This window comes from Pleurodeles waltl, chromosome 4_2 (genome assembly GCF_031143425.1).
Source record: "Pleurodeles waltl isolate 20211129_DDA chromosome 4_2, aPleWal1.hap1.20221129, whole genome shotgun sequence".
Lineage (NCBI taxonomy): Eukaryota > Metazoa > Chordata > Amphibia > Caudata > Salamandridae > Pleurodeles > Pleurodeles waltl.
In genome coordinates this window covers 1,069,147,032-1,069,268,927 of record NC_090443.1, presented here as the reverse complement: position 1 = coordinate 1,069,268,927, position 121,896 = coordinate 1,069,147,032, and the positions used below count along the sequence as shown (strand labels likewise).

General features: G+C 50.0%; 1 protein-coding gene and 1 long non-coding RNA gene across 3 annotated transcripts; one reads left to right on the top strand and one right to left on the bottom strand.

Annotated features, from left to right (window-relative positions):
- Positions 1 to 244: 244 nt before the first annotated feature.
- Positions 245 to 82,275, bottom strand: LOC138293781 (zinc finger protein 569-like). Of its 2 annotated transcripts, none has more exons than XM_069233122.1 (4): positions 82,126 to 82,275; positions 34,323 to 34,377; positions 33,707 to 33,759; positions 245 to 4,155 (listed from the first exon to the last, which is right to left on the bottom strand). In XM_069233122.1, the coding sequence occupies exon 4, from the start codon at positions 3,676 to 3,678 to the stop codon at positions 2,563 to 2,565; it is 1,116 nt and encodes a 371-aa protein (XP_069089223.1). In that variant the 5' UTR covers positions 3,679 to 4,155; positions 33,707 to 33,759; positions 34,323 to 34,377; positions 82,126 to 82,275; the 3' UTR covers positions 245 to 2,562. The 2 variants fall into 2 exon arrangements, with proteins under 2 accessions (XP_069089223.1, XP_069089222.1); XM_069233121.1 differs by having other exon boundaries at positions 245 to 4,132.
- Positions 82,276 to 82,732: 457 nt separating this feature from the next.
- LOC138293778 (uncharacterized) lies at positions 82,733 to 89,219 on the top strand. The gene is made up of 2 exons (XR_011203107.1): positions 82,733 to 82,945; positions 88,950 to 89,219. It is a non-coding gene; the product is annotated as an uncharacterized lncRNA (long non-coding RNA).
- The last annotated feature ends 32,677 nt before the right edge of the window (positions 89,220 to 121,896 follow it).

Sequence of the window (121,896 nt, the reverse complement as noted above, 5' to 3'; positions counted from 1 at the left end):
AAATGTATTGAGCTGCTGGAAATGTGACCCAAGAATAGACATTGTCTGTTCTATAGGCTGGATGAGCCTCAACAACAAATGTGACTGAACCCCCCTGGGCCATTAGGCCATGTGCCAATAAATGTGCAGTAAAGGGTAGCCGCATATTAACTGCAATTCCTACCCGTTGCGGGTTCGCCAAAATGAATGGTATATTTTGGTCAGAGATAAGCACAACAAATGGGGATTATCCTTTTAATGGTTTAAGATTGAACAACTTACAGCGTTAGTTAGCTACTCCCTACTTAGCTGAGGAGGAAAATCCTCAATACCACAGACGTCTCCATATATAGTACTGAGGTGTCTTTGTATGTAGCGAGACAGAGATACTCAGGAGGACCTGAAAATAAGTGCCTGACCAAATGTTGGCGGAGCCATGTAGCGTAGGGTCACATTCATTATCCTAATGAGACTACTGGATTTGGGCGTCAGAATCACTTGCACTGTGGAGACCGAGTCTGAACCCACTACAAGTGACACCTGTCTGCCTAATCCGGGTTTTTCTCCGGCTAACTAGCAGTGCCTCATCTCTACCCAAGAGCAGGGATGATTAGGCAGCCGAGTGCATGACGCAATTGATTCCTCAGGGAAATCGTGGTCACTCAGATCACATCCGTTTCTCTCAGTTACATTAGTCTCACATATACAAAGACAATCAGAGGCAGTATATATTTCAATAAGGTTTTAATGACGCAACTGCATCTTAGATAATAAAGCATGTACTGCCATAACTAGGACAATGAAGCATGACAGGATTAAAATAGTGACGAGGAGAGTAAACCATAAAAATAACACTACCATATTGTCACTAAAATCATTAAAGTAATTCCTACCTCGGCTATGTTAGAGCACAACATGTTAAGCTCTAGTTCTGCCCTCCAGGTTCCCCTGGGAAGACATCATCCCTCATACCTGAGCAAGAGGCCTGTAGTCTACATAAGCAACTGCAGCGAAGCACTCAGCAATCAGCATACAGTCGTGGTCATCTGGCTGGAATCTCCCTCTAATATACATGGGTCAAAGTAGTGTTTTTATGATAAAACAGCTGATGTTCCAAGAAAGGATCCCTACTTCAGAGTGTGTATGTTTCTATGAACACTAGAGACAAATCATTACCACGTTTGCCGACAACCTGTCTTACTGCAGCTTTGAGAAAACCACAGAGTGAAAAGAAAAGTCTTGTTTAAGAACACGGTGCTCGCCTAGGCAAAGAACAGCTAGATAGAGAGAAATAAAACAAGACCGTAAATGTGGCTATTATTAAAATAATAAAACAAAGCTGAATAAAATATGTCTAGGTTTAAGTGCACAGCGGCAGGCCTAGGATGCTTAAATAACATGTATAAAGCTATAACTAAAATGGCTACACAACAATAGCATGCCACAATACTGCACTGACGTTCATGGGGCAAAACATTCCATCTCTTAACCTTCCTACGTGTGGTACAGTTTTGACCCACAATCTGTTTGTATCTTCCTTCATGTTTGGTCACATTAATCATGCAACTAAAGCATTTATAACATTTTATATATTAAACAGGCTTAATATCTTGGGTCCATTACTGCATCGTTGAATGGGTTGTTTGTGCCTGTAACAACTAGAATCAACCTTATAGGTGATTACAAACATGCACTATAAAATACATAATATGGGTCGGGTTTAGCCAAGGGGCGTACAAGGCACAGTTTTCAAGCCCCTTTGCACTTTTATCTCTGGCAGCTGTAGTGAGACCCTGAGCATTTTTTACAAAGGGTTCTTTCTACAGTAGCAATTTCAAAGATGTCTGAATGTTTGGCAGTCTAGTAAACTCCTCTCTCTACCATAGGGCCTGAGTTGAATGCGGCACCTTAGCAGGTCAGGGTGTGTGTGACTGCTTCCCAGCCTATATCTTCTCTGATTTCACTCACTTTAAGGATGTTTCTTGCTGTTTTGCCAAGCATTCTTTGTATTTTCCACAGCTCTTGCCAGTTCTTTTTTCTTTGTGTTCGCTCATTGTAGCTCAGATCAATTTAATAGTCAATGGTTTGCACAATACTCAAAACAGATCATAAAAAAAAAAAAAAAGAACATTAGACTTTTCTTTGTGTAGTGACCACGTTCTAAGTGCTTCTAACATTGACATTACATTTCTGATTATGAATGATTTAATCCAAACGTCTCTTTGTATTTAGAGCAATGATAATGTTTTTCTTCCAGGATTAAAGTTGTCACAATTATCTTCTTTTTTTAGATGCATGCCATGACAAGCATAAAACGTGTTTAGGTAATGTTAAGGGTTAATCTCCATACCTCTTAAAGGTACACTTCTCAGTAATGGCACTCTGAGAAAAATTGTCTATTGCATTAGCCACATTAATGGGACTAATTCAGCCTGTACCGACCTGGGGAGTTCAATTTCACGAAGAAGGACATGGGTATTCTTTCTCCTCTGTAATTAACTGTATATTCATTCCGGGTTGTTACGTGGTTTCCCTTAAAGTTTTGAATATTTTGTCAAATATGCCTGAGCTCTGAAGTTACATTTACTTTTCAGTTGGTCCAGTCTTGTCAGCAATTAGTTTTCCGGTTCTTCCACTTTTGTTACTTTTTCTCCTCAGTTTTTTATTTGGCTGTCTTGTGTGTATTCTCTGATGTTGCATCAGATGGACTTTACGACTAAAGTTTTTTATACATTCAATACACTGATAGGATTTTTGCCTTGTGTGTACATTTTTATGTCTGTCAAGATTTGGTTTCTGATTGAAACGTTTCTGACATTCGGTGCACTCATAAGGTTTCTCCCCGGTGTGTGTTCTCTCATGAATGGTCAGGGTGGATTTTTGGCTGAAGCTTTTCTGGCATTTAATGCACGTATAAGGTTTTTGTCCAGTGTGTGTTCTCGCATGTCGGGACACATGTTGTTTCTGACGGAAGCTTTTGTGACATTCATTGCACTGGAAACGTTTTTCTCCTGTATGAGTTCTCGCGTGTAAAGTCAGACTCGTTCTGGTACTGAAGGTTTTATCACATCCATTGCACTGATATGGTTTTTCCCCTGTGTGTGTTCTGATATGTTGAATGAGGGAGGCTTTAAGACTAAAGCTTTTTTCACATTCAGTGCACAGATAAGGTTTATGTTCAATGTGTATTTGTTTATGTCGGAACAAATTGCATTTTTGATTAAATCTCTTCTGACAATTAGTGCATTGAAAAGGTTTTTCTCCCTTGTGTGTTCTCCGATGACAAGTCAGACTTGTCTGGTGACAGAAGCTTCTCCCACATTCGGCACACTTATACGGTTTTTCTCCTGTGTGTGTTCTTTCATGTAGAGTGAGATACGTTTTTTGCTTGAAGCTCCGCTGACATTCAGTGCACTTGTAAGGATATGTTTCTATGTGTATCTTTACATGGCGAATTAAATTACGTTTAAGACTGAAGTTTTTCTGGCATTCTTTACATTGAAAAGGTTTTTCTCCTGAGTGTGTTCGCCCATGTACAGTCAGATGAGATTGGCTAGTAAAACATTTCTTGCATTCAGGGCACTCATAAGGTTTTTCTCCTGTGTGTATTCTCTCGTGCAGAGTTAAAAAGCATCTCGCAGTGAAGCTTTTCTCACATTCAGAACACTGATGTGGTTTTAGTCCTGTGTGCTTTACCATGCTGAATCCAAAATACTTTCATCAGCTGCTTTTATGACAATCAAGACAACATAAGGGTTGTCCAGTTTATGGTTTGTTGGCATGCTGTGATAGGAACACATTTCTTCTCCAAGTGAGGAGACACCAGAGTCTTGTTGTGCAATAAATATTCATCTTTCAATGCCTACTGCAGATTAGAAGCTGGAATCCTTGTTATGATCAGCACCTGCACTGTGCCTCAGTTTGGATGTGACGTTTCTTTCTCCAGATTACTCACACTTTTTATGCTGTACAATGACACGTATGGGATTATGGTAATCCCAATTACATGTATTAGCCTCTGCAGGACATGACTGCCTCTTGCGAACTTCGGTTGTAAATAGTTTTCTTCTGGGAACCTTGAATAATCTTCACCTCTTCCATCAGCCTTCTCATGAGGACCTCGAGGCCCTCCGCTGATTCACTAGTCCTTCACCTGTATAATTAAAGTGACAGCAGCTGTCCACATGCAGAAGATACAAACAAAATCAACAAGGAGCATTTCCAGAAAAACCGACAGGCTAACGAATAGAGAATGAATGAATGAATGAATAAACAAATGAAGTCTGAATGAACGAAGCCCAATGAAGGTGAACACAACGTCGAGACACTTATCTTGAATATTGTAATTTTGGACAATTCTATTGATAAGACAGAGGCCACAGTCCCATGTTTGCCAGCATTTCTTCAAAAATATGAACCTTTAATACCTCTGTTGCCTTACAATGTCTCACTAGTTCGTGACCCCACTATCTGCCGTTCAGAATTCATCAAATGTCAAAATAAATCTAAAAAAAGAACAGGCCTTGGCAAGGTCCATACTTCAGGCATTAATGTGCTGATGCATAAAAACACAGGCCTTCAGATCCGCAGCACGACTCTGTGTCATGTATCTGTGCAAGCGATCTCTGTCTGCATTCCTACTTCTGGGCCCCTTCTATACTCCCCAGGCTCGTAGCACCGCCTCATCTGTACACATGTTTGCCTGCATCAGAATCCTAAAGCCAGACCACCTGCCTTTAGCAGCCTAGTGTTTATTACCTTCAGACACACTTGCAAACACCAATGAGAAGAACTATCTCAGCTAATGTTTGATTTCTGAGACAGGGGGATGTGTTTCCTGCTGCAGCACATATTCACCTATTCTGAGTGAGTGCCCTCCTGCCCCTGCTGTGCCCCTGCTGTGCCTGGGCCCTGTCTTACTGTACTCTGGGGAGCAGCTTTACGCCGTGGATGTGGTATCTGTACCACACAAAGCCAGCTGAAAGCCACAGCAGAGGCAAGGACACAGCCAAGGAATGTTTGGAGGTCAGAAGTGAACTATGGATGTGGAAAGAGTCCAAACACTTGTGGCTGCCAGGGGAAAGTGTGGGCATAGGAGGGCACAGGGCACAAGAGGGGGAGAGCTGCTCTGACACACAGGAAGCAGCACACGAGTGTCACCCAGCGCGCCACATGCTCCCCTCAACTGGGAGGCACTTTAAACATGTAAAAAGCAGGTCCATGAACGCTCCTTCACAAGATGTCACCTCAGTGCCCAATACAGGTTTATATTACCATAGAAGAGGTTTTTATTTTAGTTACCACTTCACTTCGATGGGATGAAGAGCATTTAAGGTCAAGAAAGCAACCCTGAAGGTTCAGCTGAAAGGAAAGTCTGTTTTTTCAATATACATTGAAGTCAAATTCAGTGTTGAATGTACAGGGTCCAAGTTATTTTGAGATCAGAGGGTCTTACATTTAATCTGTTTTTAAGTATTTTGTCACTTTTTGCAAGTGAGCCCAGAGAGATGAAGTGATTGGTTAAAGATCATACAAACTGGTGAAATATAAATATGGAGTTAAACTCGGTCTTCCTGTTCCCAAAACTACAACTAACCCTCTCCCCAGACTCGAAGGACAGGAGGACTGACCTACAGGAGCCACTTCAAGGGGGCTTGGCACCTGATGCCATGAACTACAGGAAAGTAATGGAGGGGTCTATGTGCAACCACTGCCCGTATCCAGAAGTCACAGACACCCCTTTGCCTGCATTTTCCAAATGTAAAAATGTCAGGGCAATTCATAAAGGTAAAGCTATGTGTAAAGCTCTCCGGACAAGCAGCTTTACACTTTCAGAAACTCCTGATAGAAATGTCTCTTCATTAGTAGGCGGAGCTTTCCGATGCTTTGACTCAGTGCACGCGTTAGTGTCGAAGGATGCACATCAGGTCTTATTGCGCTGTACTCGCCCTATAGCTGGCACACGTGCAATTCATCGTTTACTACATGACTGCTGTACAGCAGGGGGCGCCGGACAACAGCAGGGGGCGCTGGACAACAGCAGGGGCGCTGGACAACAGCAGGGGCGCTGCACAACAGCAGGGGGCGCCGGACAACAGCAGGGGCGCTGCACAACAGCAGGGGGCGCCGGACAACAGCAGGGGCGCTGCACAACAGCAGGGGGCGCTGGACAACAGCAGGGGCGCTGCACAACAGCAGGGGGCGCCGGACAACAGCAGGGGCGCTGCACAACAGCAGGGGGCGCTGGACAACAGCAGGGGGTGCCAGACAACAGCAGGGGGCGCCGGACAACAGCAGGGGACCCTGGACAACAGCAGGGGGTGCTGGACAACAGCAGGGGGACCCTGGACAACAGCAGGGGGGCCCTGGACAACAGCAGAGAGTGCCGGACAACAGCAGGAGGCGCCAGATAACAGCAGGGGGCGCCGGACAACAGCAGGGGGCCCGGACAACAGCAGGGGGCCCTGGACAACAGCAGGGGGCGGCGGATAACAGCAGAGGGTGCCAGACAACAGCAGGGGGCGCCAGACAACAGCAGGGGGTGCCAGACAACAGCAGGGGACCCTGGACAACAGCAGGGGGCACCGGACAACAGCAGGGGGCGCTGGACAACAGCAGGGGGTGCCAGACAACAGCAGGGGGCCCGGACAACAGCAGGGGACCCTGGACAACACCAGGGGGTGCCGGACAACAGCAGGGGGCGCCGGACAACAGCGGGGGTGCTGGACAACAGCAGGGGGCGCCGGACAACAGCAGGGGGCCCCGGACAACTCCAGGGGGCGCCGGACAACAGCAGGGGGCGCCGGACAACACCAGGGGGGCCCTGGACAACACCAGGGGGCGCCGGACAACAGCAGGGGGCGCCAGACAACAGCAGGGGGTGCCGGACAACAGCAGGGGGCGCTGGACAACAGCAGGGGGCCCCGGACAACAGCAGGGGACCCTGGACAACACCAGGGGGTGCCGGACAACAGCAGGGGGCCCCGGACAACAGCAGGGGGCGCCGGACAACAGCAGGGGGCGCCGGACAACAGCAGGGGCGCTGGACAACAGCAGGGGACCCTGGACAACAGCAGGGGGCGCCGGACAACAGCAGGGGGCGCCGGACAACAGCAGGGGGCCCCGGACAACAGCAGGGGACCCTGGACAACACCAGGGGGCGCCGGACAACAGCAGGGGGCGCCGGACAACAGCAGGGGACCCTGGACAACACCAGGGGACCCTGGACAACACCAGGGGGCCCGGACAACAGCAGGGGCGCCGGACAACAGCAGAGGGCGGCGGACAACAGCAGGGGTGCTGGACAACAGCAGGGGACCCTGGACAACAGCAGGGGGTGCCGGACAACAGCAGGGGGCCCCGGACAACAGCAGGGGACCCTGGACAACACCAGGGGGCGCCGGACAACAGCAGGGGGCCCCGGACAACAGCAGGGGGCCCCAGACAACAGCAGGGGGCACCGGACAACAGCAGGGGGCCCCGGACAACAGAGGGGACCCTGGAGAACATCAGGGCGCGCCGGACAACAGCAGGGGGCCCCGGACAACAGCAGGGGGCGCCGGACAACAGCAGGGGGCCCCGGACAACAGCAGGGGGCCCCGGACAACAGCAGGGGGCTGCGGATAACAGCAGGGGGTGCCAGACAACAGCAGGGGACCCTGGACAACAGCAGGGGGCGCTGGACAACAGCAGGGGGCCCCGGGCAACAGCAGGGGGCGCCGGACAACAGCAGGGGGTGCCGGACAAAGGCAGGGGCACAGGTCAACAGCAGGGGGAGCCGGACAACAGCAGGGGGTGCTGGATAACAGTAGGAGGTGCTGGATAACAGTAGGAGGTGCTGGATAACAGCAAGGGGCTGGACAAGAGCAGGGGGCCCAGGACAACAGCAGGGAGTGCCGACAACAGAAGGGACCCTGGACAACAGCAGGAGGCGCTGGACAACAGCAGGGGCGCCGGACAACAGCAGGGGGCGCCAGACAACAGCAGTGGGTGCCGGACAACAGCAGTGGGTGCCGGACAACAGCAGGGGGCGCCGGACAACAGCAGGGGACCCTGGACAACAGCAGGGGACCCTGGACAACAGCAGGGGGCGCTGGACAACAGCAAGGGGTGCCGGACAACAGCAGGGGATGCCGGACAACAGCAGGGGGTGCCGGACAAAGGCAGGGGCACAGGTCAACAGCAGGGGGAGCCGGACAACAGCAGGGGGAGCCGGACAAAGGCAGGGGCACAGGTCAACAGCAGGGGGAGCCGGACAACAGCAGGGGGAGCCGGACAACAGCAGGGGGAGCCGGACAACAGCAGGAGGTGCCGGACAACAGTAGCGGGTGCCGGACAACAGCAGGGGGCCCTGGACAACAGCAGGGGGTGCTGGACAACAGCAGGGGGTGCTGGACAACAGCAGGGGGCGCCAGACAACAGCAGGGGGCCCCCGGACAACAGCAGGGGACCCTGGACAACACCAGGGGGCGCCGGACAACAGCAGGGGGCGCCGGACAACAGCAGGGGCGCTGGACAACAGCAGGGGACCCTGGACAACAGCAGGGGGCGCCGGACAAAAGCAGGGGGCCCCGGACAACAGCAGGGGACCCTGGACAACACCAGGGGGCGCCGGACAACAGCAAGGGGCGCCGGACAACAGCAGGGGACCCTGGACAACAGCAGGGGGGGCTGGACAACAGCAGGGGGCCCCGGACAACAGCAGGGGGCACCAGACAACAGCAGGGGACCCTGGACAACACCAGAGGGCCCCGGACAACAGCAGGGGACCCTCGACAACAGCAGGGGGCACCGGACAACAGCAGGGGGGCCCGGACAACAGCAGGGGACCCTGGACAACACCAGGGGGCCCCGGACAACAGCAGGGGGCGCCGGACAACAGCAGGGGGAGCTGTACAACAGCAGGGGGTGCCGGACAACGGCAGGGGGCCCCGGACAACAGCAGGGGGCGCCGGACAACAGCAGGGGGCGCCGGACAACAGCAGGGGCGCTGGACAACAGCAGGGGGCACTGGACAACAGCAGGGGGCACTGGACAACAGCAGGGGGCCCTGGACAACAGCAGGGGGTGCCGGACAACAGCAGGGGGCCCCGGACAACAGCAGGGGGTGCTGGACAACACCAGGGGGCCCCGGACAACAGCAGGGGGCGCCGGACAACAGCAGGGGGCACTAGCCAACAGCAGGGGGCGCTGGACAACAACAGGGGGTGCCGGACAACAGCAGGGAGTGCTGGACAACAGCAGGAGAAGCCGTACAATAGCAGGGGCCCTGGATAACAAGCAGCCGGTGCTAGACAACAGCAGGGGGCGCTGGACAACAGCAGTGGGTGCCGGACAACAGCAGGGGGTGCTGGATAACAGTAGGAGGTGCTGGACAACAGTAGGAGGTGCTGGATAACAGCAAGGGGCTGGACAAGAGCAGGGGGCCCTGGACAACAGCAGGGAGTGCCGGACAACAGCAGGGGGCTAGCCAACAGCAGGGGGCGCTGGACAACAACAGGGGGCGCCGGACAACAGCAGGGAGTGCTGGACAACAGCAGGAGAAGCCGTACAATAGCAGGGGCCCTGGATAACAAGCAGCCGGTGCTAGACAACAGGCAGGGGGTGCCGGACAACAGCAGTGGGTGCCGGACAACAGCAGGGGGCACTAGCCAACAGCAGGGGGCGCTGGACAACAGCAGGGGGTGCCGGACAACAGTAGGGAGCGCTGGAGAACAGCAGGAGAAGCCGTACAATAGCAGGGGCCCTGGATAACAAGCAGCCGGTGCTGGAAAACAAGCAGGGGGCGCTGGAAAACAGCAGGGGGCACTGGCCAACAGCAGGGGGCACTGGTCAACAGCAGGGGGCACTGGGCACTGGCCAACAGCAGGGGGCACTGGTCAACAGCAGGGGGCACTGGTCAACAGCAGGGGGCGCTGGACAACAGCAGAGGGCGCTGGACAACAGCAGGGGATGCCGGACAACAGCAGCGGCGCTCGACAAATGCCAAAGCAGGACCTACTGCACCTAGTAGGGTTTATCATGTTAGTCATCAAGCGAGCCTCTGCTGGCCTTCTCTCTGAAGTGCATCGTCTGGCCTCTTTCCAGAGTGGACATGGCAGAGTTTGGTGTTAGTATGTAGACCGCCTAAGGTGAACGACCCATGTGAACATTCCAGAGGTGTGACAACACTTGTCTCATTTTAAAGTTACTCAAGGAATTGAGAAGTTTCATCTCTAATCTCAAGGAAGACTATTTTCTTTAGCACCCTTTGGATCGATGCCCAATCAACCATAAGTAGTTGTTGTGCAAAGCTCATAGATGTTGTTTTCTCACGCGCATATCCCTTCCTCCCTATATTTGAAATGTAACGTCAGGTGTAACATGCAAGTTACAACACTGAATGGAAAAACCAGTATTGGCAAAGTAAAATAGGCTGCGCCTACACAAGAGCTATTGGCTTTGCCAATGTCTTTTAGCCATGTTGTATAGCAGCGTGCAGTGGAGCCGGGTAGAGGGTGGTGACGTAGAGTAAAGTGTTGTAGAGTGCAGTAGCATAAAGTGCAGTAGTGTAGAGTAGAGTGGTGCAGAGTAGACTATAGCAGCGGGAAGTGCAGTGGTGTAGTGTGCAAGTAGATTGGTATAGAGTGCAGTGGTGCAGAGTAGATTATCGTATGGTAGAGTGATGAGGAGTAGAGTGGGACAGAGGCGAGTTAAGAAAAGTGGTGCAGAGCGCAGAGGCGCAGAATACAGTGGGGCAGAGTAGAGTGGCACAGGGTGCAGCACCATAGAGCAGTGTGGTGCAGAGCAGAGTAGCATAGAGTACATTGGCATAGAGTAGGGTGGCACAGAGAGCTGTGTCGTAGAGTACAGGGTAGAGGGAAATGAAGCAAAATGGAAGGGGGCGGGTGGGAGGAGTAGCAACTACATAAATAAGGACATGGGAGACAGGCGGAAAACACAAGCACTCATATGCGTTGCTTGAACACCAAAACAAAAACAGTCACTCCAAAAACAGGAGAAGTGGAAGGACACAAGTACTTGGTCCAGGCTCCAAGGGAGGGCGAAACACAAGAAGAGGACATGGCACCCGCATGCAGTGACGAACGGGAGTGAAGCAAATGACAGGGATGCTGAAGGTATGGGTGGGATGTAACCCCACTCTATGTAAATAAACGTCTTGCACAGACAGGACATTCGCTGTCTAGGTGAAACCTAAAAATAAGCTTACTTTACACTGGTAGAAATTAGAGTTCGGGGCCTAAGAAAAGCGACACCATCTGTGCCTCACCGCAGACATCTCCTAAAGTAGTTCTTTTAAAGGTACTCAATCAATCGTTCTGAATTTAACTTTAGACGTATGTAACCTCACATTTTACCTCTGTAGGAAACTCGCCCTGGTTGCAGTTACCCTCCCCCCCCCCAGATATTGCCTGATATTGATGCTGACTTGACTGAGTGTGTGCTGGGATCCTGCTAACCAGGCCCCAGCACCAGTGTTCTTTCCTTAAAACTGTACCACTGTTTCCACAATTGGCACAACTCTGGCACACAGATAAGTCTCATGTAAAAAGTACCAGTGGTACCAGGGGCCCTGTACCCAGGAGGGTCCCTAAAGGCTGCAGCATGTCTTGTGTCACCCTAAGGGACCCCTCACCAAGCACATGCACACTGCCATTGCAGACTGAACCCCAACCTGTGGACATCCTTACCGCCAGAGTCTGGAACTGTAAGTTGTGTACTTACCTTCAAAAAGTTCTAATTTTTCTTCCCCCCAGGAACTGTTTCTGAAAATTGCAGTGTCAACTTTCAAAACAGATTATTGCCATTTATTCAAAAACTGTACAACTTGCCAATTCCAATCAAAGTAACATTCTTACATATGTGAAATACTTATTTATTGATGTACTAACCTGCAACTTGAATCTTGTGGTTCTAGAAATAAATTAAGAACATATATTTTTGCTATATAAAATCCATTGGTCTGGGTCTGGAGTTAAGTCATTGAGAGTGAACTTCTATTGCCTGTGGGCGTACAACAAATGCTTTGCACTACCCTCTGATAAGCCTAACTGCTCGACCACACTGCCACAAAAGAGAGCGTTAGTATTATCTACTTTAGCCTCTGTTCAGCATCTGGGGATGCCCTGGACTCTGTGCACACTATCTCTCATTTTGATATAGTATACACAGAGCCAGCTTCGTTCAACCTATAATCGTCTTTTATAATAATTTATATTTCTTTATTCAGATAATGACTATACCTGGTGGCTTAGGGCTGTATCTTCCATAAGATCATAAAGTTACTGAATGGTAAAGACAATTTCAAAGATCACGGTAATAGTGATACATTTCAGATTTGATACAATCTGGTAACAATTTTTATAAGAGAAATAATGCACAAGGTGAAATAAATTGCAAGTGCAGATATGATCGTGTCTGTACTTCACCACCACTGGATACAAACCACATATTTCATTGTTATTGCTAACTTTCAAATAAGGGAAAACCAGCTTTATGAAACTCATCTTACAAAGCCCCTCATCAAGAAGGTATACAAAGACACTTAAACAGAACTTAAATTCCGCCCTTTGCCGTTTTCAGGGAGAACCTAGGAATGAGGCCTTGAGAGCACTGGTATCTACCTACAGACAGGCCTACCGAGGCCACCTATAGACACATCAAAGAGACCAGGCAGCTGTGCTAGCAGCAAAACTCTTGCACGCATCAAAGAAAAATCTGTGCAGTTCTGGAGGCTTATAAACAGTCTAAGCTCTGCAACCCACTCCCACGCCGTGATTAATATCTCTGGACCCACCTGGTATCAGACTCTCTCAAACCATTTCGGCCTTTCAACCAAGCCCTGTAGGTGAGGCAAAAGCATTGGCCTGTACCTCGGCCGGCTCTCCAAAACGATAACGCAGCTGCTTTTCGGCTACCTCATAAACAGCGAGGATGAGAATTTTTAAGTGCCGGAATGAGGGGGCACCGGGACCCAATGGTATCCCTGCCGCCCTCTACAAAGAGGACCCAGACTTCTGGGCAAAACATCTCTCGACACTCTACAATTGCATTCTTGTTACCAACATCATCCCGCAAGCATGGAGAGGCTCAACTATCAGCCCCATCTATAAAGGGGGTGCGACTAATGACCCAGCAAATTACCGATTAATAGCACTCCTAGATGTCGAATCAAAAATCTTTGCAGGAATTCTCTTGGAAGAGCTCAAAACCTGGGCTACTGTGAACAACCCGATCCCGTTTAATCAAACTGGATTCTCAAAAGGTGTGGGCACAACTGCCAAACGTATGGTCATCGCACTATTATTTGACCAATGTCAACGTGCCAAGAAGTCCCTCTTTCTTTCATTTATAGACTATAAAGCTGCATTTGATCGAGTAGAAAGAAGAAAACTCTGGTTTAAACTCGCAAGTTGGGGCATTCCCTCCCAGTTGTTGAAAGCAATAGTTCTTCTCCACACAGATACCTGGGTGAGGGTCAAATTGGGTGGCGGGACGCACCTCTCCAGGAAAATTCCCACTCTTCAGGGTCTACGTCAGGGGTGTGTACTTGCACCCCTTCTCTCTAATTTATGTTTGGCTGACCTACCGGTGGAAAAGGACAAGGCAAACTCACATTCACCAAGGCTGGGGCAAAGTGCCATGACAAGCTTGATGTGTGCCGACGATCTCATCCTTTTCAGCCACACTAGAATAGGCCTATAGAGGCTACTTAACGCAACAGCTGAATTCTCTGGAAAAAATGCTCTCCTCATTAATTTGAATAAATAAAAAATCATGGCCTTTAAGACGACTGGGCAGCTGCAATATCAGTGTTACTTAGCTAACAATAAGGTTGAAACAGTGCGCAAATATAAATACCTAGGGGTTCTTCTTGACAGCAATGGCTCCTTCAATCCCCATCTGGAGTCCCTCAGTCAGAAATCCATCTCGCTTGCATTCGCGTTCAACAGCGTTAAAAAAGCAACTGGTTCTTCAACCTATCTGCTGCTATTAAAAGGTCATCCAAGCTGAATTAATACCAATAATCAAATTTGGAAGCGAAGTTCTAAGATGCCGCAGCGACGATCACTTGGACAAAATGATCACTAAGCTCTTCAAGAAGTTGTTCAGCTTACCAAATTATGTTTCACCGGCCCAAGTTTGCCTAGAACTTGGCCTGGTAAGGCAGTCTCTAGCAAGGAAAGGGGCATTTATCAACCTAAGCCATAAGCTTAAGGCGGCAAAAGAAAGCTCACTAAACTCTCTTATTTGGGTGGAAATTACTTTGGATCCAACCTCCACCTTCTGTCTCTACCTCGAGTCCTCGTTGACAACACTGGGCCTGGTAGATCAACTACTTCAACTCAGCTCACATCAGCTTGTCAAACGTGCAACGAAAGTAAACATCAAGTCTCTCTCACATCTTCGGGACAAAGAGGTTTTATCGAAACGAAACCATGCCTGGTTGGTGCTATTATCATACGGCTCTCTAATCCCACAGCTATATCTAGGAGAAGGAGTTAATCCATGCATTAAAGCAGCCTTTATGAAGTACTGAATGGGCTGCCTTCCAACATATGCCCACCTTCCTAGGTGGACAAGAGTCAACATGACGGACACCTGTCGACAATATGTGGGCTGGCTCCGGAAACGCTGATCCATCAGATATGCCTATGCAAAAGCCTCACAACAGACCGCAACAGGCTCCTACGACCAGTTTGGCTTCAAAGGGGGCTGCGTAGGTGCAGACCGGATACATTGGCAGGCTTTAAAGGGGACGACGTACAGCTCAGCTGAAGACTGGCTAAATTCTGGAATTAGGCCGCCTTCTTCAAGAGACTGAACAAGCGAGACAAACGCGCACAGCCTGCAAGCAACGTCGTAGCACTCCGTAATTCAGCTGAAACATTTTAACTCCAATCTATTTTAATACTGTATTTTATGATTCCTAGGCTTTTTGTTGTTTTTTTTCTTTTCCTTTCCTCGTGTAATGGTTTTCACTGACCGAACATGTGATAAATAAAATACAATACAAACTCATGTTAAGGAAAGATTAAACCAGATCTATTGAAACGCCTGTAGGAAGCTGGCCTGGTGTGTAGTGAGCACCTATGGTGTTATCACTGTAGGAAGCTGGCCTGGTGTGTAGTGAGCACCTATGGTGTTATCACTGTAGGAAGCTGGCCTGGTGTTCTGGTGAGCACCTATGGTATTATCACTGTAAGAAGCTGGCCCGGTGTGTGTTGAGCACCTATGGTGTTATCACTGTAAGAAGCTGGCCTGGTGTGTGGTGGGTACCTATGGTGTTATCACTGTAGGAAGCTGGCCTGAAGTGTAGTGAGCACCTATGGTGTTATCTCTGGCCTGGTGTGTGGTGAGCACCTATGGTGTTATCACTGTAGGAAGCTGGTCTGGTGGGTGGTGAGCACCTATGGAATTATCACTGTAGGAAGCTGTCCTGGTGTGTGGTGGGTACCTATGGTGTTATCACTGTAGGAAGCTGACCTGGAGTGTGGTGGGCACCTATGGAATTATCACTGTAGGAAGCTGGCCTGGTGTGTGGTGGGTACCTTTGGTCTTATCACTGTAGGAAGCTGGCCTGGTGTGTGGTGGGTACCTATGGTGTTATCACTGTAGGAAGCTGGCCTGGTGTGTGGTGGGCACCTATGGTGTTATCACTGTAGGAAGCTGGCCTGGCGTGTAGTGAGCACCTATGCTGTTATCACTGTAAGAAGCTGGCCTGGTGAGCACCTATGGTGTTATTACTGTAGGAAGCTGGGCTGGAGTGTGGTGGGTACCTATGGTGTTATCACTGTAGGAAGCTGGCCTGGTGTGTGGTGAGCACCTATGGTGTTATCACTGTAGGAAGCTGGCCTGGCGTGTAGTGAGCACCTATGGTGTTATCACTGTAAGAAGCTGGCCTGGTGTGTGGTGGGCACCTATGGTGTTATCACTGTAGGAAGCTGGCCTGGTGTGTGGTGAGCACCTATGGTGTTATCACTGTAGGAAGCTGGCCTGGTGTTCTGGTGAGCACCTATGGTATTATCACTGTAAGAAGCTGGCCCAGTGTGTGTTGAGCACCTATGGTGTTATCACTGTAAGAAGCTGGCCTGGTGTTTGGTGGGTACCTATGGTGTTATCACTGTAGGAAGCTGGTCTGAAGTGTAGTGAGCACCTATGGTGTTATCTCTGGCCTGGTGTGTGGTGAGCACCTATGGTGTTATCACTGTAGGAAGCTGGTCTGGTGGGTGGTGAGCACCTATGGAATTATCACTGTAGGAAGCTGTCCTGGTGTGTGGTGGGTACCTATGGTGTTATCACTGTAGGAAGCTGACCTGGAGTGTGGTGGGCACCTATGGAATTATCACTGTAGGAAGCTGGCCTGGTGTGTGGTGGGTACCTTTGGTCTTATCACTGTAGGAAGCTGGCCTGGTGTGTGGTGGGTACCTATGGTGTTATCACTGTAGGAAGCTGGCCTGGTGTGTGGTGGGCACCTATGGTGTTATCACTGTAGGAAGCTGGCCTGGCGTGTAGTGAGAACCTATGGTGTTATCACTGTAAGAAGCTGGCCTGGTGAGCACCTATGGTGTTATTACTGTAGGAAGCTGGGCTGGAGTGTGGTGGGTACCTATGGTGTTATCACTGTAGGAAGCTGGCCTGGTGTGTGGTGAGCACCTATGGTGTTATCACTGTAGGAAGCTGGCCTGGCGTGTAGTGAGCACCTATGGTGTTATCACTGTAAGAAGCTGGCCTGGTGAGCACCTATGGTGTTATTACTGTAGGAAGCTGGGCTGGAGTGTGGTGAGCACCTATGGTGTTATCACTGTAAGAATCTGGCCTGGTGTGTAGTGAGCACTTATGGTGTTATCACTATAAGAATCTGGCCTGGTGTGTGGTGAGCACCTATGGTGTTATCACTGTAGGAAGCTGGGCTGCAGTGTGGTGGGCACCTATGGAATTATCACTGTAGGAAGCTGGCCTGTGTGTGGTGGGTACCATTGGTGTTATCACTGTAGGAAGCTGGCCTGGTGTGTGGTGGGTACCTTTGGTGTTATCACTGTAGGAAGCTGGCCTGGTGTGTAGTGAGCATCTATGGTGTTATCACTGTAAGAAGCTGGCCTGGTGTGTGGTGAGCACCTATGGTCCTCCAGCTCCTCCAGGTTCCTGATTTCCTGAGACCCACCTCACAGTAAGTACCCCCACCCCCCAGCCCCTCGCCCTGCCCTGCGCTACTCACCCTCTCTCCTGCTCCTGCTTCTTTTCCTCCTCTCTGTCTCTTCCTCCTCGCTCCTCCTCTGCAATCTTCTTCTGTACTCTTCTTCTTCCCGTCTTCTCTCTTCTTCTGTGTGCTCCTCAGCCTCTCCTCTCGCCTCTCTTCTTCCCCATCTTGCTCTGTGGTCTTCTGCCTTCTGCTCTTCGTCCTCTGTATCTTCTTTGTTGATCTTCTGTTCGTCTGCTGTTCTGCTTCTTCGTTCCCCGCATCTTCCTCTGTGTTTCTTCTGTTCTTCTGTGTTCTCCTCTTCTGTTCTTCTGTGTTCTTCTGTGTTCTTCTCTTCGGTTCTTCTGTGTTCTTCCGGTCTTCTGTGTTCTTCTCTTCTTCCGGTCCTCTTCTGTTCTTCTCTTCTCCTCTTCTGTTCTTCTGTGTTCTTCTGTGTTCTTCTCTTCGGTTCTTCTGTGTTCTTCCGGTCTTCTGTGTTCTTCTCTTCTTCCAGTCCTCTTCTGTTCTTCTCTTCTGTTCTTCTGGTCTTCTTCTGTTCTTCTGTGTTCTTCTCTTCGGTTCTTCTGTGTTCTTCCGGTCTTCTGTGTTCTTCTCTTCTGTTCTTCCGGTCCTCTTCTGTTCTTCTGTGTTCTTCTCTTCTGTTCTTCCGGTCTTCTTCTGTTCTTCTGTGTTCTTCTCTTTGGTTCTTCTGTGTTCTTCCGGTCTTCTGTGTTCTTCTCCTCTGTTCTTCCGGTCCTCTTCTGTGTTCTTCTCTTCTGTTCTTCCGGTCTTCTTCTGTTCTTCTGTGTTCTTCCGGTCTTCTTCTGTTCTTCGGTCCTCTCCGACTCCTGTCTCTTCCCGCCCCTGTCTCTGCCCTCCTGCTCCTGCCTCACCCCCCTCTATCTCTCCACCTATCTCTCACTATCACCCACATCTACCCTTTCGCTACCTGCCTCCCTCAATCCTCTACCTATCTCTCCACCTAACTCCCTCACTCACCCCCTCCTCCTATCTACCTATTTTTCTATCTCTCCACCTATCTCTCCATCTATCTATTTCCCTATTTCTCCCCCCCGTCCCGACACCCCGTCTGTTACCTATCTCCCTATCCTCTCACTCTACCTCTCACCCTCACCCACCTCTAACACCCCCCCTCCCCTATCTTTTCAACCCTACTAATATATATCTCCCTATTCTCCTAAAACTCTAACACTCACCCCCCTCCACCCTTAAACCCCCCTCCACCAGCTCTTCTCACTCTGCCTGTCCCCCCTCCCTCGCGCTTTCCCGCCGCGACCTCCTGCACGCCCCTGCCCCCCAGCTCCCATTCGCCCCCAGCTGACCCCTCCTCCCTCTTATGGCGACCGCTGCGCGACCGCGCCACTGGTGCGCCAGAGGCGCGCCAGAGGCAAGACCGTCTGTGCCCGTCCGCGCCTGGCCCGCACCAAGCGCCACGACCCCTGGTCCCCAGCCCTCCCCTACCCCGCTGAGCCGTTACGACCCCACCACCCTCCACGCCCTCAACCCCGGGCGCTCCAACACCTGCTTCCAAGCCCACCCCAAGCGCACCCATGGACCCTTCGCCTGTAACTCCTGCAAACGCATCTTCCACCACGAAACTACTACGACCACCAGCCCACGCGCCATCAACCACCTCAAGTGCATCCTGGTCAACGCTCGCTCTGTCCACAAGCACACCGTTGAACTCTGGGACCTCCTGGACTCCACAGCTCCGGACGTCGCCTTCATCACGGAAACCTGGATGAACGCCTCATCAGCTCCAGACATCGCCACTGCCATCACCGAGGGCTACAAGATCTCCAGAAAAGACCGTACCAACCAAGTAGGAGGAGGTATCGCCATCGTCTTCAAAGACTCCATCAGCGTCACCACCTCCACTGAAGATACCCCTCTCGCCGCTGAACATCTGCATTTTCAAATTCGCACCGACCCCAGGACCACCCTCAGAGGATCCCTCGTCTACCGTCCCCCCGGACCGCGCGCCCCTTTCAGCGACGCCATCGCCGACTTCATATCCCCGCACACCCTCGCCTCGCCGGACTACATCCTCCTAGGCGACCTCAACTTCCATCTGGAACAGAACAACGACCCCAATACCACCGCCCTGCTCGACAACCTCGGCCTAAAGAAACTGGTGAACACCGCCACCCACATCACCGGACACACGCTCGACCCTATCTTCTCCGCCAGCAAACACATCTTCTTCAGCCACACCTCCGCTCTACACTGGGCCAACAACAGCTGTGTCCACTTCACATTCCGAAGCGAGACCCGCCATCTCCGCACTCAACCCATCCCTCGTCGACAGTGGAACAAGATCCCCGAAGAGCAACTCTTCTCCGCACTCGCCGCCAACCAACCCACCCTCACCACCGACCCCAACGACGCAGCCCTCAGCCTCACAAACTGGATCTCCAACTGCGCAGACAACCTTGCTCCCCTCAAACGAACGCATCGACAGACCAACGCCAAGAAACCTCTCCGGTTCTCTGACACCCTCAAAGAATCAAAGAAAACTTGTCGCACCCTCGAGAAGGCCTGGCGCAAGGACCACACCGCTGACAACATGACCGCCCTCAAGAACGCTACCCGCGAACACCACCACCTGATCCGCGCTGCCAAAAGGAACTTTTTCACCGACAGACTGAACAAAAACAGCCACAACAGCAGAGAACTTTTCAGCATCGTCAAGGAGTTCTCCAACCCCAACCCCAACGCCGTCACGCCCTCACAGGATTTGTGTGAATCCCTCGCCACCTTCTTCCATCGCAAGATCAGCGACCTCCACGACAGCTTCGGACACCAGACCCAACCAAACATCACCGAACCCGCACCCCCGGCCTTCACCCTCAACAACTGGACCCACATCAACACTGAAGAAACCAAATCCATCATGAACTCTATCCACTCCGGCGCCCCTTCAGACCCCTGCCCTCACTTCATCTTTAATAAAGCTGACGACGTCATCGCCCTGCACCTCCAGGCCGTCATCAACTCTTCTTTTTCTTCTGCTACCTTCCCCGAATGCTGGAAACACGCCGAAGTCAACGCCCTCCTAAAGAAACCTACGGCTGACCCGAGCGACCTGAAAAACTTCCGCCCCATCTCTCTCCTGCCTTTCCCAGCCAAGGTAATAGAGAAGATCGTCAATAAACAGCTGACCACCTTCCTGGAAAACAACAACCTGCTCGACCCATCACAAACCGGATTCCGAACCAACCACAGCACGGAAACCGCCCTCATCTCAGTCACAGACGACATCAGAACCATGATGGACAACGGTGAAACAGTCGCCCTCATCCTCCTCGACCTCTCGGCTGCCTTCGACACCGTCTGTCACCGCACCCTAATCACCCGCCTCCGCTCCACCGGGATCCAAGGCCAGGCCCTGGACTGGATCGCCTCCTTCTTCTCAAACCGTTCCCAAAGAGTTTACCTCCCACCGTTCCGCTCAGACCCCACCGAGATCATCTGCGGCGTACCTCAAGGCTCATCGCTCAGCCCGACACTCTTCAAAGTCTACATGAGCCCCCTCGCCAACATCGTACGCAAGCACGACATCATCATCACCTCCTACGCCGACGACACCCAACTTATACTCTCCCTCACCAAGGACCCCCACAGCGCCAAGACCAACCTACAAGAGGGTATGAAGGACGTCGCAGATCGGATGAGGCTCAGCCGCCTAAAGCTGAACTCTGACAAAACCGAAGTCCTCATCCACGGCAACACCCCGTCCGCCTGGGACGACTCCTGGTGGCCCACGGCCCTCGGCACCGCACCGACCCCCACAGACCACGCCCGCAACCTCGGCTTCATCTTGGACCCCCTTCTCACCATGACCAAGCAAGTCAACGCCGTGTCCTCCGCCTGCTTCCTCACCCTCCGCATGCTCCGCAAGATCTTCCGCTGGATCCCCGCCGACACTAGAAAAACCGTGACCCACGCCCTCGCCATGAGCCACCTGGACTACGGCAACACCCTCTACGTTGGGACCACCGCCAAACTCCAAAATCGCCTGCAACGCATTCAAAACGCCTCGGTCCGCCTCATCCTCGACGTACCCCGCAACAGCCACATCTCCGCACACCTGAGACACCTGCATTGGCTCCCAGTCAGCAAAAGGATCACCTTTCGACTTCTCACCCACGCACACAAAGCCCTCCACAACAAGGGACCGGAATACCTCAACCGACGCCTCAGCTTCTACGTCCCCACCCGCCTCCTCCGTTCCTCTGGCCTCGCGCTCGCTGCCGTCCCTCGCATCCGCCGCTCCACGGCGGGTGGGAGGTCTTTCTCCTTCCTGGCAGCCAAGACCTGGAACTCCCTCCCCACCAGCCTCAGGACTACCCAGGACCACTCCGCATTCCGGAGACTCCTAAAAACCTGGCTTTTCGAGCAGCAGTAACCCCCCCCCTTTCCCCTAGTGCCTTGAGACCCTCACGGGTGAGTAGCGCACTTTATAAATGTTAATGATTTGATTTGATTTGATATGGTGTTATCACTGTAGGAAGCTGGCCTGGAGTGTGGTGGGCACCTATGGAATTATCACTGTAGGAAGCGGGCCTGGTGTGTGGTTGGTACCTTTGGTGTTATCACTGTAGGAAGCTGGCCTGGTGTGTGGTGGGTACCTTTGGTGTTATCACTGTAGGAAGCAGGCCTGGTGTGTGGTGGGTACCTTTGGTGTTATCACTGTAGGAAGCTGGCCTGGTGTGTAGTGAGCACCTATGGTGTTATCACTGTAAGAAGCTGGCCTGGTGTGTGGTGAGCACCTATGGTGTTATCACTGTAGGAAGCTGGCCTGGAGTGTGGTGGGCACCTATGGAATTATCACTGTAGGAAGCTGGCCTGGTGTGTGGTGGGTACCTTTGGTCTTATCACTGTAGGAAGCTGGCCTGGTGAGTGGTGGGTACCTATGGTGTTCTCACCGTAGGAAGCTGGCCTGGTGTGTGGTGGCCACCTAATGGTGTTCTCACTGTAAGAAGCTGGCCTGGTGTGTGTTGTGGGTACCTATGTTGTTATCACTGTAGGAAGCTGGACTGGTGTGTGCTGGGTACCTATGGTACTTACACCTTATATCAGTGTCCAGTTATCCTGTATTAGTGAAGTGTAAGCAGAGTCTAGAAGCCAGGCTCTCTACAGGTAGCTGTGGATGGGCAGCCAGGACTTATCTAGGAGACATGCAAAGTTCATGCAATACCACTGTAGTCAGTCACTCCTCACTTACACATATGACAGATCCACAGAGTGTTACAAAAATAAAAGTACTTTATTATGGTAACACAAATACTAAAATACTGTACAGGCAATACCCCAACTGGAGGTGAGTAAACACACTTATAAATACACATTAGAAGTCAGGGTTAGCATACACAGCAATAGCAAATAGTAGAAACAACAGAAAATAGTGAAGGCCCTAGGGGGGAGACCAAACCATATACTAACTAAGTGGAATGCAAAAGGCAGTCCCCCACCCAAGGAAGTGGAATTGGTAAATGGGAGCTGGAGGAACTAGGAAACCCTAAAGGCAAGTACCAGAGTGACCCCCAGCGACCAGGAGAGAAGAGGTAAGTACAGGGTTTTTCCCCAACCCACAGGTAAACTTTGGCAAAGGACTCTGCAAAACCCAAGCAAGACTGTAAGAAACCAAAGGTGGAGCCTGACAGAAGAGGACCTGCAAAAGAAGGGGACCAAGTCCAGTTCGAGTTGGGACATCCGGTTGGGGCAGGAGCCACTATCCACCCTTCTGGAGATGCAATACCAGGTCGACGGTGAAGACCAGGAGTCAGCTGTGCAGCGACTGAGCAGGAGAAGGTTCGGAGTTACCATTATGTAGCTGGACAGAGATAGTGCAACCTGTGTCCAGTACATGGGTAAAATGACTTCCCCGCACTTACGAAGTCCAGGAAAATTGAGCTGAATCTCGTAGGGGTGCCTCTGCTCATGCAGGGGTGATCTCACACGCAGGTACTTGCACCCTGCCTTCTGGGCTAGGAGGGCCTGCCATACGGGTGACTTACAGTGACCTGGTACAGTGACCTGTAGTGAAAGGTTGCATGCACCTTTTTACTGAGGCTGCAATGGCAGGCCTGCAGACACATGTTGCATGGGCTCCCATGGGTGGCATAATACATGAGGCAGCACAGGGAGAGCCCCTGTTGCCCCAGTGCCCTGGGTACCTAGGTACATTATACTAAGGACTTACATGGGGGCACTAGAATGCCAACTGCGGGGTGTGCAAAGTCCTAGGTAACCAAATATAATGGAGAGAGCACAGTCACTGGGGTCCTGGTTGTCAAGATAAGCTTCTGGACATGACAGGACTATTAACCAAGATCCTGGAGCTCGCTTACCAAGCTAAGGAGTCTGGCTTTCTGTTAGATACAGATATCTTAATAGGGATCAGTTGGCGCCCAGATCGGCAAGCTCCTGCGATGGGTGCCTTTTTCCAGGACTGGGCTCAGTTTCAGGGGTACGCGTTTCCCCCATTCATGATGATTCCCACGGTATCGTCTCACATCAGGCAACAGAAGGCAGAGATTTTTATCCTGATCCCCGGTTGGAGGGCTCAACCGGAATTTCTGGTAGCCCTGCTGTTAGCTTGCGCTCCTCCAGCCCTCCTTCTTCCTCGTCCGAATCTTCTGCTGAGCCCTGAGGGTCTTCAGCACCCATTGATTCTCTCAGGGAGACATGGAATACCCCAGGCACTTCGCAGCAAGCTGCTGATTTTCTCAGGAATGCCTTTGCAGCCGTCTCCCACAAGTGCTCTGCCTTGGTTTGGAGGAGATGGAATGGTTGGTGTGACGTGTGGAATCTCCATCCCGTTGTTTGCATGATTGTGAATTTCTTGTCTGAACCTGCAGAGTCGGGCTTAGCTTACATAACTGTTAACAATTTTAGGTCTGCCATTTCTGCTGGGTATGTGCCAGTAGATGGTAAGAGAGCATCCCTTGCTCTGCAAAGTGATGAAAGGGATTCACCTGTCCGTACCTCCTCAAACCAAATATTCTTCACTTTGGGATGTTAATATAATTTTGAGGTTTTGGGAAAAATGGACTGCCAATTGCTACCTTTCTCGAAAACAAATCTCAGCAAAGTTGACGATGTTATTGTGTCATCTCGTGTAAACGAGTTTCCGATGTTTGAGCCTTGGATCTACCAGGTAGAGTATACTCCCTGGAAGGTGTAACGTTTAATATCACTCCGAGAAGTAAGTCTAATGTTTCCAGAGAATCCACAATTGTGTGTCGTGCAATGTTTGAAGGCTTATGAGAGAGTTACTGAGGAACTGAGTCAATAATCAAAGGGACAATTGTTAATTACTCTTCAGAGACCTTTCAGACAAGTGTCAGTGGCTACTTTGGCAAGAAGGATGAGATGGTTACTGGAGGAGGCTGGCATTGATACCTCAGTTTTTACAGCACATTTGGCCAGCGGAACCATGGCTTCCAAATCATATGTTTTAGGGTCTCGCTTAGAGGACATTATGAAGCCAGCAGATTGGTCTTCTGAGTCTACTTTAAGTAAATTCTATCATAAACCAATTTTTGATGTAGAATCTGTGGTGGTGATGCAGTTTTAAACAAGCACAATCGGAGCCTCTGGTCCTGACAAGGAATAAAACAAATTCTACCTTATGTGTTAAGAATTTGCAATTCTATTAAGGACACAGAGGTAAGGATTATCCCACCTGTTCTATTTGAGTAATAATTTACAGCTACTGAATGTATTATCATATGTTATTGTATACATTTCATATGGATCTCCCTGCCTGATTGATTCGTGAAGGTATTACACTGCAGAATCTGGATGGTATGTTTCTCCTATGGGAGTATTACAACCATTTTTATAATTTCAGGGAATGACCAGAAGACTGGCTGAGTATTCGGATAGACAAGGAGAAGTGGTCCATTGATCATGACCTGCTGCGTTCCAAGATGCTTGGGCTCTCCATCGCTATGCAGGCTCCCGTTGAGCTGGTGACTCGCTGGAACAGTCAGATCCTTGTTTGGATCAGTTTTTGAACTTTATCAAGTTTACTATGAGCAAGAGTTGTAGTACTTATGTGACTTTACAAAGAAAGAGGACACTATTTTCAGGTTAACAATATTTATATGAGGTTTCTGTGTTGTGATTGGGCCATGTGATGTGCATTATACCTGTTCATGGGTAATGTAGTTTTGTTTTTTCTGATCTCTGATTGGCTGCTGAAATTTACAGTAAAAGAAAGAGAAAGCATAATCCTCACCTCTGTGTCCTTAAAATAATTTTAAAAAATTGATGCTTAAGCTAGAAATGTTTTTATTCTGCCTCGGTGTTTGGTGGTTCAGTGTACCAAAAAGATTCCTAGCCCACCGCTCTTCTGCAGCATGTTGTTTTAACACACAACGCATGTGCATTGCACCTTCACTGTGCACTCTATCTGAGGTTTATCTCACAGCACATGGTTTGCGCTGTTTTATGCTTGTATTACAGTGTCACCACTTGAATCTGATACAAATGATTAATTATAAACAAATGTGGACCCATTGCTGTTTTACGTGATTAGAGACGATGTAATCTCACTCTCTTTGAATAGATCATTTTTGTACTAAAACATTTGCCAAAAAAAAAAAAACATATTTACAGAGAGTTTATGATACCTAGATTCTGAGGATTGCAGGGTGGCCTTATTGTTTTTTCTGTTTCATTCTGTAGGCACGCTTGTGAGATGATATATGTGCAGACGTGTCACCATACATGCGTGTGTGCACAATGTGATGCAGCTGCCTTTTTTTAGGGTCTCACTTTCGAGACTCTGTTGTGTTCAGTAGAGGGCTTGGAGCCCACCTGTCGCTCACCATTTGTTGATTTATGTGGCACTCTTCTTTATCAATCAATCAAATATTTTTAGAGCGCGCTACTCACCCATGGGGCATCAAGGAGCTAAGGGCTCTGTAGGTGTGTACGAGGAGTTTGAAGTTGATCCACTTCTCGAAGGTGAGCCAGTGAAGGTATTTCAGGTGTCTTGTGATATGTTCGAGGCAGGGGCTGTTCAGGACGAGCCTGGCGGCAGTGTTCTGAATTTGTTGCAGCTTGCTCAGGTTCTTCTTGGAGGTTCCGGCATAGAGGGTGTTCCCGTAGTCAAGTCTGCTTGTGATTACGGCGTGTATCTCAGTTTCTTGGCAGTCGGTTGGTATCAATCTGAAAATCTTCTGTTGGAGTCGGAGGGTGTGAAAGCAGGTGGATGCGACAGAGTTGACCTGCCTGGTCATGGTGAGCGGTGAGTCGAGGATGACGCAGAGGTTTCGTGCGTGCTCTGTGGGGGCGCCTGCCGAGTGTTGAGGACCACCAGGAGTCGTCAAGGCTGAGGAGGAAGGTCTCAGGATGAGGATCTCGACCTTGTTGGAGTTCCGCTTAAGGCAGCTCTCCTTCATCCAGGTGGCGACTGCTTCTACACCGTCTCTGAAAATTCTTCTTGGCTGTTGAGGGGTTCTCAGTCAGTGAGATGATCATCTGGGTGTCATCAGCGTAGGAGACGATGTTCATACCGTAGTTCCTGACGATAGGGGCGAGCGGGGTCATGTAGATGCTGAACAGCGAGGGGCTCAACGAGTATCCTTGGGGTACTCCACAGCTGATACCTGTAGGTTCTGAAAGGTGTGGCGGGAGTCTGACTTTCTGTGCACTGCCTGTCAGAAAGGAGTGAATCCATCGAAGGGCCTTGCCGCGTGTGGCTGTTCTGTGGAGTCTGGCGCATAGGGTGCAGTGGGACACTGTATCGAAGGCAGCTGAAAGATCTAGTAGGATGACGGCTGCTGTTTGGCCGCAGTCGAGAAGGGAGCGGATGTCATCTGTGGTGGCGAGCAGGGCGGTTTTGGTGCTGTGGTTAGTTCAGAATCCCAATTGGGGGATGTCTAGGATGTTGTTGTCCTCTATGTGTTGGCAGAGCTGAATGTTGACTGCTTTCTCTGTGACCTTAGCTGGGAAGGGCAGCAGTGAGATGGGGTGGCAGTTCCTGAGATCCGTTGGGTCGGCTGTGGGTTTCTTCAGAAGTGGGCAGATCTTGGTGTCCTCCCAGTCATCGGGGAAGGTTGCTGACTCTTGGGAGCAGCTGATGGTCTTGCAGAGTTTGGGCGCGATCAAGGAGCTGGCTTGTTAAAGATTTAGTGGGGGGACTCACTCCATCATGAGCAGCTCCAGAGTGGATGCTGCTCGTGATGGAGTGAGTCTCGTCCATCGTGAGAGGGTCCAGGCGAGCAGGAGTGGTGGGGGTTTAGTAGATCCTGGCTGGGGCATTGTTGGGAAGTTCAGAGAGTCTTGGGATCCGAAGCTGTTGTAGATGTCTTTGATTTTCTGATGGAAGAAGCTGGTTAATCTGTTGCAGAGATCCTGAGATAGAGGGATGTTAGTGGTCTTGGCTTGTGGTTTGGCAAATTCTATGATGACGTTGAAGAGTTCTTTAGCATTGTGTGTGGTGGTGTCGATACAGTGCTGTAGGGCAGTTTTCCTGGTGGATCTGATGAGGTCATGGTGGGATCTTGTGGCGGATTTGAACGTTGCAAGGTCTTCCGGGCTTTGCTGTTCCTCCACTAATTCTCCAGCCTCCTGCAGGTGCCCTTTGATTCCTGGAGTATGGGGGTGAACCAGCTGGCTTTCTTGTTGTGAAGGTTGCATGCTGAGGTGTTGGCATCTGTTGAGTCAGGGGCGGTGAGCTGCTGAGGGTGCTGACGAGTTGCTCCTCTGTGGTCTGGTTCCTTTTCCTGTTGTGGAATTGTGCGCTGGAGGTGTGGAGGTGGAGAAGTAGATGCAGTGGTGTTCGGTCCAGTGTAGCGGGGTTGAGTCAATGTTGCTGCTGGTAGAGAAAATGGGGTCGAGAGTGTGTCTGGCGGTGTGTATTGGAGATGTGACCAGTTGCTTGAGCCTGATTGTGCCCAGGTTTTCTCGAGTAGCAATGTGATGTTGTGGTCGCTGAGATCACTGAAGTGGAAGATGAGGTCTTCGAGGAGTATGTATTTGCTGGAGGCGAGTGAGTGGGGGACTATGATATAGATGATGGAGTCGCTAAACGCTGGGCGAGGTCTGGGGGGGACTGTAGATAAGGATGCTGCAGGTGGTGGTCTTCGGGGTGGTGTGTACTTGGAAGTGCTCCATGAGGGAAGAAAATTCCTGTGTATTGATCGTTAGTCAGAGGATGGTCTTGTGGGCGATGGCTATGTTGCCTCCTGGTCTGGATGGACAGTCCTTGCGGAGTGGCTTGTAGTCGCTGGAGATGACAATGTCTGATCCGGATGTTGTGTTAGTCCATGTCTCCATGAGAAAAGCGATCTCCAGGCGGGAGGTGTCTGGAAGGTCCTAAATCTCCACGGCATGCTTGTGAAGGGAGGGGACGTTGAGGAGGATGCACTTGAGGTGGTCCGGAGGCGGCTCTGGCACTGGGAGGTCTGGCATTTGGGTTGTGGAGAAAATAAGGTGCCAGTGGCGGCAGGAGAAAGGTCCTTGGGTGTCCTTGGGGGAAGCATGGTGGCAGGTGCTCCGACGTCCAGGGTTCAGTGCATGGAGGGTCCCGGCGTCATATTGGTGGATGGTGCGAGATCCAGGGTCTGTGATGCTGGGCACAGTCCAGGCGCGGACAGGTGCAGACGAGCTTGCCTTTGGTACGCCATCGGAGCGGCCATCCTTAAGAAGGGGAGGGAGGGATTGGTCAGCTGGAGGCGGAAAGTGCTACGAGGGCGGGGGTGGGGCCATAGGTGCAGTGAGAGGTTAAGTGCGCTAACAGCAAAAAGCTGAAAGGAGAGAACAGAGAGAAAAAAGCAAAAATGCAGAAAAGGATGAAAAGAGAAAAAAGGCAGACAGACCTGACACAGATGGCCATTAGGGATGAGGCGCGGGTGGGGGGTGCCTGTGGGTGGATGTGGGCCTCGAACACAGAGCAGACAGGCTCTGTCAGGAAACAGCGGCAGCAACAAAAGTGGCCAGGCAGGAGTGTGCGACGGACACTGGCCAGAAAAAGTCAGTGATGTCACCCCTCACTGTGCAGCGGCCACCCTTATGAAGGGGAGGGGCGTGGGATTGGTCAGCTAAGAGGCGGGAAGTGCTACGAGGGCAGGCCACTGTGGCAGCACCGGAAGGGAGCGGGGAAGCGCGCTAACAGCAAAAAGCAGAAAAGAGAGAAAAAGGCAAAAATACAGAAAAGGATGGAAAGAGAAAAAGGCAGACAGACCTGACACAGATGGCCACTAGGCCATCAGGGATGAGGAGCAAGCGGGTGCCTGCCGGTTGAGCCGGGCCTCGAACACAGAGGTGGCATGCTCTGTCAGGAGACAGCAGCAACAGCAGCAGGGCCACGCAGGAGGAAGTGAAGGACGCTGGCCATAAAAGGTCAGAGAAGAAGCCTTGTAATTCGTCCAGGCAGGTCTGGCATCATTTCTGTTCCTCTGTGTGGAGTAGGAATCAAGCACTGATTGATTCAACTTAATTAGTGCCTGTCTGCTGCTCCCGATGTGATCGAGTTACTATTCTGGTCTTTTTATCTTCTAGTGCCCCGCAAACAGAAGCCTTCTGACTCGCAAAAATCCTGCCAAGCATGACAAACAAAATTGCAAAGTTTTATTTTTTAAAGTTAGCTTTCCTTTATTTTGCCAAGTCCTCTTTTCTCACTTTCCAGTCATGTTTTCTTTTGTTTTTTGTGGTGGGCACTGTTCTCAAAAAATGACAATTAACTAATATTGCAAAGCAACAGTGTTTCTTTATCATGTGTAATCTCTCAAATAATGCTTTAACACATTATAATGCAGAACAACACAATCCACCCAACTCAAATCTGCCCCACTACAATCCACCCCACTCCAACCCACTTTACCCCACATCAATCAACCCCACCCTAGTCCAGTCCACTCCAACCCACCCCACTTCAGGCCTCCCAACCCACCCCACCTCAATCTAATATGCCCCAATCCAGTTTGTGACCTCTAATAAAACAAACAATCTGCACCACTCCTAAGAAATCTGCCCCACTCCAACCAAAACAATATATCCCTCTCCAATCTGAAACAATCTGACTCACTGCAATCTGCTGCATTCCAATCAAAAATACTCTGCCCCTCCAATCTGCCCCACTTTAATCCAAAACAATCTGTCCCACTCAAATCTGCCCCCCTCCAATCCAAAACAGTCCGCCCCACTCCAATCTGCCTCACTCCAAACCAAAACAAAACAATATGCCCTACTCCAATCCAATCCACCTCACCCAATTCAATCCACTCCACTCAATCCCAATTATCCACACTCCAATCCACCCCACTCCCATCCAATTAATCCCACACCAGCCCAAACCACCCACTCAAATCCACCCTAATAGTCTGCCCACTCCACTCCTAAAAACATCTGTCCCACTCCAATCCTGCCCAACCCAATCTGCGCCATTCCAATCCAAAACAATCTGCCCCACCCCAATCTGCTCCACTCCAATCAAGAACCATCTGTCCCACTCCAATCCAAAACAATGTGCCCTACTTCAATCTGCCTCACTTCAATGCAAAACAACCTGCCCCACTCCAATCCATTTTGTATCTATTTACTGATCCAATGTTGGAAAATGGGTTATTGGTATGGGCAGGTAAGTACCTACACTTAGCAATAGGCCACTAACCTCCACTTAGGTCCAGTTAGGTCCCAGTAAATTAAACCTAGCTCAACCCTTGGTAGCTTGGCAACGAGCGACAAGGCTTAACTTAGGAGACAAAGTGTAAAGCATTCAAATATCACAAAACAGTAATTAAATAAAACACAGGAAACAGTTTAAAAATCCGAAATCAATTTATAAAAATAGATTATATTTTTATCTTTAAAATGACACCACAACGAATAAAATCGGATAAGGGGAACCGAAGATATGAATTAATGCTTTTTAGCGCATAGAAGCAACTAGCGCTCAAAGGGTTAAAAAAGGTCACACTGGAAAGGAACAAAGTTCAGAGTTCAGGCCACCCACGAGGTAACACTGTTCACACTTATTTTCAGAAGTGTTTGATTCAGGAAAGTGGTCCACAGCACCAGCCAAGGGTTCAGAGGCTTTGGTGTGCCTCTTGGGGTCTGAGACTACAACTCCCACAGTGCACCTCTTCAACTTATGGAGTTGCTCCAAACGTCTCCAAACTTCTGGATCTTCTTCCAGACGTCCTTTTTGTGTCCTTGAAGTGTCCACAACTTGATCCAAGGTTCCAGAAGCTCTGAGTTGCTCCTTGGGAGTTGGGACTACAATTCCCAGAATGCACCTGGTCAGAATCCTCAAATGGCCACTGGACGCTGGTCAGCTGGGCTCTGCATGCAGGACTTGATGCAGGGGACTCTGGGCAGCTCCTTTGTACCTGTAGCAAACAGGGAGTCCCTTCTTGAAGCAGTAGTGTGCAGCTGCTGCAGTCCTCCAGAGTGCAGTGTCCAGGTGCAGGTCAGGGGTCCAACCAGGGCAGTCCTTCTTCTCCTGTAGTTCTTCCTTGCTGGAATCTGAATGGGATCAGAGGTGTGGGTGCAGCTCTGCCAGTTTTATCCTTGCTCCTGGGTGAAAAACAGGTGGGGGGGTCCTGGTTCTCCAATCAGGTGCAGGGTCCTTCCCCCTATGATGACCACTTCCTGGGAAGTGTGACAAAAATCAATCCCAGGAGGCAACACTTCTCAAAAATCCATCATGTCTGAAAGTGATTTTTGGAGGTTACATCTGGCTGAGCCCACCCAATGGTGTGGCTAAAAATCCTAACCACACCCCTCTTCTGCCCTCTCCTAATCTAATCAAGGGGCACCTAATTGTCTGGGTTTGCAGGATGTGGGGGTGTTGCTGGGTTGCTCCAAATGTCCTTCTCTGCCTTTGAAGACCAGTTTGGCAGCCCTCCCCCTTCCTGCCTCACCATCTGCTGAGGGGAGATCTCCTCCCACAGGCACATCTCTTTGTGTGAAGCCAGGCCACTTCACACCTCATCAATGCAGCCTGGCCAGGCTGCCAGAGGCTGGCCAATCAGGGCACAGCAGCAAAAACACTGCAGGGCTGAAGTTGGCAACTTTTCAGGTAAAGTTTAAAACTCTTCACCTAAACAAGTTATATTAAATCCAACAACTTGAAATTGTGGGATTTATTATAACAATTAATATGATACCAAACTTCTGGTATCTGTTACTTAAGGGGACTTTAAAAATTAAAATAAAGTCTCCCCATTTTAGCCTATGGAGGCCATTCACTACAATGAGGGGAAAACAAATTCGGCTGTTTTACCTCACCAGGGTTTATAAAACTATTTTTATAAGGCCCTGCTTATAGTTACATGGCACCCAGCCCTAGGGGCACATAGGGCACACCTTAGGGGTGACTTATATGTAAAAAATAAGGTAGTTTAAGACTTTGGAACTACTTTTAATTCCAAAGTCGAATTTGCATATAACTTTAGTTTTAAAACAGCCAGCAAGGCAGGCCTGCCTTTAAAATGACACTGGGCACCTCAGCAGTGCACCTATGGGTGCACTACCTATGCTGGGGTCCCTAAACCTACATGCCCTACCATATACTAGGGACTTATAGGTAGGTTGACTTAGCCAATTATAATTAGCCTAATTTGCATACTGATTTTACACAGAGCACAGGCCCTGGGACTGGTTAGCAGTACCAAGGGCACCATCAGAGTCAGGAAAACACCAGCAAAAAGTGGAAAATGGGGGCAAAAAGTTATGGGGCCTCTGCAATCAGCCCTGTTCTCTCACATCCAAGATGACAGACACCGCATGGATAGGTAAATGAAAAATAATATTTGCACGAAAGCACGTTTAGGATTACAAAAAAGTATTTAAATGGCTGTGAGGGATCAGGAAGCATAAGAGGAAAGGGTGGGAGATGGTGGGGGCAGGTGAATGGGAAGTAACAAGGAATGGGTAGGAGCAACACAGCGAGCTTAAACACTTTCTGCCACGCAGAGTGGCCCTGTAGCTAAAGGGACCTGTCAGGACTTCCAAAAAGAAGTAACGTTAAAACATACGTTTTATTTCAAGGGCTGCTGGGGTGCAGGATCAACAAAGGGACCACTGGAGGCCAGTGAATGGGAAGCAATCAGTGGTGAGGTATTTGACGGAGGTAAACAAAACGCAAGAAAGAGCACGAAAAGACATGTACTCTCATGAGTGCTCATGAAAAAGAAAAAGTAGTTCCATAAATGTGAGCAGTAGAAGGAGAGAAGTCAGCCAATAAGAAGGATGGTAAAGAAGCGATGCTCTGAGAAGGATAAACACAAGAAGAGAAAGACAAGCCATCCAATAAGAAACAAGTAAACTAGAATGAAAAAGCATACCAATGGGCTGGCTCTATGCCTTGTGTAAGTCGTAGGTATGGTCCATAAGAGGTCTTTCACAAACCGAAAGCTAACAGCAGTCTATAGGAGAGACCTAAACATGCTTATGCAGCTTGTAACTGTTTGTTTGTGAAGAACCTTGATAAAGGCGTGGCAATATTTATTTCTTACAAAACATTGGTGTATTGTGAGGAGCCCCTTCCCCGATATCCCCACTTACCTGAGGACAGGATCATGGATTCCTCCTCGCCATATCGGGAACACTAGTGAAACCTGAAAATAAAAAGAAGAAAACGGACTGTAAACATAAAAAGGGTCTGGAGTTTCAAAGAAAGTCACCAAAACAGACTCTCCCTTTCGGTTTTATAGGGATGGGGCAAGTCCAACAAAACCTCCCCTAAGGCAAAGAACAGCATGCTGCAGATTCCTGAACAGGACATCAGGAGTACACCAAGAAGGAGCCAGACACTGAGCGAAGCCTGATCCTGGTGAGGGAAACAGGAGCAGCCTGGAGGGAGCAGAAGACGAGTTTCCTGATGACACCAAAGACGCATAATAGACCTGGACAGAGGGCTGGTGGACCTCCGTGCCGGCCACAACTCAGGAGAGTTGTGGGGAAGCAGTGACTGGTAATTTCCTTCACATATTTTTACTTGTCCCTCAGTGACTGGTTGTGTGAGTTGGGTGCTCCCACATATTAAAGGAGTATCCTTGCTCTATTACTACACTGGTAGTGAGGGGAAATATTTTGCCCTGTATGGTGCAGCTCATACACTTTTCCCACAGGTGTTATGGTGAAGGATGATCACATATCAAAGTACAAACATTATACTTACCGCGTTCTTCTCCGTTTTCCTGAGGATCCTGGTGGTGATCACAGCAAAGGGAGACCTGGAAGCAAAGGAGAAGAAAAGGGGACCTGGAGTAAACTTGGATATTCAGGGGATCACCACAAATAGAAACCAGAGTTTAAGTTTATATTGTATTAGGGCTAATAAAGCTGCACAATTAGCAAATCAGATTTGCATCCGAAGCTATATATCCGCCCATCCCTACCACATGTATTTTTCCAAAACATTTAAATCCTTCTTTTTGAAATGAAGACATTGATTATTATATTCCAAAGAATCTATCCTTGAACCCAAACAGCAAAACCGAGCCTTAATGAATCAGTTTGTTTCTACACACAGAACCAACGGAGAGAAAAACATATTGGTCTAATTCAGGAAACAACTGTGTCCTAGGAGTATATGTCTTGTTTCTGCCAACAATGGATCTGGGAGATTTTTAAATTGATAATCTCACCCCTGTGTAATGTCGGTAGAAGAGGATGAGTACAGTCTTAGGCATGAGGAGGTGCTGTAGGTTTGACCTTGTAAAATATGTACACCTGGCTCTCCATGTGGGTTAGATCTAGCAAGTTTAACTGGTTCCAGGGAGGTTAGCCCTGTGAGTTAGCATTAACTAATATACCCATGTCTGCAAGACTTTAATTTGGCCAGCATGTGGAAACCCACCTTCGTTCATCTGGAGAGTGGCCCGTCTCCAAAAAATGAGCTCTCATTTTGGCAGAGCGTCAGAGACACTTAGGCGGTCATTACGACCCCGACGTCGACATTAATATGGCGGTAAGTACTGCCAACAGGCTATAGCTACTTACTGCCATACTATGAAACTAACGGGTTGGCTAAAGCCAACCCGCCAATGTACCACACCGACCGTTACGGCGGAAACAGCCACCGGGTTGGAGATATCCATCTTCAGCCAGGCGGCCGTCATTGTTCTGCCCGTGGGATTATGACTCCGCTTACCGCCATGGTTTTCGTGTCTTCCTTAACACCATGAAAACCATGGCAGTAGGCACTGTCAGTGACAGGGAATTCCTTCCATGCCACTGATAGGGGTCTCCCCCTCCCTCTCCAGTTACTCCCTCCATACCCCTACCTCTCCAAAGCCCCCACCCCCTACATTCACGCCCCCTTCACACACACACGTGCATACACACACCCATTCCCACATGCATCCACACATGCATACATTCACACACACATCCGCACACACTTTCATACATACACGCAAACACGCATTCACATAACACAACATACACGCACTCACACCTCCATACATGCACACACTCGTTCAACACGTAACACACACCCGCATCCACAAACATTCACACACCCCCACACACAAACACAACGCCCCTCCCCTGTTGGAGACCCGACTTACCTGTGTTCAGGGGGTCCTCTGGCAGGAGACGTAACGGGGTGCTGCTGCCACCAGCAGCACCCGCCAGCACAACACCGCCAGGCCGTATTATGTGTCATAATATGGCTGGCGGCGATCTACTGGCTATAAGGTGGCAACAGCACCACCTTATAGCCATCCGCAGGCATGGCCACAGATGGATTTCTGACATTCTTCTGGTGGAAATCCGACTGTGGTCATAATACGGCAGACGGCTGGTAGCCGCGGCGAAGGTCTTTTGGTCTTACGGTCTTTTGGCGGCCATTGCCGCGGCGACGGTCTTTTGGCGGCCATCGCCGCGGCTTTAGGCGATAGGCAAATGAGGACCTTAGTGTTGCTACGGTACTCACAAATACGAACCTGCACTTTCCTTGATGTCATACTGACATATTGTGAACCGCAAGGACATGTGACCAAATATACCACATTTGCAAAGTCTGACCATTTACCACATGTAGGAAGCTGGTTCTGTATATACTATATCGAAAGTGAGATATAGCGTTGTACACACACTGACAATCGAAGAAGCACACACTCAATTACTTAACTCCAGACCAGTGGTTTTTATGTAGCAAAAATATATTTTCTTAATTTATTTTTAGAACCACAAGATTCTTATTAAGTACTTCCTTAGATTCGTATTTCACACACGTATCACATGTATCAACATTACTTTGAAATTGATGTAATACAGTTATTGAAATATTGACAATAATCTGTTTAAAAAATTGACACTGTGCAATTTTCAGAAACAGTTCCTGGGGGGAAGAAAAGTTAGATCGGTTTACAGGTAAGTACAAAACTTACAGTTCCAGTCTCCGGGGGTTATGAAGCCCACTGGTTGGGGTTCAAGTTAACCCTAAAAACCCAGCAACATGGGGCCGGCCGGGTGCAGAGGTCAAAGTGTAGGCAAAATGAACATGGGCTCCTATAGAGACTGGGGGCAGTCGGTTTCAGATTTGCAGGCAGGTAAGTACCCTCGACTGCAGAGGGCTGACCTGGGGTTTTAGGGGAGCAATGGAGGGTGGGGGGCACAAGCAGGCACCAAACATACACCTTCAGCAGCACTGGGGCAGCCGGGTGCAAACAAGATGTTGGGTCTCCAATGATTCTCTATGAGGGGACCACAGGGGTCACTCAGAGGCTGTAGGCGAGGTCCAGGGGGCATCTCGGACACACCACCGTTGGACAGGGAGGAGGGCAGCATGCTGAATGTGGCTGCACCGGGTGTCAGTTTCTCCAAGGCCTGGGGGGTGCGGGTGCAGTGGGTCCTGTGGCCTCGGATATCTTCGTCCGGAGCTTTCGCGGTCAGGGGGCTTCTTTGGCTTCCCTCTGCAGGTGTCATCGTGGAGGGGTGTAGAGGTCTGGGGATCCTCTCTAGCTGGTTGGGCCGTGGGCCGTGGGCGTTGGGTGCAGGTGATTAGGTCTCACGCATTTGAAGTGAGGTGGGAGTCCTTAGTCGTTGGTTTCTTCTTGGACAGGGCCCTGGGGCACTGTAAACCAATGATTGAGTCTTTGAGGCTCATCGCCAGGTGTTACAGTTCCTGCAGGGGGAGGTGTGAAGCACTTCCACCCAGGACAGGCTTTGTTTCTGACTACAGAGAGCACAAAGGCTAACACCCCATGTGGTCAGAAACATGTCTGAAAGTGGTAGGCTGGCACAGACTGCTCAGTCCTACACTAGCAGTTTGGCTAACATACAGGGGGCATCTTTAAGATGCCCTCTGTGTGCATTTTTCAATAAATCCTACACTGGCATCAGTGTGGGTTTATTGTGCTGAGATGTTTGATTCCAAACTTCCCAGTATTCAGTGTAGCCATTATGGAACTGTGGAGTTTATACTCCCAGACCATAAACTCAATATGGATACACTGCACTTACAATGTCTAAGAATAGGCTTAGACACTGTAGGGGCATATTGCTCATGCAGCTATGCCCTCACCTGTGGTATAGTGCACCCTAACTTGGGGCTGTAAGGCCTGCTACAGGGGTGAATTATCTATGCTGCAGGCAGTAGTTTGTGGCATGGCATCCTGAGAGGGAAGCCTTGTCGACATTGTCTTTTTCTCCCGACCAGCACACACAAGCTGCAAGGCAGTTTACATGTGCCTGGTGAGGGGTCCATGAGGGTGGCATAATACCTGCTGCAGCCCTTAGGGACCTTCCCTGGCCACAGGGCCCATGGTACCATGGGTACATTTTACAAGGGACTTAACTGTGTGCCAGGGTTGTGCCAATTGTGGAACAAAGGTACAGAATTTGGTGCTGTGGCCTAGTTAGCAGGATCCCAGCACACTTTTTATCAAGTTGGCATCAATGCTAGGCAAAAAGTGTGGGGGGGGGGTAACCATGCCAACAGTGGCACTTTCCTACACCACAGTTTAGCATTTTGGTGAATATACCACAAGACTGGCCTTTTCTGTTTACAAGCAGCTAATACCCATTCCATTTCTGAATCATGTCCTCACTAGCAGCTTTTGCACTTATTCTAAATACTCCCAATCTTACCAAAAAAGAAGCCCAGGAATGAGTTCAAAATGGTACTGCCCAAGAGCACACAGTTTGGCAAACTGGAAACTGTGGATAAAATGTGTAACACCTGGTTCCATGTTTGTAACTAATCCTCTAACCCACAACCGGAGTAGCAGTGATCCTGAGGCCAAGGCGGAGGAGATGCCTTATGAATGGTGTCACTGTGCCGTGGCCCTGCCCATGGTTACAAGGCATTACAAGGCACTGACGGAAGCAGGTCCTCTGACACTGTCACTGTGCTCTGTCCCTGTCCAGCTGTAGACCACAGGGTGCATTTAATCATCTTTAGGTGAAGTTGTGAAGCTGAGATGAGACGTTACCTGTCCTAGTTTCATGGTTACAAAGCACTGACTGCACCAGGTCCTCTGGCGGTGTCACTGTGCTCCGTCCCTGTCCAGTTGTAGACCCCCGGGTGCATTTCATCATCTTTCGGTGGAGTTGTGAAGCTGAGATGAGATGTCAGGTCTCCTATTCCCATGGTTACAAGGCACTGACTGCACCAGGTCCTCTGGCGGTGTCACTGTGCTGTGGGTCTGTCCAGCTGTAGACCCCCGGGTGCATTTCATCATCTTTTGGTGGAGTTGTGAAGCTGAGATGAGATGTCAGGTCCCCTAGTTCCATGGTTACAAGGCACTGTAGCAGGCTGGCCTGGCTTATAGTGGGTACCTTGTGGTACTTACACCTTGTGCCAGGTCCAGTTATCCCTTATTAGTAGAATATAGGTGTTTCTAGCAGCTTAGGCTGATAGAGGTAGCTATAGCACAGCAGCTTAGGCTGAACAAGGAGACATGCAAAGCTCCTACTATACCACTTATATCACTTAGCACTAATCATAAGAAACACAATACTCAGAGTTACTAAAAATAAAGGTACTTTATTTTAGTGACAATATGCCAAATGTATCTCAGAGGATATACTCCCTTAGGAGGTAAGTAAAATACACAAAATATACACACAAACCAAAATTAGGTAAGTAAAAAGTTAGAAAAGTAGTGCAAACACTGTAGAACACAAGAGAATGCAATAGGAGACAATAGGCGGAGGAGCAACACAAACCATATACTCCAAAATTGGAATGCGAACCATGAATGGACCCCAGGCCTAGTGTATTGTGTAGGGGGTCGCTGGGAGTGAAAGAAAACACTAAGGGTGTCCAAGATACCCCACCCCAAGACCCTGAAAAGTAGAAGTAAAGTTACCCTACTACCCCAGAGAGACAGTAAAGTCGAGATAGGGGATTCTGCAAGGACAACAACTGACTGCACTGAAGACGGATTCCTGGACCTGAGGACCTGCAAAGGAAGGGGACCAAGTCCAAGAGTCAAGCAAGTGTCCGGGGGGGACAGAGCCCACTAAACCCCGGATGAAGGTGCAAAAGGGCTGCCTCCGGGTGGAAGAAGCCAAAGATTCTGCACCAATGGAAGGTGCCAGGAACTTCTCCTTTGGTCAGAAGATGTCCCACGGCGTGCTGGGGAATGCAGAGTTATTTCCACGCAGAAAGAATGCAAACAATCCTTGCTAGCTGCAAGAGTCGCGGTTGAAGAGTTTGGGTGCTGCTAGGGCCCAGGAAGGACCAGGAGGTCGCCCCCTTGGAGGAGGAGATAGAGGGGGCGCTCAGCAACACAGAGAGCCCACGCAGAAGCAGGCAGCACCCGCAGAAGCACCTGGACAGGTGTTCAGAAGATCTGAGCATGGCGGTCGTCTCAGCACAGCAAAAGGGACTCCCACGAAGTCGGAGTCCAACTCAGCGAGTTGGGCAATGCAAGACGGAGTGCTGGGGACCGCGACTAGGCTGTGCACAAAGGAAGTCTTGCAAAAGTGCACAGAAGCCCTAGCAGCTGCAGTTCACAGAGTATACAGGATTACTGTCTGGCGTGGGGAGGCAAGGACTTAACTCCACCAAATTTGGACGGAAGGGCCACTGAACTGTCGGGGACACTTTGATCCAGCTCCTGTGTTCCAGGGACCACGCTCGTCAAGATGAGAGGGGACCCAGAGGACTGGTGATGCAGATGTTTGGTGCCTGCGTTGGCAGGGGTATGATTCAGTTGACCCACGGGAGATTTCTTCTTGGCTTCCAGTGCAGGGTGAAGGCAGACAGCCCTCAGAGCATGCACCACCAGGAAACAGTCGAGAAAGCCGGCAGGATGAGGCTCTACAATGTTGCTGGTAGTCTTCTTGCTACTTTGTTGCGGTTTTGCAGGCGTTCTGGAGCAGTCAGCGGTCGATCCTTGGCAGAAGTCGAAGAGAGAAGTGCAGAGGAACTCTGGTGATCTCTTACATTCGTTATCTGGTGAGATACCCACAGGAGAGACCATAAATAGCCCTCAGAGGAGGATTGGCTACAGAGAAAGGTAAGCACTTATCAGGAGGGGTCTCTAAAGTCACCTGCGGGCACTGGCCACTCAGAGGTGTCCATTGTGTCCTCACACCTCTGCATCCAAGATGGCAGAGGTCTGGGACACACTGGAGGAGCTCTGGGCACCTCCCCTTGGGAGGTGCTGGTCAGGGGAGTGGTCACTCCCCTTTCCTTTGTCCAGTTTCGTGCCAGAACAGGGCTGGGGGGGATCGCTGAACCGGTGTAGACTGGCTTATGCAAGGAGGGCACCATCTGTGCCCTTCAAAGCATTTCCAGAGGCCAGGAGAGGCTACTCCACTCAGGCCCTTCACAACTATTTCCAAAAGGAGAGGGTGTAACACCCTCTCTCAGAGGAAATACTTTGTTCTGCCTTCCTGGGACTGGGCTGCCCAGACCCCAGGGGGGCAGAAACCTGTCTGAGGGTTGGCAGCAGCGGTAGCTGCAGAGAAAACCCCGGAAAGTTAGTTTGCAGTACCCGGGCTCTATGCTGGAGCCCCGGGGATGCATGGCATTGTCCCCCTAATACCAGAATGGTATTGGGGTGACAATTCCATGATCCTACACGTTACATGGCCATGTTCGCCGTTACCATGGTGACGCTACATGTAGGTATTGACCTATATGTAGTGCACACGTGTAGTGGTGTCCCCGCACTCACAAAGTTCGGGGAAATTGCCCTGAACAATGTGGGGGCACCTTGGCTAGTGCCACGGTGCCCTCACACTAAGTAAATTTGCACCTAACCCTCACTAAGTGAGGGTTAGACATATAAGTTACTTAAGTGCAGTGTAAAATGGCTGTGAAATAACGTGGACGTGGCAGTGCAGTGGCAGTCCTGTGTAAGAATTGTCTGCGCTCCCTATGGGTGGCAAAAGAAATGCTGCAGCCCATAGGGATCTCCTGTAACCCCAATACCCTGGGTACCTAGGTACCATATACTAGGGAATTATAAGGGTGTTCCAGTGTGCCAATCAGAATTGGTAAAAATGGTCAGTAGCCTGCAATGACAATTTTAAAAGCAGAGAGAGCCTAGGCACTGAGGTTCTGGTTAGCAGAGTCTCAGTGACACAGTTAGGCACCACACAAGGAACACATATAGATCATAAACTATGAGCACTGGGGTCCTGGCTAGCAGGATCCCAGTGACACAGGCAAAACAAACTGACACACAAGGAAAAATGGGGGTAACATGCCAGGCAAGACGGTACTTTCCTACACAACCCCTCCCCCAAACGAGGGACAATAAGGCTGACCTTACCCAGATGAGTCTTCATTGTCTAAGTGGAAATATCTAGAGAGTCCATCTGCATTGGAGTGGGTACTCTCAGGTGTATGTTCCACTGTACAGTCCATTCCCTGTAGGGAGATGGACCACCTCAACAATTTAGGGTTTTCACCTTTCATTTGTTTTAGCCATAATAGGAGTTTGTGGTCGAGAGTACCAAACAGGTATGGTCTCAACCTTTTCAGTGCCCAGACCACAGCAAAGGCCTCCCTCTCTATGGCAGACAAACACTTTTCTATAGGGGTCAACCTTCTACTGATGAAAGCAGCATGTTGATCCTGGCCCCCAGTATTAAGCTGTGATAGCACTGCCCCAACCCCCAATTCAGAAGCATCAGTCTGGACTATGAACTTTTTGGAGTAGCAAGGGCTTTTTAGGACAGGTGCAGAGCACACGGCCTGTTTGAGCTCATCAAAAGCTTTTTGACAGCTAGCTGTCCACAATACCTTTTTAGGCATCTTCTTAATAGTGAGGTCATTAAGTGGAGCTGCAATGGAGCCATAATTCTTGATGAACCTCCTATAGTACCCTGTGAGGCCTAAGAAGGTTCTCACCTGGGTTTGAGTTGTAGGGGGAGCCCATTCCATAGTGGTTTGGATCTTCTCCTGCAGTGGTGCAATCTGTTCCCCACCTACCAGGTGGCCCAGATAAACCACTTTCCCCTGCCCTATCTGGCACTTTTAAGCCTTGATAGTAAGGCCTGCCTTTTGCAGGGCCTCTAAACCCTTCCACAGATGGACCAAGTGCTCATCCCAGATGGAGCTGAAGACAGCTATATCATCTAGATATGCTCCACTAAAAGCTTCTAAACCTTGCAGGACTGTGTTCACCAACCTCTGAAAGTGGCAGGTGCATTTTTCAAACCAAAGGGCATAATTGTGAACTGATAGTGCCCCCCAATGGTGGGAAATGCAGTTTTAGGTTTAGCTTAATCTGCCAATACCCTGCAGTTAAATCAAAAGTGCTTAGATACTTGGCAGAAGCCAGTGTATCTATTAGCTCATATGCCCTGGGTATAGGGTTAGCATCTGTCTTGGATACTTGGTTGAGACCTCTATAGTCAACACAAAACCTAATTTCTCTTTTACCAACCTTCTTCTTGCCATCCTTGTCACCCCCTGTATGAACTTTTCTTTTCACTCTTGTTCTGACTCATTTGTCTGCCTTCTTTCCAAATTCTAGGGGAGAGGTCAGATCTGAGTCTACCAAGTACTGGTGCAACAAATTAGACACACAATTGTTCAAAATATGCTATCTCAGGATTAGATTATACAGGCTTTCATAGTCAGTCACCTTACTGCCATGTAACCAACCCTCCAAGGCCTTCACTGAACAGTCTACAAAGTGTGTCCAGTCTTGAGAGGACGCTTTTCTGGTGTCTCTGAACTCAATCCTGTATTGTTCAGTGGTTAAGCCAAATCCACTGAAGAGTGCATCTTTCAAAACTTTGTAATTATTAGCATCACTTTCTCTGACAGTAAGGAGCCTATCCCTACCCTTACCAGTGAAAGATAGCCACAAGATAGCAGCCCACTGCCTTTGAGGGACCGACTGTACCATACAGGCCCTCCCAAGTGCAGCAAACCACTTGTTAATGTCATCCCCCTCCTTGTAAGGGGGGGACTATCTTATGCAGGTTTCTGGAATCTTGTTCTCTCACAGGATTGCTATCAAAAACACTGCTTCTTCCACTATGGGGAAATCACCACAACCTCTGTCTTTCCCTCTCTACATCAGAGACTCCCTGTCTAAGGCCAGCTGCTGCTGTTTTAGCTTCAGCCTGGCCTCTTCCAACCTCAGCTTTCTGAGTTCCCTTTCCATAATGTTATCCTCAGGGTGGAAGGCTTGGGAAATGTGAGACACAAAAGAAATGTGGGAGTTGGCAGAGTGTGACCTGTCCCTACCTAGCTGGAATCTAGTAACCTGGCCTTTAGGAGTGAAGGGTGCCCTACTAGTGTGTGACCCCTCCCACTACCAGTGTCACTAGATGGCCTGTTAGCTGGCAGGTCTTTGGAAGAACCCTCCCCAGCATCCTCAGGGTACTCCTCTGAGTATGGCTGGGTACCCTCTTCCCCTACCTCCTGATCCTAGGATGGGCCAGACTGGTTCTGGTCACTTTCTAGGAGAAGGCTAAGGAGAAGATCTTTTGTAGGATTCTTGCCAATGGCTAAATCTCTTTCAATGCAGAGACCCCTCAAACTTTTAATGTTTAAATTCCCATATGTTGCCTGGACAACTGTGGGAGTAAGTTCTACTGCAGACATAATTGTTAGAAAGGGTTTAGGATAGAGAGAAAAAAGATTGGAAACTTTTAGAGAAAAGAGAAAAACTTTTTAAAACTTTTCAAAACTTTTCTAAAACTTTTTAGAAAGTTTAAAGAAAGAAAGTTAAACTGTTTAGGTTAATTGTGTATATTCTGAGGTATTTGGTATATGTTTTTCTTATGAAAAGCACCAATGACAAAATGGTAAAGCAGTTACAAGTACTTATCCCACCGCTGCCCCCAATGTATGAGGCTGGCCTGGCTTATAGTGGGTAACTGTTGGTACTTACACCTTGTGCCAGGTCCAGTTATCCCTTATTAGTAGATTAGTAGTGTTCTAGCAGCTTAGGCTGATAGAGGTAGCTATAGCAGAGCAGCTATGGCTGGAGAAATGACGCAACTCCCTCTTGCAGCTACTGATAACAACCCTAACCCCACACACCATGGTTTTCCAACACCGTGCAACCAAATTTCACACGCATTGTCACTGAGTATCAAAGGCATTGTGAACCTGCGCAGATCCGAGGTGCCCTGTCTGGAAATCGATGCATCGCTTTCTTGTGAGGGAGAAGAACGACGCATCGCCTACCCGACCGGAGAAGAAACGACACAAAGCCTCACTTGCGTGTAAGGAATCGAAGCATCGCTGACTTTTCTGCTGCACGCTCGCCCGTCTGGCTTTAGTTTTGACGCAAACCAGGTGCTTTGTGTAAAATCAATGTTTCCATTGTTTTCTATGAGTGAGAATCCTATTCTTTTGAGAATTCATATCTTGATTTGTGCATGTGGGATTTTTGCCATTATGGTCTTGTTGGATTTAGATAAATATTACTTATTTTTCTAAACTGGTGTGGTGCTCATTATGTAGGGTTTTCTCTGTATTACTCTGTGTATTGGTTCGAATACTTTACTCACTGCCTTTGAGATACGCCTGACTGCTTGTGCCAAGCTACTAGTGGTGTAAGCAGTAGTAATCTAAGTGTGTTTCTCCATTGCCCTGACTAGAGTGAGGGTCCCTGCTTGGACAGAGTGCAAACTGACTGCCAGCCAGAGACCCCATTTCTAACAGTGCTGTTAGGATTGCTTTCAGGATACTCTCAGATGACTCTTAATAAACATTGTGTAACACCATCCTGCACCCCTAGAGGGTGCCTTGTCATATGACTCTTCACAAGCCTTACTAAGGGTCTCCCTACAGTGTCCGCACATTCCCAGTATACATTTAGCATAACATGGTATCCTTTCAATTAGTCCTGTAAACAGTACACTTGCAATTACAGCCTTTTGCCCTTAGGGGGCACAGTTCCACCTACAAAGAACAAAAGTTCCAGCAGGAACAGCTTGATAAGACACTGTGTACATTTGGGGGGTCATAATTCTCCTGTCCCAACCAAATTAGGGTGGGGACACAAAACTTTGCGTTGGGGGAGGCTTCGCTACTCCTACACCTCACCCTATCCATGGGCGTTCTGTTGGTGGTGACCCCATTTTTTGGAGCTACCAAAAGCTGGGAAAGGAGCCAAGAAAAACGTTGTTCCTTGAAAGGCATTGTGGGGCGCTGCACATATTTGAATAGCGGTTCTCCCACTGTGCTGGGTAGAGCTGCTTCGCTTTGGTTTCTTCTCTTGAATTCATCCTGCGGCCTTGCACCACCCTTTTCTTGGTCCTCTGGCGTCCGGTCCCATCCGGACACCCCCCAAATTCAACCTCGTTGGATGGCAGCACTGGGAGCCTACCCCCGGCTGCCCTAAGTTTCGGGGTGTCCGGTCCCACCCGGACACTCCTATGAGCTAGGTGCGCTGGGGAGCAGCTCCTGGAGCCCAACCCCAACCGCTCCAGCCTACTCCCCCGCATGGCCAGCACTGCGTGGTGCTGGCCCGGGAGCCGGCCCTCCTCACTTTGATGGTCTGCTCTAGCCGGCGGGTGGGCTCGGCTGAGATGGCCTGTCAAGCCAGAAGTGCTCTGGCACTCCCCCACCTCTCCTCTGGTGTCTGCTCTTGCGGGCAGGCGTGGTTTTGGTGGTGGCCTCCCGGCTGCCCTGGGAGAGTGCAACAGCACTCTCCTATCCATATCATCACAGGGAGTGCATTGGGGCCCTGGGAGGGGGTCTTAAGCCCCCTTTCTGCATTTTCATGGGGAGCACGGTGGCGCTCCCGAGTTTGCTTCGGGCGATGGCCTGCTCCGTTTTTTGCTGGGAGTGCAACAGCGCTCCCTGACTTGTTTTTGGCCACATGGGGCCCCGGGATGGAATCTGGGGCCCCCTCACCATTGCGGCGAGGGGGTGTGCGGCAGCACCGTCCCCTTTCTCCATGAGTGGGCTCAGTCTCCATGAGGCATTGCATTGAAGCAAGGCCCTGCTCAGGCAACTAGACAGAGTCGTAATTGGCCCTAATCCTGAGCTGAGTCAGAGAAAGATGTAATTCCTTGATGACCGATAGGTTGTACAACTATGCCTTTGTAACCTACTGCATTGTGCTTTTCATATTGGTTACAACATACATTGGTGTGACTCTGAACTCGGTGGATCCTAGGGGACTGGAATTGCATCCTAGGCCATCCTTTATATTGATATTTAATGGAGTGTCCCTACAGTGAAAATACAGAAAACACATTGATGTTGACATTTACTTGAGTGTTCCTACAGTGAAAAGACAGAAAGCACACTGAGGTTAACATTTAAAAGAGTGTCCCTACAGTGAAAAGATATAAGCACTCTAACTATCCCTCACATGTGTACACCCATCTCATGAGGCCTAGTCCAAGTTCCCACTGTAAGAAAGTAGTCTCTTTCTAGCATGGTTACCCCCATTTCTGGCCTCTTTGTCAGTGTGTTGGACTGTGTCACTGGGATCCTGCTAGTCAGGACCGCAGTGCCTATGCTCTCTCTGTTCCCAAATTTGTCACTACATAGTGGTAACCCAGTATTTCACTCCAAATTGGCATACTGCCCCCCCCTTATAAGTCCCTAGTATATGGTACCTAGGTACCCAGGGCATTGGGGTTCCAAGGGGATCTCTATGGGCTGCAGCATTACTTTTGCCACCCAGAGGGAGCCCACGCAAAGGCCTCTGCAGGGCTGCCATTGCAGCCTGTGTGAAATGGTGCATGCACAATTTCACAGCCTTTTTCACTGTACCAGGTCACCTATAAGTCACCTGTATGTCAGGCCTTCCAATCCTGAGGGCTGGGTACAAAGTACCTGGGTGTGAGGGCACCCCTGCATTAGAACCCACGTCGTCCAGGACCATTTTCCCAGTCTTCGTGAGTGCGGGGACACAATTTTATGCGTGCACTGGACATAGGTCAATACCTATGTCCAGCTTCACAATGGTAACCCCGAATATGGCCATGTAAGGTGTCTAACAACTGGGAATTGTACCCCCAATACTGATTCCAGTATTGGTTGCACAATCCCATGCACTCTGGGGGCTCCACAGGGACCCCCGGTACTGCCATACCAGCCCTCTGAGGTTTTCCAGGCAGCCCAAGCTGCTGTCACCTCACAGACAGGTTTCTGCCCTCCTTTGGTGCCCAGAGCTCCTCTAGAGTGTCCCTGGGTTTTGCCATCTTAGATTCCAAAGTGGTGTGGCACTCTGGGAGCATCTGAGTGGCCAGTGCCAGCAGGTAACGTCAGAGCCCTCCCCGATAGGTGCTTACCTGGTTAGGTGACTAATCCCCCTTTCGGGGCTATTTAGGGTCCTTCCTCTGGGTGTTTCTTCAGATTCGGATTGTAAGACTCCAGCAGGACTCCTCTGCATCCTTTACTTCATCTTCTACCAACGGATCAACCACTGACTTATCTATGAATTCTACAACTAAGCAAAGATGACTTCTGCAACCTCATAACTTCAGCAACTGCAACAGTTTCCAGGTCGCGCATCCTCCATGGACTGCCTGTCTTCAACCTGCACCACAAGAACTGAAGGAATCTCCCGTGGATTGACGGAGGCTTCAGCAGGCACTTTTCTGCAGCAACAACCTGTGGCGTGGGTCCCCTCACCAGATTATGAGCGTGGATCCAGCAACACGGGTGAACTAAAGTGACCCCGACAGTCCTAAGGTCCAGCTGTCCAACTTTGGTGGAGGTAAGAGCTTGCCTCCAAATGCAAGACAGTACCCCATGCACCACGTAACTTGCAGTTACCAAGGCTTGTGTGCGAACTTCCACAAAGTTCTTCATGCACAGCACAGCTTAGGCCTCCAGCACTCCATCCTGCGACGCACAGCTTCCTCAGTGGTTCTCCGGCGGTGTGGGATCACTTTGTGTTGTGCTGCGTGGGCCTCCATTTGCTCCTTCTTGGTCCCCAGGCTGTGGGACTCCTGTGCGCGCTGCCTGGTCTTCTGAGGGCTCTCTGAGTTGCTGAGAGCCCCCTCTGTCTTCCCCTCCTGGGTAGAGGCTTCCAGGTCCCTCCTGTCCTGGGCAGCACCATTTTCTGTAACCGCGAGCTTTGCGTGTGCCAGGGCTTGTTGGCGGAATCCAGCGACGCAACCAGACTGCAATCATCCATCTGGCGAGGACATCTTCTTCACCAACTAAGAACCTGCATCTGTCTTCTTAGTTTTGGGGGTCATTACAACCCTGGCGGTCTTTGACCGCCAGGGCTGTTTTGAAAGAAGCACCACCAACAGGCTGGTGGTGCTTCCAGGGGAATTACGACGGTCGCACCGCCGGGACTGGCGGTTTCTCGCCACATTGGTCCCGGCGGTTTAAATCCCCCAGGGCAGCGCTGCTTGCAGCGCTGCCCAGGGGATTACGAGTCCCCCTCCCGTCAGCCTTTTCATGGCGGTAAGAACCGCCATGAAAAGGCTGGCGGAAAGGGGAGTCGTGGGGCCCCTGGGGGCCCCATGGAGATTTTCACTGTCTACTATGCAGACAGTGAAAAGCGAGACAGGTGCAACTGCACCCGTCGCACAGCCGCAACACCACCGGGTCCATTTGGAGCCAGCTCCCGTGTTGCAGCCGAGATCCCTGCTGGGACGGCTGGCGGAAACCAGGTTTCCCCCTGCTGGCCTAGCGGGGATCTCATAATAGACCCCGCGGGAGTGCGGCTGCATTGGCGGCCGCCCAGCGGTTCAACCTTGGCGGGCGGCCTCTGCCGCCCGCCAAGGTTCTAATGAAGGCCAATGTCTTCTCACCAGTGGTTCTTCTTTTGCACCTTCATCCGGGTTAGTAGGGGCTCCTATTCTCCCTGGACTCTTCAGTGCTTCTTGGACTTGGTCCCCTTCTTCCACAGGCCTTCAGGTCCAGGAATCCATCCTTGGTGTCTTGCAGTCTCTTCTGGTTCTTCTATCATGACTTCTTGTGTGTTTCAGGAAACTTACTGTTTTCCTGGGCTTTGGGGTGGGGTCTATTATTTACCTTTGGTGTTTTCTCACACTTCCAGCGCCCCTCTACACACTACACTTGCCTAGGTGGGAAACCAACTTTCGCATTCCACTATTTTAGTATATGGTTTGGGTTCCCCCAGGCCCATTGCAACCTATTGTGATTTTCACTATTTGCACTGTTTTCTGACTGTGTACTTACCTGTTTTTGGTCTCTAGTGTATATATTGCGTATAATACTTACCTCCTGAGGGAGTATAGTCTCTAAGGTATTTTTCGCATTGTGTCACTAAAATAAAGTATTTTCTTTCATGTACTGTGTGACTACAGTGGTATTGCTAGAGCTTTGCATGTCTCCTAGTTCCCGGGCTACCCCTCCCAGGCCTGTTACACCTATTTCCAAAGGGAGAGGATGTAACACCCTCCTCCCAAAGGAAATACATTGTTCTGCCTTCCTGGGACTGAGCTGCTCAGACCCCAGGAGGGCGAACCCTGTCTGTGGGGTGGCAGCAACTGTAGCTGCAGAGAAAACCCCAGAGTGCTGGATTGGCTCCCCAATACCAGATTTGGAATGGGGGACAATTCCATGATCTTAGACATGTTACATGGCCATATTCGGAGCTACCATTGTGAAGCTACATATAGGTATTTACCTATATGTAGTGCACGCGTGTAATGGCATACCCGCACTCACAAAGTCCGGGTAAATGGCCCTGAACTATGTGGGGGCACCTTTGCTAGTGCAAGGCTGCCCTCACACTTAGTAACTTTGCACCTAACCTTCAGCAAGTGAAGGTTAGACATATAGGTGACTTATATGTTACTTAAGTGCAGTGAAAATGGCTGTGAAATAACGTGTGCATTATTTCATGCAGGCTGCAATGGTAGTCCTGTGTAAGGGTTTGTCTGAGCTCCCTATGGGTGACAAAACAAATGCTGCAGCCCATATGGTTCTCCTGCAACCCTAATGCCCTGGGTACCTAGGTACCATATACTGGGGACTTATAAGGGGAGTCCAGTTTGCGAATTAGAAATGGTAATTGTAGTCACTAGCCTATAGTGACAAATTTAAAGGCAGGGAGAGCAAGCACACTGAGGTTCTGATTAGCAGAGCCTCAATGACACAGTTAGGCACTACACAGGCATACACATTTAGGCCAAAAACTATGAGCACTGTGGTCCTGGCTAGCAGGATCCCAGGGAGACAGGCAAAAACATATTGACATACATGTAAAATTGGGGGTAACATGCCAAGCAAGATGGTCCTTTCCTACAAGACTTCAAAACAGGACGCAAGCTCACTTCAAGCCCTTGGGAATTCTTCTCAAGCAAGAATGCACAACAAAGTCCAGTCTTTGTCCCCTTTCACAGGCAGAAGCAGCAACTGCAGGATTGCCTAACAAAGCACAGTCACAGGCACGGGCAGCACTTCTCATCTCTTCAGCTCCTCTCCTAGGCAGAGAATCCTCTTGAATCCAGAAGTGGTCTTGAAAAAATCTAAAGCCTGGGGTTTTCGGTCCACTACTTATACCTGTTTCTGCCTTTGAAGTAGGCAAACTTCAAAGGAAAGTTCACCAGATCCTGCTTTGCCCAGGCCAGGCCCCAGACACACACCAGGGGGTTGGAGACTGCATTGTGTGAGGGCAGGCACAGCCCATTCAAGTGTAAGTGACCAATCCTGCATCAACTTTAGCTCAGATGGCTCCTCAGGATATGCAGGCTACACCACAGCTCCCTTTGTGTCACTGTCTAGAGGAGATTCACAAACAGCCCAACTGTCAGTTTGACCCAGACAGGGGATCCACAAACAGGCAGAGTCACAGAATGGTTTAAGCAAGAAAATGCTCACTTTATAAAAGTGGCATTTCCAAAAATACAATCTAAAAACCAACTTCACTGTAGGAAGGTAGCCTCTTTCTAGCCTTGTTACCCCCACTTTTGGCCTGTTTGTGAGTATATGTCAGGGTGTTTTTACTTTCTCACTGGGATCCTGCTAGCCAGGGCCCAGTGCTCATAGTGAAAACCCTATGATCTCAGTGTGTTTGATATGTGTCACTGGGATCCTGCTAGCCAGGACCCCAGTGCTCATATGTTTGTTGCCTTTATGTGTTCCCTGTGTGGTGCCTAACAGTATCACTGAGGCTCTGCTAACCAGAACCTCAGTGTTTATGCTCTCTCTACTTTTAAAATTGTCACTGCAGGCTAGTGACTAATTTTACCAATTCTGATTGGCACAAAGGAACACCCTTATAATTCCCTAGTATATGGTACCTAGGTACCCAGGGTATTGGGGTTCCAGGAGATCCCTATGGGCTGCAGCATTTCTTTTGCCACCCATAGGGGGCTCAGACAATTCTTACACAGGTCTGCCACTGCAGCCTGAGTGAAATAACATCCACGTTATTTCACAGCCATTTTACACTGCACATAAGTAACTTATAAGTCGCCTATATGTCTAACCCTCACTTGGTGAAGGTTAGGTGCCACGTTACTTAGTGTATGGCCACCATGGCACTAGCAAAGGTGCCTCCACATTGTTCAGGGCAAATTCCCCGAACTTTGTGAGTGCGGAGACACCATTACACGCGTGCACTACAAATAGGTCACTACCTATATGTAGCATCACAATGGTAACTCCGAACATGGGCATGTAACATGTATAAGATCATGGAAGTGTCACCCAAATACCATTCTGGTATTGGGGGGACAATTCCATGCATCCCCGGGTCTCTAGCACAGAACCCGGGTACTGCCAAACTGCCTTTCCGGGAACTCCACTGCAGCTGCTGCTGCTGCCAACCCCTCAGACAGATTTCTCAACCCTGGGGCCTGGGCAGCCTGGTCCCAGGAAGGCAGAACAAAGGATTTCCTCTGAGAGAGGGTGTTACACCCTCTCCCTTTGGAAATAGGTGTGAAGGGCTGGGGAGGAGTAGCCTCCCCCAGCCTCTGGAAATGCTTTTATAGGCACAGATGGTGCCCATCTCTGCATAAGCCAGTCTACACCGGTTCAGGGATCCCCCAGCCCTGCTCTGGCGCGAAACTGGACAAAGGAAAGGGGAGTGACCACTCCCCTGACCAGCACCTCCCAGGGGAGGTGCCCAGAGCTCCTCCAGTATGTCCCAGACCTCTGCCATCTTGGATTCAGAGGTGCTGGGGCACAATGGACCGCTCTGAGTGGCCAGTGCCAGCAGGTGACGCCTGAGACCCCTCCTGATAGGTGCTTACCTCTTTCAGTAGCCAAGCCTCCTTTCTCCTAGCCAAACCTCCTTTTTTGGCTATTTGGGGTCTCTCCTCTGGGCTATTCCTCAGATAACGAATGCAAGAGCTCACCAGAGTTCCTCTGCACTTCCCTCTTCGACTTCTGCCAAGGATCGACCGCTGACTGCTCAAGGACGCCTGCAAAACCGCAACAAAGTAGCAAGACGACTACCAGCAACATTGTAGCGCCCTATCCTGGCGGCTTTCTCGACTGTTTCCTGGTGGTGCATGCTGTGAGGGCTGTCTGCCTTCACCCTGCACTGGAAGCCAAGAAGAAATCTCCCGTGGGTCGACAGAATCTTCCCCCTGCTAACGCAGGCACCAAACCTCTGCATCACCAGTCCTCTGGGTTCCCTCTCATCCTGACGAGCGTGGTCCCTGGAACACAGGAGCTGGGTCCAAGTGTCTCCCACAGTCCAGTGGCCCTTCTGTCCAAATTTGGTGGAGGTAAGTCCTTGCCTCCCCACGCCAGACAGCAAACCTGTGTACTGCGTGAATTACAGCTGCTCCAGCTTCTGAGCACTATTCCAGGACTTCCTCTGCACAGCCTAGCCTGGGTCCCCAGCACTCCGTTGTGCACTGCCCAACTCGCTGAGTTGGACTCCGACGTCGTGGGACCCTCGTTTGTGACTCTGAGTCGACCGATGTCCTCAGATCTTTTAAGTGCCTGTTCCGGTACTTCTGCGGGTGCTGCCTGCTTCTGCGGGGGCTCTCTGAGTTGCTGAGCGCCCCCTCTGTCTCCTCCTCCAAGGGGCGACATCCTGGTCCTTTCTGGTCCCTAGCAGCACCCAAAATCCTCAACGGCGACTCTTACAGCTAGCAAGGCTTGTTTGCGGTATTTCTGTGTGGAAACACTTCTGCAACCTCTAGCACGCCGTGGGACATCTTCTCACCAAAGGGGAAGTTCCTGGCACCTTCCATTGTTGCAGAATCTTCGGCTTCTTCCACCCAGAGGCAGCACTTTTGCACCTTCATCCGGGGTTTAGTGGGCTCCTGCCCCCCCCTGGACACTTGTGTGACTCTTGGACTTGGTCCCCTTCCTTTACAGGTCCTCAGGTCCAGGAATCCGTCTTCAGTGTTTTGCTGGTGCTTGTGGTTCTTCCAGAATCGCTTATCATGACTATTCTGTCCTTCTGTGGTAGTAGGGTAACTTTACTCCTACTTTTCAGGGTCTTGGGGTGGGGTATCTTGGACACCCTTACTGTTTTCTCACAGTCCCAGCGGCCCTCTACAACCTACCATAGGTCTGGGGTCCATTCATGATTCGCATTCCACTTTTGGAGTATATGGTTTGTGTTGCCCCTAGACCTATGTCTACCTATTGAATCCTATTGTGATTCTACATTGTTTGCACTACTTTTCTTACTGTTACTTACCTGTTTTGGGTTTGTGTACATATAATTTGTGTATATTACTTACCTCCTAAGTGAGGGTATCCTCTGAGATACTTTTGGCATATTGGTGGTCATTACAACCCTGGCGGTCAGTGTTAAAGCGGCGGTAAAACCACCAACAGGCCGGCGGAAAAAAAATTGGAATCACGACCGTGGCGGAAACCGCCAACATAGACAGCCACTTTAACACTCCGACCGCCAAGGCGGTAAAAATAAACACTGCGGCGGTAACCGCCAACAGACAGGCGGAAGACAAGGTTCCGCCCACTGTATTACAACATGTCAATCCGCCACCTTTTCCGGGGCGGATTCACCGCAAATAAAAACATGGCGGAAACAGGACTTAAAAGGGAAAACGCTCACCTCTACACACCCCACGAGGAATCAGGACCCCATGGAACCCGAGCTCCAGATACTCCCAGCCTTTATCTTCCTGCTTCTCTACCAGAAACAACAAAGACAGCGGCGAAGACACCAGTGAGTACTGCACCTACGACACAGGGGAGGGGGAGGGGAAAAAGAGTGACACACACACGCAACACCCCCACCCCCACCCACTACAACACACACACAAGTTCATGTTGATACATTACATTAACAACCCCCATCCCCCCGGAAGAATGCAAGGACAAAAGGAAATGAGTCGAACGTTTGTAATCTATTCAAATACAGTAATCAAAAATATATACATTATTATATATATATTTACACTATAAGCAAATATATACACCAAGAATACAAGTGCAAAGTATTCTACCATCATAGTCCGTGGACCACTGGGCCCAAAATGCATGGGCGAGGCGCACACTCAATACCCGATCAAAACAGAGAGAACACTGCTGGGGCATCAGATAGAAATACAACAGGCACCTAGGGGGAAGGGAAGGGGGGGCACCTCAGCAGGATGAGTGCACGACGCTAGATCCAAGAGGGGGCTCCATGCCCACTGCTGCATCCTGGGGAGTGCAAAGCCACAGTCTCTCAAGTCTCTCCAGTGTGTGGTTTGCCCACTGCTGCATCCTGGGGAGTGCAAAGCCACAGTCTCTCAAGTCTCTCCAGTGGGTGTGTTACCCACTGCTTTATCCTGGGGAGTGCAAAGCCACAGTCTCTCAAGTCTCTCCAGTGGGTGGTTTGCCCACTGCTGCATCCTGGGGAGTGCAAAGCCACAGTCTCCCAAGTCTCTCCAGTGGGTGGTTTGCCCACTGCTGCATCCTGGGGAGTGCAAAGCCACAGTCTCCCAAGTCTCTCCAGTGGGTGGGTTGCCCACTGCTTTATCCTGGGGAGTGCAAATCCACAGTCTCTCAAGTCTCTCCAGTGGGTGGTTTGCCCACTGCTGCATCCTGGGGAGTGCAAAGCCACAGTCTCTCAAATCTCCTCAGTGGGTGGTTTGCCCACTGCTTTATCCTGGGGAGTGCAAAGCCACAGTCTCTCAAGTTTCTCCAGTGGGTGGTTTGCCCACTGCTGCATCCTGGGGAGTGCAAAGCCACAGTCTCTCAAGTCTCTCCAGTGGGTGGTTTGCCCACTGCCTTATCCTGGGGAGTGCAAAGCCACAGTCTCTCAAGTCTCTCCAGTGGGTGGTTTGTCCACTGCTGCATTCTGGGGAGTTCAAAGCCACAGTCTCTCAAGTCTCTCCAGTGGGTGGGTTGCCCACTGCTCTATCCTGGGGAGTGCAAAGCCACAGTCTCTCAAGTCTCTCCAGTGGGTGGTTTGCCCACTGCTGCATCCTGTGGAGTGCAAAGCCACAGTCTCTCAAGTCACTCCAGTGGGTGGGTTGCCCACTGCTTTATCCTGGGGAGTGCAAAGCCACAGTCTCTCAAGTGGATGTCAATCTCCACTGGTTCTGGAGGGGCCTTGTGCCCAGAGTGCTTCATCCTGCCAAGGACAGAGGTAGTAAATCTCCACTGGTTCTGTAGGGGCTTTGTGCCCAGAGTGCTTCATCCTGCAAAGGACAGAGGTAGTGGATGTGATACTCCACTGGTTCTGGAGGGGGCTTTGTGCCCAGAGTGCTTCATCCTGCCAAGGACAGAGGTAGTGGATGTGATACTCCACTGGTTCTGGAGGGGGCTTTGTGGCCAGAGTGCTTCATCCTGCTCGTGGCGGCCTCAGTAGCGTCGGAAGGTTTGGTGCTCACAGGCCTGCGGTGCTTGTTGCAGAGGTGTCCAGTTCAGCGGTGCTGGTGGCGGCGGTGTCCCTGGCAGCAGTGCTTGTTGCGGCGGTGTCCTGTTCAGCGGTGCTGGTGGCGGCGGTGTCCTTGGCAGCGGTGCTTGTTGCGGCAGTGTCCTGTTCAGCAGTGCTGGTGGCGGCGGTGTCCTTGGCAGCGGTGCTTTTTGTGGCGGTGTCCTGTTCAGCGGTGCTGGTGGTGGCGGTGTCCTGTTCAGCAGTGCTGGTGGCGGTCTTTTCCGCCGTGCAGGTTTTCACAGACTTACCTGTTTTACTGTGCCCCTGGCCCACCCTGGATGGTGGCGCAGCTGTCTTCACACTCCCAACTGTACCCCTGGGAGAGGCTTTGGTGGAAGATGTTTTGCCTCTCTCCCACAGGGCTCTAGCCAACTTCTTGTGCTTTTGAGGTGGGGGACTGTCCGTGGTCTGGCTCCTTGGCACACTGGCTGCCCTGCTGCCTGGTGCACTCCAGAAGCCGGTTACCACTGGCAACACTGTTCCCGCAGATGTTGTGGCTGAGGCGCTGGGTTGGGACCTGGAAAGGCGGGCCCTAGGAGACTGAAGGGGTGGGGGAGGTGAGGGGAAGAGTTCAAGGTTGGACAGGAAAAGTTTTTTGGGCACACTGGGACGGGTAGATGGAGGGGGTTTGGGAGTGGAGGAAGAGGTACTGGTTGTCGGAGGTGTAAGTTTGGTGACTTTGGGTGAAGGTGCATGGGCTGGAGGCTGTCGTGAGGTGGATGGCTGTTGGGTGGGTGTGTGGCTGCGTTTGTGTACCTTGGGAGGTGGGCTCACAGACACACTGGGAGAGGACACAGGGGATGTGTGAATGGTAGTGGGGGTGGTGAGTGCACGTGAGCGGGGTGTGGTGGTGGGTGTGCTGGTGATGGAGGTAGTTTCTGACGATGTAGTGCATGCAGGTGTGAGTGGAGACGAGACTGGGAGGAAGGAGGGAGATGAGGAGGAGGGGGACACAGTGGAGGCAGTGGCTGTTGGTATGTCTGAATGGTATGATGTGTGCATGAGTGTAGGAGGCTGGACTGGCTTGTAGTGAGTACCAAGGGGTACTTGCACCTTGCACCAGGCCCAGTTATCCCTTATTAGTGTATAGGGTGTCTAGCAGCTTAGGCTGATAGATAATGGTAGCTTAGCAAAGCAGCTCAGGCTGAACTAGGAGACGTGTGAAGCTACTACAGTACCACTTAGTGTCATATGCACAATATCATAAGAAAACACAATACACAGTTATACTAAAAATAAAGGTACTTTATTTTTATGACAATATGCCAAAGTATCTTAGAGTGTACCCTCAGTGAGAGGATAGGAAATATACACAAGATATATATACACAATAGCAAAAATATGCAGTATAGTCTTAGAAAACAGTGCAAACAATGTATAGTTACAATAGGATGCAATGGGGAAACATAGGGATAGGGGCAACACAAACCATATACTCCAGAAGTGGAATGCGAACCACGAATGGACCCCAAACCTATGTGACCTTGTAGAGGGTCGCTGGGACTATTAGAAAATAGTGAGAGTTAGAAAAATAACCCTCCCCAAGACCCTGAAAAGTGAGTGCAAAGTGCACCAAAGTTCCCCAAAGGACAAAATAGTCGTGTTAGAGGGAAAATGCAAGGAAAACACAAATCAGCAATGCAACAACGATGGATTCCTGACTGAGGGTACCTGTGGAACAAGGGGACCAAGTCCAAAAGTCACAAGCAACTCGGAGATGGGCAGATGCCCAAGAAATGCCAGCGGTTGGTGCAAAGAAGCTCTTACTAGGCTAAAGAACTGTGAATACTGCAGGAACGACAAGGGCTAGAGACTTTCCCTTTGGAGGATGGATCCCCCACGCCTTGGAGAGTCGTGCAGAAGTGTTTTCCCGCCGGATGGACGCCAACAAGCCTTGTTACACGCAAATCGTGCGTTTGGCGTTTTTGGACGCTGCTGGGGCCCAGGAGGGACCAGGAGGTCGCAAATTGGACCTGCAGAGAGAGGGGACGTCGAGCAAGACAAAGAGCCCTCACTGAAGCAGGTAGCACCCGGAGAAGTGCCAGAAACAGGCACTACGAGGATGCGTGAAACGGTGCTCGCCGAAGTTGCACAAAGGAGTCCCACGTCGCCGGAGACCAACTTAGAAAGTCGTGCAATGCAGGTTAGAGTGCCGTGGACCCAGGCTTGGCTGTGCACGAAGGATTTCCGCCGGAAGTGCACAGGGGCCGGAGAAGCTTGCAAAGTCGCGGTTCCCAGCAATGCAGCCCAGCGAGGTGAGGCAAGGACTTACCTCCACCAAACTTGGGCTGAAGAGTCACTGGACTGTGGGGGTCACTTGGACGGTGTCGCTGGATTCGAGGGACCTCGCTCGTCGTGCTGAGAGGAGACCCAAGGGACCGGAAATGCAGCTTTTTGGTGCCTGCGGTTGCAGGGGGAAGATTCCGTCGACCCACGGGAGATTTCTTCGGAGCTTCTGGTGCAGAGAGGAGGCAGACTACCCCCACAGCATGCACAAGCAGGAAAACAGTCGAGAAGGCGGCAGGATCAGCGTTACAGAGTTGCAGTAGTCATCTTTGCTACTATGTTGCAGGTTTGCAGGCTTCCAGCGCGGTCAGCGGTCGATTCCTTATCAGAAGGTGAAGAGGGAGATGCAGAGGAACTCGGCTGAGCTCATGCATTCGTTATCTAAAGTTTCCCCAGAGACAGAGACCCTAAATAGCCAGAAAAGAGGGTTTGGCTACCTAGGAGAGAGGAAAGGCTACTAACACCTGAAGGAGCCTATCAGCAGGAGTCTCTGACGTCACCTGGTGGCACTGGCCACTCAGAGCAGTCCAGTGTGCCAGCAGCACCTCTGTTTCCAAGATGGCAGAGGTCTGGAGCACACTGGAGGAGCTCTGGACACCTCCCAGGGGAGGTGCAGGTCAGGGGAGTGGTCACTCCCCTTTCCTTTGTCCAGTTTCGCGCCAGAGCAGGGGCTAAGGGGTCCCTGAACCGGTGTAGACTGGCTTATGCAGAATTGGGCACATCTGTGCCCAACAAAGCATTTCCAGAGGCTGGGGGAGGCTACTCCTCCCCTGCCTTCACACCATTTTCCAAAGGGAGAGGGTGTCACACCCTCTCTCAGAGGAAGTTCTTTGTTCTGCCATCCTGGGCCAGGCCTGGCTGGACCCCAGGAGGGCAGCTGCCTGTCTGAGGGGTTGGCAGCAGCAGCAGCTGCAGTGAAACCCCAGGAAGGGCAGTCTGGCAGTACCAGGGTCTGTGCTACAGACCACTGGGATCATGGAATTGTACCAACAATGCCAGGATGGCATAGAGGGGGCAATTCCATGATCATAGACATGTTACATGGCCATATTCGGAGTTACCATGGTGAAGCTACATATAGGTAGTGACCTATATGTAGTGCACGCGTGTAATGGTGTCCCCGCACTCACAAAGTTCAGTAAATTGGCTCTGAACAATGTGGGGGCACCTTGGCTAGTGCCTTGGGTGCCCTCACACTAAGTAACTTTGCACCTAACCTTTACCAGGTAAAGGTTAGACATATAGGTGACTTATAAGTTACTTAAGTGCAGTGTAAAATGGCTGTGAAATAACGTGGACGTTATTTCACTCAGGCTGCAGTGGCAGGCCTGTGTAAGAATTGTCAGAGCTCCCTATGAGTGGCAAAAGAAATGCTGCAGCCCATAGGGATCTCCTGGAACCCCAATACCCTGGGTACCTCAGTACCATATACTAGGGAATTATAAGGGTGTTCCAGTAAGCCAATGTAAATTGGTAAAAATGGTCACTAGCCTGTTAGTGACAATTTGAAAGTAATGAGAGAGCATAACCACTGAGGTTCTGGTTAGCAGAGCCTCAGTGAGACAGTTAGGCACCACACAGGGAACATATACATGCACACCTATGAGCACTGGGGCCCTGTGTGACAGGGTCCCAGTGACACATACATATAGGCCACAAACCTATGAGCACTGGGGTCCTGACTAGCAGGATCCCAGTGACACATAACAACCATACTGAAAACATGGTGTTTTCACTATGAGCACTGAGGCCTGGCTATCAGGATCCCAGTGAGACAGTGAAAACAGTGACAAACACCCTGACATACACTCACAAACAGGCCAAAGGTGGGGGTAACAAGGCTAGAAAGAGGCTACCTTCTCACACAACCCCCCCCCAAACGAAGGACAATAAGGCTAACCTTGGCCAGTTGAGACTTTATTGTCTAAGTGGTGATAAGTAGAGAGTAGCTCTGCAATAGACTGGTTACTCCCTTTATCATCCACTATATGGATACTTCCCTGTGGGGATGTAAACCACCCTGTTTGAAGTTTTTTAGCTAAGCAACAATGTGAAGATGTATTTTCAGAGTTTCTATCAGTAAGTTTTAGTTTAGAGCAGTGGGAATTGTCCACTGAACCTATTTGTAGTGATGGAAATGCCAGACAGGGATGCTGTCTCAGAAAAGCCATAGCTGGGCAAAAACTTTGTCCATCTGGCTGGAAGAGAGAACAGGGATGCTGTTTCTCTTGAGTTGGAGCAGGGCAGGGATGCTGTCCTATGAGCTCCACACTAGGGCAGGGATGCTGTCCTAAGTGCTGTGAGGTAGTGCAGGGTTTCTGCACTAAAGTTTCTCTGGGAGGGTTGGAGGGATGCTCCATGTTAACTAAAATGGTGCTGTTTTTCTCACCAATGTTAGTTATCCCACAGAGAGGTACTTCCACCTCAGGGAGTCCAGCTTTTCCAGCTGATGATTCCCTTGGAACAGGTGCCACCCCAGGAGAGGTTTCTCCCACCACAGGAATAGTATCCTGAATGGTAGGGTGGTTAGGGGATACTGTGATACCCTTTTTACCTGTTGATGGAGAGGGATCCTGAGTTTTCAGGCCTTCTCTCCTTTGCTTTTTCATTTCATTTGAAATGAGAGGGAACAATTCCTCAGGGATGCCCAGCATGGCTGCATGGGCATAAAACTCTACATCAGCCCAACCTGAGGCCTCTAGGTCATTACCTAAGAGACAGTCTACAGGTAAGCTAGGTGATACCACCACCTGCTTAGGGCCAGTAACTCCACCCCAACTAAACTGAATTATAGCTAAGGGAAGAAACTTAGTGGAGTTATGGACATCAATAATCTTATACTGTTGTCCAATGATGTGTTGTTCAGGAGGCACTAGGTTTTCAGTCACCAAAGTGAAACTGGCACCTGTGTCCCTGTAGGCCAAGGCCTGAACACCATTTATTGAAACTGTCTGCCTGTACTTATCCATTGTAAGGGGACAAGCAGCCAGTGTGGCAAGGCCAATGCCACTAGGTGTGACAGAAACTGTCTTGGGACTGATTACATCAGTTTCCACTATGGACCCATAAGTGAACCCAACTACACCCTTTGCTTGACTGTTGCCAGCAGTCCCACCACTAGTACCACTGCTGCTAGGGGCACTAGAGCTTGATGTATTAGTGGTGGTAGGCTCAGGGGGTTTACCTGGACAGGACTTATCCCCTGGCCTATGGCCTCTATTTTTACACACAAAGCACCAAGGCTTTTTAATGTGTGCAGGTTGGGAAGAAGAGGAAGAATTTGTTTTATCCCCACCCTCTGAAGAGTGTTTAAGATTTGAAGTGGGATCTTTGGTTTTACCCTTATCCCCATGCTTATCTTGAGATTTTTCACCATCTTTCTTCTTATTGCCATCTTTGTCACCCCCTGTATGAACTTTTCTGTTCACCCTTGTTCTGACCCATTTGTCTGCCTTCTTTCCCAATTCTTGGGGAGAGGTCAGATCAGAGTCTACCAGGTACTGGTGCAACAAATCAGACACACAATTATTAAGTATATGCTCTCTCAGGATTGTGTTATACAGGCTTTCATAATCAGTAACTTTACTGCCATGTAACCACCCCTCCAAGGCCTTCACTGAATGGTCAATGAAATCAACCCAGTCTTGTGAAGACTCCTTTTTGGTCTCTCTGAACTTTATCCTGTACTGTTCAGTGGTTAAGCCATAACCATCCAGGAGTGCATTCTTAAGAACTGTAAAATTATTGGCATCACTTTCTTTCACAGTAAGGAGTCTATCCCTACCCTTTCCACTAAATGATAGCCATAGGATAGCAGCCCACTGCTTTTGAGGGACATCCTGTACAGCACAGGCCCTCTCAAGTGCAGCAAACCACTTGTTAATGTCATCCCCCTCCTTATAAGGGGGAACTATCTTGTGCAGATTCCTGGAATCATGCTCTTTTGCAGGATGACTATGGGGAATACTGCTGCTGCCACCATGGGTATCTAAACCCATTTTCTGTCTTTCCCTCTCTATTTCTAAAGACTGTCTATCCAAATCCAGCTGTTGCTTCTTGAGCTTCAGTCTGGTTTGCTCCACTCTCAATCTATTGAGCTCCCTTTCCAACAATCTGTCATCAGGGTGGGTGGGAGGGACATTTCTAGATACAGAGGTATGATGGGAATGAACAGAAGGAGACCTGTCCCTTACAGAGGGCACCCTAACAGCTTGGCTACCAGTATAATGTGAGAGCACATCATCAGTATGATGTGATTCAACCTCTGTACCAACTATGCTAGACTGTCTAGTAATGGGCAGGCTGAGAAGTTTCTTTCCTGAACCTTTTCCTGGGGGAGTCCCTGGATCAGATTGAGAACCATTAGCTATTTTTTCTACAGATTGGGCACTTATGGCCTTATCCTGTACTCTAAGCATATTAATTAACAGTTCTAAGGAAGGATTCTTCCCTACACTCAAACCTCTCTCTATGCAGAGACTCCTTGCTCCTTTCCAGCTAAGGTGATCATATGCAAGTTTGGACAGTTCAACATTTTTTCCTGTGCCAGACATTTTTTAGAGAGAGTTAAAGTGATAGAAAAAGAGAAAAAAGTTTTCAGAACTTTTTGGAAAGACAGAAAAAAACTTTTTAAACTTTTAAGAACTTTTTGAAAGTTTAGAAGTACTTTTCAGCACTTAGAAAAGAGTGAAAAGAGGAAATGCAAAACTTTTTGGCTATGTGTATATACACTGACCTTGTTTTGTATATTTTTCTCTTATGAAAAGTACAATGACAAGAGTGGTAAGTAGTCTCAAGCACTTATCCCACCGCTGCCACCAATGTAGGAGGCTGGACTGGCTTGTAGTGAGTACCAAGGGGTACTTGCACCTTGCACCAGGCCCAGTTATCCCTTATTAGTGTATAGGGTGTCTAGCAGCTTAGGCTGATAGATAATGGTAGCTTAGCAAAGCAGCTCAGGCTGAACTAGGAGACGTGTGAAGCTACTACAGTACCACTTAGTGTCATATGCACAATATCATAAGAAAACACAATACACAGTTATACTAAAAATAAAGGTACTTTATTTTTATGACAATATGCCAAAGTATCTTAGAGTGTACCCTCAGTGAGAGGATAGGAAATATACACAAGATATATATACACAATAGCAAAAATATGCAGTATAGTCTTAGAAAACAGTGCAAACAATGTATAGTTACAATAGGATGCAATGGGGAAACATAGGGATAGGGGCAACACAAACCATATACTCCAGAAGTGGAATGCGAACCACGAATGGACCCCAAACCTATGTGACCTTGTAGAGGGTCGCTGGGACTATTAGAAAATAGTGAGAGTTAGAAAAATAACCCTCCCCAAGACCCTGAAAAGTGAGTGCAAAGTGCACCAAAGTTCCCCAAAGGACAAAATAGTCGTGTTAGAGGGAAAATGCAAGGAAAACACAAATCAGCAATGCAACAACGATGGATTCCTGACTGAGGGTACCTGTGGAACAAGGGGACCAAGTCCAAAAGTCACAAGCAACTCGGAGATGGGCAGATGCCCAAGAAATGCCAGCGGTTGGTGCAAAGAAGCTCTTACTAGGCTAAAGAACTGTGAATACTGCAGGAACGACAAGGGCTAGAGACTTTCCCTTTGGAGGATGGATCCCCCACGCCTTGGAGAGTCGTGCAGAAGTGTTTTCCCGCCGGATGGACGCCAACAAGCCTTGTTACACGCAAATCGTGCGTTTGGCGTTTTTGGACGCTGCTGGGGCCCAGGAGGGACCAGGAGGTCGCAAATTGGACCTGCAGAGAGAGGGGACGTCGAGCAAGACAAAGAGCCCTCACTGAAGCAGGTAGCACCCGGAGAAGTGCCAGAAACAGGCACTACGAGGATGCGTGAAACGGTGCTCGCCGAAGTTGCACAAAGGAGTCCCACGTCGCCGGAGACCAACTTAGAAAGTCGTGCAATGCAGGTTAGAGTGCCGTGGACCCAGGCTTGGCTGTGCACGAAGGATTTCCGCCGGAAGTGCACAGGGGCCGGAGAAGCTTGCAAAGTCGCGGTTCCCAGCAATGCAGCCCAGCGAGGTGAGGCAAGGACTTACCTCCACCAAACTTGGGCTGAAGAGTCACTGGACTGTGGGGGTCACTTGGACGGTGTCGCTGGATTCGAGGGACCTCGCTCGTCGTGCTGAGAGGAGACCCAAGGGACCGGAAATGCAGCTTTTTGGTGCCTGCGGTTGCAGGGGGAAGATTCCGTCGACCCACGGGAGATTTCTTCGGAGCTTCTGGTGCAGAGAGGAGGCAGACTACCCCCACAGCATGCACAAGCAGGAAAACAGTCGAGAAGGCGGCAGGATCAGCGTTACAGAGTTGCAGTAGTCATCTTTGCTACTATGTTGCAGGTTTGCAGGCTTCCAGCGCGGTCAGCGGTCGATTCCTTATCAGAAGGTGAAGAGGGAGATGCAGAGGAACTCGGCTGAGCTCATGCATTCGTTATCTAAAGTTTCCCCAGAGACAGAGACCCTAAATAGCCAGAAAAGAGGGTTTGGCTACCTAGGAGAGAGGAAAGGCTACTAACACCTGAAGGAGCCTATCAGCAGGAGTCTCTGACGTCACCTGGTGGCACTGGCCACTCAGAGCAGTCCAGTGTGCCAGCAGCACCTCTGTTTCCAAGATGGCAGAGGTCTGGAGCACACTGGAGGAGCTCTGGACACCTCCCAGGGGAGGTGCAGGTCAGGGGAGTGGTCACTCCCCTTTCCTTTGTCCAGTTTCGCGCCAGAGCAGGGGCTAAGGGGTCCCTGAACCGGTGTAGACTGGCTTATGCAGAATTGGGCACATCTGTGCCCAACAAAGCATTTCCAGAGGCTGGGGGAGGCTACTCCTCCCCTGCCTTCACACCATTTTCCAAAGGGAGAGGGTGTCACACCCTCTCTCAGAGGAAGTTCTTTGTTCTGCCATCCTGGGCCAGGCCTGGCTGGACCCCAGGAGGGCAGCTGCCTGTCTGAGGGGTTGGCAGCAGCAGCAGCTGCAGTGAAACCCCAGGAAGGGCAGTCTGGCAGTACCAGGGTCTGTGCTACAGACCACTGGGATCATGGAATTGTACCAACAATGCCAGGATGGCATAGAGGGGGCAATTCCATGATCATAGACATGTTACATGGCCATATTCGGAGTTACCATGGTGAAGCTACATATAGGTAGTGACCTATATGTAGTGCACGCGTGTAATGGTGTCCCCGCACTCACAAAGTTCAGTGAATTGGCTCTGAACAATGTGGGGGCACCTTGGCTAGTGCCAGGGTGCCCTCACACTAAGTAACTTTGCACCTAACCTTTACCAGGTAAAGGTTAGACATATAGGTGACTTATAAGTTACTTAAGTGCAGTGTAAAATGGCTGTGAAATAACGTGGACGTTATTTCACTCAGGCTGCAGTGGCAGGCCTGTGTAAGAATTGTCAGAGCTCCCTATGAGTGGCAAAAGAAATGCTGCAGCCCATAGGGATCTCCTGGAACCCCAATACCCTGGGTACCTCAGTACCATATACTAGGGAATTATAAGGGTGTTCCAGTAAGCCAATGTAAATTGGTAAAAATGGTCACTAGCCTGTTAGTGACAATTTGAAAGTAATGAGAGAGCATAACCACTGAGGTTCTGGTTAGCAGAGCCTCAGTGAGACAGTTAGGCACCACACAGGGAACATATACATGCACACCTATGAGCACTGGGGCCCTGTGTGACAGGGTCCCAGTGACACATACATATAGGCCACAAACCTATGAGCACTGGGGTCCTGACTAGCAGGATCCCAGTGACACATAACAACCATACTGAAAACATGGTGTTTTCACTATGAGCACTGAGGCCTGGCTATCAGGATCCCAGTGAGACAGTGAAAACAGTGACAAACACCCTGACATACACTCACAAACAGGCCAAAAGTGGGGGTAACAAGGCTAGAAAGAGGCTACCTTCTCACAATGAGTGCCTGTGGGATGTGTGGTGCTTATGTTTGCCTGAGCTTCCCTTGTATGTTGAAGTGTGTGCATGCTGGTCTGATGGTGTGCTTGGGATAGGCTGAGGCATAGGAGTTTGGGTCTGGGTGGAGGAAGTTGGAGGGGGGAGGCTAGAGACAGGGACAATGGCTGCCATCAGTGCTGAGGCCAGAGTCTGAAAAGCTCGCTGTTGGGCAGCCTGACCAGAATGAATGCCCTCCAGGTATGCATTGGTCTGTTGCAACTGCCTCTCTACACCCTGGATGGCATTCAAAAAGGTAGAGTGCCCAACAGTGAGGGACCTGAGGAGGTCAATGGCCTCCTCACTGAGGGCAGCAGGGCTGACTGGGGCCGGGGCAGAGGTGCCTGGGGCAAAGGAGATGCCCACCCTCCTGGGTGAGCAGCCACAGAGGGTGGGACACGCTGAGGGGCTGCTGGGAGTGCGGTGCTGGTAGGGGGGGGTGGCGGCTGTACCTGTAGGTGCGGGGGACACAGAGGGGCCCGCCACCGCAAGGGAGCTCCCATCAGAGGAGGAGTCGGTGTCGCTGGTCTCAGCTCCTGTCCCCGCCGTGGAGCTCCCCTCGCCCTCCGTCCCACTGGTGGCTTCTGACTCCATTGTGTCGCCCTCCAGGACCATGTGGGATGCAGCTCCCTCCTGTTCCGGTGGCACTGCTCCTCCACCTGATGATGCTAATGCACACAAGAACAGGGAGACCACAAAAAGGGGGGGGAAAGACAAAATAAAGACATGTTGAGTGCATCCAATACCGCTACCGTTGGTGGACACTAGAGACACAGAAGCCCCCTGCACTACGCCGTGCACTTAGAGTTCCCTAATTAATCACAGGGACATGGGTTACAAGGCCTATGCCCGATTGCTGCACACATGGAAGTCACAGAAGCCTGACTAGGTGTAGTTGGCTCTGAACACAGGTGGGGTGGGGGGGGTGCCACAGGGCCTGCCTTAAGAAGGGACCTAGCCTACTAAACTCGCCCTGGCCTAGGGGAACCCACAGCCCACCTCCCCCACCCAGAAACCTACAATGCGCGCTGAATCAGCAGAGTGTGCTCACCCCCTTGTGGCTGCTGTGATGCCCTCAAGCACCCATCCAACTCCAGATACGCCACCGCCAGGATCAGGAACATCAGGGGGCCATGGTGCGACGGGCACCCCTTCCACGTTGGGAGGCCATCCCCAGCTGGGCCTCCGCCATCTTCTTGCTCCAGCGGCGAATGCCCTCCCATCTTTTCCGGCAGTGGGTGCTCCGTCTGTGGTGGACCCCCAGGGTCCGGACTTCCTTGGTGATGGCACGCCAAATATCCTTCTTCTGGTGGGCACTGAATACAGGAATAGTACAGGGGAAAAGGAGAAGATATAACCGTCCGCACCGTCACCGTCATTGGCCCGCATCCCTACTCTTGCCATGACGCACATGCACTCACCGTCGTATCATGCACGCCTCATTCTCCCCCCCCCCTATCTTTCATCAACACCACTCCAAACAGGCATTGCCCATACAGCATGCTCACAGTGTACTCACCTGTTTGTCTGGAGGACCGTAGAGTAGCGTGTACTGGGGGAGGACCCCATCCACTAGTTTCTCCAACTCCTCCGTGCTGAAGGCAGGGGCCCTTTCCCCAGACACACGAGCCATTGTCTCTTCCAGACTGAGGTAACAGCAGCACTTGCAGTGTAGGTCCTCTCCTGTCGAAGATCAGGTATCAAGTGATTGAACAGAGAGAAATTGGCAGTAACATCCGCAGCGGTGCATACCGTCACCACCGGCGTACATCGTCATTGGCTCCTGGGACCCATAGGGTCCAATGTTAACCAATGCAGGATTGCGCCGCGGTCTTCGACCGCCTACCGTGGCGGTGTACAACGCCAGCGCAGTTACCTCATATCCCCTTGTCCCACATTACAGGTCAGGCAGCCGCCATTTCAGGGGGCCACATGGCATTAATTTTTACTGCGTCACACATATCTAGGCCTTGCTTAAACACTAATACAGCCATATGTCGATTTTCAAACATTTTCCGATAAAGTTGTGTTTACCTACCTCAGTGTTGGTTGACTCTATGCTCGCTGTTCTCCTCCATAGAGCACGTCCGCTGGGGCAGGTAAGGAGATGGCGGCATCCTCAGGTGTACAGACCGCTGGTGGACCTGTCGACAATGGAGGAGCGACATGTAATTATCACCTACAGACTTGATCGTACCACAATCCTGGAACTGTGTGACCAGTTCGAGCCAGACCTGATATCAGCTATCCACATGCCCACAGGAATCCCCCCTCTATGCAGGTGCTGTCAGTACTCCATTTCCTAGCAAGTGGGTCTTTTCAAACAACAGTGGCCATAGCATCAGGGATGTCCCAGCCTATGTCCTCCAACTTGTTGTCCAGAGTGTTGTCTGCCCTGCTGAAACACATGTGCAGCTACATCGTTTTCCCTCAGGTGGAGGATTTGCCTACAGTGAAAGGTGACTTCTATGCCATGGGACATATCCCCAACATCATTGGTGCCATTGATGGGACACATGTGGCCTTGGTATCCCCACGCAGGAGTGAACAGGTGTACAGAAACCGGAAGAGTTACCATTCTATGAATGTGCAGATGGCGTGTTTGGCCGACCAGTACATCTCCCATGTAAATGCCAAATTTCCTGGCTCAGTGCATGACGCTTACATTCTGCGGAATAGCAGAATCCCTTATGTGATGGGGCAACTCCAGAGGCATCGTGTGTGGCTATGAGGTGAGGACATGGACCCAATACAGTGTGACTAGGTGACTGGATATGGGGATGTCCCTAAGAGTTTGTGTGTGTGTCTAACAGTTGTCCCTCGCCATTTGCAGGTGACTCTGGTTACCCCAACCTGTCATGGCTACTGACCCCAGTGAGGAATCTCAGGACAAGGGCAGAGGAACGCTATAATGAGGCCCATGGGCGGACTAGGAGGATTATAGAGGACCTTCGGCCTCCTGAAGGCCAGGTTCTGGTGCCTCCATATGACAGGTGGTTCCCTATTCTACTCACCAAAGAAGGTGTGCCAGATCATCGTGGCCTGCTGTATGCTTCACAACTTGGCTTTGCGACTGTAGGAGGCTGGCCTGGCTTGTAGTGGGTACCAGAGGTACTTACACCTTGTGCCAGGTCCAGTTATCCCTTATTAGTGTAGAAGAGGTGTTTCTAGCAGCTTAGGCTGATAGAAGGTAGCTATAGCTGAGCAGCTTAGGCTGAACTAGGAGACATGCAAAGCTCCTACTATACCACTGGACTGGTGTCATATGCACAATATCATAAGAAAACACAATACACAGATATACTAAAAATAAAGGTACTTTATTTTTATAACAATATGCCAAAAGTATCTCAGTGAGTACCCTCAGTATGAGGATGCCAAATATACACAAGATATATGTACACAATACCAAAAATATGCAGCAATAGCAAAAGGAAGTAATGCAAGCAATGTATAATTACAGTAGATTGCAATAGGAGCACATAGGTATAGGGGCAACACAAACCATATACTCCAAAAGTGGAATGCGAATAACGTATGGACCCCAAACCTATGTGAGCTTGTAGAGGGTCGCTGGGACTGTAAGAAAACAGTGAGGGTTAGAAAAATAGCCCACCCCAAGACCCTGAAAAGTGGGTGTAAAGTGCACCTATATTCCCCAGAGAGCTCAGAAGTCGTGATAGGGGAATTCTGCAAGGAAGACCAACACCAGCAATGCAACCAAAGTGGCTTTCCGGACGAGAGTACCTGTAAAACAAGGGGACCAAGTCCAAGAGTCGCGACAAAGTCGAGATTGGGCAGATGCCCAAGAAATGCCAGCTGAGGGTGCAAAGAAGCTGCCACCGGATGGTAGAAGCTGTGGATTCTGCAAGAACGAAGAGGACTAGGAACTTCCCCTTTGGAGGATGGATGTCCCACGTCGTGAAGAAGCTTGCAGAGGTGTTCCTACGCAGAAAGACTGCAAACAAGCCTTGCTAGCTGCAAGGGTCGCGGTTAGAGTTTTTGGATGCTGCTGTGGCCCAGGAGGGACCAGGATGTCGCCAATTGCGTGAGGAGACAGAGGGGGCGCCCAGCAAGACAGGGAGCCCTCACAGAAGCAGGCAGCACCCGCAGAAGTGCCGGAACAGGCACTACGAAGAAGAGAGAACCGGAGCTCACCCAAAGTCACAAAAGGAGATCCCACGACGCCGGAGGACAACTCAGGTGGTTGTGCACTGCAGGTTAGAGTGTCGGGGACCCAGGCTTGGCTGTGCACAAAGGAAATCCTGGAAGACTGCACAGGAACCGGAGCAGCTGCCAATCATGCGGTACCCAGCAATGCAGCCTAGCGTGGGGAGGCAAGGACTTACCTCCACCAAACTTGGACTGAAGAGTCACTGGACTGTGGGAGTCACTTGGACAGAGTTGCTGAGTTCCAGGGACCACGCTCGTCGTGCTGAGAGTGGACCCAGAGGACCGGTGATGCAGTTCTTTTGGTGCCTGCGGTTGCAGGGGAAGGATTCCGTCGTCCCACGGGAGATTTCTTCGGAGCTTCTAGTGCAGAGAGGAGGCAGACTACCCTCACAGCATGCACCACCAGGAAAACAGTCGAGAAGGCGGCAGGATCAGCGATACAAGGTTGCAGTAGTCGTCTTTGCTACTTTGTTGCGGTTTTGCAGGCGTCCTGAGCAGTCAGCGGTCGATTCCTTGGCAGAAGGTGAAGAGAGGGATGCAGAGGAACTCTGATGAGCTCTTGCATTCGTTATTTAAAGAATTCCCCAAAGCAGAGACCCTAAATAGCCAGAAAAGGAGGTTTGGCTACCTAGGAAGGAGGATAGGCTAGCAACACAGGTAAGTGCCTATCAGGAGGAGTCTCTGACGTCACCTGCTGGCACTGGCCACTCAGAGCAGTCCAGTGTGCCAGCAGCACCTCTGTTTCCAAGATGGCAGAGGTCTGGGACACACTGGAGGAGCTCTGGGCACCTCCCCTGGGAGGTGCAGGTCAGGGGAGTGGTCACTCCCCTTTCCTTTGTCCGGTTTCGCACCAGAGCAGGGCTGGGGGATCCCTGAACCGGTGTAGACTGCCTTATGCAGAGATGGGCACCATCTGTGCCCATCAAAGCATTTCCAGAGGCTGTGGGAGGCTACTCCCCCCCAGCCCTCACACCTATTTCCAAAGGGAGAGGGTGTAACACCCTCTCTCAGAGGAAGTCCTTTGTTCTGCCTTCCTGGGCCAGGGCTGCCTGGACCTCAGGAGGGCAGAAAACTGTCTGAAGGGTTGGCAGCAGCAGCTGCAGTGGAGACCCCAGAAAGGCAGTTTGGCAGTACACAGGTACTGTGCTAGAGACCCGGGGGATCATGGAATTGTCCCCCCGAATACCAGAATGGTATTGGGGTGACAATTCCATGATCTTAGAAATGTTACATGGCCATGTTCGGAGTTACCATTGTGACGCTATACATAAGTAGTGACCTATGTATAGTGCACGCGTGTAATGGTGTCCCCGCACTCACAAAGTCCAGGGAATTTGCCCTGAACGATGTAGGGGCACCTTGGCTAGTGTCAGGGTGCCCACACACTAAGTAACTTTGCACCCAACCTTCACCATGTGAAGGTTAGACATATAGGTGTCTTATAAGTTATTTAAGTGCAGTGGTAAATGGCTGTGAAATAACGTGGACGTTATTTCACGCAGGCTGCACTGGCAGGCCTCTGTAAGAATTGTCAGAGCTCCCTATGGGTGGCAAAAGCAATGCTACAGCCCATAGGGATCTCCTGGAACCCCAATATCCTGGGTACCTCAGTACCATATACTAGGGAATTATATGGGTGTACCAGTATGCCAATGTGAATTGGTAAATTTAGTCACTAGCCTGTTAGTGACAAATTTGGAAAGCAGAGAGAGCATAACCACTGAGGTTCTGGTTAGCAGAGCCTCAGTGAGAAAGGCATCACAAGGGAACACATATAGGCAACAAACCTATGAGCACTGGGGTCCTGGCTAGCAGGGTCCCAGTAACACATAACAAACATACTGACAACATAGGGTTTTCACTATGAGCACTGGGCCCTGGCTAGCAGGATCCCAGTGAGACAGTAAAAACACCCTGACATATAGTCACAAACAGGCCAAAAGTGGGGGTAACAAGGCTAGAAAGAGGCGACTTCCTCACAGCGACGACAGGTGCCTTTTCTGCAGGAGGATGGTCCAGATGGAGGTTTTGTGGCAGCTGTGGAGCCTGTGGACAGTAAAGACGAGGAAGCAGAAGAAGAGGACATAGAGAACAGGAACACGGTGATCCAGCAATACTTCCAGTGAGACACAAGTAAGAAGACAACACTGCCTGCTACATCTGATTTAATTCTTCTACCTCTCATCTGTCTGTCATTTTCACTCAGTGTATGGACACTCAGTTGTCACTTTCCCTTTCGAATTCACAGATGTGGTTCCCACTGTGTGACCTCTACTTTGTTTCCGCATGGACTAGAGCTGTGTGACATAGGTATGTTGGCATTACATTGGATATAGCATTTTGCCATAGTTATTGCTAATACACATTTTCGAAAGCACAGACTGACTCCAGATTGTTTTGTGATTTAAGGGTGTTTATTTAAGTGCTAAATAGTGGAGGTGGTTGTAAAATGGTCAGGGGTGATGGTGGAGGTATGTCCATGGCAGAGTCCAGTCTATTAGTCTCACAGGTGCATTGTCCAAAGGGGCATAAGGAAGTGGAGCTAGGGCAGTTTAAGTATGGACACGGTGACAAAGTGGGACAGAAGGATGACAATCAGGGTGGTCTAATTTCTTGGCAGGGGTCTTGGCATTGTTCTCTGTCTTTGTCCTGGATCTCAGGGACCGCTTGGGGGTGGTTCTCCATCTGCAGGGAGTGGTGTGCTGGTGTCGTGGTCCTGTGGCGGTGCCTCCTGTCCATTAGCGCCGGCGGAGGTGGTGGGCAGTTCATCGTCCAGGCTAGTGTCAGGGGCCCCTTGTTGTGCCACAGTGTCCCTCCTGGTGCTGACGAGTTCCTTCAGCACCCCTACAATGGTGCCCAGGGTGGAATTGATGGATTTGAGTCCTCCCTGAACCCCAAATACTGTTCATCCTGCAGCAGCTGGGTCTCCTGAAACTTGGCCAGTACCGTTGCCATCGTCTCCTGGGAATGGTGGTAGGCTCCCATGATGTTGGAGAAGGCCTCGTGGAGAGTGGGTTCCCTGGGCCTGTCATCCCCCTGTCGCACAGCAGCCCTTCCAGTTCCCCTGTGTTCCTGGCCTCTGTCCCCTGAACCGTGTGCCCACTACCACTGCCCCCAGGTCCCTGGTGTTGTTGGGGTGGTGGGTTAGCCTGGGTTCCCTGTAGTGGTGGACACACTGCTGCTTGACGTGTCCTGGGGAAGGAGGCATGGGCCCGCTGGGGCGTGCTGTACTGGTGTTTCCAGAGGGGGGAAGCTCTGTAGTGGCCTGTGCCAGTGTGAGAGGGAACCGACTGTCCCGAGGTCCCAAATAGGCCGGGCTGGTCATCTAAATCCAGTTGGACAGAGCTGCTGTCATCACTCTGGGCATCTTCTGTGGGTGGAGTGGACATGTCTGGACCCTCCTGTCCGGTGACGTTGGGTAGGGATCCTGAAGGGGTGTGAAGGCATGATTATTGCATCTGTGTGTGCCATGGTGTGCAATGGGTGGGTGACCCTGTACCCCAGTGCTTACATTCTTGTGTGGGACCTTCTGTGATAATGGTTTAGGGGGTGTATGGGTATGAGCAGTGGACATGCTTTGGTGATGGGTGTCCATGGTTTGGTGCTACATGCAGGGCTTGGGTTTGGGATGTGTGGTTTGTGATAGTGGAACATGTGTGAGGAGTTGGAGTAAATGGGGGTGAGGGCGGGGGTATGTGATAGCATGCAGGTGTGTGGGGGATGAAGTAGTTAAAGGTTTGACTTACCAGAGTCCATTCCTCCAGCTACTCCTTCGAGGCCCTCAGGATGTAGTATAGCCAAGACCTGCTCCTCCCATGTTGTGAGTTCTGGGGGAGGAGGTGGGGGTCTGCCGCCAGTCCTCTGAACCGCAATCTGGTGTCTTGAGACCACGGAACGCACCTTCCCCCGTAGGTCGTTCCAACTCTTCCTGATGCCATCCCTAGTTCTTGGGTGCTGTCCCACTGCGTTGACCCTGTCCACGATTCTGCGCCATAGCTCCATCTTCCTAGCTATGGTGGTGTGCTGCACCTATGATCCGAATAGCTGTGGCTCTACCCGGATGATTTCCTCCACCATGACCCTGAGCTCCTCCACCGAAAACCTGGGGTGTCTTGGCGGTGCCATGGGGTGGTGTGGGTGATGTGTGGGGTGATATTTAGAGGTGTGTTGTGTGAGGTGCGTGGATGTTGTGTGAGTGATGGTTTTGAGTGCCTGTGGTTGCTATTGTTCTTTCTGGTGGTGTCTCTCTCTGGCCTTCTGCCCCAATTGTTGTCGTAGGGGTTTGTGGGTGATGTGGGTGTGTGTTTTCTAGTGTATTGGGTGTGTGGGAGTGGTGTGTGTATGTGTATCAGGTGTGTGTATTTTAAATTGTCCAATGTGGTAGTGTTTTGTAAATGTGTGTGTATTTTGAGCGCGGCTGTGTGTACCACCAATGGAATACCGAGGTTGTAAGACCGCCGCTTGGATTCGTGGGTCGTGATAGTGTGGGCGTATTCCTGTTGGAGTGATGGTGTCGGTTTTGTTATTGCCAGTTTATCACTGACATTTGGTGTGACGGACTTGTGTTGGTGTCTAGATTTTGGCGGATTCCAAGCTGTGGGTCATAATGGCTGTGGTGGAATTCCACGGCCGCGGCGGTGTGTTGGCGGTCTTCTGCATGACGGGAAGCGGCTTTTACCGCCAATGTTGTAATGAGGGCCATTGTGACTAAAATAAAGTACTTTTATTTTTAGTAACTCTGAGTATTGTGTTTTCTTATGATATTGTGCTATATGATATAAGTGGTATAGTAGGAGCTTTGCATGTCTCCTAGTTCAGCCTAAGCTGCTTTGCCATAGCTACCTCTATTAGCCTAAACTGCTAGAAACACCTCTATTCTACTAATAAGGGATAACTGGACCTGGCACAAGGTGTAAGTACCACAAGGTACCCACTATAAGCCAGGCCAGCCTCCTACATTCACTAACAGATGTATTTTTAAATTGTGAGTTCAGATACCCCAAACTCCAGATTTCTAGCTGCTCTCAAAGACAAACTGCACTTTAAGAATATTTAAAGGCAGACCCTATGTTAACCTATGAGAGAGATAGGGCTTGGGATCCCTGCCCACCTTGGTGGAGTCTCCCCCATAAACCTTCTTGAGGACCCTGGTACTCACCCAGCAGTCCGCCTCCATAGCAAGCTTCCTGGGGTCAGTCAGCTTACTATCAGTCAAGTGCTGGCACAGCTCTGCAAAACACAGAGTGCTCCCCTCCCATGCAATTAAGTTGTACAGCCCCTGAAAATATTTCACATTACTACCCTTCATCCAACCATCCAGTGCTCTGCAGAAGGAATCTACACTTTCTAATCATGTCTGAGAATCAGTTTTCTTACTCTGCCTAAACTGATCCCTGTACTTGTCAGGAGTGAGACCATACCGAGTGAGAAGGGCCTCCTTCATGTCAGCATAGGTGAGGTTGTACCCCTTACCCAAAGCTAGCAAAGTGTCCCTCCCCTCCTCTGTGAAGTGGTTCCAAACTCCTGCCCCACAATACTTCTCAGGGACCCCATTCATGTGAATGGATGCCTCATTTCCTTGAAACCACCTCTGTATGTCGTCTCCCTTCTTGTACTCCCTCCCTGCATTCTTAGGAATGTGCACAGTTCTGCCTGACTGCACTGAGGTATTGCTGCCACAATCCTGGCTGAACCTGCTCCTCGCATCCAGTTCTTTACTCTGAGCTCACGGTCCAAAAGCTTGCTGCTCTCTCTGAGCCTCCATTTTTAATCTCTCCAATTCTATCTGATGCCTCCTGGCTTTGTCTCCTGTCCTCCCTCTCCTATGGAGTAAGGCTTTTTGATCCACCACTGCTGCTTGACCCACCAGCTCCTGCACCCTCAGCACATCTTCCCTAGGACTTGGGTCCACAGACTACCCCAATGGATCCACAGACTGCCCATTGGAAGTTCTGGCTGCTACCCAGGCCCTCCGCGCCTTTTGTAGCTCCCCCTTTTTGGTGAGGCCTATGACCTGTGCTTTGAGGTTTTTACAAACTGCCTTCAGTTCCTTCATGGTATAGGTTTACAACGTATCCTCCTCAAAAACACAAATCCTGGGATGGAAACCGAAGATGCTCTTGACTGAGACATGATGTTGTTGGAGTTCACTTGGACTCAAGATAAAAAATAGCTCAAAGAGAAAAATAAAAAAAACACAAACAAATCTGTAGGTGGCACGTAGTGCTCTGTGATATGGTAGTAGTGTACACCAATCACTAAGTCAAGTGCAAGTGCAAGTCCTATCCTTATCGCTGACAACCAATGTTGCAAATGGGATCTCTGGTTGGCAGTCGGTTTGCACCCTGTCCAAGTAGGGACCCTCACTCTAGTCAGGATAAGGGAAATACCTGCTCACATAATCTCTGCCTACCCCCTTGGTAGCTTGGCATGAGCAGTCAGGCGTATCTCAGAAGCAATGTGCAAAGCAGTTGACACCACACCAGTTTTAGAAAACTAGCCAATATTTATATTTATAAAACAAGACCAAATACAATAAAAATCCACAATACAGTAATAAATATATGAACTCTGCAAGATTTACTCAAAAACAGTTCCTTGAAGTCGATAGCTCCACCTGGGGCTATCACAGCATGATCATCAACAAAACCAACAGTTTAGGTCAGCTGCGGTGTCGAGGGCCAGCTATGGTGTCAGGAAGACCCTCAAAACAGTACCTTTGGAATTGCAGGGCGTCGTGATCCTCGCTGTGAGCTCCGGAGAGCGGCAGCACTGGCGTCGTGGTTTCGGTTCCGGAGTCGGTGTGGGGGTCGTTGGGCCCTTGAATTCACACATGTGTAGATCGAACTCCGAGCTGAGGAAGTCAGGAGCACTGGCGTGGATGGCATCGGGGCTGCGGTGCGAAGCGGGACGGTGAGACGTGCAGTGCCCACAGGTCACAGTGCAGGCAGCGGCTCAGTGACGGCATCCAGCGGCGTCAGTGAGACCAGGGCTGCGGTGTGAAGCGTGGCGGTGCGATGTGTGGTGTCACCGGGTCATGGTGCAGGCAGCGGTGTTGCCTTTGCTGAAGGGACGGTGCTTTGTGACCCTCACGAGCAGTCTCCACAGGCCACGGTGCAGGCAGGGTTGCTGGTGACGACAAGGGACTCGATGGTGCTGCCGTCGGTGGACCAGGGCCCTGGTGCGGGACGGTGCTTGGTGTACCGAAGCGGTGTCCACAGGCCACGGTGCAGGCAGTGGCATTGGTGTCAGCAGGAGCCGCGGCTGAGATGCCCAGGCTGCGGTGTGAGCAGGCGATGCCGGAGTGCAGGGCCCACAGGTTGGGATGCGAGCAGAAGCTCAGTGAAGCCGTCCGATGACAGCGTCGGTGGGACCTGGGTCACGGTGCGAAGCGGGGCAATGCGGCGTTGGCCTGTCACCGTGCAGGCCAACGGCGTCGTTGGCCGCGTTGTGATAGTTTCTCCTCTTGAGCAGCACAAAACACACAGTTCCCAGTGCTACATGTCAAGGAAACTGAAGTCTTTGGTGTCCCTGAGACTTCCAACAGGAGGCAAGCTCTACTTTACACCCTTGAAGAAATTTCTCAAGCAAGACACACAGCAAAGTTCACCCTTTGCACTCTTTTCAGGCAGAAGCAGCAACTGCAGGCCAGTACAGCAAAGGGACAGTACTCCTCCTCCAGCTCTTTTCCTTGGCAGAGGTTCCTCTTGATTCCAGAAAGATTCTAAAAGTCTGGGGGCTTCTTATTAGACCCTTTTATGCCTTTGAAGTTAGCAAACTTCAAAGCAAAGTCTCAAGTGTTTGCCAGATCCTTCCTTGTCCAGGCCAGGACCCCGACACACACCAGGGGGGTGGGAGACTACATTGTGTGGGGGCAGGCACAGTCCTTTTAGGTGTGAACGACCACTCCTCCCTCTCCTCTAGCTCAGATGGCTCATCAGTATATACAGGCTACACCCCGCCCCCTTTTGTGTCACTGTCTAGAGGGGTGCAAATCAGACCAACTGTCAAACTGACCCAGACAGACAATCCAGAAGCAGGCAGAGTCACAGAATGTTTTAAGCAAGAAAATGCCTACTTTCTAAAATTGGTATTTTCAAACAGACAATTTAAAACCAACTTCACTAAAAGATGTGTTTTTAAATTATGAGGTCAGAGACCCTAAACTCCACATTTTTATCTGCTCTCAAAGGGAACCTCCACTTTAAGTATATTTAAAGGCAGCCCACATGGTAACCTTTGAGAGAGATAGGCCTTGCACAGTGAAAACAAACTTTGGCAGTACTTCACTGTTAGGACATATAAAATACACTAGTATATGTACTACCTTTAACATACACTGCACCCTGCCCCTTGGGCTACCTAGGGACTACCTTAGGGGTGCCTGACATGTAGTAAAAGGGAAGATTTAGGCCTGGCAAGTGGGTACACTTGCCAAGTCAAATTGGCAGTTTAAAACTGCACACACAGACACTGCAGTGGCAGGTCTGAGCCATGTTTACAGGGCTATTAATGTGGGAGGCACAGCCAGTGCTGCAGGCCCTCTAGTAGCATTTGATTTACAGGCCCTGGGCACCTCCAGTGCACTTTACTAGGGACTTACCAGTAAATCAAATATGCCAATCAGGGATAAACCAATCAACAGTATAATTTATCTAGGAAGCACTTGCACTTTAGCACTGATTGGCAGTGGTAAAGTGTGCAGAGACAATAAACCAGCAAAAACAGACGAGAAGAACTAGAAGGAAGAAGGCAAAAGGTTTGGGGATAACCCTGCAAAAAGTGCCATTTCCAACAGGGCCCAAGACTGGGATAAGAAAACATTGTGTTTTCTGAAATTCACATAATTTGCCATCTACTCTAGAAAGTCTTCACGCCATGAGTGACAACTGCCCTGCCATTATCATAGGATGAGGAAGTCCTGCCAGATCCAGAAGAAGAGAGGGACCAAGTGGGATTTGAATAGGAAGTGCACACAACATTAACACTGCCACTGGAAACCATGACTGGACCTTCCAGAGAGGTGTCACCAGGATAATCTCCTCCCTCTGATTCCTCACCTGAGAAGTGGAAAATGGGGTAAAAGCATAGAGAAGACCTTTGGGCCATGAAGGAAAGCATCCGACCCCACTGCTAGGGGATCCCGTCTCCAACTGTAAAACTGTGGAAGCTAAAAATTCAGCTGTGAAACAAAGGGATTGATCAGACACAGACACCACAGTTGTTCCAGCAAGAGAAATACCCGTGGATCTAGCTTCCAATCGCTGCCATCCCTCAAAAACCGAGAGTTCCACTCCGCCACTATATTGGAATGCTTCAGAATGTACTCTGCCATCACGGAGATGTGATCCTGAAAACAGAATTGCCAGCAGTCCTTAGCTATCTCTACCAGAACACACAATCTGGTCCTTCCCAGGCGATTTATGTACCAGACTGCTGAGATGTTGACCATGCACAACAGGATACAGCAGCTGGCCTTGCGTGGGGAGAGAGAACAAATCGCAAAAGCCGCTGCCAGAAGCTCAAGGCAATTGATATGGAGGCTCAGTTCCCTCGAGGACCATCACGTGCCCCCAGCCTTGTACCAACGGCTGGCATCCGGTTCTATCACTATCTCAAGGGCAGATGCAAAAATGGCATTGCTGTTCCACGCATCCATATGATCCAACCACCTGGTTATCTCTGCTGTGGCGTCCTCTGATAACAGAACCTGTTCCGCATATGACAGCGCTCTACGAACATGTAAGATCTTCAAATGTTGAAGGGCTGCAGATTCGCCTTCGGGCTCTACTTTCAAGGTATTTTACCATAAACCAATTTTTGATGTAGCATCTACAGTGGTTTAATAAACTTTAAACTAGCATAAACTGAAACCTATAGTCCTGACAGAACAAAACATTTTTCGAACTATTGCGTCGAGAATTTTCAATTCTATTAAGGACACAGAGGATAGGAATATCCCACCCGTGAGGTGAACTTGGTTTCTATGATTCAGTCAGGTGATGATGTGTATGCATAATTACTTTATGATATTGTGTATTATGGCCACCAGTTTGATTTTGTTTGTGCTCTGGTTGAGTATTATTAGCATGTTTTGATTTGTTCTTAGGTTCTGCCAACAAGGGTACACAAATGACCATGAAGATTATCGGATGAAAAGGTGTGGGTGTCAATGCTCCAGCCCAGTTGGTGATGGCAAATTAATGTTCCTGGTCATGGGATGTATTTGGGTTCCAGTTTCGTTCAAGTCAGGTTGCTATGTTCTCAGTTGTTGGCAATGAAAGAGGAAGGGTTAGGTTTTCTGAGTCATATATACATGGGACAGACATATGTTTGTATGGAATGTAGACTACTAGGACTATTGGGAAAAGTATTTTTTGTGTCTGAACATTTTGCTTGGCTACTCAGTTAATAAAGAGAAGCATAATCATTGCCTCTGTGTCCTTAATAGAAATGAAAATTCTTGAAGGCATAGCTATATATTTTTTTTTATCTATCCTGCATTTCAAGCATCAGCAGTCGCCTAGGCGCCCATTGAGGACCTCCTCTAGTTTTGAGGAGGACGGGCCAGAGGAGTCGGACATGTTCAAACCTGAGGACATATATCACCCCAGGTCTTCTGAGCGGGTATCCGATGCAAGATGCGCAGCATGCACTCCACACTGTGGCGTATCAAGGGCAGCTAGTTTGATTGGTTTGGCGTTCATTGAGTTGCAAATATGGCAGTGACTTCTCTGCCAGTTTTACATGGAAGGGGCATGGCCCATTCTACACACTTCTAATGTTTGGTATATTCTTTTTGCTTATTACATTCCGCCAGTGAAGGCGCAAACAGTGACGCGCACAGTAGTTGTAGAGCGTGTCCACCCACCCACAGTGATATGGACACTCAGTCCAGGCGTCACTCACTGAAGACTATGGCCACAATAACCTAAGCTGATGCTCATGTGATGTCCTCAGCTGCCCAAGGCATGAGGCACAGACAGCAAATGGTTGCCGGCCCGTGTCCAGCGCCTGGTGCCCAAGGCTCCTGTGGGAGTGTCGTACGCCTGGTGCTTTGGTGACCTCACCTCTGAGGGACTGCTGGCCCAGGCTGTAGCTTGGAATTGTGTTTCTGAGCTCTCATCTTCACTTCTGAGAGGCCCCTCACATGCTGCCAGGCTCTGTGCTCCTGGGCCCTCTTAGCTTCTTCTTGTCACGGTTTTATGGACTGTAATGTTTTCATGATTTTATTACCTATCATTTACCGTTCTTATCGGCCTTTATGGCAAAACTGAAATAAAATCTAATTAGAGGTTAAGCAATATTAAGCTTTTGAAACTATCAGACAACTTACCTCTTCCCAAAGTGGTCTGGACATTTCTTCCATGGATTTCTCTTCAGTGATAAAAATGTAAGAAAGAGTTGCGAACAGAAAAGGGTTTATTGTTGCAAAAAAAGGAGGAGAGAGAGGAAGGGCCCAGTGGAGGAGTGAGGAGTAGACATAATCCTCTGACAGAGAGACAGTCTTCAATGCGCATGCTCAACGGAGCAGTGTCTTTGCTGCGCATGCTCAACGGAGCAGTGTCTTTGCTGCGCATGCTCACTGAAGTCAGGAGAGTCGTGCTCTCATTACACGCTTCATTGAATCAATTAGTACGCATGCGCAGTTACTTCCCCATCTTTTAACGAGAAAAACAAGTTTCGGTGCTTAGTGTCTCTCCTACGCATGCGCATTGCCGTCTTCGTCGGTTTCCTCCACCCCCCCCCCGCCTCCCCCAGCATGCTCCAGTGGAACTTCCGTCAGTGCGCAGGCGCAGTTCCCTCGCCCTGCTGTGAAAGGATTTTACTGAGCCGTATTTGTACTGCGCATGCTCATTGCAGTCACCCGCTCTTCCACCAACCGTGCGACAAGAGTGACTCAGCAGCGCGCATGTGCAGTTCGGCTTCGCTTCTGACAGGAGGCGGCCGCCGCTGCGCGTCCTTTAGTCACCGCGTCCTGCACCAAGCAGGGCCCAGGCCTTAGCTCCATAACAGCACCGGAGGCGAGGGACACGCAGGCCGTGCTTCACTGTTACTAATACAGGAATATCAAAGTTCAACCACGGAAATAGAAAAAACACGTGACACCCGTGGCCGATAAGCATCTGTCACCCCTTCCTCTCCGGGGCTGTCAGGTAGGCCTCGCTGCCTTGGCTCTCCTGCGGGCTGCGGGACTGCCCTGTGCGCGCCGCTTCCAGGCGCTACAGTCGCAGGTGCTGGTCGCGGGGGCGCTCGGGGGCTCCCTCCAGCCCTCGCTGACCCCGCGCGGGCGGCGCTTCCACGGCCAGGCCGCGGTTTCTGCAGAGACGCTTGTGCTTCCGGGAGCATAGCGAGGGGGCTCCGCTCACATTTCGTTGGGTGATGTCTCTTCTTCCCACCCCTGCGTTACTGCTATTCTTTGGAAAACGCTTTATTTGTCTCTCTCATCATGGATCCTGGGGAGGACCGCGCTAGCGCCCTCTCCGGGCTCTGGAGGGGGTTTGGCCCTCCCAGCGCCCTCTTCTTCCCGGGGTGGGCCATATCCTTCCACAAGCCGTCCCCGCTTCAGGACAGGGTGGACAAGCCAGGTGTCCAGCACCCCGGGAATGTAGGGCCGCTCCCAGCCAAGCTACCAGGACCTCCTCGAAACCAAGAAAGCCTGACGCGGGCACCTTGAGGGCTTTGATAAACTGCGGGAGACGTTACTCCCTGCTGGGAGGATGTATTACCCAGAAAGCAAGGTGGCACGGCCGCCCTGGATATGAATCTCATTCAGGGATCTCCCCCATCGTGGGGGCCGGGTGGGGTGACCCCGATGATGAGGGATCATCGGATGAGGGGCGCGATTTGGGCAGGCCCTGGTGCCTGTCGACGACCACCTCTGGTTTTGAGGAGGACGGGCCAGAGGACTCAGACATGTTCGAACCTGAGGACAAATATCACCCCAATGGGTGCCGGATGCTAAGGTGGCGGCTTATGTAGCCAAGGCCATTTGCCATCCTCTGGACAAGGAAGTGAGAGCCCGTTTGTGGGCGGAATGCCCTAGACCAGCTCTGGAGGATTAAGTTGGGGTAACACCCTCCGTTAACCCTAAATTATATACATTCTTTTCAAATTATATGCATGACCCAAAGAAAGGTATCATAGATCCTGGCGGGCTTCCCAGGATAAACTCTTGGAAGTCCTGGGCCCAATCACTAAGATTATTGAAATGGCAGAGGCCTCAAAACTTTTCAGGGTCCCCTTGCAGACGGATGTTGTAGCGGGTTGGACGGAGTATGTGCTCTATTTGCTCAGTAACGCTAATTGCACTGTTAACGCGTCCTTTTATGTCAATTTATACACATTAGGACTCGTTTTAGGCCGATGAATCTTTTGACCCAGTGGTGAGACACCGTAGAACGAGATAACTGATCAGTATTTCAGTGACGTTATCAACATATGTGACCACAATATACTTTACTTTGGATAAAGAGATTGATTAAACTGTCGGCGCAACCATGACCTTTCAGTCATGAATAACCACACCTTTAATTGAAGTTTGTGAATTTTATTCCCTGTTAATTACAATCTAACAATAAGAGTATCAATCTCAAAACCAAGAAGCAAAAGAGCATAGTCACGATATGGCAACTGTGATAAGATTTTGACAATGCAAAGATCACAAACATAAAAGCACCAACGTAAGATAAACATAGGTTAGAATACATATAATAACGTGTACATCTCAGTTCAGCACAATACAATGTCAGTCTTGTCTATTTGCGTCAGTCAGGATGATCACCTAATCTAACCACTAATTAGCATCAGCATGTTGGACTTCATGCAAAACAATTTAGAACACCAATTTAGAAAACATCTAGCTAAGGTCTCTATCCAAAAATACCGCAGTTGGTACCTAGAAAGGAAAAGCAAATAGACAAATTATAAAAGCAATTGTCATAATTACCCTCCTCTGAATAAATGAGCATACATGATCAGTCTTCGTCTTCAGGACATCAGTTAGATCGCCGTCAGTCTACTTCGTCTAAAGGGACAGGGGCACTTCCCTCATAGGGAGAGGAAGTGTAAAGGGTGGTCTATGGAGGAAGATAGTTTGTCTGAGTCTCGGATCCCCAAAAAGAGTGACAGAGTTTCTGGATGCAATCGATATCATTCCCTACCTAATTCTGATGACCCTTCTGTGTCATGGGTTTTTATCCCTTTTTCACGATACATTCCCCCAGAATTCTATTGGATAATCGCTATACCCCACTATCTTTAGCCTATCAAATTATACATTAGGTAATTCTAATTGTCACCCCACGATAATTTTTAACGTTTTGATTGGGCTTCATAATTGACGTCTTCGTAGGTGGCGCATCCGGGGTTACTTCATTCTTTGGCACATTCTTCAGGTCAAAAGTTCTCTTTTCCATGGCAAAACGTCCTTGAATGTTTCTGTATTTGTTGCAAAAAGTATAAAACTTATACTAAGGCAGCTGGCATGCGAATGGGAATAAACCATAACTGGCAACATAAAACAAAGGAAAAGAACACATGCTGGGTTATGACCTTTTACGAATCAGTACACTGGAAAACAGAAAAATATGCTTTAATATGAGAGCTACACGGCTAAGTCTTCGACTCACGCTAACTTAAGGCCTATAAGTTCTAATGCAATCTTCGTAGGTGTTAACATATTCAATTAATTATAATGCAAGCAATTATTTTTTATAGTCGACATTAGTTTATGTGCACAATAATAACTTCACACTTATAATCATGTTAGGAATACATAATATTTTATGATCGTTATTGTATGCAGCATTGTTAGACATAAGCATTTCACATCTAATATATATATAATATTTAAACTACGCTCTCTCAGCACCATCTCAGCCGAGAGGCGTGGCTTTTTACTGATAAAGACCCAAGCTGGGGGAGTTGTCCAGCTCGGAGGCGGGGGCAGTAGCGCAAGACAATCTCTTCGGTGACCCGTTTGTTAAGGAACTGGGGAAATTCGTGGTGACTTTTTCTGTGTTAGATAAGGCACAGTGGTCCATGAAGAAGATCTTCCCTGGAAAGGTTTTCCAAGGGGCCGCAAGTGACAGGGGTCGCTCCTCCGGCCACGCTTCTCAATTGGGCCCCTCCAGATTCCAACCCCACCGGAACTACGACTGGAGTGAGGGCAGCCAAGGGACTTTTTTCCCCAACAGGGGTGCCAAGATAAGTAGACCTTCCTGGACAGACAGAGGAGGCTTCAGCGCCTCAGGAGGAGCTAGTGGTAAGCGTTCCCCTTTTTTCCCCTATAGAAATATGCAGGTGATTGGCATTGTTTGTTGGGAATTGGGAGTGGATTACCTCAGAGCCCTGGGTACTAGAGACCGTCGTAGGTTTCCACATAGAGTTTTACGGTTCACCGACTCAACAAGTTTCACCTCTCCCCATTCATTTCAATTTGCAAGCGTCCCAGTTGGTAGAGTCGGAGATTCAACAGCTCCTTTGCAAAGGGGCCATAGTTCATTCGTCCCTGCACCCGAGGGGTTTCTTGAGCAACATCTTCCTGGTCGAGAAGAAGGACAAGGGGTTCCGTCGTGTGATAAATCTTAGGAAATTCAACGAGTGGATAGCCTACCATCATTTAAAAATGGTGGGTATCCATCTCCTCAAGGATTTATTGCTCCAAGGGGATTGGTTGGTCCGTTTGGACCTAAAGGACGCCTATCTGATAGATCCCATTTTCCCGCCTCATCTGCGTTTTCTGCCGTTTCAGTAGAAGGATCGGATTTACGAGTTCCAGTGCCTACCATTCGGCCTTTCTTCGGCTCCGTGGTGCTTTACGAAGCTGATGAGGCCGGTAGTAGAGTTTCTGAGAACTCCGGGCATCAGGTTGATTATTTACCTAGACGATATCCTCCTGATGGACCAGTCACAGGAATAGCTGCTTAATTACGTGAACACGACTATTGTGTTGCATCAGGATCTTGGGTTTGTGATCAACAGTGACAAGTCTATGCTGTGTCCGTCCCAGTCCACGATTTTCCTGGGTTTCCCGGTAGACACGGTCTCGTCCACAATAAGCCTTCCGGGGAGCCAGATCTCCAAAATCAAGAAGGAGCTTCCAAGAGTGATCAGGAGGGACAGGATTTCCCTGCTGCAGATTGCCAGGATAGTGGGCCGTTTATCTTCGTCCATGTATGTGGTCTTCCTGGATCCCCTCCACTACAGGGCCCTCCAATGACTCAAGGCGGCTCACCTTCGGAAGGGCCTCACGTACTCTGAGCTGGTGGAACTCTTTCTGGAGGCCAGGCTAGAGATATCTTGGTGGTTGAATCACATGGAGGCGTAGAACGGGAGAGCGATCTTTGGATCACTTCCGGATATGACAGCAGAATCAGACGTCAGCAGGACAGGCTGGGTTGCCAGATGTGGGCAGATATCCATGGGGGGGGTCTATGGACTTAAGAGAAACTGGATCTCCACATCAATTGTTTGGAGCTTCTAGCGGGTTCTTTTGCGATCCATTCATTAACACAGGACACAGCGTTGTGTCCTGTTGAGAATGGACAACGTGTCTGGTACATCAACAAGCTGGGCGGCACACGTTCCAGAGTCCTGGCGGACCTGGCCAAGGATTTTTGGCATTATTGCCTGGAGAAGCGGATCACGGTGACTGCGGAGTATCGTCTGGGTCAACAGAATTTGGTGGCGGGCTGGAACTCTGTTCACCTCAGGGACTACAGCGATTGGCATCTGGATCCGTCAGTTTTTCAATCGCTGATGGCGCGTTTGCGTCAAGGTTGAACGCCCAGCTTCCCCGGTATTTCACCTGGAGACCGGATCCAGGAGCGGAGGTAGTGGATGCTTTTCTACAGGACTGGTCAACAACCTTATCAAGCTTTCCTGGGCACCAGGCACAGTTAAAAGGTATAGATCGGCCTGGAATCGATGGTCACTTTGGTGTCTGGAACAACAGGTGGACCCCGTGGGGGCACCCTTCACTTTCATAGTCAACTTTCTGGCGGAACTTTATAGGTCGGGCCTAGCCTGAACTTGTTCAGATCTGCCATTTCGGCAGGGCACACCCAGGCCAACAATTTACCGGTGGGTGAGCATCCCTGAGTGAGCAAACTTCTCAAAGGTGTTAGACTGTCTAGACGTCCTGCCCCCAGATACTCAGCTTTGTGGGATGTTAATACAGTTAAAATTTGTATTTCATCCTGGCAAGATAACTGTTTTCTTTCCAGAAAGTAGATTTCAGCAAAATTGGCTATTTTATGATGTCTGGTCTCCTGCAAAAAGGTCTCGGGTGTCCGGGCTTTGGACATTTCGGCCAGAGTTTTTACCCCCGAGGGGGTAACATTTACAGTCTCGAAAAGGACGAAAACATGTACCAGGTCGGTATCTTATTCTAGTTTTGAGTCTCATCCCATGCTTTGTGTGGTGAAGTGTCTGAAAGCATATGTGGAAATGACGCAGGATAGCAGGCCTCCAGGTGAGAGGCAATTACTGATCACTATTAAGAAACCCTTTAGAGCGGTGTCTATGCCCACGATTGCTAGGTGGGTTAGATGGATTATGACAGAAGCAGGCATTGATGTACAAGTTTTTACTGCACATTCTGCCAGAGGGGCGATGGCCTCTATAGCTGTTCAGGTAGGTGGTAGATTGGAGTATATCATGAATGCGGCTGACTGGTCTTCAGAATCGTTTTTTAAGAAGTTGTATTTTAAACCAATTCACCAAGCCGCATCTTTGGTGGTAAGTAAGCTTTGAACTTGCATAATCCTCGTCTCCGGCCCTGTTATAGAATGTAAAATTTTCTAGCTATCCTGAAGGAAACTTTCAATTCTATTAAGGACACGGGGGCGAGGATTATCCCCCCTCATACTTTCAGTATTCCCACCCCGTAGTTGGGGGGGTTGTTTCTGGGAGAGTGCTTTTTTCCTCAAGAAGTAATGTGGAGGATTGCTAATTTCACAGGTGTATTTTCCTTTCATTCTACGACATACTGTGATGGATTTTTTTTCTCTTCTGATTGTGACTCTATGTTGATATTTATGGTTAGTGGTTGTATTCAAGTATGTTTATATATGGCTTACCAATAGTTTGTTTCTTGTTTATTCCAAGTCGTTCTTTGACTTTGGTTGGCTAACGTGAGTATGCGTTCCTCTTTAGTGGACGATGGATCTCTCACGTTTTCTTCTTTTACAAGAGATGGCAAATTGGATTGAGGCTGCTCGAACTTAACTTCCTACAGTGAAGAAGAGGAAGGACGATGATGGTTTGACAGTTATATGGTTATCGGTCATGGACAGGATTGGTCATCAGTTACCATGACGATGAGGAAGCATCAGGGGATTGGCAGTTTTGTCAGATGTTTTTTCTATTTCTATGATTGAACTTTGAAATTGCTGTATTAATAAAAGTGAAGAAAGGACTGCATAATCCTCGCCTCCGTGTCCTTAATAGAATTGAAAGTTTCCTTCATGATAGCTAGGAAATTTTACTTTTGTTATTACTTCACATGTGGTAGAAGATGGCAGGTCTCCAAAGGTATTGTTATCTCCTGCCTATCATATTTATATCTAAATATATATAAATATATATATATATATATATATCTATCAATATTTCAAGAGAGTGGCTCAATGGGATGAGCATGAATCAGGGTATTTCCCTGAAGATACTGGTAATCAGTTGGAGATGAACCTGGTTGAAGACCTTGATTGCAGGGTTCGACAATCTGTCAACGATGCCCTTGTCAGGGCTCAGGGACCTTTTTCTGGTCAATGACTTAACGCTTGCACCCAGGGTTGCACCGATGTTTTAATAGGTTAGGCACAAAGAGCCATTTGTCAACTTGGGAACACTAACTGCGCGATCTCATCCGAACACAGGAAGTCCATACTTATGCATATTGACGCTAAACTAAATGATTTGGCCACCTCTGAAGCTGGTCCTTCCTCCTACGGATTGCTCTTTGGGGCCTCATTCATAAAAAGCTGGCTAAGTTCTGTTCTACTTATTCCTCCCTCGACAAGGCATAGATGTCCCTCAAAAAGGTTTTCAAAAGAGACCTTTTTCTCAGGGTCGGTCGTTATGGAGGGCTATTGTCCGGCCGAGGATCTTTCTAAACTCCTCAGAACTACAATCCAAGAAGAGGAGGTTGGTATGGAGAGCAAATTCAGACGCCACCTTCTACTCCACATGCGCCAGAGGAGGGCGTTCCAGATTCCATAGAGGGTCCCGCTGGGGACAATAATTCCCTGTGAGGGCGTCCATTCCCAATAGGGTTGCACATTGTGACCTACCCCATGAATATTCATGAGGTAGGACATTTGCGACCCCATTGGGAATTGCAAACAGTGTCATTGACACTGTTGTACATCAGGTTTTGACACGCAATTTGCGAGTCGCAGAACCTGAATTTTGCTCTGTGGCCCTATATATGTATTATTTGGGAGTTTTTGCTATTTTAGGGTCTGATCAGAAGAGACTGTGAAGTATGAATCTTCCACTGTTCAGCTTTTGGAGAAGACAGCTCTGTGGATTTCATTCTCGTTGGAAGGGATTCTGCTCCTTCTGGATATGGCTCCTGTTGAGCTTGGTTCGTATTTCCAGGATTTCGGATCTGGTGGTCTTTGGAAAAGTTAATCTGTAAGGAGTTTCGTTCCTAATGTTTGATGTTTATCTGTCCTTGACAAAGAAAGAGGAAGTGACTTAAGGGGTCATGGTTTATATGGACAGGGGTCTTGAGATGTGATTGGTGCATGTGATCTACTGTAAAGCATCATGGGTATTTATGTTTTTTGTTTTACTGTTATTTGATTGGCTGCTCTGTTGAGACAGTAAAAGAAAGAGAAAGCATAATCCTCACCTCCATGTCCTTAATAGAATTGAAAATTCTTGACCCGTAAGCTAGATTTTTTTAAAATTCTATTACGGACTCAGAGGCGATGATTATGCTTCTCTTTCTTTACTTCAAAATTCATAGCAGCCAATCACATTAAGTAAAGTAAAAAACTAAATTGCCCATATCCCCCCAGCACATCTCATATCACATGCTCCAATGGTAAGCAATCATTCCACATAAATATAGATGCCTCCATTTTATGTCCTCTTTCTTTGTAGGAAAAAGTCATAAGTACTGCATACTTCAAGAGAAACAGGGTAATTGTCTCAAAGTCTATGGTGATCCAAAAGTGGATTCCATAACTTGCAAACGATCCAACTGAGATGTCACACAATCAACAAGGTCGATGAACAAATTCCAGACCAGAGTCTCGATTATGAAATAGGCAATAAGCTCTTCGGAACTGTGCTCCAACGGAAATCCTGACCCAGATGACCAAGCACTCTTTTGTTAATTTCCTAAAATACAAAATAAAATCACCATAACATCCTCCAATTATAGGACCTTCTTACAGCTTACTGCAACAATTACAGGGAGGGAAGGAATCATCAATGTGTAGATTACATTTGAATATCACAATCTAAATATAAACAAATAATATCATTGAGTACCATTCTTATAACTAGTGGGTGGGATAATCCTTGCCTCTGTGTCCTTAATAGAATTGAAAATTCTTGACGCGAAAGTTAGAATTGTTTTTATTCTACGTCAGGACTGGAGGCTCTGATTATACTAGTTTAAAGTTGCGTCACCACCAAAGAGACTAAGGGGGTCATTACAACATCGGCGGTAAAAGCAGCTTACCGCCGTGCAGAAGACCGACAATACACCGCCGCTGCTGCGGAATTCCGCCACAGCTATTATGACCCACATCTCAGAATCCACCAAAATTCAGACACCCACACAACTCCGCCACACCAAAGGTCAGTGATAAACTGGCGAAAACAACTCCTCCACCGTCACGCCAACAGAAACGCCCATGCTATTACGACACACGAATCCACGCGGTGGTCTTTCAACCGTGGTATTCCATTGGCAGTACATACCGCTGCGCTCAAAATACACACACATCTCCAAAACACTGCTACATTGGACAATTCAAAATACACACACCTGATAAACATACAAACACCACTCCCACACACCCAACACAATATAAAACACACACCCACATCACCCACAAACCCCTACGACCAAAAAATAGAGACGAAGGTGACACAGCACAGCAATAGACCACCCCACCACACAGAGGCACACAACACCATCACCCACACAACATCCACGCACAAAACACCACACACCACTAAACATCACCACACTCATCACCACATACACCACCTGTAGGAGGCTGGACTGGCTTGTAGTGAGTACCAAGGGGTACTTGCACCTTGCACCAGGCCCAGTTATCCCTTATTAGTGTATAGGGTGTCTAGCAGCTTAGGCTGATAGATAATGGTAGCTTAGCAAAGCAGCTCAGGCTGAACTAGGAGACGTGTGAAGCTACTACAGTACCACTTAGTGTCATATGCACAATATCATAAGAAAACACAATACACAGTTATACTAAAAATAAAGGTACTTTATTTTTATGACAATATGCCAAAGTATCTTAGAGTGTACCCTCAGTGAGAGGATAGGAAATATACACAAGATATATATACACAATAGCAAAAATATGCAGTATAGTCTTAGAAAACAGTGCAAACAATGTATAGTTACAATAGGATGCAATGGGGAAACATAGGGATAGGGGTAACACAAACCATATACTCCAGAAGTGGAATGCGAACCACGAATGGACCCCAAACCTATGTGACCTTGTAGAGGGTCGCTGGGACTATTAGAAAATAGTGAGAGTTAGAAAAATAACCCTCCCCAAGACCCTGAAAAGTGAGTGCAAAGTGCACTAAAGTTCCCCTAAGGACAAAATAGTCGTGTTAGAGGGAGAATGCAAGGAAAACACAAATCAGCAATGCAACAACGATGGATTCCTGTCTGAAGGTACCTGTGGAACAAGGGGACCAAGTCCAAAAGTCACAAGCAGCTCGGAGATGGGCAGATGCCCAAGAAATGCCAGCGGTTGGTGCAAAGAAGCTCTTACTAGGCTGAAGAACTGTGAATACTGCAGGAACGACAAGGGCTAGAGACTTCCCCTTTGGAGGATGGATCCCCCACGCCTTGGAGAGTCGTGCAGAAGTGTTTTCCCGCCGGATGGACGCCAACAAGCCTTGCTACACGCAAATCGTGCGTTTGGCGTTTTTGGACGCTGCTGGGGCCCAGGAGGGACCAGGAGGTCGCAAATTGGACCTGCAGAGAGAGGGGACGTCGAGCAAGACAAAGAGCCCTCACTGAAGCAGGTAGCACCCGGAGAAGTGCCAGAAACAGGCACTACGAGGATGCGTGAAACGGTGCTCGCCGAAGTTGCACAAAGGAGTCCCACGTCGCCGGAGACCAACTTAGAAAGTCGTGCAATGCAGGTTAGAGTGCCGTGGACCCAGGCTTGGCTGTGCACACAGGATTTCCGCCGGAAGTGCACAGGGGCCGGAGAAGCTTGCAAAGTCGCGGTTCCCAGCAATGCAGCCCAGCGAGGTGAGGCAAGGACTTACCTCCACCAAACTTGGGCTGAAGAGTCACTGGACTGTGGGGGTCACTTGGACGGTGTCGCTGGATTCGAGGGACCTCGCTCGTCGTGCTGAGAGGAGACCCAAGGGACCGGAGATGCAGCTTTTTGGTGCCTGCGGTTGCAGGGGGAAGATTCCGTCGACCCACGGGAGATTTCTTCGGAGCTTCTGGTGCAGAGAGGAGGCAGACTACCCCCACAGCATGCACAAGCAGGAAAACAGTCGAGAAGGCGGCAGGATCAGCGTTACAGAGTTGCAGTAGTCGTCTTTGCTACTATGTTGCAGGTTTGCAGGCTTCCAGCGCGGTCAGCGGTCGATTCCTTATCAGAAGGTGAAGAGGGAGATGCAGAGGAACTCGGCTGAGCTCATGCATTCGTTATCTGAAGTTTCCCCAGAGACAGAGACCCTAAATAGCCAGAAAAGAGGGTTTGGCTACCTAGGAGAGAGGAAAGACTACTAACACCTGAAGGAGCCTATCACAAGGAGTCTCTGACGTCACCTGGTGGCACTGGCCACTCAGAGCAGTCTAGTGTGCCAGCAGCACCTCTGTTTCCAAGATGGCAGAGGTCTGGAGCACACTGGAGGAGCTCTGGACACCTCCCAGGGGAGGTGCAGGTCAGGGGAGTGGTCACTCCCCTTTCCTTTGTCCAGTTTCGCGCCAGAGCAGGGGCTAAGGGGTCCCTGAACCGGTGTAGACTGGCTTATGCAGAATTGGGCACCTCTGTGCCCAACAAAGCATTTCCAGAGGCTGGGGGAGGCTACTCCTCCCCTGCCTTCACACCATTTTCCAAAGGGAGAGGGTGTCACACCCTCTCTCAGAGGAAGTTCTTTGTTCTGCCATCCTGGGCCAGGCCTGGCTGGACCCCAGGAGGGCAGATGCCTGTCTGAGGGGTTGGCAGCAGCAGCAGCTGCAGAGAAACCCCGGGAAGGGCAGTCTGGCAGTACCAGGGTCTGTGCTACAGACCACTGGGATCATGGAATTGTACCAACAATGCCAGGATGGCATAGAGGGGGCAATTCCATGATCATAGACATGTTACATGGCCATATTCGGAGTTACCATGGTGAAGCTACATATAGGTAGTGACCTATATGTAGTGCACGCGTGTAATGGTGTCCCCGCACTCACAAAGTTCAGTGAATTGGCTCTGAACAATGTGGGGGCACCTTGGCTAGTGCCAGGGTGCCCTCACACTAAGTAACTTTGCACCTAACCTTTACCAGGTAAAGGTTAGACATATAGGTGACTTATAAGTTACTTAAGTGCAGTGTAAAATGGCTGTGAAATAACGTGGACGTTATTTCACTCAGGCTGCAGTGGCAGGCCTGTGTAAGAATTGTCAGAGCTCCCTATGGGTGGCAAAAGAAATGCTGCAGCCCATAGGGATCTCCTGGAACCCCAATACCCTGGGTACCTCAGTACCATATACTAGGGAATTATAAGGGTGTTCCAGTAAGCCAATGTAAATTGGTAAAAATGGTCACTAGCCTGTCAGTGACAATTTGGAAAGAAATGAGAGAGCATAACCACTGAGGTTCTGATTAGCAGAGCCTCAGTGAGACAGTTAGTCACTACACAGGTAACACATACAGGCACACTTATGAGCACTGGGGCCCTGGGTTACCAGGGTCCCAGTGACACATACAACTAAAACAACATATATACAGTGAAAAATGGGGGTAACATGCCAGGCAAGATGGTACTTTCCTACACAACCCCCCCCCAAACGAAGGACAATAAGACTAGCCATTACCTGATGAGTCTTCATTGTCTAAGTGGAAATATCTGGAGAGTCCATCTGTATTGGAGTGGCTACTCCCAGGTCTATGTTCCACTGTATAGTCCATTCCCTGTAGGGATATGGACCACCTCAACAATTTAGGATTTTCACCTTTCATTTGTTTTAGCCAAAGTAGAGGTTTGTGGTCTGTCTGAACAATGAAGTGAGTGCCAAACAGGTATGGCCTCAACTTCTTCAGAGCCCAGACCACAGCAAAGGCCTCCCTCTCAATGGCAGACCAACGCTTTTCTCTAGGGGTCAACCTTCTACTAATAAAAGCAACAGGTTGATCCTGGCCCTCAGAATTAAGTTGTGATAGGACTGCCCCTACTCCTAATTCAGATGCATCAGTTTGGACATAGAATTTTTTAGAGTAACAAGGGCTTTTTAGGACAGGTGCAGAGCACATGGCCTGCTTTAGCTCCTCAAAAGCTTTCTGACAGTTTGCTGTCCATAATACCTTTTTAGGCATTTTCTTGGATGTGAGGTCATTAAGAGGGGCTGCAATGGAGCCATAGTTCTTAATGAACCTCCTGTAATACCCAGTGAGGCCTAGGAAGGCTCTCACCTGAGTCTGAGTGGTAGGGGGAATCCAATCAATAATAGTTTGGATTTTCCCCTGAAGTGGTGCAATCTGTTCCCCACCAACAAGGTGTCCCAGATAAACCACCTTACCCTGCCCTATCTGGCACTTTGAAGCCTTGATAGTGAGGCCTGCCTTTTGCAGGGCCTCCAAAACTTTCCAAAGGTGGACCAGGTGATCATCCCAGCTGGAGCTAAAGACAGCTATATCATCCAAATATGCTGCACTGAAAGCTTCCAGCCCTTGCAGGACTGTGTTCACCAACCTCTGAAAAGTGGCAGGTGCATTTTTCAAACCAAAAGGCATTACAGTAAACTGGTAATGTCCTCCAATGGTAGAAAATGCAGTCTTAGGTTTAGCATCTTCTGACATTTTGATCTGCCAATACCCTGCAGTCAAATCAAAAGTGCTTAGATACTTGGCAGATGCCAGTGTATCTATTAGCTCATCTGCCCTGGGTATAGGGTGAGCATCTGTTTTGGTTACCAAGTTGAGACCTCTATAGTCTACACAAAACCTCATTTCCTTCTTTCCATCTTTAGAATTGGGTTTTGGTACCAGTACCACAGGAGAAGCCCATGGACTGTCAGAGTGCTCAACCACTCCTAGTTCCAACATCTTCTGAACTTCTTGCTTTATGCAGTCCCTGACATGGTCAGGCTGCCTATAGATCTTACTTTTGACAGGTAAACTGTCTCCAGTATCTATAGTGTGCTCACACCAAGAAGTGGTGCCTGGCACAATGGAGAAGAGTTCTGAAAATTGTCCTAGGAGATTTATGCAATTATCTTTCTGCTCAGCAGTAAGACAATCAGCCAAAACTACCCCTTCCACAAGAGCATCTTGTTCTGTGGAAGAGAAGAGATCAGGTAGAGGATCACTGTCTTCTTCCTGTCCCTCATCTGTTGCCATGAGCAGGGTGAGATCAGCCCTGTCATAGTAGGGTTTCAGGCGGTTGACATGGAGCACCCTAAGGGGACTCCTGGCAGTGCCTAAGTCAACCAAGTAGGTGACTTCACCCTTCTTTTCAACAATTGTGTGTGGACCACTCCATTTATCTTGGAGTGCTCTTGGGGCCACAGGCTCCAAGACCCACACTTTCTGCCCTGGTTGGTACTGAACCAAAACAGCCTTCTGATCATGCCATTGCTTCTGGAGCTCTTGGCTGGCCTGAAGGTTTTTACTGGCCTTTTTCATGTACTCAGCCATCCTTGATCTGAGGCCAAGTACATAATCCACAATATCCTGCTTAGGAGCTTTTAAAGGTTGTTCCCAACCCTCCTTTACAAGTGTGAGTGGACCCCTAACAGGGTGTCCAAAAAGAAGTTCAAAGGGGCTGAAGCCCACTCCTTTCTGGGGTACCTCCCTGTAGGCAAAAAGGAGGCATGGTAGAAGGATATCCCATCTCCTGCGGAGTTTTTCAGGGAGTCCCATAATCATGCCTTTGAGAGTTTTATTAAATCTCTCCACCAGTCCATTTGTTTGTGGATGATAGGGTGTTGTGAACTTGTAAGTTACACCACACTCCTTCCACATGGCCTTTAAGTATGCAGACATGAAATTGCTTCCTCTGTCTGATACTACTTCCTTTGGGAAGCCCACCCTGGAAAATATTCCCAGGAGGGCCTTTGCCACTGCAGGAGCTGTAGTGGTCCTTAAAGGAATAGCTTCAGGATATCTTGTGGCATGGTCCACTACCACCAAGATAAACCTATTGCCTGAAGCAGTAGGAGGGTCAAGGGGGCCAACTATGTCAACCCCTACCCTTTCAAAGGGAACCCCAACCACAGGCAGTGGGATAAGGGGTGCCTTTGGAGTGCCACCTGTCTTGCCACTGGCTTGACAGGTTTCACAGGACTTACAAAAATCTTTTGTGTCCTCAGACATCCTAGGCCAATGAAACAGTGGTACCAATCTGTCCCAAGTTTTCATTTGACCCAGGTGCCCAGCTAAGGGAATGTCATGTGCCAGTGTTAGGAGGAACTTTCTGTACTCCTGAGGAATCACTAATCTCCTGGCAGCTCCAGGTTTAGGATCCCTTTGCTCAGTGTACAAGAGGTTGTCCTCCCAGTAAACTCTGTGTGAGTCACTGACATCCCCATTAGCCTGTTTGACAGCTTGCTGTCTGAGACCCTCTAATGTGGGACAGGTTTGCTGTGCCACACTCAGCTCCTCTCTGGCAGGCCCCCCTTCACCCAAAAGCTCAGCAGTGTCTGCTTCCAGCTCCTCTGGTGTAGGTTCTGCACAGGGAGGGAATTCTTCTTCCTCAGAAGTAGAATCCACTGTAGAGGGAGGGATAGTAGGAAGTGGTTTGCTTCTACTAGCCCTAGCTTTAGGGAGCACTTGGTCCATTGTTCCAGGATCCAAGCTTCCCTGTCCTTTTTGCTTTTTGGCCTGAGCCCTTGTCAAAGCAAAAATATGCCCTGGGATGCCCAGCATTGCTGCATGGGCCTCCAACTCCACATCTGACCAAGCTGATGTCTCCAAATCGTTCCCTAATAGACAGTCTACAGGTAAATCTGAAGCTACCACAACTTTCTTTGGACCAGATACCCCCCCCCAGTTGAGATTTACAACAGCCATGGGGTGGCTTTGTGTTATGTTGTGAGCATCGGTTACTTGGTACTGGTGTCCAAGTATGTGTTGTTCAGGGTGCACCAGTTTCTCAATCACCATTGTGACACTGGCACCTGTGTCCCTGTAGGCCTGGACCTCAACACCATTTATTAGGGTTAGTTGCTTGTACTTCTCCAAGTTATGGGGGCAAGCAACCAAAGTGGCTAAGTCAATAGCCCCTTCAGAGACTAAAGTAGCCTCTGTGGTCTCCCTAATCAGACCAACCCCAACTAAATTACCAAAAGTGAGCCCAGCTACTCCCTTGGATTGGCTATTAGTAGGTTTGCTCCCACCACCACTGCTATTAGTAGGGACACTAGGTGTAGCAGTAGGGGTTGTAGTGGTAGGAGCTGTGGTGCCTTTCTTTGGACAACTGGGATCTGTTGTCCAATGGCCTTTTATCTTACATAAATAGCACCATGGTTTCTTTTCCTTGTTCTGATTAAAGGAGGATTTGGGCCCACCACCCCCACCAGAGTGTTTTTGTGGGCCTGATGAAGACTCATTTTTAGATTTGTCCCCACCCTTGTCAGAAGACTTACCATCCTTCTTTTTGTTGCCATCTTTGTCACCCCCTGTATGAACTTTTCTGTTCACTCTTGTTCTGACCCATTTGTCTGCCTTCTTTCCCAATTCTTGGGGAGAGGTCAGATCAGAGTCCACCAAGTACTGGTGCAACAAATCAGACACACAATTATTAAGAATATGCTCTCTCAGGATTAAGTTATACAGGCTGTCATAATCAGTAACTTTACTGCCATGTAACCACCCCTCCAAGGCCTTCACTGCCTGGTCAATGAAATCAACCCAGTCTTGTGAAGACTCCTTTTTGGTATCTCTGAACTTTATCCTGTACTGTTCAGTGGTTAAGCCATAACCATCCAGGAGTGCATTCTTAAGAACTTGGAAATTGTTAGCATCATTTTCTTTTACAGTAAGGAGCCTATCCCTACCTTTTCCAGTAAATGATAGCCATAGGATAGCAGCCCACTGCTTTTGAGGGACATCCTGTACAGCACAGGCCCTCTCAAGTGCAGCAAACCACTTGTTAATGTCATCCCCCTCCTTGTAAGGGGGAACTATCTTATGCAGATTCCTGGAATCATGCTCTTTTGCAGGATGACTATGGGGAATACTGCTGCTGCCACCATGGGTATCTAAACCCATTTTCTGTCTTTCCCTCTCTATTTCTAAAGACTGTCTATCCAAATCCAGCTGTTGCTTCTTGAGCTTCAGTCTGGTTTGCTCCACTCTCAATCTATTGAGCTCCCTTTCTAACAATCTGTCATCAGGGTGGGTGGGAGGGACATTTCTAGATACAGAGGTATGATGGGAATGAACAGAAGGAGACCTGTCCCTTACAGAGGGCACCCTAACAGCTTGGCTACCAGTATAATGTGAGAGCACATCATCAGTATGATGTGATTCAACCTCTGTACCAACTATGCTAGACTGTCTAGTAATGGGCAGGCTAAGAAGTTTCTTTCCTGAACCTTTTCCTGGGGGAGTCCCTGGATCAGATTGAGAACCATTAGCTACTTTTTCCACAGATTGGGCACTTATGGCCTTATCCTGTACTCTAAGCATATTAATTAACAGTTCTAAGGAAGGATTCTTCCCTACACTCAAACCTCTCTCTATGCAGAGACTCCTTGCTCCTTTCCAGCTAAGGTGATCATATGCAAGTTTGGACAGTTCAACTTTTTGGCCTGTGCCAGACATTTTTTAGAGAGAGTTAAAGTGATAGACAAAGAGAAAAAAGTTTTCAGAACTTTTTGGAAAGACAGAAAAAAACTTTTTAAACTTTTAAGAACTTTTTGAAAGTTTAGAAGTACTTTTCAGCACTTAGAAAAGAGTGAAAAGAGGAAATGCAAAACTTTTTGGCTATGTGTATATACACTGACCTTGTTTTGTATATTTTTCTCTTATGAAAAGTACAATGACAAGAGTGGTAAGTAGTCTCAAGCACTTATCCCACCACTGCACAACCAATGTAGGAGGCTGGACTGGCTTGTAGTGAGTACCAAGGGGTACTTGCACCTTGCACCAGGCCCAGTTATCCCTTATTAGTGTATAGGGTGTCTAGCAGCTTAGGCTGATAGATAATGGTAGCTTAGCAAAGCAGCTCAGGCTGAACTAGGAGACGTGTGAAGCTACTACAGTACCACTTAGTGTCATATGCACAATATCATAAGAAAACACAATACACAGTTATACTAAAAATAAAGGTACTTTATTTTTATGACAATATGCCAAAGTATCTTAGAGTGTACCCTCAGTAAGAGGATAGGAAATATACACAAGATATATATACACAATAGCAAAAATATGCAGTATAGTCTTAGAAAACAGTGCAAACAATGTATAGTTACAATAGGATGCAATGGGGAAACATAGGGATAGGGGTAACACAAACCATATACTCCAGAAGTGGAATGCGAACCACGAATGGACCCCAAACCTATGTGACCTTGTAGAGGGTCGCTGGGACTATTAGAAAATAGTGAGAGTTAGAAAAATAACCCTCCCCAAGACCCTGAAAAGTGAGTGCAAAGTGCACTAAAGTTCCCCTAAGGACAAAATAGTCGTGTTAGAGGGAGAATGCAAGGAAAACACAAATCAGCAATGCAACAACGATGGATTCCTGTCTGAAGGTACCTGTGGAACAAGGGGACCAAGTCCAAAAGTCACAAGCAGCTCGGAGATGGGCAGATGCCCAAGAAATGCCAGCGGTTGGTGCAAAGAAGCTCTTACTAGGCTGAAGAACTGTGAATACTGCAGGAACGACAAGGGCTAGAGACTTCCCCTTTGGAGGATGGATCCCCCACGCCTTGGAGAGTCGTGCAGAAGTGTTTTCCCGCCGGATGGACGCCAACAAGCCTTGCTACACGCAAATCGTGCGTTTGGCGTTTTTGGACGCTGCTGGGGCCCAGGAGGGACCAGGAGGTCGCAAATTGGACCTGCAGAGAGAGGGGACGTCGAGCAAGACAAAGAGCCCTCACTGAAGCAGGTAGCACCCGGAGAAGTGCCAGAAACAGGCACTACGAGGATGCGTGAAACGGTGCTCGCCGAAGTTGCACAAAGGAGTCCCACGTCGCCGGAGACCAACTTAGAAAGTCGTGCAATGCAGGTTAGAGTGCCGTGGACCCAGGCTTGGCTGTGCACACAGGATTTCCGCCGGAAGTGCACAGGGGCCGGAGTAGCTTGCAAAGTCGCGGTTCCCAGCAATGCAGCCCAGCGAGGTGAGGCAAGGACTTACCTCCACCAAACTTGGGCTGAAGAGTCACTGGACTGTGGGGGTCACTTGGACGGTGTCGCTGGATTCGAGGGACCTCGCTCGTCGTGCTGAGAGGAGACCCAAGGGACCGGAGATGCAGCTTTTTGGTGCCTGCGGTTGCAGGGGGAAGATTCCGTCGACCCACGGGAGATTTCTTCGGAGCTTCTGGTGCAGAGAGGAGGCAGACTACCCCCACAGCATGCACAAGCAGGAAAACAGTCGAGAAGGCGGCAGGATCAGCGTTACAGAGTTGCAGTAGTCGTCTTTGCTACTATGTTGCAGGTTTGCAGGCTTCCAGCGCGGTCAGCGGTCGATTCCTTATCAGAAGGTGAAGAGGGAGATGCAGAGGAACTCGGCTGAGCTCATGCATTCGTTATCTGAAGTTTCCCCAGAGACAGAGACCCTAAATAGCCAGAAAAGAGGGTTTGGCTACCTAGGAGAGAGGAAAGGCTACTAACACCTGAAGGAGCCTATCACAAGGAGTCTCTGACGTCACCTGGTGGCACTGGCCACTCAGAGCAGTCTAGTGTGCCAGCAGCACCTCTGTTTCCAAGATGGCAGAGGTCTGGAGCACACTGGAGGAGCTCTGGACACCTCCCAGGGGAGGTGCAGGTCAGGGGAGTGGTCACTCCCCTTTCCTTTGTCCAGTTTCGCGCCAGAGCAGGGGCTAAGGGGTCCCTGAACCGGTGTAGACTGGCTTATGCAGAATTGGGCACCTCTGTGCCCAACAAAGCATTTCCAGAGGCTGGGGGAGGCTACTCCTCCCCTGCCTTCACACCATTTTCCAAAGGGAGAGGGTGTCACACCCTCTCTCAGAGGAAGTTCTTTGTTCTGCCATCCTGGGCCAGGCCTGGCTGGACCCCAGGAGGGCAGATGCCTGTCTGAGGGGTTGGCAGCAGCAGCAGCTGCAGAGAAACCCCGGGAAGGGCAGTCTGGCAGTACCAGGGTCTGTGCTACAGACCACTGGGATCATGGAATTGTACCAACAATGCCAGGATGGCATAGAGGGGGCAATTCCATGATCATAGACATGTTACATGGCCATATTCGGAGTTACCATGGTGAAGCTACATATAGGTAGTGACCTATATGTAGTGCACGCGTGTAATGGTGTCCCCGCACTCACAAAGTTCAGTGAATTGGCTCTGAACAATGTGGGGGCACCTTGGCTAGTGCCAGGGTGCCCTCACACTAAGTAACTTTGCACCTAACCTTTACCAGGTAAAGGTTAGACATATAGGTGACTTATAAGTTACTTAAGTGCAGTGTAAAATGGCTGTGAAATAACGTGGACGTTATTTCACTCAGGCTGCAGTGGCAGGCCTGTGTAAGAATTGTCAGAGCTCCCTATGGGTGGCAAAAGAAATGCTGCAGCCCATAGGGATCTCCTGGAACCCCAATACCCTGGGTACCTCAGTACCATATACTAGGGAATTATAAGGGTGTTCCAGTAAGCCAATGTAAATTGGTAAAAATGGTCACTAGCCTGTCAGTGACAATTTGGAAAGAAATGAGAGAGCATAACCACTGAGGTTCTGATTAGCAGAGCCTCAGTGAGACAGTTAGTCACTACACAGGTAACACATACAGGCACACTTATGAGCACTGGGGCCCTGGGTTACCAGGGTCCCAGTGACACATACAACTAAAACAACATATATACAGTGAAAAATGGGGGTAACATGCCAGGCAAGATGGTACTTTCCTACACCACCCCACACATCACCTACACTACCCCATGGCACCCCAAACACACCCCAGGTTTTCAGAGGAGGAGCTCAGGGTCATGGTGAAGGAAATCGTACAGGTAGAGCCACAGCTATTTGGATCACAGGTGCAGCACACCTCTATAGCTAGGAAGATGGAGCTATGGCGAACAATCGTCGACAGGGTCAACGCAGTGGGACAGCACCCAAGAAATCGGGAGGACATCAGGAAGAGGTGGAACGACCTACGGGGGAAGGTGCGTTCCGTGGTCTCCAGGCACAACATCGCGATTCAGCGGACTGGCGGCGGACCCCCACAACTAACAACATGGGAGGAGCAGGTCTTGACCATTATGCATCCAGAGGGCCTCGGAGGAGTCGGTGGAGAAATGGACACTGGTAAGTCAAATCTTAACTATCATATCCCCCACCCTACCTGCATGCTATCACAGACCCCCACCCTGACCCCCTCCCCTATCACTCCAACTCATCACTAATGTACTAATAATACAAACCACCCATCCCAACACCAAGCCCTGCATGCCCCAACAAAGCATGGACACCCATCACTAAAGCATGCCTACTGCACATACCCATAACAACCCCTAACCATCATCACACAAGCCCCCACACAGGAAAGCTAGCACTGGGGTACACGCTCACCCACCCATTGCACACCATGACACACACAGATGCAATAATCATGCTTTTATACCCCTGCAGGACCACTACCTAACGTCACCAGACAGGAGGGTCCAGACATCTCTACCCCACCCACAAAAGAGGCCCACAGTGATGACAGCAGCTCTGGCCAACTGGATCAAGATGACCAGCCCGGACCATTGTGGGCCTCGGGACAGTCGGTTACCCTCGCACAGGCACAGCCCAACACTGACCTTCCACCCTCTGGTAACACCAGCACAGCACCCACCCAGCGGGCCCATACCTCAGTTCCCAGGACACGTCAATCAGCTGTGTGTCCACCACTACAGGGAACCCAGGATAACCCACCACCCCAACAACAACAGGGACCTGGGGGCAGTGGCAGTGGGCACACGGTCCAGGGGACGGAGGCACAGGAACACAGGGGAACTGGGAGGGCTGCTGTGCGACAGGGGGCGGACAGGCCCAGGGAACCCACTCTCCACGAGGCCCTCTCCTCCATCATGGGAGCATACCACCAATCCCAGGAGACAATGACGACGGTCCTGGCCAAGTTTCAGGAGACCCAGCGCATGCAGGACAAACTGTATTTGGGGTTCAGGGAGGAGCTCAGAACCATCAGCTCCGCCCTGGGCACCATAGTAGGGGTGCTGAAGGATATACAGAAGACCATGAGGGACACCGTGGCACTCCAAGGGGCCCCTGACATTAGCCTGGACGATGAACTGCCAACCACCTCTGCCGGCGCTAGTGGAAAGGACGCCCCGCCACAGGACCACCACACCAGCACCCCACCCCCTGCAGATGGAGAACCACCCGCAAGCGGTCCCTGAGATCCAGAAACAGGACAGAGCAAGATGGCAAGACACCCACCAGGAAATGAGACCACCCTGATTGTCATCCCACTGTCCCACTTTGTGACCCTGTCCAGATTGGAACTGTTCCAGCTCCACTTCCTATGCCCATATGGGCAGTGCACCTGTGAGACTAATAGACTGGACTCTGCCATGGACATTCCTCCACCATCACCCATCACCATTTTGCCACCACCTCCAATAATTAGCACTTCAATAAACACCCTTGAACCACAAAACAATCTGGAGTCAGTCTGTGATTTATAAAATGTGTATTAGCTATGACAATGACAAAATCCGTTCGAAAATGTAATGTCAACATACCTATGTCACACATCACAAGCCCATGAAGGATGCAAGCAGATGACACACGTTGGTAACCACACCTGTGAAACCGTAATGGAAATGTACCACTCAGTTAGCATATACTGCTTCAAATTGACAGACAGGATAGAGGTAGAAGTGTGAAAGTAAATGTAATAGTAAACAAAATTGTTTTCACCTGTGTGTCACTGGAAATATTGCTGTATGACAGAGTCCCTGTTATCAATGTCTTCTTCCTCTGCTTCCTCCTCATCACTGTCCACAGGCTCCACAGCTGCCACAACACCGTCATCTGCACCATCCTGCAGAAAAGGCACCTGGTGTCGCAAAGCAAGATTGTGCAGCATACAGCAGGCGATGGTGATCTGGCACACCTTCTTTGGTGAGTAGAATAGGGAACCACCTGTCATATGGAGGCACCTGAACCTGGCCTTCAGGAGGCCAAAGGTGCGTTCGATCACCCTCCTAGTCCGCCCATGGGCCTCATTGTAGCGTTCCTCTGCCCTGGTCCTGGGATTCCTCACTGGGGTCAATAGCCATGACAGGTTGGGGTAACCAGAGTCACCTGCAAATGGTGAGGGACAAGTGTTAGACACGCACTAACCTGGAGGGATATCTCCAGACCCAGACAACCATTCCCACTGACTTGCCTCCAGGTGCTCACCTAATAGCCACACACGGTGCCTCTGGAGTTGACCCATCACATAAGGGATGCTGCTATTCCGCAGGATGTAGGCGTCATGCACTGATCCAGGGAACATAGCGTTTACCTGCGAGATGTACTGGTCTGCCAAACATATCATCTGCACATTCATCGAATGATAACTCTTCCGGTTCCTGTACACCTGTTCACTCCTGTGGGGGGGGGACCAAAGCCACATGTGTCCCATCAATGGCACCTTTGATGTTGGGGATATGTCCCAGGGCATAGAAGTCACCTTGAACTATAGCCAAATCCTCCACCTGAGGGAAAACTATGTAGCTCCTCACGTGTTTCAGCAGGGCAGACAACACTCTGGACAACACATTGGAAAACATAGGCTGGGACATCCCTGATGCCATGGCCACTGTTGTTTGAAATGACCCACTTGCAAGGAAATGGAGTACTGACAGCACCTGCACTTGAGGGGGTATTCCTATGGGATGGCGGATTGGTGATATCAGATCTGGCTCCAACTGGGTACACAGTTCCTGGATTGTGGCATGGTCAAACCTGTAGGTGATGATTAAATGTCGCTCCTCCATTGTCAACAGGTCCACCAGCGGTCGGTACACCGGAGGATTCCGCCATCTCCTCACATGTCCCAGCTGACGGTGCCTAGGAAGGACAACAGCGACCACAGAGTCAAGCAACTCAGAGGTATATACCCACAGCTACACAGTACACGAAACATAATCCAAAAAGTTGTCTGTAAGTGTGTTGAGTCCAGGCCTAGGTATGTGTGACGCAGTTGTAAAAGAAGCCATGTGGGCCCCTGAAATGGCGGCTTCCTGACCTCTAAACTGGGACAATTGGATGTGAGGTAACTGCGCTGGCGTTGTACACCATCGCGGTAGGCGGTCAAAGACCGCGGCGCAATGCTGCATTGGTTAACATTGGACCCTATGGGTCCCAGGAGCCAATGATGAAGTGCGCCGGCGGTGATGATACGCACCGCTGCGGATGTGACCGCCATTTTCTATCTGTTCAATCACTCGATACCTGATCTTCGACAGGAGAGGACCTACACTGCAAGTGCTGCTGTGACCTCGGTCTGGAAGAGACAATGGCACGTGCGTCTGGGAAAAGGGCCCCTGCCTTCAAAGCACAGGAGTTGGAGAAGCTCGTGGACGGGGTCCTCCCCAGTACACGCTACTCTACGGTCCTCCAGACCAACAGGTGAGTACATAGGGTGCAAGTTGTATGGCCTATGCCTGGGTGGAGAGGGCTGGATGTAAGTAGGAAGGGGGCAGAATTATGCGAGCATGAAGGAGTGTGAATGCATGCGCCACGTGGCAAGGGCAGGGATGTGGGCCACTCACTTTGACGGTCCTGTTGCTAATGACTTCTCTTCTTCCCCTATACATGTCATGTAGGTCAGCGCCCACCAGAAGAAGGATATTTGGCGTGCCATCGCCAAGGAAGTCCAGACCCTGGGGGTCCACCAGAGACGGAGCACCCACTGCCATAAAAGATGGGAGGACATTTGCCGCTGGAGCAAGAAGACCGCAGAGGCTCAGCTGGGGATGGCCTCCCAACATGGGAGGGGTGCCCATCGCACCATGACCCCCCTGATGTTCCGGATCCTGGCGGTGGCCTACCCTGAGTTGGATGGGCGTTTGAGGGCATCACAGCAGACACAAGGGGGTGAGTACACTCACTTTCTGATGACTTTGTGCGCAGTGGAGGGGTCTGGGTGGGGGAGGAGGGCTGTGGGTTTCACTAGGCCAGGGTGAGTTCCGTAGGCTAGGCCCCTCCAGAATGCAGGCCATGTGCCACTCCACCCCACCTCTGTAGAGTGGCAAGTACAGGTATACATGCCCCTGTGTCATCTATGTGGACAGATGACACTCATAGCGATGTAGGCCATATCCCAGAAACTGCATCTGTAGGGGCCAAGAGCACGGCGTAGTGCAGGGGGCTGCTGTGTCTGTATTGTCCGCCAACAGTAGCAGTAAGCCATGCACTCAACCTGTCTTTCTTCTGTTTTCCCACCCTCCCTGTTCTTTTGTGCATCAGCATCATCAGGCGGAGGTACAGTGGCACCGGAGCACGAGGGAGCTGCATCCCACATGGCCATGGAGGGCCACACCACAGACTCCGAATACACCAGTGGGACGGAGGGCGAGGGGAGCTTCACGCCGGTCACCGGATCAGCAGACAGCGACACGGACTCGTCCTCCGATGGGACCTCCCTTGTGGTGGCGGCACCATCTGTGCCCCCCACTTCTACAGGTACAGCCGCCACCCCCCTACCAGCACCGCCCTCCCAACAGCCCCTCAGCCTTCGCTCCGTGCCCGCTCACTCAGGAGGGTGGGAATCACCTTCGCCCCAGGCACCTCAGCCCCTGCCCCTGTCACCCCTGCTGCCCTCAGTGAGGAGGCCATTGACCTCCTCAGGTCACTCACTGTTGGGCAGTCTACCATTGTGAATGCCATCCAGGGTGTAGAAAGGGAGTTGCAACACACAAATGCATTCCTGGAGGGCATTCATTCTGGTCAGGCTGCCCTTCATCGAACCCTGCAATCTCTGGCCTCAGCACTGATGGCTGCCATTGTCCCTGTGTCTAGCCTCCCCCTTCCAAATTCCTCCACCCAGACCCAATCCCCTGTACCCCAGCCTATCCCAACCACACCATCAGACCAGCATGCACACACCTCAACACACAAAAGTGGCTCTGGCAAACATAGGCACCACACATCCCACAGGTACTCACACAAGCATCACCCACATACAGACACAGCAACATCCACCGCCTCCACTATGTCTCCCTCCTCGTCGTCTCTCTCCTCCCTCCCAGTGTCGTCTACACTTTCACCTGCATGCACTACATCTACATCCACTAGGACTCGCACCAGAACACCCAGCACCACACCCCGCTCACCTGCACTCACCACCCCCACTACCATTTACACGTCCCCTGTGTCCTCTCCCAGTGTGTCTGTGACGCCCCCTCCCAAAGTACACAAACGCGGGCACCCACACACCCAACATCCATCCACCTCATGACAGCCTCCAGAACATGCACCTGCACCCAAATCATCTAAAGTTACACCTCCTCCAACCACCTCCTCTTCCTCCACTCCCAGACCCCCTCCAGCTACCCATCCCAGTGTTGGTCCGAAACTTTTCCTGAGCAACCTTGACCTCTTTCCCAGCCCCCCCCCCTCCAATTCATAGGTCCCGTACTAGCACCTCAGCCAAAAAAAGTCAGGTTCCAGTGGTGCGTGTTAGAGGTATATGGAGTGCACCGGGCACCAGGGCAGCCAGTGTGACACGGAGCCAAAGCACTGCCAGTCCACCCCCTGTAAAGCACCAGAAGTTGGACAGTGCCCGACGGGAAAGGGTGAAGACTCCTGCCGGCAAAGACGCTCACATGGGTCCCGGGGGGGGGGGGGTGCCGAGTCAGCTGTGACTCCTCACAAGGTGGTGAAGGGGCAGAAGAAGTCTCCAAAGTCTGGGAAGAGCAGCACGGCAGAGAAAGCCGCCATCCTCCCCGCTGGCCAGGACGCCACCGCCAGCACTATCGTCACTGGTCTGGAGACCACCGCCAGAGTCAGTGCCCAGGAGGGCAGCACAATCGTCACTGGTCAGGAGACCACCGCCAGAGTCAGTGCCCAGGAGGGCAGCACAATCGTCACTGGTCCGGAGACCACTGCCAGAGTCAGTGCCCAGGAGGGCAGCACAATCGTCACTGGTCCGGAGACCACCGCCAGCGTCAGTGCCCTGGAGGGCCCCGGCAGCCACAGCCCCGCTGGGCACTGAGGGACAGTCATGCCACACACCGCTGCACAGGTCAGATACAGCAAAGTCAAGCACCGCTGAACAGGGCAAAGACCGCCATGGCAAGCACCACTGAACAGGTCAGAGACAGCAAAGTCAAGCACCGCTGAACAGGGCAAAGACCGCCATGGCACGCACCGCTGAACAGGGCAAAGACCGCCATGGCAAGCACCGCTGAACAGGGCAAAGACCGCCATGGCAAAGCACCGCTGAACAGGGCAAAGACCGCCATGGCAAGCACCGCTGAACAGGTCAGAAACTGCAAAGTCAAGCACCGCTGAACAGGGAAAAGAACGCCATGGCAATCACCGCTGAACAGGTCAAAGACCGCCATGGCAAGCACCGCTGAACAGGTCAGAAACTGCAAAGTCAAGCACCGCTGAACAGGGCAAAGACCGCTATGGCAAAGCACCGCTGAACAGGGCAAAGACCGCCAACTCAAGCATCGTTAGCCCATGTGCAGCTGGGACAGTGACGGAACTGGGACCGTCACGGGGAGCGTGATGCACTCTGGGCACCAGTCCCCCTCCAGAACCAGTGGAGTACTGCATGCACTACCTGAATCCTTCACAGGATGAAGCACTCTGGGCATCAGTCCCCCTCCAGAACCAGTGGAGAACTGCATCCACTACCTGAATCCTTCACAGGACGAAGCACTCTTGGCACCAGTCCCCCTCCAGAACCAGTGGAGAACTGCATCCACTACCTGAATCCTTCACAGGACCAAGCACTCTGGGCACCAGTCCCCCTCCAGAACCAGTGGAGAACTGCATCCACTACCTGAATCCTTCACAGGACCAAGCACTCTGGGCACCAGTCCCCCTCCAGAACCAGTGGAGAACTGCATCCACTACCTGAATCCTTCACAGGACAAAGCACTCTGGGCACCAGTCCCCCTCCAGAACCAGTGGAGAACTGCATCCACTACCTGAATCCTTCACAGGACGAAGCACTCTGGGCACCAGTCCCCCTCCAGAACCAGTGGAGAACTGCATCCACTACCTGAATCCTTCACAGGACGAAGCACTCTGGGCACCAGTCCCCCTCCAGAACCAGTGGAGAACTGCATCCACTACCTGAATCCTTCACAGGACGAAGCACTCTGGGCACCAGTCCCCCTCCAGAACCAGTGGAGAACTGCATCCACTACCTGAATCCTTCACAGGACTAAGCACTCTGGGCACCAGTCCCCCTCCAGAACCAGTGGAGAACTGCATCCACTACCTGAATCCTTCACAGGACTAAGCACTCTGGGCACCAGTCCCCCTCCAGAACCAGTGGAGAACTGCACCCACTACCTGAATCCTTCACAGGACGAAGCACTCTGGGCACCAGTCCCCCTCCAGAACCAGTGGAGAACTGCATCCACTACCTGAATCCTTCAAAGGACGAAGCACTCTGGGCACCAGTCCCCCTCCAGAACCAGTGGAGAACTGCATCCACTACCTGAATCCTTCAAAGGATGAAGCACAGTCCCCCTCAAGAACCAGTGGAGACATGCATCGACTTGAGAGACTGTGGCTTTGCACTCCCCAGGATGGTACAGTGGGCAAACCAACCACTGTAGAGACTTGAGAGACTGTGGCTTTGCACTCCCCAGGATAAAGCAGTGGGCAACCCACCCACTGTAGAGACTTGAGAGACTGTGGCTTTGCACTCCCCAGGATGGTACAGTGGGCAACCCACCCACTGTAGAGACTTGAGAGACTGTGGCTTTGCACTTCCCAGGATGGTACAGTGGGCAAACCAACCACTGTAGAGACTTGAGAGACTGTGGCTTTGCACTCCCCAGGATTGATACAGTGGGCAAACCACCCACTTGAGAGACTGTGGCTTTGCACTCCCCAGGATAAAGCAGTGGGCAAACCACCCACTGTAGAGACTTGAGAGACTGTGGCTTTGCACTCCCCAGGATACATCAATGGGCATGGAGCCCCGTCGTGGTTCTGGCGTGGTGCACTCCTCCGGCTGAGGTGCCCCCCTTCCCTTCCCCCTGTGGTGCCTGTTGTATTTCTATCTGATGCCCCTGCAGTGTTCTCTCCGTTTGTGGACAGGTATCTAGTGTGGGCCTCGCCCATGCATTGTGGGCCCAGTGGTCCACAGACATTGAAATGTGCATACCTGCACTACTAATCGTGATGTATATATTTGGAATGTGTATATATTTCTGTATATATGAGCTTACTGTATTTGGATACATTACAATGGTTCAAGTAATTTGTTTTTTTCTTTGTATTCTTCCGGGGGGTTGTGGGTTGTTCCTGTGATGTTTGGAAATGCATTGGTGTGTGTGTTGTAGTGTGCGAGGGTCAGGTTGAGGGTGGGGGTGTTGCGTGTGTGTGTCCCTGACTTTTGCCTCCCCCTCCCCTATGTCGTAGGTGCAGTACTCACCGTTGTCTTCGATGCGCCGTTGCTGGTGTTCGTAGAGGAGCAGGAAGACAAGCGCAGGGAGTATTTGGAGTTCGGGCTCCATGGTGGCCTCCTTCCTCGTGGAGTGTGTTCAGGTGAGCGTTTTCCCATTGCAAAAGCTGTTTCCGCCATGTTTTTATCCACGGTGAATCCGCCCTGGAAAAGGTGGCAGATTGGTGTGTTGTAATACTGTGGACGGTACTTTGTCTTCCGCCTGTCTGTTGGCGGTGACCGCTGTGCTGCTTGTCTGTACCGCCGTGGCGGTCAGTGTGTTAAAGTGGCTATGTTGGCGGTTTCCGCCACGGTCATAATTCCCTTTTTTTTCCGCCGGCCTGTTTGCGGTATTACCGCAGCTTTAACACCGTCCGCCAGGGTTGTAATGACCCCCTAAATCTGCAATAGGCTTATAATAAAACTTTTGAAATGTAGATTCTGATGACCAGTCTGCAGCTCTCTTAATGTCCTCAATGTGGGACCCTAAAACAAATGACTTAGATGCCATAGCTCCTCTGACTGAATGAGCACCAAACACAGAGATGTCAATACCAGCTTCAGCCAGCAGCCATCTAACCCACCTGGCTAAAGTCACTGAAGACACTGGTCTAAATGGTTTTTGCAATGCAATAAGTAACTGTCCCCCATACTCCTGCCTCAGATCGCAAGTAGCAGCTTCATAGTCTTTTAGACATTGAACCACACAAAGTTTGAGAATTATCTGGAAAACCTGGCTATGTTACCAACCTGGAATTAGATTTTGTCCATCGAGTGATGGCGAATGAAACTCCTTCTGGGCTAAAAACTCTGCCTGCAAGTTCAGGGGCACGAACATTAGACACTCTTTTACATGATATCAGGCATAGGAAGATGGCCAGCTTAGCGGAAATTTGTTTAATGCGATAGGTACTTGTTTGTCGGCCATTGTTCAAGAAATTTGAGCACTACATTCACATCCCAGAAGGATGCATATTTGGGCCTCGGAGGATTGGACATACGAATACCCCTCATAAATTTCATTATCAGTGGATACTTGCCAATTGGTTTACCCTCCATCTTGACATGTCCTGCTGAGATCGCAGATCTGAAATTATTCACTGTTCTAAGTGCTAAACCAGAGGATGCCAAATTTATTACCATACAAGATTCTTCCCCTACGGGATCAACACCCCGTCCGTTGCACCAAGCACACCATCTCCTCCAAGATGAGGAATAACGCTTGTGGGTGCTATCAGACCAAGCTTGTCTGATGAAGTCAGCAACTTGTGAAATGCCTGGGGTATACCATCTTTCCCTGAACCATCCAGGTAGGAGGCTGGTCTGGCTTATAGTGGGTCCTGATGGTACTTAGACCTTGTGCCAGGTCCGGTTATCCCTTATTAGTAGATTAGTAGTGTTCTAGCAGCTTAGGCTGATAGAGGTAGCTATAGCAGAGCAGCTTAGGCTGAACTAGGAGACATGCAAAGCTACTATACCACTTATATCATATAGCACTATATCATAAGAATCACAATACTCAGAGTTACCAAAAATAAAGGTATTTTATTTTAGTTACAATGTGTCAGAAATATCTCAGAGGATATACTCCCTTAGGAGGTAAGTAAAATACACAAAATATACACACAAACCAAAATCAGGTAAGTAAATAGTTAAAAAAGTAGTGCAAACACTAGAATACAATAGGATGCAATAGGCCTAGGGGCAACACAAACCATATACTAAGAAAGTGAAATGTGAACCACTTAGGGATCCCAGGCCTAGTGTAGTGTGTAGAGGGTCGCTGGGAGTGTAGGAAAACACTAAGGGTGTCCAAGATACCCCACCCCAAGACTCTGAAAAGTAGGAGTAAAGTGACCCTACTTCCCCAGAAACACACTAAAGTTGTGATAGGAGATTCTGCAAAGACCACAACAGACTGCAAAGCACTGAAGACGGATTCCTGGACCTAAGGATCAGCAAAGGATGGGGACCAAGCCCAAGAGTCACGAAAGTGTCTGGGGGGGCAGGAGCCCACTAAATCCCGGATGAAGGTGCAAAATGGCTGCCTCCAGGTAGAAGAATCTGAAGATTCTGCATCAATGGAAGGTGCCAGGAACTTCTCCTTTGCACCGAAGATGTCCCACAGCGTGCTGGAGGATGCAGAGTTGTTTCCATGCAGAAAGACTGCAAACAAGCCTTGCTAGCTGCAAAGGTCGCGGTTGAAGAAAATGGGTGCTACCCGGTCCCAGGAAGGACCAGGAGGTCTCCACTTGGAAGAGGAGACAGGGGAGGTGCTCAGCAACACAGAGAGCCCACGCAGAAGCAGGCAGCACCTGCAGAAGCATTTGAAAACGGGTTCAAGAAAACTGAGCATGGCAGTCGTCTCAACACTACAAAGGAGGGTCCCACGAAGCCGGTGGTCAACTCAGCGAGTTGAGCAATCAAGGACGGAGTGCTGGGACCTGGGCTGTGCTGTGCACGAAGGATTCCTTGCAAAAGTGCACAGAAGCCCTAGCAGCTGCAGTTCACGCAGTACACAGGATTACTGTCTGGCGTGGGGAGGCAAGGACTTACCTCCACCAAACTTGGACTGAAGAGTCACTGGACTGTGGGAGTCACCTGGACAGAGTTGCTGAGTTCCAGGGACCACGCTCGTCGTGCTGAGAGGGGACCCAGAGGACCGGTGATGCAGTTTTTTGTTGCCTGTATAGGAAAGGACCATCTTGCCTGGCATGTTACCCCCATATTTCACTGTATATATATATATGTTGTTTTAGTGTATGTGTCACTGGGACCCTGACAGCCAGGGCCCCAGTGCTCAAAAATGTGCCCTGAATGTGTTCCCTGTGTGATGACTGACTGTCTCACTGAGGCTCTGCTAACCAGAACCTCAGTGGTTATGCTCTCTCTGCTTTCTAAATTGTCACTAACATGCTAGTGACCAATTTCACCAATTTACATTGGCATACTGGAACACCCTTATAATTCCCTAGTATATGGTACTGAGGTACCCAGGGTATTGGGGTTCCAGGAGATCCCTATGGGCTGCAGCATTTCTTTTGCCACCCATAGGGAGCTCCGACAATTCTTACACAGGCCTGCCACTGCAGCCTGAGTGAAATAACGTCCACGTTATTTCACAGCCATTTACCACTGCACTTAAGTAACTTATAAGTCACCTATATGTCTAACCTTCACCTGGTGAAGGTTGGGTGCTAAGTTACTTAGTGTGTGGGCACCCTGGCACTAGCCAAGGTGCCCCCACATTGTTCAGGGCAAATTCCCCGGACTTTGTGAGTGCGGGGGACACCATTTCACGGGTGCACTATACATAGGTCACTACCTATGTATAGCATCACAATGGTAACTCCGAACATGGCCATGTAACATGTCTAAGATCATGGAATTGTCACCCCAATGCCATTCTGGCATTGGGTAGACAATTCTATGATCCCCTGAGTCTCTAGCACAGACCTGGGTACTGCCAAACTGCCTTTCCCGGGGTTTCGCTGCTGCTGCTGCTGCCAACCCCTCAGACAGGTTTCTGCCCTCCTGGGGTCCAGCCAGGCCTGGCCCAGGAGGGCAGAACAAAGGACTTCCTCAGAGAGAGGGTGTTACACCCTCTCCCTTTGGAAAAAGGTGTCAGGGCTGGGGAGGAGTAGCCTCCCCCAGCCTCTGAAAATGCTTTGATGGGCACAGATGGTGCCCATCTCTGCATAAGCCAGTCTACACCAGTTCAGGGATCCCCCAGCCCTGCTCTGGTGCGAAACTGGACAAAGGAAAGGGGAGTGACCACTCCCCTGACCTGCACCTCCCCTGGGAGGTGCCGAGAGCTCCTCCAGTGTGCTCCAGACCTCTGCCATCTTGGAAACAGAGGTGCTGCTGGCACACTGGACTGCTCTGAGTGGCCAGTGCCGGCAGGTGACGTCAGAGACTCCTTCTGATAGGCTCTTACCTGTGTTACTAGCCTATCCTCCTTCCTTGGTAGCCAAACCTCCTTTTCTGGCTATTTAGGGTCTCTGCTTTGGGGAATTCTTTAGATAATGAATGCAAGTGCTCATCAAAGTTCCTCTGCATCTCTCTCTTCACCTTCTGCCAAAGGATCGACCGCTGACTGCTCAGGATGCCTGCAAAACCGCAACAAAGTAGCAAAGACGACTTCTGCAACCTTGTATCGCTGATCCTGCCGCCTTTTCTGGTGGTGCATGTTCTGGGGGTAGCCTGCCTCCTTCTTGCACCAGGAGCTCTGAAGAAATCTCCCGTGGGTCGACGGAATCTTCCCCCTGCAACCGCAGGCAACGAAAGACTGCATCACCGGTCCTCTGGGTCCCCTCTCAGCACGACGAGCGTCGTCCCAGGAACTCAGCAACTCTGTCCAAGTGACTCCCACAGTCCAGTGACTCTTCAGTCCAAGTTTGGTGGAGGTAAGTCCTTGCCGCCCCATGCGAGACTGCATTGCTGGGTACTGAGTGATTTGCAGCTGCTCCGGCTCCTGTGCACTCTTTCAGGATTTCCTTCGTGCATAGCCAAGCCTGGGTCCCCGACACTCTAACCTGCAGTGCACAACCTTCTGAGTTGTCCTCCGGCATCGTAGGACTCCCTTTTGTGTCTTCAGGTGAGCTCCGGTTCACTCCTCTTCCAAGTGCCTGTTCCGGTACTTCTGCGGGTGCTGCCTGCTTCTGTGAGGGCTCCCTGACTTGCTGGACGCCCCCTCTGTCTCCTCATCCAAGTGGCGACATCCTGGTCCCTCCTGTTCCACAGCAGCATCCAAAAACCCTAACTGCGACCCTTGCAGCTAGCAAGGCTTGTTTGCGGTCTTTCTGCGTGGGAACACCTCTGCAAGTTTCTTCACGACGTGGCACATCCATCCTCCAACGGGGAAGATTCTAGGCCTCTTCGTTCTTGCAGAATCCACAACTTCTACCATCCGGTGGCAGCTTCTTTGCACCCTCAGCTGGCATTTCCTGGGCATCTGGCCACTCTCGACTTTGTTGCGACTCTTGGACTTGGTCCCCTTGTTCCACAGGTACTCTCGCCCGGAAATCCACTTTGGTTGCATTGCTGGTGTTGGTCTTCGTTGCAGAATTCCCCTATCACGACTTCTGTGCTCTCTGGGGAATATAGGTGCACTTTACACATACTTTTCAGGGTCTTGGGGTGGGCTATTTTTCTAACCCTCACTGTTTTCTTACAGTCCCAGCGACCCTCTACAAGCTCACATAGGTTTGGGGTCCATTCGTGACTCGCATCCCACTTTTGGAGTATATGGTTTGTGTTGCCCCTATACCTATGTGCTCCTATTGCAATCTACTGTAACTTTACGTTGCTTGCATTACTTCCTTTTGCTATTACTGCATATTTTTGGTATTGTGTACATATATCTTGTGTATATTTGGCATCCTCATACTGAGGGTACTCACTGAGATACTTTTGGCATATTGTCATAAAAATAAAGTACCTTTATTTTTAGTATATCTGTGTATTATGTCTTCTTATGATATTGTGCACATGACACCAGTGGTATAGTAGGAGCTTTGCATGTCTCCTAGTTCAGCCTAAGCTGCTCTGGTATAGCTACCTTCTATCAGCCTAAGCTGCTAGAAACACCTCTTCTACACTAATAAGGGATAACTGGACCTGGTACAGAGTGTAAGTACCCCTTGGTGCCCACTAAAAGCCAGGCCAGCCTCCTACAGCCTGCGGTTGCAGGGGGAAGATTCAGTCGACCCACAGGAGAGTTCTTCAGAGCTCCTGGTGCAAGAAGGAGGCAGGCTACCCCGAGAGCATGCACCACCAGGAAACAGGCAAGAAAGCCTGCAGGATGAAGCGATACAAGGTTGCAGTAGTCATCTTTGCTACTTTGTTGCGGTTTTGCAGGCGTCCTGAACAGTCAGCGGTCGATCCTTTGGCAGAAGGTGAAGAGGGAGATGCAGAGGAACTCTGGTGAGCTCTTGCATTCGGTATCTGAAGAATTCCCCAAAGCAGAGACCCTAAATAGCCAGAAAAGGAGGTTTGGCTACCTAGGAAGGAGGATATGCTAGTAAGAAAGGTAAGAGCCTATCAGAAGGAGTCTCTGACGTCACCTAATGGCACTGGCCACTCAGAGCAGTCCAGTGGGCCAGCAACACCTCTGTTTCCGAGATGGCAGAGGTCTGGGGCACACTGGAGGAGCTCTGGGCACCTCCCCTGAGAGATGCAGGTCAGGGGAGTGGTCACTCCCCTTTCCTTTGTCCAGTTTCGCGCCAGATCAGGGCTGGGGGGGATCCCTGAACCAGTGTAGAGTGGCTTATGCAGAGATGGGCAGCATCTGTGCCCATCAAAGCATTTCCAGAGGCTGGGGGAGGCTACTCCTCCCCAGCCATCACACCTTTTTCCAAAGGGAGAGGGTGTAACACCCTCTCTCTGAGGAAGTCCTTTGTTCTGCCTTCCTGGGCTAGGCCTGGCTGGATCCCAGGAGGGCAGAAACCTGTCTGAGGGGTTGGCAGCAGCTGCAGTGAAACCCCGGGAAAGGCAGTTTGGCAGTACACGGGTTCTGTGCTAGAGAACCGGGGGATCATGGAATTGTCTCCCCAATGCCAGAATGGCATTGGGGTGACAATTCCATGATCTTCGATATGTTGCATGGCCATGTTCAGAGTTACCATTGTGACGCTATACATAGGTAGTGACCTATGTATAGTGCACGCGTGAAATGGTGTCCCCGCACTCACAAAGTCCGGTGAATTTGCCCTGAACGATGTGGGGGCACCTTGGCTAGTGCCAGGGTGCCCACAAACAAAGTAACTTTGCACCCAACCTTCACCAAGTGAAGGTTAGACATATAGGTGACTTATAAGTTACTTAAGTGCAGTGGTAAATGGCTGTGAAATAACGTGGACGTTATTTCACTCAGGCTGCACTGGCAGGCCTGTGTAAGAATTGTCAGATCTCCCTATGGGTGGCAAAAGAATTGCTGCAAATCATAGGGATCTCCTGGAACCCCAATACCCTGGGTACCTCAGTACCATATACTAGGGAATTATAAGGGTGTTCCAGTATGCCAATGTGAATTGGTGAAATTGGTCACTAGCCTTTTAGTGACAATTTAGAAAGCAGAGAGAGCATGACCTCTGAGGTTCTGATTAGCAGAGCCTCAGTGAGACAGTTAGTCATCACATACAGGGCACACTTATGAGCACTGGGGCCCTGGCTGGCAGGGTCCCAGTGACACATACACTAAAACAACATATATACAGTGAAATATGGGGGTAACATGCCAGGCAAGATGGTACTTTCCTACAATGTGCTACTGGTGAACATTGAGCAATTAATATGCGCAGTGGTGAAACACAAAATCATTGGTCAAACACAATTAATAGCATCACACAGTGTTGCAGTCTTTTGGTGCCTGCGTTAGCAGGGGGAAGATTCCATCGACAGACGGGAGATTTCTCGGAGCTTCTGGTGCATGGTGAAGGCAGGCTACCCCCAGAGCATGCACCACCTGGAAACAGTCGAGAAAGCCGGCAGGATTAGGCGCTTCAATGTTGCTGGTAGTCGTCCTGCTACTTTGTTGCAGTTTTGCAGGCGTCCTGGAGCAGTCAGTGGTCGATTCTTTGGTAGAAGGTGAAGAGGGAGATGCAGAGGAACTCTGGTGAGCTCTTGCATTCGTTTTCTGAGAATTCCCCAAAGCAGAGACCCTAAATAGCAAGAAAAGGAGGTTTGGCTACCAAGTTAGGAGGATTGGCTACCAAGAGAGGTAAGAGCCTCTGATGTCACCTGCTGGCACTGGCCACTCAGAGCAGTCCAGTGTGCCCCCAACACCTCTGTTTCCAAGATGGCAGAGGTCAGGGACACACTGAAGGAGCTCTGGGCACCTCCCCTGGGAGGTACTGGTCAGGGAAGTGGTCACTCCCCTTTCCTTTGTCCAGTTTCGCGCCAGAGCAGGGCTGGGGGATCCCTGAACCCGTGTAGAGTGGCTTATGCAGAGATGGGCACCATCTGTGCCCATCAAAGCATTTCCAGAGGCTGGGGGAGGCTACTCTTCCCCAGCCCTTCACACCTATTTCCAAAGGGAGAGGGTGTAACACCCTCTCTCAGAGGAAATCCTTCGTTCTGCCTTCCAAAATCAGGTAAGTAACAGTAAGAAAAGTAGTGCAAACAATGTAGAACCACAATAGGATGCAATAGGTAGAAATAGGCCTGGGGCAACACAAACGATATACTCCAAAAGTGGAATGCGAACCACGAAAGGACCCCAGGCCTAGTGTAGTGTATAGGGGGTCGCTGGGACTGTAAGAAAACAGTAAGGGTGTCCAAAGTACCCCACCCCAAGACCCTGAAAAGTAGGAGTAAAGTTACCCTACTTCCCCAGAAAGACAGTATAGTCGAGATAGGGGATTCTGCAAGAACCACAACCACCAGTAAAACACTGAAGATGGATTCCTGGACCTGAGGACCTGTAAAGGAAGGGGACCAAGTCCAAGAGTCACGCAAGTGTCCAGGGGGGGCAGAAGCCCACTAAACCCCGGATGAAGGTGCAAAAGGGCTGCCTCTGGGTGGAAGAAGCCAAAGATTCTGCAACAACGGAAGGTGCCAGGAACTTCTCCTTTGGTCAGAAGATGTCCCACGGCATGCTGGAGGATGCAGGAGTGTTTCCACGCAGAAATACTGCAAACAAGCCTTACTAGCTGCAAGAGTCGCGGTTTAGGTTTTTGGGTGCTGCTGGGGACCAGGAAGGACCAGGATGTCACCCCTTGGAGGAGGAGACAGAGGGGGCGCTCAGCAACTCAGAAAGCCCCTGCAGAAGCAGGCAGCACCCGCAGAAGTATCGGAACATGAATGTAGAAGATCTGAGGACAGCGGTCGACTCAGAGTCACAAAGGAGGGTCCAACAATGTCGGAGTCCAACTCAGCGAGTTGGGCAATGCAGGACGGAGTGCTGGGGACACAGGCTACACTGTGCACAAAGGAAGTCTTGGAAAAGTGGACAGAAGCCCGAGCAGCTGCAGATCATGCAGCTCACAGGATTACTGTCTGGTGTGGGGAGGCAAGGACATACCACCACCAAATTTGGACAGAAGGGCCACTGGACTGTGGGAGACACTTGGACCCAGCTCCTGCGTTCCAGGAACCACACTCGTCAGGATGAGAGGGGACACAGAGGACCGGTGATACAGAAGTTTGGTGCCTGCGTTGGCAGGGGGAAGATTCCGTCAACCCATGGGAGATTTCTTCTTGGCTTCCAGTGCAGGGTGAAGGCAGACAGCCCTCAGAGCATGCACCACCAGGAAACGGTCGAGAAAGCCGGCAGGATGAGGCGCTACAATGTTGCTGGTAGTCATCTTGCTACTTTTTTGCGGTTTTGCAGGCGTCCTGGAGCAGTCAGCAGTCGATCCTTGGCAAAAGTCGAAGAGGGAAGTGCAGAAGAACTCTGGTGAGCTCTTGCATTCGTTATCTGAGGAATACTGTAGGAGGCTGGACTGGCTTGTAGTGAGTACCAAGGGGTACTTGCACCTTGCACCAGGCCCAGTTATCCCTTATTAGTGTATAGGGTGTCTAGCAGCTTAGGCTGATAGATAATGGTAGCTTAGCAAAGCAGCTCAGGCTGAACTAGGAGACGTGTGAAGCTACTACAGTACCACTTAGTGTCATATGCACAATATCATAAGAAAACACAATACACAGTTATACTAAAAATAAAGGTACTTTATTTTTATGACAATATGCCAAAGTATCTTAGAGTGTACCCTCAGTAAGAGGATAGGAAATATACACAAGATATATATACACAATAGCAAAAATATGCAGTATAGTCTTAGAAAACAGTGCAAACAATGTATAGTTACAATAGGATGCAATGGGGAAACATAGGGATAGGGGCAACACAAACCATATACTCCAAAAGTGGAATGTGAACCACGAATGGACCCCAAACCT

Coding starts and splice junctions, on each gene's coding strand:
- LOC138293781 (XM_069233122.1), bottom strand. CDS start 3,678: ATGGTAAAGCACACAGGACTAAAACCACATCAGTGTTCTGAATGTGAG.